At 45.3% G+C, this 144,179-nt stretch overlaps 1 protein-coding gene across 3 annotated transcripts; it reads left to right on the top strand.

Moving 5' to 3' along the window:
• Nucleotides 1–27,130: 27,130 nt before the first annotated feature.
• On the top strand, nucleotides 27,131–141,158 carry LOC142472277 (uncharacterized). 3 transcript variants are annotated; one of them, XM_075579244.1, is made up of 18 exons: nucleotides 27,131–27,511; nucleotides 28,022–28,090; nucleotides 68,390–68,469; nucleotides 69,613–69,831; nucleotides 70,450–70,527; nucleotides 82,070–82,345; nucleotides 108,462–108,680; nucleotides 109,227–109,304; nucleotides 111,329–111,604; nucleotides 113,628–113,843; nucleotides 114,837–114,914; nucleotides 117,020–117,274; nucleotides 123,093–123,305; nucleotides 128,199–128,276; nucleotides 128,655–128,888; nucleotides 130,212–130,430; nucleotides 132,555–132,632; nucleotides 135,476–141,158. In XM_075579244.1, exons 3-18 carry the CDS (start codon nucleotides 68,424–68,426, stop codon nucleotides 135,634–135,636), a joined length of 2,724 nt encoding a protein of 907 aa, XP_075435359.1. In that variant the 5' UTR covers nucleotides 27,131–27,511; nucleotides 28,022–28,090; nucleotides 68,390–68,423; the 3' UTR covers nucleotides 135,637–141,158. The 3 variants fall into 3 exon arrangements, with proteins under 3 accessions (XP_075435359.1, XP_075435357.1, XP_075435358.1); XM_075579242.1 differs by having other exon boundaries at nucleotides 27,132–27,511; nucleotides 123,090–123,305; XM_075579243.1 differs by lacking the exons at nucleotides 27,131–27,511; nucleotides 28,022–28,090 and adding an exon at nucleotides 44,623–44,878 and having other exon boundaries at nucleotides 123,090–123,305.
• The last annotated feature ends 3,021 nt before the right edge of the window (nucleotides 141,159–144,179 follow it).

Genomic DNA, 144,179 nt, shown 5'->3' with positions numbered 1-144,179 from the left:
GAAGGGAGGACAGAGAATTCTCCCCAGCTAAGAAGAGGCTTGCACAGTGTTCGCGGAGTCTGCTGGGACTGTCTGAGTTTTAATCCCAGGAGGAAGAATGAACGACACGAGACTGTGCTGAAGCAGGGATATCCTGTCCATAACAGTGGAACAACAGAGAAGAGGGATTCTCTGAACTCTCGCAGGTTCCACAGGGAATTACCTGGATCCCCAACAGAAACAGTTACGAGATAAACACTATATTGACATGCAGAGAATGTGTATACTGCTGCGGCCGAGTTTATTCGAGCATTTGCCCGTTCTCGGCCGCAGCAGTAACCTGGCGTGTGCCGGAGGGTGCCGGGCGCGCGCCGAAGCCTCGGAGGAGAGGCCCGCCGATCGGGGCTTCCCCCTCTCCTTACCGGGTCCGCCTGGTCCCCCGGAACGTCCCGCCGCTGTCGTGACATCCACGCGACACCAGGGCTCCCTCGGGGAGCCCTGGGCACGCGTACAGGCGGCACAGGCACCCGATGATGCGTGACCGCGCATAGTGCGGCTCGCAAGCCGGGACATTTCCCGGCTTGCGGAATGAGCCGCACTCGGATAAAGTGTGCCGCCTGTGTATTGTTTAGAGATAATAATACATGTTTTGAGTCGACAAGCAGCTTATCTGGCGGCTACTGTTAGAGAGGGCTGCCGCTACTGTGTAGATAGACTCCTATGAAGGAGTAGGTGTTATTTTTATGATTTGTTTTGACTTAAAGGTACGGTGGGCCTGTTAGTGTATACTGGGACTAAAAGATACTGCGACCTGATGCAGACACCACAGTGTGTATATGTATACCTGTATATACGTATACGTGTGTGTATATATATATACGTGTGTGTGCACGTATATATATCACCCTTGTTATATGAGTAATTTATGGGACTGTGTATCAAGTTGAGCATAAAAGATTAAAAGCATCCATGACTTATTTTGTTAGCTAACACCTGAATAAAATGTATATATATATATATATAGAGAGAGAGAGCGAGAGAGAGAGAGAGAGAGAGAGAGAGAGAGAGAGAGAGAGAGAGAGAGAGAGAGATTCATATTATTGCAAATAATCTACTATTATACTAGCTCAGACCTCTGTTTTTTTATGTTTTTTTTACCAAAATCCAAATTATGGTACCCATATGTATCCGATGGCATCCCCAGATACTCGTTAACCAAACTAAGATTCTGAAGGTAAAGGAATAATTAATTAATGGGTTAAAATCAAATTAAAAACCTCTAGGAAAAAAAAAATACGGTTAGTAATCTTCTTTAAAGGGCATCACATGGAACTCACTTGCAGGACAATATTAGGGGGAGCTGCGCCTCTAAAGTTGTAATAGTGCTAATCAGGGACATTCAAGTGAATTAAAGATTACATGCATTATTACCCGATTGGCCCTATTGTACTTTTAATGAATAACCTCCAAAGAGTAACAAAATGTTACACTTCAATAGCAGTCTCAGATCGATCATGGAGATGCAATTACGGGAAAATTCCTGGGACTAAACCCCTTTTTTTTTGCGGGTCAGACAGATAATATGGAATATCGGGGTCTATCTAGCCACAGAGACAAGTGTGTTTTGACGCCCTCAGTATTGTACAATCCACAGTTGCATGCTGCAGATTTCGAGAAGTCAGAACATTTCACCATCTTAATTAACGAGTAAATAGACAAAAATTGATGCAACAAATCCACTTTAAATTGTAACCATTGGTGGTGGTGGTCAGATGGTTCCCTGAGGGACGGATCTTCTCAAGAGTTGGGGAAAGCATTCCTACAGTAGGCTGTGGCTAGGGTTGCCAGTGTGCTGATGTACTTCCAGTGTGGCACTATGGTTTGTGGTACAGTATGTCCTGCTTGGCCGGTAAAGGTGGGCTTTGACAGTATTAGTGGTGCAGAACCCATGGGCGGTGCAATCTGACCAAGTTAGTAGTAATGTTGTGGTTACAAATAAATGCTGTGGCCATTTAACCCCATTAACTTGTCAGTATGCTTGTTTATTGGGTGGGTGTTGGGTTTGATGGAGGGCTAAAGTGAGACCTAACATCATCAACGAACCCTATAGATATTTTGGGGACAGGGGGGGCATGACTTCATGTGGAGTGTGATGGTAGGGGTAGATTTGGCTGCTTTGAAATAAAGGTTAAGACTGCCATTATCCCTACCTGTCAATGATAAGATGTATTTATTTATGTATGTACAGTTTATTGTAGCAGTCCTATATATGTTCCTTTTAAAGGATGTAAAACAGTGATGTACAGTACTGCTCAAGAGTGGGGACCTGTAGGGGTTAACTCTCTCTCGTAAAATGGGCTGTAATCACATAAAGAGTTGGTATTGAAGGCCTGGACACTGATGGGGTCAGGCCCGTTGTTGAGAAACGAGGGAATTGTTGACCACATGCTGAGTGGACATGTTTTGCAAGAAAGCTGTAAGCACAGGGGATGCATCTGTATGGTGGGTCTGTGGAAGGGGATTGTATCAGCATTGTCCTGGCCCACCTTCAACTCTGTTATCTCATCAACCGGGTGCCATGTGCAGAGATAAGGAAAGGAAGAGCTGACAGGGAGTTAGCAGAAGGGAACTGAGGAGACCCAGTGCAGGGGTCTGGAGCACCCGGTGTTGCTGCAGTCTGTGTGTACAGCGTTGGCTGGAGTTGTTTGTAGTTAAACAACTCCGGGGAATTTAAAACTGCTAGCCAGCGTAGAGCACGGCAGTGCTGCCCATACTACCGAGGACAGCGGCACAAATTTGGAACGCGTATTGAGTTAAGCTTCCGGACAGAGGTCCCCGCACCTAGGACTTTAGGTTCTTTCCCCAGTTACACCAGTTGGGTGAGTTTGTGTGTGTGTTTTATGTACTGGAAGTTTGTGGAAACTTTTTCCAATAATTTCACTTTTGTTCAAATCTGCAGTTCTGTCTAGTGTATTGATCCCTGGAGTAAATTGTCCTGGTCTCCCGTGACAGAGAGAATGGGGTTACACAACCACCAGAACAGGGTATGGGGCAGTGCGAATGAGGGGAGCTTCAGGTGGAGTATAAAGCTGCACATTTGGTGAGGTACTATCTCTTTGCCTGCCAGGGACCCCCAAAGTCCTGCCCTCCTTCCCTTTTTTTGTCATTTTGTTAAAATAATAATAAAAAATAAAACAAACATTCAAGAGGGAGAATGATCACAGATTATAATGGCAGGATGCGTGTTTTATTTACATATTTCTTTGTCGCAGTTGGCAGTGGTGGTCAGATTGTACACTGGGGGATGGATCTTCTCAGGGATACTATAGTGGGGTAGGCATCCCCAGGCTGTGGCTAGGGCAGCCAGTTTGGTGATGTCCTTCCAGTGTGCTGGTGTGGTTTGCGGTATGTCCGGCTTGGCGAGTCTGACAGGGGGACTTTGACAGTATTGGTGGTGGAGCACCCATGGGTGGTGCAATCTGACTAAGTTAGTAGTAATTCATTTAACCCCATTCACTTGTCAGTATCCTTTATTGGAGTCTTGGGTTTGGGGTAGGGCGCAGTGGATACATATCATTGTCCTGCAAATTGGTGCAATTGGCCACTTTTGCTTTGTGTGTTAAAGCAAACGGCACCATTTTAATACACATCCCTCTTATGCCACAATTAAAAATTCCGTAGGCTTGGCATTGAAAGCTCTGAGCTTCTTTAAAGTGAACTGAATTAAAACCAAAGGCTTCTCTGCCGCAGAGAAGCGAATACACAGCAACTTGGGAAAATACCATAATATAGCCTTTTTCACTGTGAGGTATTTGGCAATGGGCTGTCCTTCTATGTTATAAACGATGTTCAATAGTTAGACAGCATTTCATATATTCCCCAAACAGAAATATTATAAAACTTCAACAAAGTAGCAGGCAACGGAATATTTGCATAGGACAAATGATTTAACATTCTCTCGTCCACGCCCGGTTTTACTGATAACAGGCTGTTTTCTTAATCACACCCTGTAGGCCCCAGCATGGTTCTAATCTTTTCTGACACTGATAAAGAAAATTGTACATACAGTGCTGTGAAAATGAGCCGCTGCTGTCCTATAGCAATCTGTACGTCAATGATCAAGGTGTTTAATGGGCAGCAGCACAGGTGAGTCCAGAAAAACGGTAGAGGATAAGAAGTCATAGATTGAATCTTCTCTACTCTCCACCAGTGAAACAATGTGTTGTGGGCCCCTCTTTAGGCCAAAAGGTGGATCACCTTTTAAAAAGGCGTCTCTGCATCTCCCTCCTAACTTCCTGGGACCGTTCTAAGATTGAGTAAATCCCTCTGAAAATCCTGCTGCCTGGGACAGAACAATATGGCAGCTATGATCAGATAAAGCTTTGATTGCACTCTAATGATGTCACTCACCAATCACTGAGAAGATATAAAAGTAGAGATGCGCACTGTTCACAGAATGTACACTTCCTTGCACGGCAATTCTCATAACATTTCCCAAAATTCTGTCGAAACTGGTGAATTACTGGCAATGTAAACAAATGTGAAAATGCACAAAAAATCTAACATTTAAGAGAGAACCACAGTATGAATCCTATATATTTTTTTTAAACATACGCACAACACTCTATAAGACAGCAGCGTCTGAGAATTCATTATATACAGTAGGGAAATGGGCAGACTAGTTAGACCAAGTGCTTCTAATATGCCATAAATATATATGTCTCCATGGCCCCTTTATCTGTAAACTGCAGTAGTGCAAACCAGCCAGTTTGTAATCAAATAGTGCCCATTTGAGGTCAATGACCATGACAGCTGTCCTTGATTCAGGGCTGCCGATAAGGGGGGACCGCCAGGACTGCTGTCTGTCCCAGGCCCAGTGTGTTTAGGGGGCTAAGCCCCTGCAACCCGCACATTAATTCTCTGCTGGGGCCTGAGAATCAGCAGGAAGTACAGAGGCTATTCCTCTGCATAGCCTCCCTAGGTGGGTGGTGCCTATGTCTGGGGGTGGGGCCCTGAGAAGCAGTAGGAAGGACAGAGGAGAAATCCCTTCCTCTGCAGAGCCTCTGTGGGTCGGTGAGTGGGTGGCGCCTGGGTCAGGGGGCGGGGCCTCAAATAGAGCAGCGTTGGACTGGAGCTGCAGCCTGAGAGACAGGCTCGGAAAGGTGAGAGGGAGGAGAAGGGTTAAATTACAGGGGTATAAAGCAGCCATGAAAAGGGAAGAAGACAGAAAGGATGAGAAGGACAAACATAGAAATAAAGTACAAGAGAGGAATACGTAAGAGGACAAAGAAAGACAGATTACTTAGAGTCACGCGCTGGCAGTGGAAGCTCGGCAGCGTGAGGCATAGAAAGGAAGAGGCTTATAGGCAGCGGAGAGCCGGGGCTCGGCCGCAACGGCAGCAGGGCCTGGCCAGAGGTCGGGGGAAATCTGCAGTGCCGGCCGGGCCCCCTAAGCCGGCGGACCCACGCAGACACCAGGCCTGGCCTGACCCAAGGTAAGTCTGTATTTATATATGTATGGGGGGTATTTTTATATGTATTGGGGGGCTTGGACGTTTTGTTATATGCATTTGGGGGGCTTGGGGGTATTTTTTATATTTATTGGGGGGCTTGGGGGTATTTATATATGTATTGGGGAGTTTGGGGGTATTTTTATATGTATTGGGGAGCTTGGGGGTATTTTTATATGTATTGGGGACTTTGGGGTATTTTTATATGTATTGGGGGCTTGGGGGAATTGTTTTATGTATTGGGGGCTTGGGGGTATTTTTATATGGGTTGGGGTATTTTTAATATTTATATTTCTTGGAGAGGGTAGTTTTTTTATATGGTGTGTGTGTGTGTGTGTGTGTGTATAGGTTGTGAGGGGGCTTGTGAGGTGTGAAATGGGGGGGGGGGCGGCTCACAATACCGCCAACACGGGGGTGGGGAGCCTGCTTAAAATGTTTGTTCTGGGCCCCACAATTTCTGTTGGCGGTCCTGTTTGTTTGTATGTGGAATGTCATCCCATTTAATATGAATCGCCCCATAGACGGACAGCCTTTGGCACAGCAGAAGGGCAGCTAAAGAGTGTGAGACGTTTGCTGCCGTTCGCTGATGTTTGGGGTTTTTTAAGCTTCTCTATTTCAATGTGAAACTTGCCAGCCCTGTACCCCCTGTATCCCCTGTACCCAAATTTCCAACTCTACCTGTCCATGAAAAGTCTGTGAATTGACTGTTTAACCCTGTTCTTTTAATGTAACCATGTATTGTTATAACTCTGTGCCCAGGACATACTTGAAAACGAGAGGTAACTCTGAATGTATTACTTCCTGGTAAAACATTTGTATAAATAAAAAAATAAGAGAATGGGCTGCATGGTATCTTTTAGCATGGAAGGGGGCTTATGGGGTAACACTTTTTAATTTAATATGGCCCCATAAACGTCTGTACTGTGCACTTCTTCTTTTTATCATTATTAGTTTATTTATATTTGTAGTAACAATACAAAATTACATATAAATAGCATCAGTAAGATATGTTAAGCCGTTAAATACTTCCTAGTATTTGATCATTATTTGTAATTAAAGGATGTGGGTATGAGGGGATATAGGCATTAAGTAGTGTACACACAACAACAAAAAATTGCATACATTTTTTTTTAAGTTAACCCTTTCCTAGGCACCCTGCGGAAGTGGAATGGTTACATAATTATTATGAAATACCTTGCTGGAAGATGGAACAGCTTGTGCAAGTTGCTGTATCTTTCTAATATGAGTGTACATGTGGTTAAAAGGGTTTATGATAATAAGTGCTGTGAGGCAGCAGGGTGGGGTGTTCCTGGAAGCAGGTGGAGGTGTGTTGGAAGTCCTGCCAAGAGCAGTATTGTAGGAATGTCATGAAGACATTCTGATCTACATTCCATTGTGGATTGTGTGTGTGTGTGTGTGTGTGCTTTTCTTGGACACCGCCGGAAAACTCCATATAATTATTATACAATTATTAGGAATCAAGCTAGGTACTAACTGGGGAAAAGGGTATAATATTATTTAATCCACATTTCTTTATTTAAAGCTGAACTATTTATTGTGGCTTACATTTACAGATATACATTTTTGCTAAAGGGTGTCAGAAATCCCCCCCCCCAAAAAAAAAATTACCTGTGTGTGTGTGTGTGTGTGTGTGTGTGTGTATATATATATATTTTTTTTTTAAACACACACGATCCCAGCACGCTCTAACTCCAACACCACCACATTATATATATATATATATATATATATATATATATATATATATATATATATATATATATATATATATATATATATATATATATATATATATATATATATGTCAAAAAGAGTGCTACTGAGCATGGCCAATGTATACAAACAAAAGACAGGGGTGCCCAATGCTAATCCAATTGACAAAACATATAAAGTAATAAGTATAAAGTTTAAATACTTCAATAATAATAATATTTACAGTACTTGGTTATTTAGTTAAACCCTTTGGCCAAAGCGTCATAAGCCTTTGGCCAAAGGGTTTAACTAAATAACCAAGTAAATATTATTATTATTATTTTTATTATTATTATTATTATTATTGAAGTATTTAAACTTTATACTTATTACTTTATATGTTTTGTCAATTGGATATAGCATTGGGCACCCCTGTATTTTATATATATATATATATATATATATATATATATATATATATATATATATATATATATATATATATTTATATATAACTGAGTTAAGTTATGGTGAGTAAAAAAAGTGACAAAAACTCTCCACAGGAAAGCAAATATGCAAATACAACTGTATGCTCATTTGCATGTCTTAGGCAGGTCTGCAACCCCGCCTTTCCCCATTATCACCCAGCATACAGCACTTCCACTGAAGCAAGGGATTCTGGGAAATGACATGCAAATGAACACACAGTGTCACTTTTTGCCTCAAAAACCATTTTTAACATGGTTCCCTATAGGCTTAAGCTTGCTGCATGGTCACAGCTTTGAGCACAGCCAGGGTCAAGGTGCATACCCAGAAAAGGTTTTTTGAATTATATTGAATACTGTCTAATTAGCAGGTTCAAACGAGCCATATAATTAATTAATAATAATGTGACTTATAAGTGTCTGTAACGTGATTGTGATTGTGACATATATATTCTATGTATATCGATGTGTGCATTAATAAATCTTTAATAAATGATAAAATAAAAATAGGAATATAAATAAAGAAAGGTTCATTGTGATAAATAATTTAAGTGATATGTAATAAACGACAACCAACAACTGGTGTCTCTTTATGTGAATTCCTGATTGGTGTATGTGGAAAGTGAATATATATATATATATATATATATATATATATATATATATATATATATATATATATTGGGAGGTTAATAAAACCTTAATTTCAAAGTTTTTGTGCAAAATACAAGTGTTGTCATTATTTTAAAATGACCTGTGTGATTGTAATGTAGATTCAATTAGAATTAGCATAAATGTATAATATCCTTACAGTATCTTGCTCTATATATAGCAAAAAATTAAAAAAATTAAAATATAATTAAACAAGGTATGCTATCAAATATACATACATATAAAATATAATAGAGGTGAGTATACAGAATGTGGCAGCTTTAGTAATCCAAGCTCGGTTAAACATGACTGCACAAGTTATAATTTTGATATATTCCTCGGCCTGCAAAGAATCAGAGAAATGAAGCATAAATATGCACATATAGACAAAATTCAATGTGTGCCATACACATGTTAGAAATCTTATTTAGAAAATGGACATGTCTGGAAGGACTATAATGTTGGCCGTATACATAAGTAGAAAGGTCCCCTCTGCAGTGTTAAGGATGGGTGGGCCATAGTGGAGTCTAGGAAATGGGGGAAGGGGATGATACTGGAGTTTATTCATAAAGATATATAAAATGAAACTATAGAAATGCCCCCAAATCTATATCTATATTCAATCCTCGGAGGGTTAAAGTTTTAAGCTTGTATATCCAGTACGTTTCTCTTTGGCATAATTTCTGGAATCTATCTCCACCCCTCCAGTTTTTGGTCCACCCTTTCGATCCCTTTAAAGCTAAGACTTTCCGGATTCCCTTCATGAAATATACTAAAGTGTCTTGAGACACTGTGTGTTAAGACCTGCTTGCGTATGTTACCCATGTGCTCCAAAATGCGCACCCTCAAAGGTCTAGAGGTGCGTCCTACATACTGGAGACCACATGGGCAAGCAAGCAGGTATACCACAAAATCTGTGTGGCAGCTTATGGCATCACTGCATGTTAGGTGAAACTGGTGAAAGGCAGGGTTGCAGACCTGTCTAAGACATGTGAATGTGCTCACAAGTGATCCTTTTATTTGCTATATGCTATACAGTGGAGGTTTCATGTTGCCTTTTTCACCCACCATAACTTAAAATGTGTGTGAGTATCTGTGTGTGTGTGTATATATATATATATATATATATATATATATATATATATATATATATATATATATCTTATCTATCTTATCTATATATTTCTGAAAGTGTTGTACACTACCGACACACTTTATTGAAGTGTGGTCGGTACCGCAAGCCGGGAAATCTCCCGGCTTGCTAGTGGCCGCCCCTCGGCGTGCCACGCGTCATAGACGCGCGGTCACGCGTCATCGGGAGCGTGCGCCCGCTGCACGCGTGTCCAGGGGCTCCCCGAGGGAGCCCTGGTGTCCCGCGATCGCGGGACAGCGGCAGGGGGTTCCGGGGGACCCGGCGGACCCGGCAGCGGTAGGGAGAGCGCCCCGATCGGAGGGCGCTCTTCCGCTGCTTCGGCGTGCGCCCGTCACACTCGGGCGCGCGCCAGGCTACTGCTGCGGCACAGAACGGGCAAATGCTCGAATAAACTGTGCCGCAGCAGTATGTGTGTCTGGTTGTCCTGTGTCAAGGGGCAATCACATTGGATCTTTGGCCCGTCACTCCGCCTCAGGCCAATGAGATTGCTCCCTTGGCCCGCCCGCCCCCGCACACCTCTCATTGGCCGGGCCAAAGGTCACACACACACACACACACACACTCTGTTGCTTGGTCTCACTCTCCCCCGTCAGTCGGACCGCAGCTCACCTACTAGGAGCTTTGTCCATCCATCATCAGCCCTTTGAGAAAGTCGCCCTCTGGTGACGAAACGCGCCAGGGATTCCAAATAGCGCAATTACGTCATTACGACGCTGCACACGCGCACGAGACAGCATTGAAGCGTGAGATTTACTTGGCGGCCATCCAGCCAGAGCAGGTAGGAGAGCTGTGCGCCTGCGTGCGGCACCCGGCTCCTGACATACTCTATATGCACTAGGAGTGTACGCTCTTCATTTTTCTGTTGTTTCATGTGTATTGAGTTTAGTTTTCCCTGAAGAGCAGCATCTCCCCTATTATATGCACATGCCATTTTAGTTATCACTGGTTTTTAATTAGTAATTCTCTAGTTCCTATAGTTGAACTTTTACACTTTTGTACCATCATCCAAGTAACATTTATTATTAGTATATTCCTGTGCGCTGGTTCTTTTTTTCTTTATATGTAGATATATGTATATCTAGGATTACCTTTTATTTGTGCTTACTTTTATACGAGAAGTGCCCCTGTACAGTACAAGTGTTTCTTATACAGTGCTGACGGTTAACACAGCGCTGTACAGAGAATTTTCCAGGCACAATGGGTCTCTTTCCTGAGCTTGCAATCTGTTTGGTGCCTGAGGCACAGAGAGATAAGGGATTTGCCCAAGGTCACAAAGATCTGACACTGGGATTTGAACCAGGTTTAACCGCTTCAAAGCAGTGACAGTACCACTTACAGAAGCTACGCCTTCATTGTATTTATATTTTAAAATATTTGTATTTGGTTCAAAACAAATTCAAGACACACCTTATGAATACCACGATGTTGTTTATATACTGTACATGGGAAACTGTAATCGCTTGATGTCCACGTGACCTTACCAGACATGCACAAATCATGGGGAAGACATCTGGTTATGAAATGGTAGACAAATAGAAAGTCTGTCCTGCGCTCTGGCAGTTAGTACCAGCACCCTGTGGTGTCAATGTGAGTCACATAGAATGGAGCAGGAAAGTATAAACGGACCTTAGAAGATAGGTCAGAGCTGGGAAGGGAAACCTTACCTATGTAAGCTCACAGACCTCGGTCCTGCTCTCCTCTGAGCTCCGGTTCTGGGCATGCAGCCTCCTGAATATACAGCATGGGAAGGAAAGGATCCGGCGCCACAACCTGTGACAAACTTCAAGGCGCTTCCGGGTTATAGAAAAAACTTTATTGGGACCTCACGTACACACGGCTACACCACAATCTCCTCCTCAACGCGTTTCACGCTAGGATCAGCGCTTCGTCTTGGAGTGATATTACTTATCTGTGATCTTAGTCGCTGAGTGGCTTTTAATCTCTTAAGTATTAATGGCTCACAAAATATTATAAAGTTGGCCACAAATTTCAGTGACCAACGTGATCAATCTTCAGCTAAATTATCAGCAACAGAGAACAGATGCCAGAAAATATTAGTCTGGGCTAGTGTTTCCCATTACTATATAATGACTTATTGTATCAAAGGAATGTATATAGGTTGGTTCTTAGGAACCCAGGTGAAGGAAACGTAGCCCATTTCTATGGGTATGGCCATGTGGCAATATTGTAAATAAGCAGGTTCTACACAAACATTTCATGCACGTGGCTAAGTGAAGACAAGTGATTGGGGCTTTAATTCACTGACAAAGTCCTGGTATTATATAGAATATACAATAATTCTATGTATCACATTACTGAGAATTAGAGATGGGCGATTTTGTTTTGCTGTGATTGGCTGGCACACAGCATCCGCTCTGTGATTGGTCCAGACCTCGTTTCCATGCTTCTCAATGGGAGCGGAAACCTATGTAAAATGAAGCTGATTTGGGCTCCAAATTCAGCGTGTAAGCTGACTAAGTGGTATACTTCAAGGTCTTCTCCGAGACACCCCATATCGATGCTCGGTGGTGATCGAGAAATTCACACTTGCTCTGTGCTCTGGGACTTTTGTCTGGAAGTTGTATCTCTGAGGAGCTTTGCAGGAGATACCGAGGACAAGGCTTGTGAGCGGGACATTTGAAACTACAATTGTGCAAATAGTATCCCAGAGGTCTGAAAGACCTGAAACCCTTGAGGACAAGGACGTACTTCTTGGTAAGCCTTGCGAAGCAGCGCCCAGCACCTAGTTAGCAGGATTCCCCCTAGTAATCCCTGTTCTGGTAAGTTATAGTTCTGTTCTGTATATATGTGTTGCCTGTTGGCTCCGGCCACAAGAAACCCCCTTTATTGAACACCTTTGTCCTGTCCGGTGCCTTGATCCCGGTGAATTGTCCTGCTCTTCGGTGACACTTACCACTGTAATGGGTGCCGGTAGCTAGGGTTGCCAGGTGGGTTCTCCAAAAAATACTGGACACAGTGGTGAAAGGTGCGACGCGCTCAAGAAACGTCAGTGGGAGGTGTGTTATTTTTAAATTATCTGACCGCTACGTCATTTTTGTCTAAATGTCTCTCCAGGTACAGTATGCTCCAATTTGCACCATTTAATATTCTATTCTGTAAACAATTCATCCCCTCATCCTCTCACCCCTATCCCCTCTCTCTCATTCTCCACCCACCCCACAAACATCCCTCATAGATACATAGTAGATGAGGTTGAAAAAAGACATGCGTCCATCAAGTTCAACCTATGCTAAATTTAGACAGCAGATACTTTATCCTATATCCGTACTTACTGTATACTGATCCAGAGGAAGGCAAACAACCCCCCCCCCTGTAACATATCATCCAATGATGTCTCTCCCCTCATCCCTCTCATTTTCTCTCTCCCCACATCCCTCTCATTTCCTCACCCCTCCGCCCCCGTCTCTCTCATTTTCTCTCCCCCCATCCCTCTCATTTTCTTACCCCCCCCTCTCATTTTCTTACCCCCCCCTCCCCACATCCCTCTCATTTTCACTCCTCCCCCCGTCCCTCTCATTTTCTCTCCCCCGTCCCTCTCAGTTTCTCTCACTCCCACAGAACAACCACAACACCACAGAAAAACAACAGAACAAATACACAGACAGACTCACACACAGAGACTCACAGCCTCACCTCTCTCTGCTCCACGCTATTTCCTCCACCTTGGCCCCACTCCCAAGCTCCTGCCAACACTTGCTGATTGGCTGCTGCTAGGTAATGCAGTCAATCATGATGGAGGAGAAACTTCCCATCGGCCTAGCAACAGCCCTGCTCGGAGAAAACCACGTCCCCAATCCGGACAGGTCACTATGTCCAGAGAGATAATACCAGTATACACATACATGTCGGTATTACCTCTCATTTTTTACTGGACAGAGTGTCCTGATACAGGACAGTCCGGTTCAATATCCAATCAAAAGTTAAAGCAGAAGTTACCCCTTAGGCAGGGGTGCGCAAACTTCCTGCGCTGTGCCCCCCCCTGCCTGCTCTCTTCCTGCATCGCGCCCCCCCCCCTTACTTCAAACGTAGCGTCAAATGATGTGCCGGGTCATGTGATGTGACATGACCCGCAGCGTCTTTTGACGACGCGTCTCCATGGCAACAGGCATCAAATAACGTTGCGGGGTCATGTTGCCATGGAGACGCATGGACTGAAGCCGGGTAAGCTCCCCAAAAAAGTCTTACGCCCCCCCAGGTTGCACACCCCTGCCTTAAGGCAGCGGTGCGCAAACTGGGGGGCATGACCCCCAGGGGGGCGCGAGACTTCCGGCGGGGGCACTTAAATTAAGTGCCGAGGGAGCTGCAGGGCCTCTGTAAACCTAACTTACCGTGGCTCTGGCAGCTTCCTCCCTGCATCGCCATGGCAACATGGCGTAAAAATAACGCTGCGAGGTCATGTGACGTCACGTTGCTATGGCAACGTGACGTCATTACGCCGGAGCGCGGGTAAGTTGGGGTTGGGGGGTGCGGGAGTGAGGGGACCGCCGGCAGGGGGGCGCAGGGAAAAAAGTTTGCGCACCCCTGCCTTAAGGTATCATGCACCTGATATATGAGGTTTGAATGGGTAGATAGAAAAAACGCTTGCCTGGAAAACCTCACAAATCAAAGCAGTAAAGGTTAAACACATCCAGTGTCCAGAAATAACAACGTATATAATTGGCCATACCTTCCTTCAGCCATCTTGTGGTGTGGGGGGGGGGGGTGTTATATACTCACAATTAGACTTACTTCATGAGTGCAGCATCCTGACATCACACCATGTGTCCTAGGGTACTGCATGTGCCATTCCCTTTGTGTTGGGTGTAGGAAGAAATGGAGAAAAACTGAGCACTACCAGCGGAACAACCTGGAAAAACACATAGAGGGCGTTCCCATACAAATAAAGCTATTTATTAGGTAGTGTGTAAAAAATGGAGGTATTTTTCCACCTACGCGTGTACAAATACATATCAGACGAGTTCATTTGTAGATTCAGTAAGCGCTGTTGTCACCAATCACATTGCAGCATAGGGAAAGTTCCCCCAACGCCCTACACATGATGTTGGCGTGCGACGCCAGCGCGCTCCACCGCCTGGCGCCACCATGCCCGGTGCGTAACGTCAGCACATCTGAAGCCACCACTTGAATCCTGAAACTTTAACGTACACAAGACAAAACATGAAAAAGGCTTAAAAAGAAGAAGAAAAAATACCAGGAAAAACCTGGACACTTGATAGTCATATGAAAAAATGGATGTATGACATATACCTCCAGTTGTCAACATGAGGAATAAACCCCATGCTGTGCAGGAAAAACACTGCAGAAAGGGAAAACGTGTTAATACAGACATGATTGAATGCAAATTCATTGATGAATCAATAAATAAGAACCCTAAGTTCTATACTAATATTATCATGAGTAATGTTAATGCAAATACCACACGAATAATGCAGACAATATAAGGATAATAAGCTGACCACATCTACATCTGTTCATAAAATTAAAATGTTTACTCAATAGTTTATACTGAAATGTATCTGTTCAGTCTGAGCAATGAAATTTACAATTTATATTTACAGTAGGTATATTAGGTTACTTAAGGTATTGATAACCATTGAGACATCTTATTTGTTTTAATTTTATGAATAAATGTAGATGTGGTCAATTTATTATCAGCGGACCCGCGCCCTTCCTCACAACATTTAAATTATATGCCATGGGAGCGCGCGTGGCCTCTGGATGTTACTTACCGTGTCTCCCGTGGCTTTTGGCGACGCATCGCCATGGCAACACAGCATCATATGATGCCGCAGGGTCACATGATATTGTGACGTCAGAAAACGCCAGAGAAAAGGTAAGGGGGATGGGTGCGTGAGCAGGGTGGGAAAGCAGGCAAGGGGGCACAGACAATAAAGTTTACGCACCCTTGAGCTACTGTATACAGACTCTAACCAAGTTCATGTTTCCACCCTTTTGTAGGTACATTATGTAGGCGTGACTTTAAGTTGGCAATAGTGAAAAAATAAGGGGCGCTAAAGTGAAATTACTAACAATAATAAAAAGTGATTATTAAATTATAATCTGTGTAAAGGTTACCTCAAACAAAAAGATTTGCCGGTTCTCGTGGAAAATTGGTGTTCTGCAGCCGGAGTAAAAGGGGATCTCGATTCCCCTATAAACAAATTGGCAAATAGGAAAAAACTCTGGCACATAAGTTGGTGACAAATGTATCTAAACATTGCAACACAATAGAAACGACTTGGGTGGTGTTCTTAACTGAACGACTTTGCAGTGTCCTGTGACTGATTGACTGAAATACTGTATTGTGTATTTTTGATTAATGCTCAACCGCCTGTGTTTATTTTCTCATCAGCCCGTAAAATAGTGACTCCCTTATCCCAGAAAGGGCTCGATCTGCCTCCCCGTAGCTGCAGCTGCTACCTTGCGGGTCACTCATTAAACTGAAGTCAGTGGGAGTTTACGTACGATAATTCCCCAACATTTATTGCCGTGTAAGGAATAACACCCTTTTTCTCTACAAGGACGATATTATTTTTCCATAGGCACCGAGAATATTACCAACTGATTTATAAAGTTAATACTTTAGTCGCTGGCGAAATCTGCGTACAAGAAAATCATCATATAGCAAACAGCCGCAGCGCTGTGGACACACGGCCGCGATCGCGCTGTGGGGGCGTCCATGCGTCTGGATCAGACGGACTACGATCACAATCTATTGTCCTTTAAGACTGTGATACTAGAAGGATATAGATGTTATTATAGCTTATATTCAGTTGGAGGGAGTGGGGGGGATTAATAGTTTTTGGTTAATTATTTGTAACGGGTTTCCCCCCCCCCCCCAATCTCACATTGGCCCGGGTGATCTAACCAGTCCCCATTACGTGTTCGTGTCTGGTGGTGCACCTGTAGGCAACAGGGCTCCTGAGTCTCCCGCTTGATGGTATTAGGGGATGTCATCCAGACAGGCAGCTGAGGTAGTGTGTGCGAGTCCTACCTATATCCAGTGCAGCGCCTCCACCTCATCAGGATCTGTGCTTCCGCAGGGAGATGGTCCTGGTGAGGAACTCCTTCTTGGTGGTGCCATCCACTGCTGAGTAACTTCACACTCACACAGTGGAGGTATATTCGAACAGGGCATCTTTATTGATGGTTGGTATGGGCAAGCTGCCCCTCACAGCTAGCAGCTCAGCCGCTCATCTCTTTGCAGCACTCCATTAGGAAGGTCCCTTACCCTAATAGGGTTGCTTTCCACCTATCCTCTCAGAGAGATTCCCCAGCTTCTCTGTCTGCAGTCATCTCCTCTCTTGAGCTGCTTTGTCTCTCTCTTGAGCTGCTGTCTCTCTCAGCTCCTCTAACTCTGCTGCGTATGCTCACTGACTCACAGCTAGCATGAGACACTGCAACACTGTTGCAGACCTTCACGTGCCTCTCACTGAACAGAGGCAGCACAACAACAGGAAACTGAACTCCTAACTTTAGGCAGTGCTGTGTCTTATATCACCCCCCGGAGAACAAACATGCTCTGTATCACTAAGTGGGAACACAATGCATGCTGTCACTTCCTTTGGGGATATATGACACCTCGCCAGGGTGTGAGGGCAAACCTCATTGATTGTTGCTGGCAATCCTGCATACTTACCAGGTTTACTGCCAGCATGAGAAAGAGATATGTACACCAATCTTAGACATGGCTACATATTATTGTTCTTTTTTTTTATCCTTTTTATTTTTTATTGCATTGTATAATCTTGTTTAAATCAATGTTTCAAGTACGTGCAGGAACATTTTGTATATGGGATTGTTATGTTTTCTGTATGTTCACACTATACAGGAAATTATATAAAAGTCTTTATGCTTATTAAATTCTTTTAAAATAAACTGTTTGGGGGGCAAAAATAAATATTAACTGACAAATTTAGAGGTGGAGTCCCACATAGCTGTCCAAAAACAACCTTTTGTAAATAACTGAACAAATTAAACAAATCTAACCATGGTAAAAATATTATATTTTATTTTTATCATTCATTACAAATGACGTTTCTTAGGATCTTTGAATTGTCAACCAAATGTTTTATTTGCAACAAAAAGGGGCATACACACCTAGGGTTGCCAGGTGGCTTCTCCAAAAATACTGGACTTAATGGTGAAAGGTGCGTCAGGTCACTATGTCCAGGGAGGAAAATACCGGACACATACATGTCCAGTATTACAGTACCTCCCATTTTTTACTTGACAGAGTATCCAAATACAGGACAGTCCAGTTCAATACCGGACACCTGGCAACCCTATACACCGCTCAGCAGCAATTGGGGTAGTGAGGTATAATTATTGTGCCCAAAAAGCGCCCCAAGAGAAGAGTATAAGGGTGCTCCCTAAGCAAATAAGGTAAGTAATAGCAAAATAAGGAAAGTCTGTGATCAGGGTCAGCGACCATCCCAAAAGATTTGTGTTATAGGTGTACACCTGGGCAGTTAGAACACCGCTTTTATTAGATAGTGTTAAAATGAGATGGCAGATAATAAAACAACATTAGTGGGGCGATACACGCGTGCAATATATTTTATTAAATGGTGTTAAAAAAGTTTGTGGGTTTTTTTTAAACAGGAAAGAAAGAAATTAGCTCAGGATATTTCCTATTGTGGCTGGTAAACTGGCTGATCAATCTATGTGACTACACTATGGCCAGCTCAGCTGAATGACCTGTTCGGACAATTTATTACTTTAGCAACAAAGGATACGCACCCTCTGTCTCTGTTTATTGCTAGGTTCTTGAGAAGTGAAGTGCCTGTTAACGTTGGGAGAAGCTAAATGCTTTATGATGAAAGCTATAAAATACCTGATAGATAGGACCCGGTAGCTACCCCTAACAGATAGACACATGACGCTATGATGTCATAACGAGGACGTGTTTGTTAGCGCAGCTCAGAGGCAGCGAGGCATAGATATGCCGCTACGGCAATGAAAAGTTCTGTTATTAGTCTATCTTAGGATCCCGCTCTCACCTTTATTTGAAATATTAGCAACAACAGTCAAGTTTTAGGGACCTAGTGTATTGGTGCTACCGGTCTATCTGTTAGGGGTAGCTACCGGGTCGTATATAGAAGGTAGTTATAGCTTTCATCATATAGCATTTAACTTATCCCAACGTTGACAGGCACTTGTGTGTCCTTTGTTGCTAAAGCCTATAATGTGTGCATCATTTAACACTTTATTTTGTGTGTTCTTTCACAATAATGGAGGTAATACGCCTGCTGCATCCGTCTGCCGCTGTAAATGCTCTGGTGCCAGGCACTCCCTTTGCCTTATGTTGTCTTTTACTTGCTGCTCTTATCCCCATTGTTTGTACCTTGCATTGTTATTTTGGAAAGCGCTGTATAAACTGTTGGGTCTATATAAATGAAATTATATTCTGGACAAAGAGAGATTTCCACTTTCGTGTTCCTGCAGACTTGTACACGTCAACAGCTTCACATGTACTGTATAGGGTAACTGTATGTATGCCAAATTACTGTACTCCGAAGACCAATCAAATGCTTTGATTTCACTTTCTATAAGCACCTGTTCTTGCCGGGTCAGACTGCCCTGCCGGGAAACTGGGGATATCCTTTGTGGTCTCACAACCCTGGTTTAATAACGGGGGGAGACCCTGTTTGAAAAAGGAGTGCTCAGCCAGCCAAACCCTGGTTTCTTGGGTCGGCCAGCTGGTCCTCCTTCCTCCACTGTGCAACCTCCTACCTTACCCCTCTAGTCTGCAACTATCCTAATTCTGAAATATAGGACCTGACTAGGTTTGCGAGGTGGCGTCTCCAAAAATACTGGACTCAATGGTGAAAGGTGCGTCAGGTCACTATGTCCAGGGAGGAAAATACCGGACACGTACATGTCCAGTATTACAGTGCCCCTAATTTTTTACTGGACAGATAAAAATACAAATACAGGACAGTCCAGTTCAATACTGAACACCTGGCAACTCTAGACCTGAACACTGACCAAACAGAAGAATTTCAGAGTTGGCAAAGAACGACCTTCTACCAGAAAGCCAATCAGTATAAAGTTGAGTTTGTCTAGTAAGTATTCCCTCCAGTTTAAATACTCTGATAAAAAAGGTGTGGTTGCTGTATTAATGGACAAAAAAGGCTAAAAACAGGCTTTATTTGTCCGTGTGTGTTGTAAAGGTTCTTCTTCTTCTTCTTATCTTCAGGCTATAATTGTAACGGATTTTAAGTATCATACAACCTTTTATTGGACCAATTATTATTGGACCAAAATGAGAGTTCTTTATAAATGAAATTATATAGTGTATTTCACACCTCACAGGTCTCTTGTTCAGGTATAGTGACAACATTTGTGCATGGAAATCACTTTTTAATTGCTCTTGTGAGCGCCAACATACCAACCTGAAATTTCTCCAACTGCGCCATCAGCGTGAAATGTATTTCTTTTCCGTGTTTTTTTGGCGCACAGAAATAGACTGCGCTGGGTATGCTATTATTATAATTTATTGGTAACGCGCTAACATATTCCTTGGCGCTGTACAACAGGGTTGGAGAATGAAAAAACAATAGGTAACTAAACTTTAACATACATTGTTACAGTAGGTAAGGCGGGCCCTGCGCCAAAGAGCTTACAATCTAATACAGGGGGGCGCAAAGTTTTTCCCCTGCGCCCCCCTGCCGGCGGCCCCCTCACCTCCGCGCCCCCTCTCACCCCCGCTCCGGCGTCATGACATCACGTTGCCATAGCAACGTGACGTTACATGACCTATTATGCCGCTTTGCCATGGCGACGCGTGTGAGAAGCCACTGGAGCCAAAGTAAGTTAGGTTTACAGAGGCCCTGCAGCTCCCGCGACACTTAATTTTAAAAGTGCCTTCGGGAAGCGAGCGGGGCCTCTGTAAACACCGCCCCCCCCCCTGCACTCAGTCTCGCGCCCTCCCCTGGGGGTCGCACCCCCCAGTTTGCGCACTGCTGCTCTAATACACACGTGAGTCATATCAATAGATCCTGGGGAGTTTGCTGAATGTAACAAGACTAATGGTGGCCGGCGTGCTCCTAAACGTGAGTGACGAATGGATACCTGTCTCTGCCCACGTCCTAGACATGAAGTGTTTGACCTTATTGTAACCGTCTCCTTGAAACAATTACAAATATCTAAACGTTATAATTTAGAATAGCAGTTATCACCTGATATCTTCATTTTAATAAAGTCCTCCAACTAAGTGGTGACCTGTGTGTCACCCCTCTCTGGGATGCACAAGGGATCATTCAAGACGGTCACAGTTTCCTTTGGAAGTGGCTTGTTTATAAAAATGTAAGGAGAGCCATACGGTAATCCCATCTCTGGCAAAACATATGCCCTTATCTCTAGATCCTATCAGTCCCATACAACACATATTGTACTTCTTTTTTATTTTTTGTATAGTTTTTTTTTTTTTTTTTAAAGCCTGGCATTAAATATAATTGTCAATATTTGTTAAGATCATAAATGGTCAGTATTTCTTTGGTCATAACAGGTTATTTTCCGTTTACAGGTAGGTATGATGTTTGTCTTTTTATTTGATATAAAGCTAAACTATTAAACTTTGGTCAAAACATTGTTTCCATTTAACATTCCTTTACATTCTGCAACACATTCCTTTCCTAGAACATGTACAACAAATAAAAGGTAAGCTCAATGAATAGTTAGTAATTAACAGCAACTCCTGCGACCGTGTCACCTCCACCACCACGCCACAGTCACCTTTAACTCATCTCCTTCCCCTCCCCCCCAGTACCAAGTCTTTGTGTTTTTATTGTTTGTTATTGTCCCCTTCTATATATGGTACTTCTAGTGGGCAATCAGTGATACCCCCTCCACCCCCCCAATTAAGCCCTCTTTGTAGATCTGCACAGACCCTGGAAGGGTTTGACCGGTCATAAACCCCATATGTTGTATTTTTAAGACAAACACTAACCACATTAACCCCGAAGCACCCGATTGATTACAATACTTCCTATCTCGTGATATTATCATGACAGCGGCGAACGACAGCAAACGACGACACCCTTTGGACGCCCTTCGGCAGAAGCCTTTGGGGCGGACTCAGGTGTTATGGTAGAACAGCATCTCAGGTCAGTCATGCAGCGGGAGGGGCTGATCAACTCCAGGTGGTCTTTCATGAGCACAGATATAAAGGGTACGTACTAAAAAGAAAATGTTTCCGCGCTCCACACGAAAAAGAGAAAGTTATCCGACAGATCCCCTAAAAACCCTAGCGCAGAACAAAGGTTCTAAATGTTTTCGGACACAGCACGGATATTTCTCTTCATAGATTAACACTTTTACATCTTGACAAAGGTTCGCAAACGGAACCGAAACATCGATGCTTCTGCAATATATTTTATAATCTTTGGAGGACCAGTGGGGAGCCTCTTTTTCTATTATTTATTATAAATAATATTACATGAATCATTTATAATTGTCTAACACTAGTTATTAACACAAAAACACACCCTCCTGCTTTCATTTATATATATACGTGACCGTGGGAATCAAATGCATAGGAGATACCGGCACCCTATAAAAGGGCCTGTATCTCGGGAAGCAGAGGGTCCCCGGACCTGAAATCAACATGGTTCTGCTCTGGAGACCCCCTGCTCATCAACACCAGTAATACAACTTATATTAAAAAACATTAATTTCGGGTGAGATTTTCGCAGGGAGAGGCGGCTCTCTCTGCATCTGAAAGAAATCGCCGGGTAAGTCCTTTTCAGAGAGGCGATCTTCACGTCGCCCGCTTTGGGAGTTTTGCTATCACAGGTAATCGAGGCTTTCTGAATACCGTGATAGCAGCGCTCACAACACGGGCGATTTAAATGGCCCGGCGATTATTTTTATGAAGGCTTATAGCATGGGCCCCTCAATGTTTCATTCGCTTCTACCTCCTAAATGAAGCATCAGGTTTTACAAATAAAAACAGGTTTGAAAGGGCAATAAGAGTAAATAAAATATGATGATCAGCGTGGACCGCTGCTAAGGCCTTGGCCATGTTTGGCGCTTGCTCGCTCTCGCTTGCTGCCGCTCGCTCTACCAGGAGCTTTTTGCTGTCCTTACAGAGGAGACAGCAAGCGCTTGGGAGGCGGGTATCACTGTGTGTGTGTGTCACTTGGTAGCTGTCAGTGTGTGTGTGTGTGCGTGCGTGCGTGCGTGCGTGCGTACGTGCGTGCGTGTATTATATAATATTTTAAAAATTAAAAAAAAAGACATGTTGTGAGAATAAATTATTTATTAACATTGTTATATAGGTCATTGGTGAAGAACCCCGCTACAGCTGAATAAAGTGAGTGTAAGGTGCTAATGGGTAACGTAATGGGTAAATAATACATAATACATTTAGGGGATACTGAGTGCTTCAAGTGGGTTCTTGCTCCTTCATTATTTACTTATTTATTAACATTGTGCAACTTTGCTAAATATATTCACGCACGCACACACACACACACACAAAGGCACACACATACACAAAGGCACACACACACACACAAAGGCACACACACACACAAAGGCACACACGCGCACGCACACACGCATACACACACACACACACACACACAAAGGCACACACACACACAAAGGCACACACGCGCACGCACACACGCATACATACACACACAAAGGCACACACATACACAAAGGCACACACACACACACACAAAGGCACACACACACACACGCATACACACACACACACACATGCATACACACACACACATGCATACACATACACACACATGCATACACACACATGCATACACACACACACACACACACACACACGCACATGCACACACACACAATGCACAAACACACACATACACAGACACACACACAGGAGACATGGATCGGGCAGAAGGGGGACAGGGATCGGGCAGAAGGGGGACAGGGATCGGGCAGAAGGGGGACAGGGATTGGGCAGAAGGGGGACAGGGATCGGGGAGAAGGGGGGCAGGGATCGGGCAGAAGGGGGACAGGGATCGGGCAGAAGGGGGACAGGGATCGGGCAGAAGGGGGGCAGGTATCGGGCAGAAGGGGGGCAGGGATCGGGCAGAAGGGGGACGGATCGGGCAGAAGGGGGGCAGGGATCGGGCAGAAGGGGGACAGACCTTCAGGGGGCGGGCGCGTCACTGGCTGGGGGCGGGCGCATCACTGGCCGGGGGCGGGCCAGTGACGTCACGGAGCTGGTTCGCCCTCATTGGGCGAACCGCTCACGTGACTAGCCTGTCTCGCCGGCAAGCGGGGGAATTTTAAATTCCCCTAAGACCTGCGCTTCCGCAAGCGCGCGTTAGCGCAGGTGAGCCCCTACTAAAGCCGCTCTAATTGCGGCTGTAGGGGCTCAGTGCTGAGCGGGAGCGCGCGTCAGCACGCTTCCGCAAGCACGCAGGGAACATGTCCGGGGCCTTAGAGTCACTGAATTTTAAAGAAGGCAATTACATAGATAAACATTTTTTTACACACTATATGGGACTGCTCTTTTAAAGAAGTAATTGTAAAACATAAAAGTTAATGAATCATAGGCTTATTTCTATGTTCTTTTTCTTTGACATTGTGCACATATTAGTAGGGAAACCTGTTAGTTCTAGACACCCAGGTGACAGGAACGTCCCAACCAACCAGTTCCCGAGAAGCAGTAAATACCCGGCCTATTGTCTGGAGTAATTTCTCCAGAAACTGCCATTTCTGAGGAAATAAGTGGAGGGAATGGTATTGTATTGTATTGTATGTCTTTATTTATATAGCGCCATTAATGTACATAGCGCTTCACAGTAATACAACAGATAATATAAATAACAGATCATGGGAATAAGTGCTTTAGACATAAACATAACATTAAGGAAGAGGAGTCCCTGCCCCGAGGAGCTTACAATCTAATTAATGGTAATAATGCAGTGACATGGGGGCAATACGCAGGATCTATATTCTGTAGCTTCGTTGTCCAAAATATTCTGAGAGCCGCAGCAAATGCATGAATATTAACCGCCCCAAACACATACTGTACACACACTAATAAGAATACATGTACAGTATACTGTATAGGTAGTCCTCGTTATCCAACGTTTCGCTTTACAACGAATGGCATATCCAACGCTTTACAATGCCTCCCTACGGGAAGTTTTTCGACGCCTGAATGCGTTATCCAAAGCTCACCGCCGCTGATTAACATGGGACTCACTTTACAGCGGTTTCACTATCCAACGCTACTTCCAGAATGGGTTCCGTTGGATAACCAAGGACCGCCTGTATCAGCATTAACATACAACAAACTTACTTTAATCAGAATTAGAGAAAGGAAAAAATATATGGGTGAATAAAATGTATCTCACAATAATAAGTCCCTTTATTTATTTATTTCTCATAGTTTTTCTGTGTAAAACAGTTTGTCATTTTTATATACACAATACACACATACACTACCCCCCCAATACACAAATACACTACCCCCATATACAAATACACTACCCCCCCAAATACACATACACACTACCCCCCCAAATACACACACTACCCCCCCAAATACACATACACACTACCCCCCAAATACACATACACACTACCCCCCAAAATACACACACACACTACCCCCCAATACACATACACTACCCCCATATACAAATACACTACCCCCCCAAATACACATACACACTACCCCCCCAAATACACACACTACCCCCCCAAATACACATACACACTACCCCCCCAAATACACACACTACCCCCCCAAATACACATACACTACCCCCATATACAAATACACTACCCCCCCAAATATACACACTACCCCCCTATAATACACACACACTACCCCCCCAAAATACACACACTACCCGCCCAAATACACACACATACTACCCCCCCCAAAATACATACACACTACTCCCCCCCCCCCAAATACACACACTTAAATTGGGCCTGCCGCTCTCCTCATTGTCCTGGTTCGCCCTCCCCAGCTGCTGCCTCTCTCCCTCACTGTGCTGCCGGTGGTTGCGGGTGCGGGGGGGGGGAGGGGTTTCCGGCCGGCACAGGTCGGGTCCCTTGTTGCCGCCGGGCATCCCCCCATCTGCTAGCCCTCTTCCCCCCCCCCCCCCCCCACAGCCACAGGCAGCACAGTGAGGGAGAGAGGCAGCAGCGGTAGGTGCAGAAAGAGCCGCATGCGGTTCGGGAGGTGCACGTTGCCGACCCCAGTTCTAGGAGTTATGCTAGAGGTCAGCTGGGAGTTGTTTAATTATTTACGAAAGGTTTCTTTTTGGCATGCTACCTAGAATTGCACCTTTAAACGCCATATGGCTTTTCAAGGTTCAATCCTCTGTTGCATGTCAACAAGCAACCTTTTGTAAACACTTTAACAAGTAAGTTAACCGTCTTAAGTTATTGCAATATAACCATGCCACACGTAAAACTTGTTTCTTTGGAATTTTGTATTTATTTAACAAATTGCATTTCTAAGCAAACTCTGAATGGGGAGTTTTTGTGAATCGAGTTGTTTTTTTTACCCTTATCCCACTGGTCCTTCTCAGAGAACCAATAGAGATAAAGGGAGGAGGAGAGAGGGGGCCTCTGCCGGTGCAAACTCTTGTTGAATACGCCTTACCATGAGAGGGAGCAGCCAGAGGAAACCAAACTCCTCCCAAGTCCATCACATTCACAAAGTGACTTGAAAAATATATATATATTTGTAAATACTGATGGGTGTCAGATATCGAACACCCAGATGTAACCCCATAACCCAGGGGCGGCCAACTCCAGCCCTCAAGGGCCACCAACAGGTCAGATTTCAGGATATCCCTGCTTCAGCACAGGTGGCTCAGTTATTACGATTGAGCCACCTGTGCTGAAGCAGGGACTGATTGAGCCACCTGCGCTGAAGCAGGTATATCCTCAACACCTGACCTGCTGGTGGCTCTTGAGGACTGGAGTGTGGCACTACTGCCTTAACCCTTTGGTCGCCCGGCCAGGAGGGAATCTACTACATCATGGGGGTCTGGCTCTCAGAAAAGCCCCTGTGACATAGTAGATACGTCATCCTTTACGTGCCCGTGTTGTGTAGGGGAGATAACATTCTGAAGCGCAGAACGCGGTCTCTCGGGAAGAGGAGCGGACAAGGCAGACGTTTGCGAAATTGCGAAATTGCAAAATCGAAGACGCATTCCGCGACATTGTCAGGTTTTTGAGGCTCGGCAAAAAGTTTCACAAGGAAGCGAAATTCAGAAACAAAAAATGCCAAAAACATTGCAACCGCTTTTTGGAATGTGTCACACATCAATTAGATTGTAAGCTCCTCGGGGCAGGGACTCCTCTTCCTTAATGTTAGTTCTATGTCTGCAGCACTTATTCCCATGACCTGTTATTTGTATTATCTGTTATTTATATGATTACCCCCTGTATTACTGCTGTGAAGCGCTATGTACATTATGGCGCTATCTAAATAAAGACATACAATACATCCGTATTTAGGACAGGGTTGTCATTGTGTCCAAAACAAACCTGCGTGATTGTAGTAAAGTGGGCGGGGAATACAAGGACATTGTAGGCGTGTTGTGCCATGCTGATCGCTGTATACTGTAGCAGCTCTAGGGCGAGTGAGCATACAGTGTGCTTCCTGTAGTAGTGACTAACTGAGAGCTTCAACCACACAGCAGCTTAATGCTCCAGGCGTGTGAAGCATGTGTGCACAAGAGGATTAATAGCTGAGGAATAGGAGAGATACTTCCATTGAACATACCCGATGCAGCGGAGAACGCATGTGTGCACAAGAGGATTAATAGCTGAGAGATAGGAGAGATACTTCCATTGAACATACCCGATCCAGCGGAGAACTTGAGACATAGCAAGGTGGGAGAAGAGCTCATTTATTCCCCTTTAGAGGAACCGGATCCTTCAGAAGTGATAGAGGCTCTGCCGCTAGAGTAACAGGACGCTCCCAACGAACAAGACAAGACAATCCTAAGGAGACAGAAGAGATAACGGTAAGAATGTTTTCTCTGTACGATTTTGCACACAATATGTGATGTCAGTTGGCTGGCAGAATCTTCTAGTTATGCACATTCTACGCTGGATGAATGGCCATGGTAACATCTCATGCAATTCTCCCACGTATTAAGGGGATTTATTATTGGTATTCATTATTAATTACGTTTACGATGGTAAAGGGATAAATTGCAGTGATGCACAGATCACGTTATAAGATAGCGACACGAAACCGCATACTGATACTATCGGTGTGTTAGTACTTGCATCTGATTCTTAAAGAGTTCACACAGCAGGCATAAGCTTATAGGGCACCATGTTAAAATGGATAGGAAGCAAAACGTGACACAGTGTGTGCTCATTTGCATGTTATTACCCAGAATCCCTAGCTGCAGTGGAAGCATTGTATGCTAAGAGATAATGGGGAAAGGCAGGGTTGTGGACCTGTCTGGGACGTGTGACGGTGCTCACAAGTGTGATTTTTATTCTGTTTCATATATTTGACACAGATCTCCCCGGAGCAGAGCTCAACGCGCCACAGTCCCCGCCGAGAGAAAAGGAAACCGCACCAGTGACAGGTAAAGACACAAAAATCACCAGGCGCTCCTGCGAGTGTTTCAGATAGGAGGAGATAATGCAGTATAGTAAATGCACAATATAGAATGAAATGATATACAACCAGTGCCAGTTTGCAGCTCGACCTTCAGTGGATCTTCCTTATAGATCCTTATATAGTGGCAATGTCCAGAAGTCAGGGAGCGCAGACACCAGGATGAACATATGAGGAGAAAAAACAATAACACAAATGATAGTGCAATCCTGTAGGGTAAAGAAATATTCCAACTGGGAATGGGGACATGCACAGTGGATAGAAACAAAATATAGACAGATAGCCACTGCTATAGTCCTATGGGGTAAGAGGCTGGAATATGATCAGGTATACACATGACACAGTGGTTGAAATCAAGAATGGCCACACAAATGTAGAAAATGGTAAAAAAAAGTGTTTAGTAAAATGACATCAGGAGGCACACGGATGCAGTGGGAACTTGCAATCAAGCCCCAGAAATCAGGCAATGGAAATAGAGCGTAGTCTGTGTCCGTTGTGGGAGAGATAACCTGTATGCGTAGTAACTGCTGCAGGTGAGTCAGGCTGCGCCGGCGCTTCCTCCACTGTCAGCCTCCGCAGGACTTCCGGGTTAGATTCTCTCCACCAGTATTCGGCACCACGTGACTGCGTCACACTGCGGGCAAAGCAAGCTGCTATAAAACAGGAACCAAAGACTCAACGTAAGTAGACTTCTGCGTTTCGCTAACAGCTTCCTCAGGAGTCTGTGGTGCCTGTTAGTGGCTGGCACACGAGCACAAGGAGCAGACCACAGGGTTTGATTACTGTCTTCATACAGGGTTTTGATTACCGTCTTCATTTGCTATTGCCATTAATCTTACATTGACTGTTGTGGACTCCTGGTGCTTCTTTGCAAGCTGCTTTCTTGCAAGCTGTGTTCAGCCTTTACTGTACCATTGCCCACAGTTTCTGGTAGTACTTGAACTACTGGCATTGACTTTAGTGGATTCTTGCTGCCCTGCTATTAGCTGTTTAGCTGTATTTAGCCTACACTGTATGTTTGCTATCTATTTTCAGGGGTGTCTGATTTGACCGGTTATAGGGGAAGGGAGGCTTAGGGAAGTACCTCTGGGACCTTTTGGACCAGTGGGAATGGGCCAGATGAAGAGGTAGTCCCTCGAAACGTTGCCCCCCTAGCATACTTGCCATTCTCCATTTTTTGTGTATATTCCTTGTGTTTCATGTTTTTTTCCCCTTTTCCTTTTTTCCCCCCCACCCCTCACTTTGTGACATGACCATTTGTGATACTGGTTTCTGCAAACACACTTGATTTATTTCTGGTTTGTTTTATTATTAAATGTTTATTCTGCATTACAACTGTTTTCATAATTTAGCCATTAGACAGTGAGTGCTGGTACTTACGTAGATTTGTTAGTATTATACAGGGGAATAAGGGTCCCCTTTGGTTCCGTGCACCCTGCAATTGCATTAATTTAACATCATCAGAGTGCTGTCTATCGTCCCCCTTTTTCCCTTATCATTTGTGTTATTGTTTTTTCTCCTCATATGTTCATCCTGGTGTCTGCGCTCCTTGACTTCTGGACATTACCAGTGACAGGTGCAATCTTTGACACACGTACATATGTATATCTGAATTTATATAGCGCATTCCATGTACATAAGCGCGTTACGGCAGTAATACCCGAAACATAAAAGTAATAAGCGCTTCAGTGTAACAGTAACATTAAGAAAAGGAGTCCCTGCCCCGAAGAGCTTACAATCTAAGTCAGACTGTCATACTCAGAATAACTTGGGGGTCCATTCTTAAATTCAACTACAAGAATTGCGCCACACCAACTCTCTCCCAACCCCCTATCCCATCTCTTTCCCCCACAGCCCTCCCCATCCCTCTCTCCCCCACCCCCATCCCTTCTCTCCCCCGTCACCTCTGTCCCACACCCCTCCCCTCCATCCCCTAACTCTCCCCCACAGCCCTCCCCATCCCCTCACTCCCCCACAACCCTCCCCCATCCCCTCTCCCCCACACCCCTCCCCTCCATCCCTTCTCACCCCCACCCCTTCTCTCTCCCCCAACCCTCCCCACCATACCCTCTCCCCATCCCCTATCTCCCCCATCCCTTTTCTCCCCCCATCTCCACTCCCCATTCCCTCTCTCACCCCCACCCTCCCTCTCTCCCTCCCATCCCCCTCTCCCTCCCCCTCTCTCCCCATCCACTCTCTTCCCCCCATCCCCTCTCCCCATCCCTTCTCTCTCCCCATCTCCACTCTCTCCCTCCTATTTCTCCCCCCTATCCCCCATCCACTCTCTTCTCCCCAGCCCCTCTCTTCTCCCCATCCCCTCTTCCCCATCCCCTCTCTCTCCCCATCCCCTCTCCCCATCCCCTCTCCCTCTCCCCCGATCCCTCTCTTCCCCATCCCCTCTCTTCCACATCCCCTCTCTCCGCCATCCCCTCTCTATCCCCCCCCATCCCTTCTATCTTCTCCTCATCCTCTCTCCCCATCCCCTCTCCCCCTCATCCTGTCTTCCTCCCCCCTATCCCCTCTATTTCCCTATCCACTCTTTTCTCCCCATCCCCTCTTTTCTCCTCCATACTCTCCCTCCCCCATCCCCTCTCTCCCACCCATCCCCTCCCTTGTCCCCATCACCTCTCTCGCCATCCCCTCTCTCCTCCCACATCCCCTCTCCCCCAATCCCTCTCCTCCCCACCCCTTTCCTCCACCACCCCTCTCTTCTCCCCATTCCATCTTTCCCCACATCCCCCTTCTTTCCCCTATCTCCTCTCTCCCCCATCTCCCCTCTCATCCCCCCACCCCTCTCCTCCCCATCCCTCTCCCTCTCCACCCCCATCCCCTCTATCTTCCCTCCATCAGCTCTATCCCCAAACAACATCTCTCTCTCCCCCCATCCTCTGCCTCTTTCCCCCATCCCCTATCTTTCCCCCCACTCCAGTCTCTTTCCACCCCCCGTCTCCTCTCTTTTCCCACCCATCCTCTCTCTTTCCCCCCATCCCCCCTCTTTTCCCCTCTCTCTCCTCCCATCCTCCTCTTGCCCCCCATCACCTCTCTCTCACCCTCCATCCCCTCTCTCCTCCCCCTTATTTCCCCTCTCTCAGCCTCCCATCCATTCTCACTCTCCCTCCTGGTTAAACAGCCTCCCAACTATTGACGGCCCCGATCTAAGTGGTAAGTAGGGAGAACTTAGAGACAGTAGGAGGGTGTTGTGGTAAGTGTGTCTGCAAGGGGTCAAGGTACATGAGATTATAGTATCAGCCAGCAGATACCCAAATGCTTAATTATAGAGGTCTTCATTTAATATGAGAGAGAGAGAGAGAGAGAGCCACGGATAGACGGATATTGAGGGGAAGGGTATTCCAGAGGTGTGGGGCAGTAAGGTTTTAGGGAGGAGAGGGCTTTATATACAAAAGGGGTAGACAGAAGACATAATTGAGCAGAACATAAGAGTTAGGTTGGTATATAGCTAGAAATTAGGGCTCAGATATAAGGAGGGGCAGAGGAGTTTATAGCCTTAAAAGAGAGGAGAATTTTGTAAGTAATACTCCTGTAAAAAGGAAGCCAGGAGAGGGATTTCAGCAGGAGAGACACAGAGACAGATTTAGGAGAGAATAAAGTGATTCTAGCAGCAGCGTTTAGGATAGATTGTAGGGGAGACAGGCGAGAGGCAGGAAGGCCGGACAGGTTACAATAGTCGAGAAGGGAGAGAATGAGGGCCTGCGTTAGGCCTGGGACCCGTTGCGCCCGGCGGCGCGGGCGGCCACACGCGAGTTCCCCACCAGCAGGGGAATCCTCCCGAGCCGGTCCCGGTCCCCCCTGGCTGCACAGCTCACTACATGCTGTGACGCGTCAGCCGCTACGGGATACAAGAGAATGGTGATCCCTAGTGTTGACGCGTCACGTGGTGTGGCTGTGAGCCAATGAGGACGGGAGGCTTCGGGAGGAGAGGCTTTGGGGAGCGGGGAGGAGTGTGGGGGAAAGCAGCGTGAGTGCCTGTCTGTGTGTGTGTATGTGTGTGTCTGAGTGCCTATCTGTGTTTGTGTGTGTGTGTGTGTGTGTGTGTGTCTGCGTGTGTGTATGAGTGCCAGCCCGAGCCCAGGGAGGGAGGGGGGGGGGAGAGTAGCAGGTCCCTCCGCTCAAGCCACACCCCCCCTCCCGCTAAAACCTCCCACTCCCGCACACCTCCCGCTCCGGCTCCCTACAGACCGCATATCGCGGTCTTTGTATGTCAGCGCCCCGCCTGTCTGCAGTGCGGGGGTGCTGACGGAGGGAGCGGGGCCTTAGCCTTAAGAGTTTTAGCAGTTGAGGGACAGAGGAAAGGGCGTATCTTTGCAATGTTATGAAGGAAAAAAACTACAGGTTTTAGCTACACTGTGAATATAAGAGGAGAATGTGAGGGAGGAAGAACCTAGGCAGCGTGCTTGTGATACTGGTGTATTATAGTGCTGCCAACAGTAATGTAGAAGGGGCTGTCGGTCCAGGCTTGGGAGGAAGTATGAGGAGCTCAGTCTTTGACATGTTAAGTTTGAGTCAGCGGAGGGCCATCCAGGATGATATTACGGAGAGACATTCAGAACTTTGGTCTGTACAGCAGGTGTAAGGTTGAGGGTTGAAAGGTACATTTGTGTGTGATCAGCATAGAGGTGATATTTGAACCCATCTCTTTATAATATTGCTCTTGTCTTGACCCACCCCTATCTCCCCCTTATAACCACTCTTCAAAACATTAATTGGCGTAACTGGAGAAAAATGGAAGCACAGCACCTCCATACATTGATGCAAAGGGGGGTTTATCAAAGTCTCTTGGCTGTAAAACAGGTAAAAGTGGTTTAAAAAAAAAAAAAGACTACACCACATTTATCCAATGGAAAAATCCAAGTGACAACCATCTGAGTGCCTGAAGGGTCAGGGTGCCTGAGTGCCTGAGGGGTCGAGGTGCCTGAGTGCCAGAGGGGTCGGGGTGCCTGAGTGCCGGAGGGGTCGGGATGCCTGAGTGCCAGACGGGTCGGGAAGCCTCAGTGCCGGAGGGGTCGGGGTGCCCGAGTGCCAGACGGGTCGGGATGCCCGAGTGCCGGAGGGATCGGGGTGCCTGAGTGCCAGAGGGGTCGGGAAGCCTCAGTGCCGGAGGGGTCGGGATGCCTGAGTGCCGGAGGGGTCGGGATGCCTGAGTGCCAGAGGGGTCGGGATGCCTGAGTGCCAGAGGGATCGGGGTGTCTGAGTGCCAGAGGGGTCGGGATGCCTCAGTGCCGGAGGGGTCGGGACGCCTGAGTGCCGGAGGGGTCGGGATGCCTGAGTGCCGGAGGGGTCGGGATGCCTGAGTGCCGGAGGGATCGGGGTGCCTGAGTGCTGGAGGGTTCGGGGTGCTACGACCCCTCCGGCACAGTGCAGTCACATGACCGATTTCAATAGCAGTCACGTGAGCGCGGTGGCCATTTGGGAGGAAACGGTCTCTCTTCCTTACTGATTAGATCGCGACGTGAGCTTCAGGACACGGTCTAAGCTATATATAAAAAAAACACCCTCTCCAGAGTGCAATTCCCCCGTGATGTGGTGACCATGGCCTGGGGCACCCAAAGGGTTCAATTTGATTTTTTGGGGGGGTAAGTCTGGGGGCTCCACAAAACGCGATTAACCGTTAGAAAATGGTGGGAAATAGCGTGACATTTAGTGTATGTCACAAGGTCCCTGGTGTACTAGCTTTCATATACAGGGGAAATCTTAAGGGCAGACAAAGGGTTAGAGCATCAATCACCCCCAAAACTTTTTTCCTTACCTTAGTAGAAACGGGGGTCCTACAGAGTTTAACTGTTGAGCTCCCAGCTCCAAAGGATCTCTCTCAGTTGCCCTTAAATTTAAATTCTACATTTCCCCCCCTCCCCCCTATAAATATGGCCTGAGGGGTCACAATAGAAAGCTACGACGAGTCTTTGCTTTTCTATTATTCGTCGGAGCCCAAGGTGACCTGGCAGCCATATTGTTCTCACCCGGTAATTGGAAGTTACCTGGAAATGGGAACATTGAGGTTGAACTCCATGGGATCCCCCCGGAGTTATGAAGGTAAGAACAAATACTTGAAACTACCAATAATAAACAACGTGCTTCAGTCAGATGCAGCATTGTTGAATTCCTCCATCTCCTGAGGATAAAAGACGTGTAAACAACTTGAGACAGGCTACAGACAGCAGTCTAATAGCAGCACATATATTTATTTACAAAAGCATCCAAGCTTGTGGTTCCTGTAATGAAACATCAAACAGTGCTATTCCCATGCTGGTAAGAAGCAGGTATGTTAACCAGTCCAGTGCCAGGAGTCTGACAGCACCAGAGGGCCATCGCACCCCGGGCACTTCCATGTTTTTAAAGGAAATGCTGTATTAAACCCCTTGGGCGTGGGAAGCATTGTGGGCAAAGGGTAATTCTACATAGAGGGCACTTTTTGTTCTTCAGCTTCTTATCTACTTATCATTGCAATCGGCTTACTAAAAAGATTGCACCACATTTATCAAAGGTAAAAATTCCATTGGTTTAACTATTTGAGTGCCGGAAGGGTCGTGGTACCTGAGTGCCATGGTCCCTCCGTCACCGTGTGATCATATCACCGATTTCAACAGTGGTCATATGACCACGGTGGCCATTTTGGAGGAAACAGAAGAGGAGGGATCCTCCTCTGTTTCTTTACTGTTAGATCGTGACGTGCCTGCCATGGGAACACCGGGCGGGATCTAAGCTAAAGAAAACACCCTCCCCCGCAGTGCCAGTCCCCATGACATAGTAACTACGTCCTGGGGCATCCAAAGGGTTAAATTGGATATCACTGAGTTTCCATAGGATTCAATGGCCGTGATAAAGCAGAATATCAGAGAATATCCCACCATGAGGCATCTAGGACAATTAGCCATTCAGCCACTGCCGGTTCACCACCAGGACAGTTCGCCACTGCAGGTAATCCTAAAAATTCTAAACCCTTAATCCTTACCTTAAAACCCTAGCCCCTTACCCTAAAAATCAGAACCTTAAACGAATAATCATACCCTTAACCCTTTACCCTAAAAATCCTAACCTTAACCCCTTACCCGAAAACCCCCAAAGTTCTTATCTTAACCCTAAAAACAGTAATCCCTACCTCAGCTAATTGTCCCTTTCTGAAGTGGAAGCAATGACTCTATTTATTTTCCACTTTAAGGGCGATTGACTCTTTCTTATAAAACTAGTGATAAATAGATTTGCGGGCCTGTTATGTAGGCCTCAGCCTTTTACTCCTACACAGCCAGGGCCTCTGTCAGCCAGGGAGTTTTGTCATTTGCAACCCTGGAGGAACGATTTCTTCTTAAATGCCATCAGGAATCATGACATTCCCATTACCCTTAATAAATCATTGCAGGTTATTAGAGTCAAGTAGTTTTATAATGGCCTGTGGTGGAGTAAGATAAATTGAATCACTGAGCAGAGGCAGAGCAGAGAATGTTTATTATTTTGGCATAGGAACAAGGCCTACTTTCTAAGCCTTCGACCGTGTGGAGGTGCGCGCGTGATGTCACCCGCGTGAAACGTGAGTGTTTTGTGGACAAGGTAGACGCGCCATGGGAGGCGTGTCTACTGGCGTGTCTGTGACGTCACGGAGCTGGTTTGCCCGTCGCTCAGTTTGAACTGATTCCTCCCGCACCGCCTCCTGCTGTCACGCGTGTGCATGGTCTTTGGGCACGATCAATGCCTTAAGGCAATGTGATCGGCAGACCGTGCGGAGCCGTCTGCACGCTGAGAAAACAGACTGCCTTAAGGCAGTGTTCGCGTCCATGCGGCGTGCGGGCGCTTCCGCGCGGACGAAGAAGGTGGCGCGCGTTGTGTGAGAAATCAGAAATCAGTTAAACTGATTTCTCAGAGCGACAGACAGGTCACGTAAGCGGTTCGCCCAATGAGGGCGAACCAGCTCCGTAACGTCACTGGCACGCCATTAGATACGCCCACAGACAGCGTGCACACCATGGCCAAAAAAAGCAGGTGACGGCCGCGCATGCCTTCGCACGGGCAAAGGCACCATGTCCCCAGCCTTAGTCTTAAACATCCTGTTCACACATTTCAATGTCCTGGATCCTGTGTCATTAGAGGACTTGGTTTCAAAAATATGTTTTAATTTACCTCTTTCATCATAATCAAGTTTCACTGTCAAACTTGAAGCAGTTTCTAAATCCAGACAAATATTGACGTAAAATTGTCCGACATGAATTTTCTGTGTCTTGTAATATCAACGCAACTCTCATTTCATTTGGGTATGATTCTTGAAATAATGGTTCAGGAAACCACTGTGAATGTTTATTGCTTGAAATTGGTAATTGTGATTTTAGGATTTAGGGATCTGTGTGTGAAGGCAAATTATGTCATTGTCATATTGCGCCTGTGCGTCAAGGTCTTTGCTTCAAATTTTGCACAATGCGTGTCTGCTTACAATTTGGGGAGCGTCAATAGGAGAAGTTACATGATGCACCGATTATACGGGGGTGTATCCAATTGTCCGTCTGTCACTTTTTTCCGTGTCAAAAATGTGTCAGTTCTAAGTTGATACAAACCTCCTTGTCTGATGTGAGAAATGTGAACAAGCTTGTTATACAGTATATTATATAAGTTAGGGCTGGGGGGCATGAGACTGAGTGCGGGGGGCGCGGGGTTTACAGAAGCCCCGCGCGCTTCCTGAAGGCACTTAAGCCGGGGGAGCTGCAGGGCCTCTGTAAACCTAACTTACCTTGGCTCCGGTGGCTTCTCACACGCGTCGCCATGGCAACGTGACGTCATGAAGCCGATGAAGGGGGGCACGGAGTTGAGGGGACCGCCGGCAGGTCGGGCGCAGGGAAAAAAGTTTGCGCCCCCCTGGGTTATATCAGAAAATGGTACAAGTGCTTCAAGACAAACTTTGTATGTGACCCCATTTAGGGGCCTATGCAGAGAGCAGCGCTTAAAAAAGTTGGAGATTTTAAACACTTGTACATATAATGGCGTGAATTTAGCTCTGTATGCAGAAAGGTCCGATAACTGGCATTATAACCATGCACGATTATGGAGAGTTTAAAACGGCGAGATTCGCGCTGCTGAAAAGTGATTAGAAACAAGCGCGTGTTTTAAGTTCAAAATTGTTCAGTTATTTTTGCCGCGCAAATGACGAGCGAGACCACTGCTGTGACACTTACAGCAGCTCAGCTCCACCTTCTTGCCAACTTTTTTTGGCGTACATAATTGAAGTACATCTCTCCATGTTCTTGGCGAGATCAGCCGCGACATGCTGATCGGCCCTTCCTGCATACGGCGGGTTTAAACACTGACGAAATATCCCTTCTCGCCACCCGCGCGGCGAGTTTTTAAAACAAAAAACAAAAAATGGCTTTCTCTCTTCTCCCGTTTCGCGCCAGATCTTGATTTTCACTTGACATATTTCGCTGCAGCCTGGCGAGATTGCGCTTATCGCTCCTCTCTGCATAGGCCCCTAGTGTGTAATCTTGTTTTTATTTAATTTCACTATATATAGAACCTCCCATCCATCTCATAGCTGTGATAAAGATCCAGTCCTGGTGTTCTATTCCTGTGTGCAACTTTGGTATAAATGAGGTGGATCGGCGGAAAGACTGGTATGGATCATTACTGTGATGATGAGCTAGAATATGTTGACTTGCATGGTACTGGCATTGCTCGTGGCACGGTACTGGCATGGTACTGGCATTGCTCGTGGCATGGTACTGGCATGGTACTGGCATTGCTCATGGCATGGTACTGGCATTGCTCGTGGCATGGTACTGGCATTGCTCGTGGCATGGTACTGGCATGGTACTGGCATTGCTCATGGCATGGTACTGGCATTGCTCGTGGCATTGCTCGTGGCATGGTACTGGCATTGCTCGTGGCATGGTACTGGCATTGCTCGTGGCATGGTACTGGCATGGTACTGGCATTGCTCGTGGCATGGTACTGGCATGGTACTGGCATTGCTCGTGGCACGGATGAGTGTAAACTCGTAGATCTTAAAAAGCCAGGTGTCAACCTCCAGAGAGTTTTGATACAAGAGAGATGAGATTGCACGCTTCATGGATCTGGCATCAAGTCAAGAGGAAGCCATAGATAGCAGTTAGACTCTGAGGTTAGATGATTTTCTAGAATATATTTGCATTTCTTTTAGGGCATGTGTACTAGGACAAAATACTAAATTATTTACTAATCATCTCTCACTCGCACACACCCCTCTCTTCCTCCTCTTACCGCATTCTTCCAGCACTCTCACATTTCCCCCCAAGCTCCTCCATCTCTCCCACAACCCCAAGAATCACACACCCCTCTTAAGAATCACATACCTCTCCCCCGAAGAATCACACACCTCACTCCCCCCCCCATACGCCAGGAAGAATCACACACCTAACCCCCCTCCCCCCGGAAGAATTATACACCTCTCACCCCTCCCCCCCACCAAGAATAACACTCCCCCCCCACAATCCCTGGAAGAATCAATCGCACACCTCCCCCTTCCAAGAACAACACACACAGCTCCTCCACCTACCAAGAAACAGATGCACACTCCCCCCTCCCAAAAAACACATGCACAAACCACCCCAAGAATCACACACACATCCACCCTCCAAGAATCACGCACACCTCACCCCCCCCAAGAATCACACACCTCCTCCCCCTTCCCAAGAAACACACCACCTCCCCCCCACCCAAGAAACACACACCTCCTCCCCCCACTCAAGAAACACACACCTCCCCCACCCAAGAAACACACACCACCCTCCCAACCCAAGACACACACATTACCCCCCCCCCCAAAAAAAATTCACCTTCCCCCTCCCAAGACACACCCACCTCCACCCAAATGTTACCTCCGGTGCTGATGCAGAAGTTGGGCCCAACGTCTGACGTTGACGGCGGGGAGGTATTGCTCCACAACTGGGGACTTATTTTCGCTCCAAGAGGTTTGGAGCAGCAGTTTCAAAAACCCTTCAAATCAGACGTTTTAGTCAGCCTTTCGGGACACCGGGACGAGGGCTCTAAAACCGGTACTTTCACGGTCAAACCGGTACATATGGTCATCTTAGGCCGCGCTATAGTCCCGGCAACACGACGTCGCGTCAAAACAAATGTATTGAATCCGACGCGACGGAGCGAGGTGTGTGTGAAGTCAATTTCATTTTATTTTTTTGTGTGACGTCAGCATCGCCGTAGCAAGGACTATAAGCGCGGCCTTTGGCATGTGTGTCGTTGCACCGGTTGGATGGTACATACTTGAGCATTCCAAGTGTGCAGTTTATTCCACATGTGAGCATCTGCTACTTACACTAACCAAGTGGGACAATTATCAGCCCGCCACGGCCACCTCCTTCTCGTTACTTTGACCACCAAGTACGTCGTGAAGATGACTTTCACCACCACAACACTCGGAGTCACGTGGTTGACTACCAGAAATTGAACCTCCAAATGAAAATGAGGTGATTTAAATATGAATGTGGTTTTCTCTTCTCCTTCAGAGGGTTCCTAACGGACGGCAGTATTGTCAATCTAATTTTGGTCCATATTTACTCCATTAGACACCTTCTGGCACAGCTCGGTAAATATTCTCTTCCAGGCCAGCATGGAGTAGCACTTTGTTAATATGGACCTTAAAAAAGCTGTCCTCACTGTCCGTTTTTTGTTAACCTCCCCCTCCCCCTTTTTTTTTGCTGAAACACCAGAACGTTCCAGCTCCAGACACCCCGTTTTCTAGATACTTACCAGTAAAAAAAGGAAAACTTACCGGTAAAAGTAGCACATTCCTGTCCCCTCCAGCAGGGGTTTATATGGAGGGTTAAATGTCCCCCATTTTACAAAACAATGGGAAGCCGCAACGTCCTCTACTTCCCATTTGCCTCCATGATGCAGGGGATTTAAATACCAGGAAGTACTTTTACCGCTAAGCAACCAAGGGATCCCCGGAGCTGCAATTAACATGGCTCCACTCCGGGGACCCCCTGCTTCCCATCCTGGTAGTACAAAAAAGGGGGGGGGTTGGAGGTTTAGATGGAGTACTGCTGTTCTGCCCTAATTAGTGGAAAGCTTTGAGCTTGTTCTCGCAAAGCAAAAATAGATACTGATGATTTTCCTCATGGTACAGGATAGTACTACAGTATATGTTACCGCCCTGCCCAGCATTTAGGGAGATTACATTGGTGTACAATATTTAGCTACTTGGCATAGGTTACATTGACTCGGGGTGCCGTATTCAGGCGGCTGGGCGAGGAGGTAGCTAGGGTCAGAATAATGTGTGCCAGGAACTTTTGTAGTACAACATCAGTCTTTATTCATGTCCCCAGGACACACCACACATACACAGCAAAGTTGTACTATTTTCTCGTGGTTAATCATGAATACTGTACTTCCTTAAAGCTGCAGTTCAAGTTTCGTTTAAGAAAAAAATGTATGTGCATCAATACAATCTGTACACTGACAAGCGATCAGCAACTTAGCTAATTGATCCGTTCTCCTGTAATCGATCGCTGAAGATTCGGCTGGGGGTTCACTAAATGCATCTTGGGTCCTAATCAGCTGCACTGAGCGCTAAAGTTCTGTGAGGAAGATCATGTGACCAGGCAGGCACTAGATTCAATTGGTTCTCTGCTAGAGAGGGCAGGGCTCAAAAGGTGATGCTGTTTCAGAAGGGGATGTGACTTTGTAAATGGTTGCTACAGGAACAAAAATGCTTGTTTCATTTAAAAATTTCTTTCAAATTGTTTATTTTTTTAAATGCTACAAGTATTTTCTCATAGTACAGAACTGATTTATTTAAAAAAACACGTGTAGGATATTACTTGAACTGCAGCTTTAAGTGCCCACTCAACCCTCAGAGGGAGGTATATCTGCTTAGTTGATTTACTAGTATTGGACCCAGCCCCCCTTGTATTTCAGAGAAACTTCTGTTATACACCATGTAGGATGGGCCCTTACTGAGATCCTGACCAGTCCTATGCAGGTGAAGATTATACCTTTTTGTCCTGGCTAGAAATTGCCACTTCCAAACAGAATGACCCGAATACTAGTATGGATCTGCCGGTAGAGCTGATCATCTGACACCCGGGAACCCTCTGTCTGAGGCTCTTTGTGGCACTTTCCCATCTCTGAAACCTGCTCATTCCAATCGCCATCTTCTGGGATCCTAACTTAAAAGACACTGTCCCTATCTAACATAATAAATAAGAAGGGCCTGGTCTGTTCTATTACTTTATGAATACATCCCTACTCTCTCCGAGGCTCCTCTCCTCTTGTCCTCCTGGAACCTCCCTCTCCAGAACCTTCCTCCTATCCTAAATACCCCATAGTGAAGTCAGGATGCCTATGGCAACAAAGAATTGGGCCCAGCATACACTAACCTGCTAGGAACCCCTTAGAAGGGGGTTACAACTAAATAGGCATAATTGGAGGGTATGTTACGGGTAGGAAGTCAAGACCAAGCTAGTCTGAAAATGTACAGGTAGTCAATGCTTGCAGTGGGTTAAAAAAAATCCAGAGTAGCCTGACTTATAAAAAGAACATTCTAAATGTATTTAACATTGTGGAAATGCTATTCTGATGCTATTTCAGTTCAGCTTGGAACGTTAATAAGGGAGAGAGGTTTCCTAAAAAATTTAATTCTTCTTTGAAAGGAAAATGAAACTATAAACACGTCAGTAAAACAAGAGTAGTGGTACTGTCAGGTTGCAAATAAGGCAGTAGTGGTACTCGGCGACCCTTAGTAGCATTACACTTGAATCACCGGAGGTAGTTGACAGGTACACCTAAAAAAAATGTCACTTTGTTTAGGGATTGCAGAAGGATGCCTGGGTATGGCTGCAGTGTGCTCTCTGGATTTCCTGTTGACGGGTTGTCTCTGCAGATATCTGGCACCGAGCCACAAGCTTTAGGTTCTAACTTCTTGCCTTATGCTTTCTAAGGTAAACCACAGTCAAGACAATTTTAGCAAGACTTTCTCAGGTCGGGGAGGTCAACCAACAAGGTCTGGAACGAGGGAGATTTAGGGGTTCAGGGTCATATGAAAAAGTACAGAGCAGTGGGAGTGACTCCAAGAACTGATATCCTCTAATAATAATGATTTTCTTGTTGTATAGCGCTGACAGTGGACGCAGCGCTGTACATAGACTTATTTGCAGGTACATGTCTCTGCCCCGTAGAGTTTCCAATCTATTTATTGGTGCCTGAGGCACAGGGAGATAAAGTGACTCGCACAAGGAGCAGACACCGGGAGCAGGAGGATAACCAGGTTCCCCTGCTTCAAACTCAGTGCCCATTGTTGGCAGTCAGTATCTTTACTCACTGAGCTGCCCCTTCGGCCATCGAAGCTAATTCTGTGCAAAAACAACCACTGTTTAAAATCTTATTGGCATCAGCTTCATTTTAAATGATGGTAAAATAATGTGGGGTTATCTTCAAATAACGTGACGTTCAGTATGTCTAAGTGTTACTCCCATCCAGACTCTGGAAAAGGGTTTCAGCTGAAGTGGAGATAAATAGGAGAGGAGAGGGAAATAAGGCTATGTTCGCTTACTCGTGTCGTTGTCCTCTTTAGACCCTATAAAAGCCCTATTTCTGGGTCTGGATATGAGTAACGCCAGGTTTTAGGTGTGACCTAACCAATGTAGCATTAAGTCCCAGCATTGACCTTTATAGACTTTTGTGGATGTGAGATGTCCTAAAAACACCTCATTTTAATATAGTCTCCATGTCATTATCACTAACGGATGTTATAGTCAACGCTATGTTCTACAGTATATGGGAGAAAACATTACTCAACTTTGTTATTGTGCTTTGAAAATACACTGTTAGTGTTAGCAGGACATTAACCTACCTTCACATCATGTTAATGACTTAGCTGGGCTTTGTGCTTCTGGGCGTGAGTCTGTTACTTTTTTTGCTGGCTAGCCATAGATATTTCATTAGAGGTTTTGCCCGTTGTATTAATCAGCTGATACAGCAATGCGTGGGTTAATGCGTTTGATAGCTTCATAATGCAGAATGAATTCAAAATGACAACGGAGCTGTCCTTGAATGGGTTTTCTGATTCCGTCCTTGCAGCCACAGCCTCTCTTTACATATTCCGTATATTGCATATACAATAAAGTGAAAGCGCTTAGTCGTCCAATATCTAGTATGCTAGCATTTTTAAAGTTTGTTCATAGGTCAAAATAAATGAGTACTTCCCTATTAGGGGATACTTTTATTTATTTGGACTAACAATTGATATTATAAGACAAACTTGCAAGAGTTCTCTCTCTTCCTCGGGTCAGCGATACTGATTTACAGAGATTCCAGGCGTTGAACACAGATGTAGAACTGATGATAACAATAAAAGGCAGATAAGGTAGAGAAGGAATGGCAGACGGGATAGTAACTAAACAGGGTAATAAATGGATGAAAGGGATAATGAGAAATGTACAGAGCATGTAGGAGCATGTGCATCCATCATAGGTCAGCAAGGGCATTTAGAGGGCAGTGTAGGAGATATATAGATACTCACAATTAGGGCTACTTGTGTAGGGGAACTCCCAGAAGCCTAATTTTTTTTAAGACACACGCTTCCGCAGGCGTGCGGAAGCGTGCGCGAGCCCCTGCTAAAGCCGCTCTCATTGCAGCTGCAGGGGCTCAGTACCGAGCAGCAGTGTACCTCAGCACGGGGCGCTAACCATGCCCGAGGCCTAACTCGCTTACCTTCTCCGGCGGTATCTCCCCCTGCGGTGTCCAGTCGTCATGGCTCCACGACGTCAAATGGCGCCGCATTGCCATAACAACGTGATGCCGCATGGCAACGCGACACCATGTCATGTCGCAAAGCCATGTTGAGTAGATGCCGCCCGGAGAAGATAAGAACTGAGGCCTCGCACATGTCTCTGCACCGAGCCCCGCAAACATCCCTGCCAGCTCTGGCCAGACCTGTTTGTTTTCTGCAACATTTCCCTTTTTAAAAGAGGCCCCTTTTTTACATGTATGGGAAGCAGGGGGTCTCGGCTGCATTCATTTTAGCTCTAGAGACACCCCGATTCCTGTGAGACTGTAAAGCTACCATCGCCCCCAGGGGAAACAAAATGGCAGTTTAAATAGCCCATGTTACGCAGGCCAATAGGAAGCCACAACGCCATTCGTTTTTTTATTTGCTTACGATATTGGCCCCTTTTTTCCCTACAAAAACATCACAGCTCATAATCGGTGTATCGCAGGGTGTTCCCTTTATGCTAGTATTGGCCGAGGTTAATATTCCCTCCATCATCAATTGAAATGCAGTGTGTGTCATAGTTTGCATGCACGTGTGTGTGTCATAGTTTGCATGCACGTGTGTGTGTCATAGTTTGCATGCCTGTGTGTGTGTCATAGTTTGCATGCATGTGTGTGCTAGTTTGAATGTGTGTGTGTGTGTCATAGTTTGCATGCATGTGTGTGTCATAGTTTGCATGCCTGTGTGTGTGTCATAGTTTGCATGCATGTGTGTGTGTCATAGTTTGAATGTGTGTGTGCTAGTTTGAATGTGTGTGTGTTAGTTTGTGTGTAAGTGTAAAATGATTCTCTTCCTTCCTCTGTGGTTGAACAACCAACTGCTGTGTTGCACTGGAGCCTGTCAGCAGTATTTACACTGAAGGGCTGTGGAAAGGAAACGGCAAGCTCATAGCTACAGCGACTTCTACGCCAGGGAATTTAAATATCTTTACAGGTGATAAGCCAGCATCTTCTGAGCCTTTCTAGGGATCTCTTAACAGCGGAGTCTCCAGATAAGGTCAGAATCCATTTATGATCAATGCAATAATGCTTAATAATGTATCTACATTTACACACATAGCCTTGTGACTCCCATTACTATGGATGTTGGCATCCGCATCTGAAAATACATTTGCGCAACCCTTTCTGTGCTGGATAAAGCCGATCAACTATATTTCATTGCAAAGGCACATTAAGCTCTGTCACTATTACATATGGAGCTTTGGCTGGCCTCCCTTGCAGCAAGGAGATGGGAAGGCCTGCATCGACATGCATAGAATTATTAAGGTAGAATATTATATACTGCACACCACCATTATTACTGATGATATTTTACACAGCATTGCTATTAAAAACATTAGCAGACACAATATGCGTTAGCTAAGGAAGCAAAAGCCCTGATTAAGAGCTGTGGGGGGTTGTGTAGGTGCTGTAAACGGCATTGTCACGGTTTTGCAGCACAGTGACTGAAAAATAAACCCCAATCTGTTTCGTGTCTCTGCTGCTTGCTGAGACACAGGGAGGTGATGTGATTATTTTCTTTTTTTTTTTTAAGTGACAAGGGGGTGTTACTGTGTTGTCATTTTGGGGCGTTCAGTTAACCAATGAAGAAGGCAGAGGGGGCATATACTGAACAGCACGGTAACACATTCTTTCCCACACGACTCTATGGGGCCTATGCAGAGAGCAGCGGTATCGGAAATAGCGGCATGTTTTGGCAAAATATGCCTTTAGAAAGTCAGGTTTTGGCGAGTTGAGAAAAAAGCGCCATTTTTTTTTTATTTGTAAATCTCGCCGCGCGATCGCCATCTATGGCGCGATATTCAACAATTAGCTCCAACAAAAGTTGGCAAGAAGCTGGAGCTCGGCGGCCATAGGGAAAAAAAAACGCGATTTTTTTCTAACACATTTCAGCAGCGCACATCTCTCCGTTTTAAACTCGCCACACGCATTCATGATATATATTGCAGATTTCGCACCTTTCTGCATATAGAGAAAAAAACTCGCCATTACAGGTACATTTTATTACCCTCGCCAATTATTTACAGCGCTGCTCTCTGCATAGGCCCCTATATCTGTAAAGATGTAGTAAAACACACATGCAGCATTATGGAGAGGTAAAGATATAGGGGGCACCCATTATTCAGTGGGGGGCCCAGTGACAGGAACGGCACCATTTAGGAAGGTTAAAAAAAAAACACTTGATATTCATGGTGCAGAATGATGTATATTTTACCCTTTCAGGATGATGTCTCATATAGCCTATTCCAGATATAAAAATATGATTTCCCTTTTTTCATCTTGATCACATGCTGCATTGTGAAATATTGCTTCTTGCTGGTAGCAGAATTTGTGTTAAATGGCTATGTGACGTTGGCCATTTTACACTATTATACCTTCTTCGGAAACCTCACATGATATTTACTCTTAGATCAGCACTCGAAGGGCCCTTATGAAGTACATGGAACATAATATGATTTGGCTCATGTATGCCATCAGAACAGAAGTTGGTTGCGATCCCGGAAGTCCAGTGGTACTCTGGTGTCGCTGGACTTCCAGCATTAAAAAAGTTCCACTAGACGGATTTTGACATCGTAATGTTTAACCCTTTGGGCTCCCCAGGGCATAGCTACCAAGCCATGGTGTGGGGTACCCTGGGTTCCCCATGATGTAGTAGCTACGTCCAAAAAATCCTGCTCGTTTTGCTTGGGCAGATTTCACGGGACGCGATCTGAACTGATGGCGGATGGGTGATAACTCCTCCCTAAATCTGACACCTATAAGTATTTTATGTGGGGGTTTTTTTTTTAAGTTGGTCTTGGGTGGGGTTTGACTTCCATTGGCTGCTCCCTTTTGTCTGATGTCACTGTGCGATAGGCAAGATCTTGAACAGCCAGAGTCCCCCCTCGCCACCTCCCTTTGTGTTTATTGTCCCAGGGTGGGATAAGGGTGACGAAAACGCTCGGTTGACAAACACTTCCCCATTCAGAGGACCCTCCGAAATGTCACTGGCCGGCTATGTGGGATTGCATCTTATACACTGAAACTATGACCCTAAACGACAGAGCACAATACTAGAGTTAATCTTAAGGTCAAAGGGTCAAAAAGGTGTATGACTGAAGTAGAAGCTTAGTGGTAATGTTACTGCTCTTGAAGGGATTCATCTTGGTTAAAAATATAACAGTTTCAGATCTCATTGTGCAAGTTACTTTATCTGCCAACAAAATTAGAGTGTAAGCTCTTTTTGTACAGCACCATATAAGAAAAAAAATATAATTATGATGTTATTAATTCCCTATAGTCCTACAATTAGAGTCATTTCACTTCGCCTATACTCCATCAGACCCTTTTCTTGAACTGGGCAATGTGTTGTAGGCTTCGCTTGCTACAAGGGGTTAATATATTTGGGGGTCGAAATGGCTTGGCGCTTTACTAAGCTATTTTGTGTGGCGAGTGGCCTAAATGGAGTAGTTTATCAGCCCATCCTACAGGAGACAAGGGGGATAGGATTGATTTATCTCACCTTGTTAGAGTGGACATGCAAGGGAGCCAAGAATAGCTCCAGTATATAGAAACAATGGGGAGGAAGCACAAGCATACAATGGGTAACAGATAGGAAGGAGGCAGCAGCAAATCACTGTGTACTGAGGGGGCTTAAGCGCGCAAAGGGTAATACTGCAGTACCAGCGATACATTGTTACATTGTAGCTTGTTGCCGTTTGTGCTCAAGAAGGTGGAGAGGGGCCATTTCATGTTCAGTTTGATGTCACATGGTGAGAGGTTAGTGTCCCTAATGTCTTTATTTGAAGAGGTGAGAGAGGTAAGTGTCCCTAATGTTATTGCGAGAAGTAAAACGTATGTGTCGCTCTGACTGTAGAACAGGGGTGGGCAATTGCAGTCCTCAAGGGACACCAAACAGCTCAGGTTTTCAGGATATCCCTGCTTCAGCACAGGTGGCTCAATCAGAATCACTGTGCTGAAGCAGGGATATCCTTATAACCTGACCTGTTGGTGGCCCTTGAGGACTGGAGTTGTCCACCCCCTGCGGTAGAAGGACGTGAGCGGTAGCTTTTCTTGATATCTCTGGAGGAAGTGACATAATTATCTCTGGTTAATCTGCAAGAGTAGAGAAGGGAAGGTGTGTGCGTAATATCTCTGTAAGATGAGCTGACAGATATGTGACCCTTCCTTATGCCTTTGTGTCTGTGGGTGGTGGGGATGGGAGACAATACTACTGGTGTTTCTGTGTGAAGCTGGACACAGTGTATATATACATGTCTTGGGTCTCTATTTGAGGGGTGGAACAGGCATGTCACACCTGTCTGGTGAAGAAATGAGATATATACAGTATGCCCTAGTATGTGTGAGAGGTATGATATGTGGTTAAAGGATGCATAGTTTGTAGGTTGGGAATTGGGGTCCTTCATAGATGAAACAGTATACAGAGCTTTTGAAAACCTCAAAGGTCTCTTCTTCAAGTATACTGTCCAAGGAATGTGGAATTAACCGCTTTGTCTAAGAGGATACTTATCTATCTACTGTATTAAACGGAAAGAAAGATGTATACATTATGCAAATGAATGCAAGATAAAAATTGTACATCAAAAAGTAAATTGCATAATTTGATACATATCCATCCGTTATTATTCCCTTTAGCCATTTAGGAGCCGATTCTCTAAACCAGTGATTCACAACAGGAGGTTAGGGGTGATCCCGTGTGGGACTGCACACTTAGGGCCTCATGCAGAGAGCAGCGCTATTTAAAATTGGAGAGGGGAATAAAAAGTAGCTTTAATGGAGTTTTTTTTCTCCATATGCAGAAAGGTCCGAAAACTGCATTTAGAATCCTGTCTGCATATGGAGAGTTTCAACCGGCGATATGAGCGCTGTTGAAACTTGTGGGGAAAAAAACGCGTTTTTTTTTTTTTCTCCCCCACCGGCCGCCGAGCTCCAGCTTCTTGCCAAATTTTTTTGGAGAAGCAAAATGTTGAAATTCGCGCCATTTTTTTGGCGCGAACAGCCGCTAGATAGCGATCGCGCCTCTCTGAATACGGCCGTTTTCAACACTGGAGAGATTTAGGTTCTCTCCAGCCGCGCGGCGAAATTTGCAAATAAAAAAAAAAAATAGTACTTGCCTTTCTACAGGCATTTTTCTCCAAAAAATGCCGCTATTCCCCTTACCGCTGCTCTCTGCATAGGCCCTTTAGTACGGCCACAAACTGCATCTTAGAATGGCTTCCAAAGTCACTACCCACAATGCTTTTCGTCCAAAATGGCAAAGCATTGTGGGACATGATTTTGGAGCAATTTGGGGGCTTATTAAGTATGTTCCTCCCCTCCCCCCTCTGCCACGGCCTCAGAATAATATACTGCCTGGGATCCCTCAAACAGTTGTGTTAGCAACAGTCTGATGGGTAGGTAATACAATTTATTAATTAGGCGTTCATGGAACAAATATTTTTAAGCAGGGGGTGCACAATGTAAAATGTTTTGGAGCCACTGCTCTAAACCGTGGTAATGACTGTCACGGGAGACCAGAACTAATACCAAGGATCGATCTCGCCCGACAGAACACGAGCGTTTATAAAATTAATTTATTGGAAAAGTATATCCACAACTATACAAAACACACAAACATCACACATACCCAACTGGGGGATACCCTGCATACCTTGTTACGGGGACCTCCTTGCAGAGATTTCCCCTGTTCTCTCTTCTTGCATAGTGCCTACAGGACTGGTTTTCAGGCCTGAGACCAGCACTGGAGCGGACACTGCAGTTTCTCCCTGTCACCGCCACACCTCTGTAATTCTGCAGGCTCTGTCTGCTAGGGGGCTCCCTCCCCACCTCTATATACACTTAAAACATAATATTGCAACACTCAGGGCCAGGTGCGGCCTACATGCCCAGGCGCTGATTGGTGGGTAGAACGGCAACATAACAAGAATACATGGAAAGGTCACAGACCAAGTTGCAACAATTCTCCTGCAAACATATTAACCCCTGATTCCTGAGGCGCTGGAACCAAGCAAATATATACATCTTATACTATATTAGTGAAAGCACTGTATGTTTGCCTGCCTGCCTGCATGCATGCATGCCTGCCTGCTGGATGTCCGGTGTCCCTAGCGGCAATCTCATTGGTCCCTTGGCCCGCCCCCGCACACCTCTCATTGGCCTCACACACTCACACCACCCCCTTGGCCCGCCCCCCACACCTCTCATTGGCCTGAGGCGGAGTGACGGGCCAAAAAAATAACTAACACACACACACACACACACACACACACACACACACACACACACACACACACACACACACACACACACACACACACACACACACACACACACACACACACACACACACACACACACACACACACACACACACACACACACACACCTCTCTCTCCCCTCTCCAAATCACCTTTTCCCCCTCCCCAGCGGCATCACCTCTTCCCCCTCCCCAGCGGCATCACCTCTTCCCCCTCCCCAGCGGCATCACCTCTTCCCCCTCCCCAGCGGCATCACCTCTTCCCCCTCCCCAGCGGCATCACCTCTTCCCCCTCCCCAGCGGCATCACCTCTTCCCCCTCCCCAGCGGCATCACCTCTTCCCCCTCCCCAGCGGCATCACCTCTTCCCCCTCCCCAGCGGCATCACCTCTTCCCCCTCCCCAGCGGCATCACCTCTTCCCCCTCCCCAGCGGCATCACCTCTTCCCCCTCCCCAGCGGCATCACCTCTTCCCCCTCCCCAGCGGCATCACCTCTCCCCGCTCCAAATCACCTCTCCCCGCTCCAAATCACCTCGCTTCCCGCCTCCCCGCTCCAAATCACCTCGCTTCCCGCAGCTGCCACGCGGCGCGTAAGATGGCGGACCCCCTTCCTCCCTCGCGGCGCCGAGTCAGACGGTGGCGGCGCCCGGAAGTACAGGTAGGTGTCGCTCCCCACCTCCGGCGCCAAACTGTGTGTGTGTGTGTGTGTGTGTGTGTGTGTGTGTGTGTGTGTGTGTGTCACTGTCCACTGCCCCCCCCTCCTATCCACTGCCCCCCCCTCCTGTCCACTGCCCCCCCCTCCTGTCCACTGCCCCCCCCTCCTGTCCACTGCGTCCCCCCTCCTGTCCCCCCTCCTGTCCACTGCCCCCCCCTCCTGTCCACTGCCCCCCCCCCTCCTGTCCACTGCCCCCCCCTCCTGTCCACTGCCCCCCCCCTCCTGTCCACTGCCCCCCCTCCTGTCCACTGCCCCCCCCTCCTGTCCACTGCGTCCCCCCTCCTGTCCACTGCGTCCCCCCTCCTGTCCCCCCTCCTGTCCACTGCCCCCCCCTCCTGTCCACTGCCCCCCCCTCCTGTCCACTGCCCCCCCCTCCTGTCCACTGCCCCCCCCCCTCCTGTCCACTGCCCCCCCCCCTCCTGTCCACTGCCCCCTCCCTCCTGTCCACTGCCCCCCCCCTCCTGTCCACTGCCCCCCCCCTCCTGTCCACTGCCCCCCCCTCCTGTCCACTGCCCCCCCCTCCTGTCCACTGCCCCCCCCCTCCTGTCCACTGCCCCCCCCTCCTGTCCACTGCCCCCCCCCCTCCTGTCCACTGCCCCCCCCTCCTGTCCACTGCCCCCCCCTCCTGTCCACTGCCCCCCCCCCTCCTGTCCACTGCCCCCCCCCCCCTCCTGTCCACTGCCCCCCCCCTCCTGTCCACTGCCCCCCCCTCCTGTCCACTGCCCCCCCCTCCTGTCCACTGCCCCCCCCTCCTGTCCACTGCCCCCCCCTCCTGTCCACTGCCCCCCCCTCCTGTCCACTGCCCCCCCCTCCTGTCCACTGCCCCCCCCCCTCCTGTCCACTGCCCCCCCCCCTCCTGTCCACTGCCCCCCCCCCTCCTGTCCACTGCCCCCCCCCTCCTGTCCACTGCCCCCTCCTCCTGTCCACTGCCCCCCCCTCCTGTCCACTGCCCCCCCCTCCTGTCCACTGCCCCCCCCCCCCTCCTGTCCACTGCCCCCCCCCCCCCTCCTGTCCACTGCCCCCCCCCTCCTGTCCACTGCCCCCCCCCTCCTGTCCACTGCAGGAAATGCAGGGGGAGGAATCCATGCCTTTGAGGCGCCCCCCCCCCTCCCTTTGACGCCCCCCCCCCCTCCCTTTGACGCCCCCCCCCCCTCCCTTTGACGCCCCCCCCTCCCTTTGACGCCCCCCCTCCCTTTGACGCCCCCCCCTCCCTTTGACGCCCCCCCCTCCCTTTGACGCCCCCCCCTCCCTTTGACGCCCCCCCCCTCCCTTTGACGCCCCCCCCTCCCTTTGACGCCCCCCCCCCTCCCTTTGACGCCCCCCCCCTCCCTTTGACGCCCCCCCCCTCCCTTTGACGCCCCCCCCTCACTTTGACGCCCCCCCCCTCCCTTTGACGCCCCCCCCCCCTCCCTTTGACGCCCCCCCCCTCCCTTTGACGCCCCCCCCTCCCTTTGACGCCCCCCCCTGCCTTTGACGCCCCGCGCGCACACACTGACTGACTGCCGCACGCACGCACACACTGACTGACGCGCACACAAAGCCTGACTGACGCACGCACACACTGACTGAGGCACACACTGACTGTGTGTGCGTCAGTCAGTCTGTGTGTGTTTGTGTTTCTGCCTCAGACTCACTGACGCGCGAGCAAACACACAGTGACTGACGCACACACGCTACATGAAGCTGTAAAGGAGGGAGGGAGGGGGGGGACTGGATTGATGTGAATGGGGGACAAACAGAGAGAGGGGGGAGGAGAGAGAGGAACGGGAACATTACATCCCGGGCAACGCCGGGTCTCTCAGCTAGTAACATATAATACAATACCAATGACAGGTAGGGGTAATGGCAGACTTAACCTTTATTAACAGCAGCCATATTTACCCCCTACCGTCACAATGACCATTACTGGGCCACCTATTTTTACACTCGGTATACTGCCGTTTAGTAAACAGGTGCCTTGGAGTATTACAAGTATAGATTGAGATCTGCTTCCATAATTGTCTTGTATCTGCGCTGGCAGCCCTATATTACCCATTAACCAGCTTACCAATATATGTCCTGTTAGCACAGACTGTTAATAGAACAAATGTATGATGGAGATGATTGGTAATGTAGAAATGTGACATGCATAAACGCAATCTGTTTGCAGAGGCACACATGTGACATGTGAGATCTCAGACAGGCAGCCACACCTGTGCGTGTTTGTTTTATTTTGTAAAGATGTCTTCCCCACACTGCACAGCCGCATGTGATGTCTGCTTTCATCTCAATAGTTTGTTTCCCGTCTCATTGATTTTTTTTTTCATAGTGTATTTTCTTAAAAGAATAGCCCCAAGCCTAAATAATCTGGCTGCTAAACCCCTTTCACTTTGTGACATTGGTTGACCTCAAATAACCTTATCTGACAAGATTACGATCAGGCCTTTTCTTCTCAGATCATGTGTAGTCTCCAGGAACACAGCTCTGTGCTGCCTGTGGAAGGGAGAGAGTGAGGATAAACGGTAGTAGTTGCCATGTGAACAGGATTTGGGCCTTTTTAAAGATGAAATTTAAAGCCGTTTTTCTTCATTTTTTTTTTTGTATCTGGGATTGAAACATGGGGTCTCCAGAGTTGAACCCCATTAATGTCAGCTACGGGGGGGACCCCCTGCTTCGAGAGATACTTACCTCTGGAGTGGGTGCCAGTGGCCACCCCCAGGGTTCACCCTATCTCTGCTTTTCAATGGTCCCGCGACCTGTGGGCCAATAGGAAGCTGTGATGTCACCCGATACAGCTTCCTGTTGGCCCATGTGACACGGGAACTTTAACTGCAGAAAACTGCCGGAGCTACCGGCATCCCCTTCGGAGGCAAGTATCTCTCAAAGCAGGGGGTCCCAGGATCGGAAGTTAACGGGGTTCAGCTCCTGAGACCCCCTGCTTCAATCCTATGTTAAAAAAATGGAGAAAAGAAAAAGGCCTGGTTACTCCTTTAAGTAAAACATCCAAAACATTTTTTTTTAAAGGAGCTACAGTATAACAAATAAATACAAATAAGGCTTTCAGAATAGGTCATATGGGGGATGGGGGGAGAAGGGAGAAACGGCATCTTTTAATTTGATAAGATTAGAACACATATTTATTGAAACAGAAGGTACCACTTAGTACCACCTGGATCAGTAGCCAGACTAACTTGTGCCTTTGTCTGGAGTTTGTGTGATTTCTGCAGAAATGCTCAGCGTTGATATCTAATTACACCCTTTGCAGTGAGGTATATTTACCTATATTATAAACAGCCGCCTTAGTCATGCAAAGGAGTAGCTGAGCTGTGCCTTATTAGTATAGTACCTGCTGACTGATTTGTGGGCACCTGGTATGACAGAGGTTCAGTCTGGTGCCCAGTCTTGTGCCCCTCCCCCCTCCTCTGGCGCAGTAGGCCTGTTGTACATGGCTTAAAGTCGCAGCCCATGCTGGTCAGCGTTTGTTTTTTCCATGTTTTTAGTTAAAGAAAAAAAACTTCTTGCTTTTCAAGGGATGGTTTTTATTTTTAAAACCATGCCTCGTTCAGTGAAATATAAGCATTTGAAATATTAAGTATTAAATATTAGGAGGTTAAAATGGCGGCTTTTGATTGTGCCACTGATTGAGCCACCTGTGCTGAAGCAGAGTTATGCTTAATACCTGACATGTTGGGGGTTCTTGAGCAGAGGTTCCCAACGCCAGTCCGCAAGGACCACTAACCGTGCAGGTTTTAAGTTTACCGCTGCTTATTAACAGGGGGTCCAGTCAAAATGAGAGGATAGACATCATGACGCCCAGAACGCCGGAACCAAGGCCAGGGGGGGGGGGGGCGCGCTGAGACGGGGACAGCCGGCAGGGGGGCGCAGGAGAAAAAGATTGCATTATAAAGCTCTGTAACTGCTAATCCCTTCCCTGCCAGAGGAGCTAACGTAGTAACTCTTAAATCACTTTAAATATAATTACAGTAGGATTTTTTTCCAATAGAATAGAAATGAATTTGATAAACATGTCTCTTTTTTTTACCTAAGTATTACTGTATTATAATAATGCGCTGCAGCCCCTCTTACAGGAAAGGGGTTCATGGAAATCATTTGTTTCCCCCTAAGCAGCAATACTCAAAACAAAAGTGACACTTTTCAGGCCTGTGCTAACTCCCCCCACCCAGCTCACACCAAGCAGGGCTCCTAAATATAGATGTTTTGCAGTTTCAATATTATTCGTTCCTTGACATAGGTTATGTCTTGTTTTCTTCCCTGTAGACTAAAATTTGGTGTTGATTTTCCTTAAAGGTGCAATACCACGTAACAAATGACCTTTTATTAATAATGTAACAATCTGAACGGCTTCCTTAAATATATCCAAAAGCAAAAATGCGGCCTTTTCGGCTTTTGTTTCTTGAGAAATGAATTGCAAATGGCATTTTCCAGGGGAAGTGTTTGTCAATGGTTTGATTTCATTTTCTTATATCAATTGGCAGACCTAAATATAGCAAATAAAAATGCCACTTGTGAGCACTTTTAACATCTGACAGGTCTGCAAACCTGCCTTTCCCCATTATCTCTTAGCATACAATGCTTCCACTGCAGCCAGGGATTCTGGGTAATGATATGCAAATGGACACTCTAAGTGTGTCACTTTTTACTTCTTACCCATTTTAATATGGGACCCCTATAAACGTATGCCTGCCGCATTACACAGCTTTTCAGCGCAGCCTGGGCTAAAGAAGTGCAGAGCCAGTTCACCTACTCAGATACAGTACCTTTTTACTCACCCTAACGTATTTTGTTTCTGGTTGCATGACGAAGTATGTCATTTATATTTTACAGGGTAGCTGCATAAAGAAGTATGGGGGTGAAATCACTAGGGTGAGCGTTATGGAACATGTTCGATTTATTAACAAGGGTGATAAAGAAGTTATAAAGGAGCAATCCCTGCAATATCCTTCATGTATGTTTTTTTTAGTTTTGTAGTATTAGATAATAATTATTACTTTTTTTTATTTATTATTCAACTCTTAATGCCATTTTTGATGCGTTTGTAATGTAGTATACTGCGCGTCCTTTGATTTCTATAGCAGGTTTTAGCACCCTTTCCCAGCAGTGCAAGATCTGTGCAACAGTTGTCTGTGATTATTAGTTGCCAATGTTCCCAGCAGTTTGAGCTGCAAACTGTAACAGTAGATAATATTACCGTAGTAATATAAGGCTACATTGTAGCTGCTGAGTTGCACCGACGGAAGGATTGATTGAAACTTGAAAGGCAGCCATTTTTGCAAACCCAGGGAAGCAGGATCTTTGCTGATCGATCATGGGAGAATGAATCGATTGGAAGCTTAAGTAATTCGATTTCAATAAAGGTAATCAAAGGCCGCATATATGAAAATATATATATTTTTTTTTTTTTTAAAGTGCCGCTTGGACATTTTTAACTCTGTTATAACGCTAATCATGTGAGGTTTCAGACCATTCATTTCTTTCCACCACAACCCAGGAGGGGAGACAGGGAGTTGTCTCTTTGAAATAAAGAAATGTTATGGTTTGTTTTATTAAATACCACAGTTCCATTAGGTATTAAAAAAAAAGAACGGATTCTCTCTCTAGTTTTTTTTTTTTTTTTTTATAGATTACTCTAATTTTAAGAGACATTTTCATTTGTATTCCTTTTATTTCCCTGGTTTTTGTTTTTTTGTTTCAAAATCAGTTATAATTGTTTTTATTTTTGAATTGAACGTCTTGGTAACTAAGGCCACTAACAAGTGACTGCAAGTCTTGCACAAGGTATCTTCCGGGACCGGACGGGGGGTTATGAGTAGCACTGCTTAGTAATTATGACCCTAAATCTTAGATAGCAGCAGGAATAGTTCATGAGCAAGGACCAGCGTAAGTCCAGACCTCCATCTAGAGAGGCCTGGAGTTCCAATTCTGTTCTTGTGGTGGTGGTCTGGGAGTGGGGGATGGGGGGTGGGGTGGAGGGTGGAGGGGGACTTTTATGATGAATTTCAGGGGATGCTCCAGGATAAAAAAAAATTAAATCAAGGGGAGATTCAAGTCATTGGTAAAAACTAGAGGGGAAAACAGACACCGTGTTGTACAGTTTGGGGAAGAAATCTTAATAACAAGAAGCATGCAGCAGGGCTGCCCCTTTATCAATAGCCAGACAATGTGCAGAGAGCGGGGAGTGTAAACACGCCAGATCAGGCTGTGAAAGTCATATTGGTCCCTACTCTGAGTCTCTTTAGTTTCTGCACCTGCAGCTTGGGGAGGAAACCTTTAACAAATAACTGACCCTTTCTCTATCTCCCCCCCCCCTCACCCCCTGCCCGCTCAGTTAAAAGTACCTACCCGTGGAAGGGGAGGGGGAGGGTCCGTTGTGGCGGCAGACACTGTAAGTTGTGACTTGACTTCAGGGTCGGACCGCTGGGACGGGCCCTGCTCAGCCACCCCCATCCTCCGCCGCCCGACTTGCATCCCCTAAGATGCTGCCCCGCTGCCTTCCTCCCCCATCCCCCCCTACCCCTCAGTTCATTTTCTGTGCACTGATATTGTAGATTTGCTGTGCAGCGCAATCAATAAGCGTAATAATGGCACAACGTAATCAATATGCAGAAGAGTTCCACCTTCATCTGTTTAAAGGTTATATAATATCAAAATAAATAATGACCGTGTATTTATTCCCTGAAAACCAGAGCCATCAAAATATTCAGATATGTAGGATTTAAACTAAAGAGGAACTTACTAGTAGAGATGGGCAAATTTTGGGGGCGAATTTAGATCCGCCGCGGATCTGCCTCTTCCTTTGGTCCGTGGATTTCAGCGGATCAATCTCAAAAAGGGCGATTTCGCTTTTTGCGGATTTTTTTATTATTATTACCAATACGCTCCGTGGATTCCGCCAGCCGTGGACAGATTCTTAAGAAACCACCAACGGATCGCTGAATCCGTGGATTGAATTCTAGAAATCCGTCCACGAGTTGCATCCCGTGGCGGTTCCTGATGAATCCGCGCGGATTAACACTGGCCAAATCTGTTTGCGGATTTTGGGGGTAAAAATGGATAAAATCCGGGAAACGGATTTGGACGGATTCACCCGTCTCTATTTACTAATCATTGAAGATTAGGAACAAAGCGCGTTTCATAAAGGGCTCTTGATAAAACAAGTCTGTTTTTTCACTGCCAGTGGGACACACACAACATACTCTTTCTAAATTTGTCATTTTTCTTTGTAATTTATAGCTCTCCTACAGATGCACGTTAGACCGTTTGGCCTTAATTTATACTTGCTGCAGGGCGGAGGCGCTATTCTGTGATGTCACCCAGAGCTTCCTCCGAGCAGCATCTTGATTATACCGGGGAGGGAGAGCAGAGGAGGCTTGGTGGCGGAGGCGTGGCCGTGAGCGTTTCACCCTCATTGGCTGAACCGCTCCCGTGACGCGGCCGTCGCAAGAAAAAAAAACAAATTTCCCCCGTCTCTTCCCCAGCCGTACGCACTGCAGTACGGCGCGCGCGACCATCGCTTGCGGTATAAGCACGGTCATTGAATTTAAGCTAGTTATTTTGGCGCGGTGCTGCTACACACAACGCCACACGCGGTTTGGGGTTTGATCACAGCCTTAGGCTCAAACACTGAAGTAAACGAGAATCATTGTTTCTATCCCTACAAATCGATGGTACAAGTACATATCTTCATACTGCAGCTTAAAAAGAAGAGTAAATTCAGTGTCTAAGATTGTAAGCAGGTGGGTTCAGGGCTGCGGTATAGATACAGGAAGAGGCCTGAACGCAGCAGCTATTAATCAGAACACGTCTTTATTGCAGCACAGACATGTACAGAATAGTCATGTGGCTGGTGCTACCTTACACGTCCCCATCTGAATGCTTTGCCTGAGCCTCACTCACATTAAGGGCTTCCCCCTCCAGATCGAGACTCAGCCCAGCAGGGATTTCCCTGCCTTCTGTTCCCAGCGTCAGTGTAGCTGTCAGCCTTTAATCAGGCAGCGAGGCTGATAATCACTTGCTGCAGCGCACACACTGTGTGTGCTATGCCAGCAGCCCAGCACCACCCTCATTTACCCTATGAGTGCCGGAGCCGGCACAGCCCCTCGGGAACTCGCGATCACATGATCACTCCTCTGACAGTGTGATGGCAACGTCACTGATGATGAAACGCAGGGGGAGGAGTCATCCCACTTCAGTTCCTCTTCAGTGTAGATCCTGTCTTGCTCTCCTGACTCACTCCCCCACCCCCCTGGCAAAATGACCATTGTAGTTACTACGTCATGGGGCCCCTGGAGCGCCAGACCCCATGACGTATGTATGTGTCAGGCACTCAAAGGATTAACCCCCTCACTGCCACAAGGATATAAAAGGGTTTATTGAACGGTGACATTTATCCTTTTCCTGCTAGAGGTGCCAGCGATGCACGAAGATATAAAACAGTAATCGGCCCCAAAATCCAGATTTTATTTGTAAAATTGTTATTATACCCTATATGAACTGGAGGGTCCCCAGATGTATGAGGTGTATAGTATCAGCCACGGAGCGACTCATATGCTTCATTAAGGAGGTGGATCTTAAAGGTGGACAGAGAGGGTTCTAGTTAGATATTGAGGGGAAGGGCGTTCCAGAGGTTTGGGGCAGTCACTCTCCCGAATAATTGCGAAGGAACTCAAAGTTTAATATTTCAAGAGAGCAAAAATACCTGGGCGCTACCTGTATGTATAATAAGTACGGGATATAGGTATAATAACAACCTTAGAAGTTCGTAAGGTATCCCTCCGCTTCTTTGTCTCCTCCTGTGACTCAAACAACCCCAAAAAGGATCTACCCGGGATCCTTAATAATACAGGGAAACAAGAGAAAGAGATGGGGGAGCACAGGTGGAAGGGTGAAATGGGATAAAATATGGTTCAGGTGTGTTAAACCCTGAAGCAATAACAGTGGGGTTTTGAAGTGTGTATTAAATCTTAACACTCACACGGCCTTTTGCAAATGCTGTCGCATCAAGGTATCTTTTGGTCTTCTCCTCTCTGTCTTGTAGATTTGTTCTCCACTCTGCGTCTGCACTCTTCTTCTCCTTCTTCTTTGGTGTGGTATCACCCTCGGGATAAACGAATAAACATATGAGCAGAAAGCATTCACAATATTATAATGTTCCAAGGGATACAAACAGGGATACAATATACTACAAACACTCACACGGGCATGTGTGAGTGCACTCTTTGGGGGGGGGGGGGGCTTCTTTGGACTCCAGGAAACAGTACCGCTTCTCCAATAGAGTTTAAAAGGTCTGTGATCAAACCCAAAAATATGTCAAGCAATGGGAGGTATATAACAGGGTACTCCTACTCACACGGCCAAGTGTAAGTATACACTTGGAATGGTATCTTTGTTGCTCCTCCTGTAATCCCCGGATCGAAATTCAAAGCGGGGTGGGGTGATGAATTCTCACTCCAGAGTGGTCAGTAAAGGTTTTAAACCCAGAAGGTAAAAGACAGAGTTTTTATTAAAACAATAAACAGAAAAACACCGCTGACAACAAGTGAGCCGCGCTGTAGCAAATGAAAAGCCAGTCCTTAGGGAATATAGTGCGGGACTCGTGATTTTGCAGCAAACACCCTCCGTGTCCGGATGTAGTGCTGCGCTTCCCTTGTCCCACTCCCGTCGGTGGCTGCAAAGGTTCAAAACATTGGGGGGGTTTGAGCTGAAAACCCCACTGTTATTGCTTCAGGGTTTAACACACCTGAACCATATTTTATCTCATTTCACCCTTCCACCTGTGCTCCCCCATCTCTTTCTCTTGTTTCCCTTAATATTTCAAGAACCAGGGTTTGTAAAACCCTGTAGTTTGGAGGGCAGCAGTTCAGTTTGGGTGCAGTCCTTGTATCAAATAATGTATAAGTATATAATAAAACAAGTCACTGTTTTCCTTACGTGCATATTATACACTACTGCAAGAGCTAGAAGAACACGATAAAAAGGAGAGAACAACACTTTCGGTAGCTATTGTAAGCCAGCAAATGATATCACATACTCGATCTCACAAACCATGGCAAGCAACTTCAAAAAGTGGCTACCAAGTGCAACAGAGATTTCCTGGAAATAATAAGACATTGACTTCTTGCTGAAGGTACTGGGCAGAACCAGAAAATTAATACATTCAGAGACATGGCGGGAAGTACAATTGAAATTACTGCATGGAGCAGATTATGCGGTTGACATCAAATATAAACAAATAGAAAAAGATATGAATGAATGCCCGAAATGTCTGCTTATTGGTCTATGTGATTCCCCTGTATAGCGGATTTCTGGGCCCATGTCCTGATATACATACATTCCATGACCAAATTGAATGTTTTAATGTTATTATATGGTAACATGGCTGGTTGGAATGAAGTGAATGGGGACTCTGGAATCCCAAAGATTGCTGAAATTATACTCTTGGCAGCTAGAAAGGCTATAATGGTGCATAGGGTGAAAAATTACTCTCCAAACACGGTTAAAAGTTACCTTACACGGCTAATGATCCTAGATAAAATGGAAACGAAGACAAATAAAGGACATTTGAAATAAATGACAGAAATTGTATTATATGGGGTCAACAAAGAGTTTAAATTGGATGATACTTCACTGGGGGGTTTTCATTGGCGTTCCTTTGGATCAATATACTGTACATACAAATATAGGATAAGTATCTGTCGTCTAAATTTTGCATAGGATGAACTGGATGGGCATATGTATTTTTTAACCTCATCAACTATGTAACTGTGTAAGGCCTGGGACATAGTGTAGGGAAGAGCGCTGACGTGTCTCTGCATGAGCGTCAGCGAGCGTGCCTGGAGGCGGGCCAGAAGGCGGGGCTAGGGCGCCGTGTCACGGCGCCGACGTCACGGACTGCCATTGGCTTCTCGTAGTTACGTGTCCGGCCCTGCGCTTCCCTGAGCGGCAACATTTAAACTTGCCTGTCTCCTGCATTTCCACACGCCTCCGCATGCCTGCGGAAGCGCCGTCGAAAGCCGCGCTGATAGGGATAATGTTTCCCCTCAGCACGGCTCAGTGCGCCTCAGCACGGTCTTTTTGACCATATCCGAGGCCTAACTTCTTTAAAATATGGGAACCCTTTATTTCCTGCCTTCCACAAGTCGAAAAAGATCAAATACATCAGGCTTTCGCACACACATCCTGGTGTGCCTTGACACAGATTGCACAGGGTCGTATATGAAGCAACCTGTGGGGAAATGAAAGGGAACATGTCAGAGGGTTACCAAGAAAAGAGCAAGATACCCAAACCTAGCTTCCTGAAGTGTCGATTGGACGATTGGAGCTTGTCTTCGCTGGACGTGTACCCATGGCAGATACTTACTGTGAGTGCTCTTCTTCTAGTTGACTACTATAATGTAACATGCTGTTTGTTTCCAAAACATCCACATTTAATGTGCCTTCAGAATCTAGAGATGTCTTGAAGTCCAAAAAGTCCACGATGAGATGTTGGATGTTAGACGAATATGGTACAGTGGAGTGTTTTTGGTCCTTTTTTTACCCACCATAACTTATTTGTGGTTGAAACTTTTTCCATTAAGTAAATAAAGTGACAGCTTCTGCTCAGCTAAATGGTTGTAGGTAATTATTTGTGCGAGGGGTGCATACTGGGATAGGAAATGGTGATAGAAAAAAGGAGAAGGTACAGTAATCCCTATAATGCTTGCACTCAACCTCTTGAACAAGGCCTTATTTTCTCTAAAAGAGGTGAAACTTCACCTCCACTGATGTGTATTTTATTTGATTGCACAATTTATATCTTAAAACCTATATTCAAATAAGCGTATCAGATTAGTCCTATATGTAAATGGGACTAATTTGACAGTATTGCCTATAATAGTTTACAAGGTATACCTTAATTCTCACACGCATAAGTAAAGGCGAAAATAAAAAGATGCTAATGTTAAAGGAATTGTGTAATGTCGATCGTAAATCCCCAAACTTAAATAAATAAAGTGCACTATTAAGGTGCAAACATATATATCATTGTGTACATATAGTGATAAATTGTGATGTATGTTGTTGAATAAAGTGATTTCAACCTTACGTTCTTGTGATAGTGATGCGTGTGGTTAATTATTCCCTTTGTTTTGCTTCCTAATAAAATATATATAAAGCAAAAAGGTGTATTCTCTTGTTTTAAATTAAGTATCTATAACAGTAAACAGTACTTTGATTAGTACAAGGTGTATACAGTTACACAACTTCTAGTAGTCTAATATGTGCATACAGAATAATTGCATGTGCACATAAGACACTAAGGGCCTCATGCAGAGAGCAGCGCTATTTGAAATCTCGCCATTTTACCGAGAAAATCGCGCAAAAAACAGGCGAGGTAGGAAAAACGCGCCATTTTTTTTTTCTATTTGAAAATCTCGCCGCGCGGCTGGCGAGAAACTACATCTCGCCAGTCTGAAAAGTATCTGAATTCAGAAAGGCGCGCTCGCCATCTAGCGGCTGTTTTTGGCGCGATTTTCGTCAATTTTCTCCGCCAACTAAAGTTGGCAAGAAGCAGGAGCTCGCCGGCTATAGGGGGAAAAAAAAAATGCGCGATTTTTTTTTTCCCCTTTCAGCTGCGCGCATCTCCTCATTTACAATTCTCCACATGCAGTAATGCTAAAAATAGCGGATTTCGCCCATTTCTGCATATGGAGAATAAAACTCTCCATTAAACCTACTTTTTATTCCCCTCTCCAATTTTAAAAAGCGCTGCTCTCTGCATAGGCCCCTTAAACTGAGGGCCCTATGCAGAGAGCAGCGGTGGAATTAATTGGAGAGAGTAATAAATAGTACCTTTTTTGGCGTGATTTAATCTCCATATGCAGAAAGGTCATAAAACTGCATTTAAAATCATGTCTGCATATGGAGAGTTTCAACCGGCGATATGCGCGCTGTTGAAACTTGTTGTAAAAAAATCGCGGTTTTTTTTTCCCCCATCGGCCGCCGAGCGCCAGCTTCTGGCCAGCTTTTGTTGGCGGAGGTAAATGTTGAAAATCGCGCCATTTTGTTGGCGCGAACAGCCGCTAGATTGCGATCGCGCCTTTCTGAATACGGACGTTTTTAACACTGGAGAGATTTAGGTTCTCGCCAGCCGCGCGGCGAGATTTAAAAAAAAAATGGCGCTTGTTTCAAAACTCGCCATTACCTGCCTTTCTAAAGGCAGATTTTGCCAAAAAATGGCGCTTTTCCCGATAACGCTGCTCTCTGCATGAGGCCCTGAATGTTTACTTTTGGCAAGTGCTTTCTGTTCTCCTCAGGTCACACTGCTCTATGTTGTAGAGCACACAAAGTATCTTTATATACTGTAAACTTTTAGCCTCTGTGGTATCCTGTTTTATTAGTCACGCTTGTGACTTGGTTCCCACTTCCTGCTAATTTAGTATACATATATTTTTGTGCTACATATATTAAATGTGAGCATATATAGGAGCTGTTGGTTGTGTGGGTAATTGGAGCTCACAAGGTGCTATATCAAGCACCGTATCCTTGCTGCTCCTAATGCCTCCGTTTATCTCCTTAATTGTAAGAGGAGTCTGTACAGAAACCTAACTGCTAGTGGATTCCTTCACAGTCCACATCTTAGTTACACTTGCTGTATAGATACCTATAGCTGTTTCTTAGGCAAATCATACTCGCACCCTTTGTTGCGGTCTCGCTTAGTAAAGGATGACTATGACGTCACTTTATTCAACAACATACATCACAATTTATCACTATATGTACACAATGATATATATGTTTGCACCTTAATAGTGCATTTTATTTATTTAAGTTTGGGGATTTACGATCGACATTACACAATTCCTTTAACAATAGCATCTTTTTATTTTCGCCTTTACTTATGCGTGTGAGAATTAAGGTATACCTTGTAAACTATTATAGGCAATACTGTCATATTAGTCCCATTTACATATAGGACTAATCTGATACGCTTATTTGAATATAGGTTTTAAGATATAAATTGTGCAATCAAATAAAATCCACATCAGTGGAGGTGAAGTTTCACCTCTTTTAGAGAAAATAAGGCTTTGTTCAAGAGGTTGAGTGCAAGCATTATAGGGATTACGTTCTCCTTTTTTTCTGAAACTTTTTCCAGTTTCACGTTGAAAAGCCACTATAATCATCCTCACACAGATGAGACCCAAATAGTCAAAAACCCGTCTGTCTGTGAGTAGGGCTACTGGTTCTGCACTTCTTTAACCCAGGCTGTGCAAAAAAGCTGTGTAATACAGCAGGCATAGGCTTATAGGGGTTGTCCATGTTAAAATGGATAAGAAGCAAAAGGTGACACTGTGTACTCATTATGATCAGTCTTGATAAAGTTCCAAGGTAGGACCGAAACATTGATCCCTTTTGGAATATTTGTTCACATGACCATTGAAGTGCCACGTATTGTTTCATACAAACGTAACATCCCAGAGATTACAGGATATCCCGGGTGAGGAACTGTGTTTTATGCACTTTACTCACCAGTAGAGAGTGGAAACTTTCGGTTTACCCACCTTAATTCCTTGTTGCTTTAACAGAAAAGAACCAAAAAAAAAATGTCTCCTTAAAATATACGTACTTGGGATTTCACCTTTAACCAACAAAAGTAGCGACTCGCGCAGTAATTTAAGGGAGAAGCAGAGAAACAGCATAAGGCCGCGGATATAGTAGACGGTGTGTGTGGCGTCGCGCACTTCCTGCTCCAGAGGCGATCCGTGGCCTTGGGATTGGGGAGACGCGATGCATCTGTCCAGTGGAGTCGCACTGCGCCGAGTATTCCTGCCTCAAAGTTTCAACTCGAGGAGCGAAGGACATCCCACGGCAGTAATAAGTGAGCAACGTTGTCTCACTTAGCAACATTGTCTCACTTAGCAATTTCTGCATGAACCAAAGCACAAGGGGGTTTAGCCTTTTACACAGGAGGTTGCGAAGAATCCTTGCGCTGCTTATTTTCCTGGAAACATATGTTCTACCAAGAGCAAACCCAGGCAGGCGCTATCTTCACTGTAACCAGTCCCCTTGTTATTGTTTTGCTTGTGATGGCTCCTAGACCGTCTGGGATTAATTGAAGGAATACTCCGTCAATTTATTAAGAAGATTATTTTTTGGATTGCATAGACGACGCACACTGAGAGCATTCAGAGAATTTAAGGATAGTAAAGGACTGAAGATACGCGAGGATCTTAAAAAAATAAATAATTGAAGTAGCTAATTCAAAACCAGTTTTCACTGCAGAGTGGGAGCAGTTTCAGTAGAAGCCTTAATGTGGAACACCTCTGCACTTTTTATGAACTTGGTCGGGCCACCTCTTCCCCTCTTCAACCCAGAAGTTGATGTTGAATCTTGGCTTCTTCTGTGAAGGTGCCGTACTGAGGAAACTGCATGTACTGAGGAAAAATAACATTGATGGATTTAGCCATACCCTCAGTTCCAAAGTCCAATTTCCAACACTGATTAATATTATGCTATGCATAAATAGAGCAATTCAGGCACAGCAATTTCTTGGCTGAGGAGCTTGCAATCTAAATGTTGCTAACGTGCTTCATGAAGCATGCAGGCATATGCTGACTTATCTAAGGTAGTATGGTACTAGCGCTGGGTCTCACTGCTGCCACCTATCGGCTCCCTACCAGTGGTGCTTCTAATTCATTGTAAACCTAATGGAGATGTAATGATCCAGAGCCAAACTCGTAGCACATTGTGAGTCAAAACAACGCTTTACAATGCTCACTTGTAAAAACAGCCCAGTGTGAGCTGATTAAAGCAGTGCATTGCACACCGCTCGGGTAGAGGAGGGGTTAATGATGAGGCTACTCTTTCCAACCAAAAGGTCAAATGTCATTGGTTTTCAAGAATATTTGAAAGAGTGTAACACATTTTTTTTAGAACTGCCCCTATTTGGACCAAAATGAATCAATGTTGGTGTCATGTTTAAGGTGGTAAATCCCAGTGAGAAAGATAGTAACCTTTAAGGGACGAAATCAGTGAAAGACGGGGGTTTTGTGCAAAAAAGTGGCATTTTAATGGAAAGTGCTGGTTTTTAGCAGCGAGACTACCTTAAAGTCACTTCTGAAGCCAATAATCAAAGGACTGAATCCAAATCAAAAAATGGAAGTTGGATCCATTAGAAAATGTAGGTGCTTCTGAGTATTTGTAACTACTATTTAAGTTGCTTTATAACCACTGATACCTGGAGGACAGGAGTTCATTTCCTTTCTCTACTCACTCTTGTCTCAACACGTGTTCCATCACATCGCCATCACATCACCATATATATAACATTGTTGAAATCAGACACTCTCAGGACCAATAGATTAGAAAAAATGATTTTATTTCAATGAGATCAACGTTTTGGGTCCTCTCAAGGACCTCGCCCAAGATAAATTCCGTCAGTAACCCTGACGAAGGTCTCAGTGCAGACCGAAACATTGGTTGTTTGTATGGCCTTCTAAATACACTTTTTCTGCCACTTAGAGTGTAAGCTCCCCGGGGCAGGGATTTCCTTTCCTTTGTCTGACTGTTGCGATTATTGTATTATAATTCCCGGTACTGTATTGCTTTTCTAAAGCACTGAGTACACTGTGGGCGCTGTATAAATAAATATATACATACTTATCTGGGTGATGCTGCCTGTATGATCCAGTTCGGCTCTGCTCTGATCATCACGGTTGCAGTTCTGGATGATGTGGGTTAATTAACCCTATGCGTGCACACACCAAAACATCTCAATGATTTACTTTGTGGGTGTGTGTTGAGTTTCTTTATATTGTTATGTTTATTACTGATGCTCTATGTATGTACTGTATGGTGGTCCTCAGCAAGATGATAAACAATGATGTAGTCCACCAGAAGGAGAAACCTGTGCCCCCCACATTAAATGAGCTGAAGGAGAAGCTCAGTGATAAGTGGTCTTGTTACTCCTTTTCCACTGAGTGAATCTGGTTTGAATCTCGGTGTGAGCTCCTCGTGAGCTTGGGCAGGTCACTGTATCTCCCTGTGCCTCAGGCATTCAAATTAGATTGTAAGCTCCACTAGGCGGGGACTTAATGTGCTTGCCAAATTCTATATACAGGACTGAGTACATTGTCATTACTACATAAGAAAAATATTGTTAATATAACTATTAATATTTTACATGATTGGGAGCTGACACTCTTTTTTATTATCCAACTCTGGGAGGTTCTCCAGAGGTGTCAGTAGTAATTTCTTTGATTTAAATTTTGCTCTAAAACGTATGAAAATCAGCGCTTATAGTGCCGGAGGACTGGACCACGTTCAGAAGAAGACCTTCCCCTGGTCAAAGAGCAAAATTCATATGATGTTCCCTGAACGTTATAAGTGACTCTAGGTTCTGGCCCTTCTGACGTGAACATCATAAGGGCACCCTATGGGTTATAGATTAATTTTATATGTTCCGTTAATTCTTGGGAAGCACTTGCATCTTAACCCCTTAGGTGCCAGAAGACTCGTCAAACAATCAAGAGGTTAATGGACCACTCCTTATCTTTGTTTCTCCAGAGCCTCCAGTTGATAAACAGCAAGAACACCGGGCATGGCCTTCAACCAGAGATTTGCTGGGCTGCGCCTTCGAGAACAAGGTAATTAAACCAGCGTCCTGCCCCCAAAGTAATTTTTTTTCTTCTTACCTCATATAAAAGGTACCGATTACTGTCACAAAATCCTACAAATTTAGCAACCGGGATTCCCAATAGGAAGCCCTGACATCTACCCATGTCGCAGCCTTTTTTTGGCCGCATCCCGTGTGGCTGACCCAATCTGCCATTTTTCCCCCCCCCGTAAAATATTCTTATCACCCCATTACCTCGGGGGTAAAGAACCGGGGAGTTGACGGAGGTCAGAGGACTAGAATCAGGCCGCTGTTTCAGGTAATTGACATATTAAGGAAAGGCAAAGGTAATTTTATTGCTTATATTCCCTTATAGGGTTTTTGGTGTGTTCATCTATATATACTTTAGAGATTGATTTAGGAGTTTGAGTGTGCAGGATATAGTTTCAATTCCTTATTTTCTTGGGGTTTTTTTTTTAACTCCATGTTTGATTTAGTGATTCACCTAGTACCTCAGTATGATAATATGTATTGATTAGTTTGATATTATAGTTGGGGGATAACTCGCAGGTCTCTCCTTTTCTGTGTGCGTAATTTACAAATCAACATTAAAACCACACAAACATCGCCACCTGCTGTTTGAAGTCAGCAATTGCTCTTGCCAAAATCTGATGTTGGGTGTTTTGGTGAACACCTGTACTAGGAGACGAAAAACAATGACATATAATCGTTTAGGGTTTTGGGAGGTTAGTATAAGCACTTCAATGCCTTTTGCCTGAATGTTTCACCATCACTGGACGGAGGAACACCTTCGCATATAACCAGAGGACGTTCTAGGTATTTTTTACGACTGGGACAAGTTCCACCAACTGTGCCCCTGCCCCCCACCCCCCCTTTCTCTCTCATAAATGATGGCTGAACTTCAGTGGGCATATTCTTAAAGCTTCAAGATCGCCGTTCCATGCCATCTGGCCTGGATGCCCCATTGAAGTCACTAGAGTCTCAAGGTCAGATTGCACGGAACGGCAAGCTCAGAACTTGGGAAATATGCCCCAAAAACTCTACAAAAAAATGGAATTCTGTGCCCCCTATCAGGCTGCTCCCCAGGACAGCTTCCCCGCTGGCCCAGCCCTAGTTTCGCCTCTGCATGTAACTAATCTTGGATCTTCTAAAGGTGCTGATTTGAACCAGTTTGAGAAGGATTTCCTGGCTGCCCATAATACTTATCGGAAACAGCATGGGGTGCCTCCTCTCCAGCTCAGTCGAGAACTCTGCAGATCGGCACAAAAATGGGCCGATAATCTGCTGTCCATCCGAACCCTGAAACACAGCGGGACTGAATACGGAGAGAACTTGTTCTACAAATACAGCTCCAGTGCCAGAGAACTGGCAGGTACAGTATATGATTCATACCACCAAACTCCCAATATTACCTATAAGTCAGTAGAAGGCAACGTATGCTCACTGGTCTACAAGGGCAACCATATCACACCCCTAAATGGGGAGTTAGACAGGGAAAATATTTAGCAAGCACCCATTGGTCATGTGACCATGCACACCATAGTCACATAGTCGCATTAGGGTCATGTGAACCAAGGAATTTTTTTTTGGGGGGGCGCACTGTGCAATTCCTTTTTCACACTCACATGCAAATGTCATCGAGTTTGCAAACACTTCATACATCTCTACTTGCCGGGAAAAGGAAAGAGACTGTGGTGTCATCCAATCAGAAGCTGCAATGTCATCTAACGATGATGTTAGTGCTTTCTATTGGTCGGCAGAGTGAGGCTGACCTCAGTAGCCATATTATTTATCCCGGACAAGAATTCTTGTAGAGGGGAATTTAACAAATGAAATATCTCAGGAACCAAGGGGATCACCGTATCTTGCATTGCCCGGATCAGCTCAGGGGGAACCCTTGTTGCAAATAAGGTTAAAAATAACAAGTGTTATGTGTGTGTAATATGATGCAGAACAGTTCTAAATATTTTTTTATTTTCCGTCTACTAAGGTCATGTGCCGGTGGAATCCTGGTACAGCGAGATTAAGAATTATAACTTCAGCAATCCTGGATTTGGAGGCAACACAGGTAAAGCGTCATCACAAAGAATCCCTACGGCACAGAATACTAAACAGTGCTAAGCTTTCATATTTCTTAAATTGGCAGGGGGCTGGAAATATACTAAGTGCAGTGGCATGTTTAATAGGTTAAATTACAATTTTAAACATTTCCATTGCAAACAAAAGCTTTGGAAGGTTTTTTTACAATCTGCATCTAATGTCTTTTGCCGATAAGACTGTCAGTTTTCAAAGTCCCAGACAGATTTTTCACTTTTCTCTGTCACTGTTTGCAAGGCAATTATAACGCCATCATTAGGCTAAAAGAACAACGTGAGTAGCTGATGTTCCAGTTCAATGTTCCCAGAGAAAAGCAGAACATTAATTGTTCACACGATAGAAATAAACCGGCTTCGATACATACTGCGATTGTTTGTTTCAGGAAAAATGACAAAGAATCCAAACTTCAGTTATTGATTGGAGTGATATATATATAGATATTATATATATATATATTGTGACATACGGCTTACTCCGGGGCTCCGCCGTCTGTCCGGGACTGTTAGAACACGGTCTTTTAGGGTAGGTTAAATGATGAGACGTCACGTACTGTTCCTTTAAACAGGCTATGCCTGGTTTATTCAGTCCCAGGCACTGAGACTGCCACAGTTTAAACAGAAAACAAAGCCAAACAAAAAGCTGCTCGTCTGAGCGATAACTTAAACTTAGATGTCCCTGACTCAGAGTTGGAAGTGGCTTGTCCACTTCCACCAACAAAATAAGTACCTTTGCAGTCTTTAGACAAACTAACAGAATGAATGAAGCGATTTGGGAAAGAGGCTTTCTCACCCCTCTGCAGTTCAGCAGCCTTCCAGGCTCTTGGGCGGGGCTCAGAGGAAACAGGAAACAGGTCTTATATACCTGAACTCTAATCAGCATGACAGGTGACAGAAAACAGGCAGCAGACAAACTGTGGAATGGAGTGCCTGTACCACGAGGCTGCCCTGTTCAGCTTAGACAGGACAGAAACTGTTCAGTATCCTGGGAGCCCTGTATATGGAGTTTATTACCAACCCCTGGTTTCTGTCACATATCCTCCCCCCCAGCTCAGACCTCGAGGGGTGAGCGACCATGGATATTAGGGAGTGCATCCTTGACAACCCGTCGGCATTGCCATGTTTGTGCCCCGACCTGTGTTCCACAGAAAATTTAAAGGGCTGTAGGCTTAGGAACCACCTGGTCACCCTAGCGTTCTTCTCCCTATTTTGACACATCCAGGTAAGGGGTGCATGATCTGTGACCAATCGGAACTTTCTCCCCAACAGATAATACTTGAGTGTCTCTACAGCCCACTTTATTGCGAGACACTCTTTCTCGACTATGGAGTAATTTTTCTCCTGGGGATTTAGTTTCCTACTTAAATAAAGGATGGGGTGCTCCTCCCCTTGAGACTCCTGGGAGAGTACCGCCCCCAGCCCTACCTCAGATGCGTCGGTTTGGACTACGAACTCTTTGGAGAAGTCAGGTGTGACCAACACTGGTTGGGCACAGAGAGCTTCTTTCAGGCTTCTAAAGGCCTGTTCGGCTTCGGGGGACCACTTTACCATTAGCGGTCCTCTTGCTTTTGTGAGGTCGGTTAGTGGGGTTGCCTTAGTTGCAAAATTGGGAATAAACCTCCTATAGTAGCCAATTAACCCCAAAAAGGTCCTTACTTGTTTTTTTGTGACTGGCCTTGGCCAATTTTGTATCGCCTCTACTTTGAGTGTTTGTGGTTTGAGTAACCCTCTACCAATAGAATACCCCAGATACTTGGCCTCCTCCAGACCAATAGTGCATTTAGCGGGGTTAGCAGTTAGTCCAGCAGACCAAACTGCGTCGAGCACAGCTTGGACCTTTGGAAGGTGGGACTGCCAATCTTCACTATGGATTACCACATCATCCAGGTAGGCGGCAGCGTACCGAACATGTGGTTTTAAAATTTTATCCATCATTCTTTGGAATGTGGCGGGAGCTCCATGTAAGCCAAAAGGCAGCACCTTATATTGAAAGAGGCCGTCTGGGGTTGAGAAGGCTGTTTTTTCTTTTGCCCTTTCTGTGAGGGGAACCTGCCAGTACCCTTTTGTTAGGTCTAGGGTTGTGAGATATCGGGCTTTGCCCAGTCTCTCTACAAGTTCATCCACCCTGGGCATAGGATAAGTATCAAATTTTGACACCGCGTTTAGTTTCCGGTAGTCATTACAAAACCTTGTTGTACCGTCTGGCTTTGGGACTAAAACTATAGGGCTGTTCCACCCACTTTGGGATTCCTCAATTACGCCTAGTTTTAGCATTTTTTTAACCTCTAAACTTATAGCCTCTCTCTTGGCCTCTGGGATTCGGTACGGTTTAAGGTTAACTCGGACCCCCGGTTCAGAGACTATGTCATGTTTAATTACGTTAGTTTTACCTGGCTGTGTAGAGAAGATTTCTTTGTTCCTTCTCACTAAACTCTGGACCTCTCGTTTCTGATGCACGGACAGTGTTTCAGCTATGCTAACCTCTGGGTCAGTTTCTTGATTCTCTGACGGACCTGGGGGTACTAGGGTTAACAAAACCTCTCTATCTTTCCAGGGCTTGAGTAGGTTTATATGGTAAATTTGCTCAGGTTTCCTCCTACCTGGCTGCCTTACCCTATAATTTACTTCTCCCACTCTTTCCAAGACCTCATATGGCCCATGCCATTTAGCAAGGAATTTACTCTCCACGGTGGGAACCAGAACTAGTACCCTATCACCTGGAAAAAAAATTCTGACCCTAGCACCCTTATTATACGTATTCCTTTGTGCTTCTTGAGCTTTCTCCATGTGTTCCCTCACTATGGGTAGGACTGCAGCAATGCGGTCCTGCATTTGGGCAACATGCTCTATTACACTTCTGTAAGGGGTAACCTCGTGTTCCCAAGTTTCTTTGGCTATATCCAGTAAGCCCCTTGGATGTCGGCCATACAATAGTTCAAACGGGGAGAAGCCTGTGGATGACTGGGGAACTTCCCTAATGGCAAATAACAGGTATGGTAACAAACAGTCCCAGTTTTTCCCATCCTTATCGACCGCCCGGCGTAACATGCTCTTTAAGGTTTTATTGAACCTTTCCACTAAACCATCTGTTTGTGGATGATAGACTGAGGTTCTGAGATGCTTGATTTTTAGGAGTTTACATAGCTCTTTTGTTACTTGGGACATAAATGGTGTTCCCTGGTCAGATAAGATCTCTTTAGGAATTCCGACCCGGGAAAACAGAAGTACTAACTCTTTTGCTATGTTTTTAGCAGAGGTGCTACGTAGGGGAACTGCCTCCGGATATCGGGTAGCATAATCTAATATTACCAATATATGCTGATGTCCCCTAGCAGACTTTATTAGGGGTCCTACTAGATCCATAGCAATCCGGTCAAATGGTACCTCTATTATGGGAAGGGGTACCAATGGGCTGCGGTATGCTTTGAACGGGGCGGTGATCTGACATTCTGGGCATGAGGAACAATAGTTTGTAATTTCTGCCAGAACCCCAGGCCAATAAAAGCTTCGGAGAACCTTTTCTTTTGTCTTTTCCACCCCTAGGTGTCCCCCCAATGGATGACTATGTGCGAGGTGTAATACTACGTTACGGAATGTCCGTGGTACCAACAATTGTTTAGTTGTAACTGATTTTCTTTTATCAACCCGATATACTAGGTCGTTCTCTACCTCGAAGTAGGGGTAAGCAAGTGACCTATCTGGTTGGCCATGAGTACTATTCTGGTCCCGTATATTTCCCCTTGCTACCGCTAATGTGGGGTCCTCCCACTGGGCCTTCTTAAAACTCCCAGGACTGACCTCTAGGTCAGCGAGGGTCTTATCCTGTACTGGGGTGGTAAGTGCCTGATCAACATCTTGATTTGGGGTATTCCCTACCAAAGTAGTGATGGGGAAGGGAATTTCACAGCACTCCTCCTTTTCCCCCTTCTTATTTGGGCCCTCGTCAACCTCCATTTCTGAAAAAGGGAAAGGATTTGTTTCTTCTAACACTTCGTTATGGTCTGCTATTGAACTCTGGGCGCTATTCTGAGCTGGGGACCACATTTTTAGAAAATGGGGAAAGTCGGTCCCTATTAACACATCATGTGCCAGTTTGGGTACAACACCCACCTTGAAATCTAAAGAACCAAATTCTGTTTCAAAAAAACATCAACAGTGGAATATTCATGATTATCCCCATGTATACAACAAATTGCCACTCTTTGTGAACGGTTTACCTGTTTCTTCTTAATGGGCAACAGGTATTCGGACACTAGTGTGACCATACTCCCAGAGTCAAGAAGTGCCCGAACCCTCTTACCATTAACCTTTACAAATGCCCACAGATGGTTATTCAAGGGGTCCTCTGGGCTAGGGCCCATACATTGGGACAACAGCGAATAAGGTTCCACGCTGTTGCATTGCATGGGCTCATCATTTAGTGGGCAGATTTTTGCTGTGTGGCCCCTCTCATGACAATTTACACATTTAGGTACATAGTCTGTGTCCCACTTAGAGCCTTTTCCCGGCTCCCCATGTTGGCTATTGCCCTCAGTGTGCGAACCACTGTTGCTGGAGCGGCGTGAAGGTGGTCGCCGCTCTTCAGCGCCCCTTAACCCCGGTACCCTTTTACCGTCTCTGGAAGAGTCCTGGAACCTCGGATAGTGGGGTTGCTCCACGACTGTGGGTTGCGGGTGCTCTTCTGCTGCACTGTACCTTTCTACAAGGGCCACAAGCTCATCCGCATTGTGGGGGTCACTCCGACTGACCCAACGGCGTAAGGCAGAGGGAAGTTTCCTCAAGAACTGGTCCATGACCAACCGTTCCACGATGTGGCTTGCTGAGTTGATCTCGGGTTGTAGCCACTTCCGGGCGAGGTGGATGAGGTCATACATCTGGCTTCGGGTGGCTTTATCCATCGTGAAGGACCATGCGTGAAACCTTTGGGCACGAACAGCCGTGGTTACGCCGAGGCGGGCGAGGATCTCGAACTTCAATTTTGCATAGACGTTAGCTTCGGCTGGCTCTAGATCAAAGTAAGCCTTCTGGGGTTCGCCGCTTAGGAAGGGTGCGATTAGACCAGCCCACTCAGCTTCTGGCCATCCCTCTCTCTGTGCCGTGCGTTCAAACGTGAGAAGATAGGCTTCCACATCATCCGAGGGTCCCATCTTCTGAAGGTAGTGGCTTGCCCTGGTCATTTTCGGAACTGGGGCTGCCTCTGCCAGTGGAAGGCTACTGATAGTCCCCCTCAGGATCTCGAGTTCCTGCTGTAAGCCCTGAGCGAACCGCTTTTGCTCCTCTCTCAGCAGGCGGTTTGTCTCTTGCTGGTTTGCATTAGTCTCTTGCTGGGCTATTAACAGCTGTCGCTGGGTTTCACTCGCCTGTTGCTGGGCTTCATTCGCGTCTTTCTGGACAGCGACATTGCGTACCAGCGCACTCACCACGTCTTCCATCTTGTTTGGAGAGAGAGAAAAAAAAACCTTCTTTTTTTTTTTTTTTTTTAAAGTTCTTTAACCCCCAGACCTTTCAGTGTTCTGCCCGCATTCTCCACCATATGTGACATACGGCTTACTCCGGGGCTCCGCCGTCTGTCCGGGACTGTTAGAACACGGTCTTTTAGGGTAGGTTAAATGATGAGACGTCACGTACTGTTCCTTTAAACAGGCTATGCCTGGTTTATTCAGTCCCAGGCACTGAGACTGCCACAGTTTAAACAGAAAACAAAGCCAAACAAAAAGCTGCTCGTCTGAGCGATAACTTAAACTTAGATGTCCCTGACTCAGAGTTGGAAGTGGCTTGTCCACTTCCACCAACAAAATAAGTACCTTTGCAGTCTTTAGACAAACTAACAGAATGAATGAAGCGATTTGGGAAAGAGGCTTTCTCACCCCTCTGCAGTTCAGCAGCCTTCCAGGCTCTTGGGCGGGGCTCAGAGGAAACAGGAAACAGGTCTTATATACCTGAACTCTAATCAGCATGACAGGTGACAGAAAACAGGCAGCAGACAAACTGTGGAATGGAGTGCCTGTACCACGAGGCTGCCCTGTTCAGCTTAGACAGGACAGAAACTGTTCAGTATCCTGGGAGCCCTGTATATGGAGTTTATTACCAACCCCTGGTTTCTGTCACAATATATATATATATATATATATATATATATATATATATACATATATATATATATATATATATATATATATATATATATATATATATATATAAAGCAGAAAATAGCCGTGTTAGTCCAGTTGCGATAGTGCAGAATAAATGAGTTCTTCAGTATTAGGTGATACCTTTTTTTATTGGACTAATAATTTATGTCATAGGACAAGCTTTCGAGAGTTATCCTCTCTTCTTCAGGTCAGCAGTACTGATATACAAAGGATTCAATGGCTAAAACAGTGTAGTGAGAGGGGGAAAAAAAACCCCCATAAATATTTGCTGTAGATATGGTAGGGTGTTAACAGTGTTTGAAGCCAGGGGACAGTGTCAAAGAAAGGTGGGGAGGGGAAGGGATGCTGGGGGGGAGAGAAAGTGTGGATAAGAATTGAGGCAAGCAGGATAATTACAAACAATTTTGATAGGGTGTGAGAAAACCCATGTCCGCATTAAGTCCTTTGGTTTTGGTGTCAAAGAGTCTTATCATTCTGAGTTCAAATGTTTTCCGTTCTTGGGTGCTTTTAAACATTCCATTGAGGATTTTGATTTTTAAATAATTTATGGAATGATCTGGTTGTGAGAAGTGATGCCCCACAGGTGAGCAGTATCTTCCTTCTTCGTGATGGAGTATAGAGTGTCTGTGCATATTCATTTTTCCTTGTAGTTTTTGGCTGGTTTCCCCAATGTAGCAACCTTGGTCACATTTGTTGCACTGAATCATATACACTGTATTCCTGGATGTGCAGCTGTATGATCCTTTAACATTGAATGTTCTATGGTTGTGACTGGCTGTGGGATCTTGGCAAATATGTTTGCAGAGTTTGCAGCGTTTGTTGCTGCACGGTTTTGTGCCATTATCCATGTCTTTCAAATCGTTGTGAAGTTTTCTGCTGACTAATTTTTGTTTGAGGTTTGGTGGTTGCCGGAATGCAAGAATGGGAGGTTTGGGAAAGATTTCTTTTAATGTCGCATCCTCTGTCAGCATGGGTTGCAGATCTTTGATAATTTTTCGTATACCATCTAGGGTAGGGTTGTATGTGGTCACTAGTGGTATGCGTGTGGTAGGTTCTTTCTGTCTGTATTGTAGCAGGTGTTCTCGTGGGGCTTTCAGTGCAGATGTAATAGTTTTGGCAATGGTCTTTGGTTTGTATCCCTTCTGGCTGAACGATTCGGTCAGGGTTGTGAGATGCCTGTTTCTGTCTTCAGTGTCAGAGCATATGCGGTGATATCTTATAGCCTGCTGTGTATGATACCTTGTTTGGTGTGAGTGGGATGAAAGCTGGAGTTGTGGACGTAACTGCATCTGTCAGTTGGTTTCTTGTATACAGATGTGTGTACTTTGCCATCTTTCAGTGTTACTGTAGTATCTAGAAAGTTTATTAGGTTTGCCGAATAATTCATTTTGAGTTTAATTGATGGATGGAATGAGTTCAGGGACTCGTGGAATTGTTTTAGGTTTTCTTCACCCTCTGTCCATATTATAAACAGGTCATCAATCTGTAGTATTTGTAGGGTTTGTGGAGGCATGTAGTTAGGAATCTTTGTTCAAGATTTGCCATGAAAAGATTGGCATATTGCCTATATATATATATATATATATATATATATATATATATATATATATATATATATATATATATATATATATATATATATATATATATATATATATATATATATATATATATATATATATATATATATATATATAGGCAAAAGTGGTGTAATTGTCGGGCAAAACAAATTGCACCAGGTCGAATAAAACATCCTAGTGATTAAAATGGGATTTTTAATTGATACATATGCCCCATAATGAGGCTGCTGTATGGGTGATTGTATTGTAGATTGTCCTTTTGCGCCCTCTACTGGTGAAACACCAGGTTGGCGCTTAGACCTAGATGCATCAAACCCTATTAAATAGGAATTAATAATCGCACCCGGTAACAATTAAATGACGCCTTTTTTTACCTTAAGGTTATTGCCCAAGTCCCCAACATTGCTTTCAAAATGAACAGGGTGTGATATGGAGTTTTCCCACCGAGAATAGGAGTTAATTACCGTTAGCTCATGCAATAGGAGAGGGCAATGTTAAATACTTATACCACCGTTTGGTTATGTAATAATGTATTAACCCTATGGCAGATTAAATTTTAACCCCTTTGATGTCTGCGACTACTAATGTAATGTAAAGTACAGGCACCAAAGGGGTTAATAGCTTCCTAACACTACCCTACTAACCACTAAGGCAAGCAAGAGGTTAGCCCATCTCCCTGCGGCACGACCGCGGACATGCTGTGGGCCAGGGCTGCTGGCGTGCTGTGGCACCAGCCCATGGACCCACCGGTTCACCGAGCATTTTCCCAGTGTCCCGATGGGCCAATCTGCCCCATTCACACGCCCACCTACCTTGCTGGTGGTCGGAGGTCTCTGGTGCCCCTGCTCTCCCCAGCTGTTGTGGGCCTCTCGGCCTTCGGTGCGCACCAGCAAGAGAGAGGGAGGTCCGGCGTGGGAGAGGGGCCCGCAGGAGCTGGGGGAGAGGTAGGCTCCGGCGGCAATCAGAGGCCCGGCAGCCGAACGCAGAAGTTGGACCTGACCTCTGGCCTGGCCCAACTTCCACCTCTGGCCAGCTGAGTCCCCTGCAGATGCCGGGGCGCTTGTCTCGGCTCCCCCCCCCCCTGTCGGAACCCTATCCCTCTCTATAGTAATGGCCAATAGCCCTAGTAGCCAAATGTAGCTAAATCAGTGTTTTGACCAATATAACCACATTACATACATAAAAAAAATTACAATTACAGACATTAATTACATTTACTATATACAAGATAATAATATAACTAAATATATCAATGGTTACATTAACCCATTGTGTGTCAGTGGGGCTACCGATACCATCTCAACATGAACATCTCAGGTTAGCACATGGGTGCAAACAAGTGCAGTGTAAATGAGATCTACGTTTGCCAATTGTGCACCTAAAAGGCAGATTGTGATGCTTAGTATATAGGCCAGTGTGTGTTTGCAGTAGAGTTGCATTAAATAAACTTTAAGAAAGATCCCTAAATGTTATGGGAAAGAAGCTTCGATTTCTCAAAGTCTCCTGACAGGTGCAAAATAAACCTTCACCACATTAATAAAGGAATCGGTTCTGACCCAGTTTGCAAGAGAGAGACTTTTGATAAATAGAACCCATTAGATCTAAAGACCTCAAAACCTCGACACATTTCCTTATCACTAATTACTGTCAGGAAGTGGAAAGGAGCGCACAATCCAACAGGAGCAGAGAGAGGAAAGGACCCAATTCCAAAAAAATATAAACTTTATTGTGTCATGGACCTAAAACTCAACGCGTTTCGAACGCTGGTGTGTTCTTTATCAAGGATTTTAGGTCCATGACACAATAAAGTTTATTTATTTTTTTAATTGTGTCCTCTCCTCTCTCTGCTCCTGTTGGATCGTACGCTCCTTTCCACTTCACTGGAAGCTGCACATCCTGCCAGCCCCAAACCAAGGAATTGTGAGTACTTTATTGCTACAGGGTTACTTCCAATGAGACTGATCGTGGGGGAGTTATTCCTGCCCATTACCTGTCTTCAGGAGGCTTATTACCCAATATTGCTAGCTACTATTTTTACTCATCATTATTGCTTCTGGATTATCCTTGGACATTGGCTTTGGCTATCATTGGTTATTATACCTAGCATTTGAGCGCTTCTCCATCTCTATCTATCTCACTAATTACTGTCCGTCTGCCTGGGGTCAGAAAGGGAAGGAGATGATCAACTCTGATGCTCAACTAAATAGACCTGGGTGAGAAAAATGGCCGAACTATTGATAGTGGAAGGTGCAAAGCTGTGAGTTGTTAGTGAATAGCAAAGAACAATGAAGGGTATAAGGAGATATGCTGTTGCGCAGAATTCACTTTGTTGCACACCACCCATTTAAAGCATAACATTTAATAAGGTAGGGTTAAGACATGTATGACTGTTTAATTAAATAGTAATTCACAAGTATAAGAGTAGAGTATATAAGCAATGGGAAAAGGCTTTATATAATCTCTAGATGATCAGTGATAGAATAGTCACTGATGGTCTTAAATGAGGAATACAGGCAGTCCTCGGTTATCCAACGGAATCCGTTCTGGAAGTAGCGTTGGATAGTGAAACCGCTGTAAAGTGAGTCCCATGTTAATCAGTGGCGGTGAGCGTTGGATAACGCATTCCGGCGTCGAAAAACGGCCCATAGGGAGGCATTGTAAAGCGTTGGATATGCCATTCGTTGTAAAGGGAAACGTTGGATAACGAGGACTACCTGTACCTTCCTTAAATTGAGTGGTTCATTTCACAAATGAAGGGTATGGAGCTGTAAGTGGAACTAGCAAACGGCTATAGGGTTATACAGAGGCTCAACACTAAGTAAACTGCTGCTTTCCTGCGGACAAATGTGGCCACTCTGGCAACCAGTGTGTTAAGAGGGGTAATATACTTGTTAATGGATACAAAGTGCTATTGGCAAGGAATGCAAGGTTAGTGGTCTATAATTGCCACATATATCATCTTGCATGAAGAAATAGCCACAATGTAGCTTACTGTGGTATGTTGGGAAATGAGACCACTGCAGTATGTTAAAGCTGCAGTCCAAGCAATATGCTACTTTTGTGTTTTTTTTTTCTTTCATAAATCAGTTCTGTTACTTGGAGAAAATAGTTGTAGCATTTAAAGAAAGCAAAAAAAATTAATAATAATTCTGAATGACATTTTTAATATATTATAATGTAACAAGCATTTTTATTTCTATGGCAACCATTTACAAAGTCACATCCCCTTCCTCTTCTAAAACAGGCTCTGGCACACCCCTTTTTGAGCCCTGCCCTCTCTCTAGCAGTGCACCAATTGTATCTAGTGACTGTCTGGTCACATGATCTTCCCCACAGAACTTTGCATCATTGCATCATTGCATCATTAGTTCTCTTCTGCTGCGCTGACAGCCATTTAGTGAACACCCGAGCCAAATCTTCGCCAATCAATCACAGGAGAATGGATCGATCGGCAACTTAGCTAATTACTTATCATTGTGTGAATTGTATTGATGCACAAATTAAAGGAGGAAAAATGTAAAAAAAAAATAAACAGCAGCTTGGACTGCTGCTTTAACAGGGATAATTTTAGCCTACTGGTAAAATCCAAATGTTATTCACCATAAATAGTTAGTTGTCCAGGTATTGCCTCTGATAAAGCTTCGTAATTGGCTTTTAGACATTTCTTTTCTATGGGGAAAACTAGAAAATGTAATATATTTGATCAATAAATATAAGGAAACTTCCCTGATTAAATAAATGTGTTGGCCAATATGACCCTCTGTCTTCTCTTCTGAATCTCACAGGTCACTTCACGCAGGTCATCTGGAAGGACTCCAGGGAGGTTGGTGTGGGGTTGGCCACCGATGGCAATGGGCTTTTCTTTGTGGTGGGACAGTACAACCCAGCTGGGAACATCACCAACCCCGGCTTCTTTGAGATGAATGTCCTGCCTTCCGGAGCAGCACCAGCTTCGGATAATGTCAGAACAGAGTCACGGTGGAAACCAGGAGGCAGCAAGGAACCAGAACCAGACAAGACCTTCAGTGATCGAAAACCCTTACCTGTCTTTGGCAAACAAGGTGAGAATGACTGTACAATTTGTCTTTTGGGATGTAGATTATTTCGCAGGGGGGTTGCAGAACTGTCTGGCTCTGAACTGGTTACTATTCTTGCATAAATTGACAAAGGCTGATTGTAGCAGCCTTAATGTTGGATCTTCTTGGTTGATTACATTTATTTTGATTTGTGCTTAAACTTTCTCCAGTCGCTTTTTCAACCCTCTCCCTATGAATCCCCCAGACACATCACAAATTAGGATTGAACAGTAGATGAACAAACATGATAATGCAAAATTGAAAACTACTGAAATAAGTATTTTGTAACCACTCTCAGTACTTTGCAGGGACCTCGTTCTGCTTTTATTCTGAGGATACATTCTTCCAAAAATGTGTATCTTTTGCATAATTTACATTCCCAAGCCTAGGATTGGGATGGGGTCCCTAATAATTCCACTGCTTAGTCTTCGAACCCCACAACTTGGGGTCCTTCCTGAACACAGAGGAAAACAAATAACAGTGGAAGCTCTGAGATTTTTCATCCGCTAGCAGTTGTTCCTATCTGAGTATCTGACTATGATACCTTATCTACCTTTACTTTGTCTTAACTTTTACACCTTGTCAACACAATGGCGATTTCAATTTCCCATGTCAAGTAAGCCAATAAGAAGCCTGCGTTATGCAGGAGGTTTAAAAACTAGGAAACCCTACGCTACTTTTACTGGTACAGATGTAGCGAGACTTACTGTTTTCGGCCATGGTTCTGGAGGATTATCGGGAGGGGGTGATCCAGAAGCACTATCTCCGGAGCAGCGACTGTAAGCTTTTTCAACCGCGGCTCCAGAGACCGTCTTGCTACATCTGTATGTGTCTCAGAAACAAAGGGGTCGCTGGAGCTGAACAAATGAGGATTAACTCCTGGGGCCCATGGAAATAAAAAGGAAAAGAGGGGGGGGAGGGAGAGGGCAGATGCTTTAAATCAGGGGTGCACAAACCATGGGTAGCGGGGTATTGTCTTAAAAAGAGGAGAATTTTCTAAGCAATACAGGATTTATTAGGAAGCCAGCAGAGGGATTTCAGCAGGAGAGAAGCTGAGACTGACATTTAGGAGAAAATGATGTGATTCTAGCACCAGCATTTAGGATAGATTGTAAGGGAGAAAGGCGAGAGGCAGGAAGGCCAGAGAGTAGAAGGTTACAATAGTTGAGACGGTAGAGAATGAGGGTCTGTGTTAGTTTTAACAGTATTGCGACAGTCTTTAAGTCAGTGGAGGGCCATCCATGATGATACCGCAGAGAGACAGTCAAAGACTTTGGTCTGGACAGCAGGTTTAGGGTCAGGTGTTGAAAAGTGAATTTGTGCCGTTGGCATAGAGGTGATATTAGAACCCAAAATATGTGATCAGGTTACATAAAGAGAGAATGTAGAGAGCAAAGAGAAGAGGACCCAGGACAGACCCTTGGTGTACGGCCAGAGATCGACAAAGGAGAAGGAGGTGTTGGTGAACACTTGAAAGTACGATGGGAGAGGTAAGGGGAAATGCAGAATAGAGCTCTGTTACGGATAACAAAAGTATGGAGAATGTGATGGAGAAGAGGATGGTTACAGTATCAAAAGTAGCAGGGAGGTGGAGTAATATAAGCAGGGTATAATGACCGTGGTCTTTGGTAGCATGAAGGTCATTAGTTATTTTGGGGAAGGCTATCTCAGTGAAGTGAGCAGTGCGGCATCCATATTGTAGAGGGTCTAGGAGAGAATATAAGTTAAAGAGCAAGCAAAAGAATAAAAGTCTTTCAAGGAGTTTAGAGGCAAAAGACAGGAGGGAGACAGGGTGCTAGTTAAAGACAGGTAGGGTGAAGCTTGCTATTTTGGAGTATAGGATTAACTGCTGCATGTTTGAAGGAGGTTGAAAAGTTACCAGAGCTGAGGGAGGAGTTGAAAATATGTGTGAGTGTAGGGATTAGAGTTTAACATACATGTTGGAGAAGATGGGAGGGAATGGGGCCAAGAGGGCAAGTGGTAGAGGGAGGAGAAGGAATGCAGCAGCATCAAGTGGATGCATTGACAAATGGAATACACCTTGGCATTGAAATATTCAACAACATCCTAAGGTGAAATGGAGGAAGAAAAACAGCTAACAGATGGGGATCCGAGTAGAGTGTTAGACAGAGAAATGAAGGCATGCGTTAGACTTGTGAGTGTTGACTAGTGAAGAAAAGTAGTTGTGTTTAGCCTGGGATAGGGTAGAGTTACAATAGGATACATTTGTAATGAACTAAATCCTTGTATGAAATTTCCTCCAGAGGCATTCAGAGGAACAAGTGCAGGAGCGGAGCATGGTTGGCACAGCTCTGGGGATAGAAGGGCAAGAACGGCAGAGAAGAACAGGGATATGTAGATCAAGAGAAGATCATAGGGCAGAGTTGTAGTTCATGACAAGGTTGTCTGGGTCAGTAGAGGAGCAGAGAGAAGAGAGGGAGTGACGTCAAGAGAGGGTGGATAAAATTATAGAACAGATAAAACCGGTCTAACTGTTCCCTGTGCCTCAAATACGCACGGTCACATGATAGCGGCCCAGGAGGATTAGCTCTAGAAGAGGTCCCATGGAAATAAATGGGCTCCCCGAGCGCCATGTTTTTCGCCATTTGGGTCTCGCTGGCAGGCACAGTAAGACTGGCTACATCTGTATACAGAACTTTCACAACCTTGTAGGTTTCCTCAAGCGCCCTAAGGGAAGAAAATAAAATACTATGTCAACCTCCATATGTGTAAAGTAATAACAACCTCATTGGTGGGGCTGCTGTGAGCACAAGATAGAGAAAACACTGTAGACACAGACGTGAGCACCCTCGCTGACTTGCATCAAATAGAAATTAGGGTTTGTTTGTTACAGATCGACGTTTCGACGTTCTCCCCAATCCTCCTGCTTCCACTCTAATCCCTACACTCGCACATATTTTGAACGTCTCCCTCCGCTCTGGTTGGGACTGCACCTCACTTGAGAAAGTTCAAAGTTTGGACCGATATGTGGATACACGTACGTGTAAAACATCAACTTAGAACAACCTGTAATGTTGAAAATATGTTGAAAATATGTAATGTATTAGTTAGCGCAGGGGGGCTCAATTCCAGTTCAACTCAAGCCCTCCCCCACCCCCCAACAGGTCAGGTGTTCAGGATTTCCCAGCTGCAGCACAGTTTAATGGCGGCTTTAAATGTCCCACATCCAGTGGGCCAATAGGAAGCCGTGATGTCACCCTGTGCGTCTTCCTATTGGCCCGCGTGACCGTGGACCTTTAAACTGTGCAGAGATAGTGGCACCTACTATTTATTTATAAAATGTTTTACCAGGAAGTAATACATTGAGAGTTACCTCTCGATTTCAAGTATGTCCTGGGCACAGAGTTATGACAAATAATACATGGTTACAAGTACAGTTACATAAGTGAACAGGGTTATACATTATATACAAGACATAGCATGCACAGTAAGAGATAATATATGTTATAGGCGTATGTAACTGTTACAGACCAGATTAAAATGTGAGACAGCTTTAGTTTTGAAAGAACTTAGACTGGTGGCGGCTGTGAGAGTCTCCGGTAGATTGTTGCAGTTCTGGGGTGCACAGTAAGAGAAGGAGGAACGGCCGGATACTTTGCTGAACCTTGGGACCCTGAACAGACTTTTGAAGTCAGATCTCAGATGATAAGTGCTGCATGTGGTAGGGGTGAGGAGCTTGTTCAGGTAGACTGGTAGCTTGCCCAGAAAGTATTAGAAGGCAAGACAGGAAAGATGAACTTTGCGCCTAGACTCAAGAGATGATTATGGAGGTAAGTATCTCTGCAAGCACAGGGTCCTCAACCCTGATATTAATGGGGTTCATGTCCAGAGACCCCCTGGTTTTCCACCCTGTAATAAATAGGTACATATTTTTTTAAAGTTAACCCGTATTGCTGCTTTAAGGGGCGGCACTTGGAGTTCGCTTTCAAAATAGATCACATGGGGTGAACTGCACATTTCAGAGAATCAGTCAATTAGAAGACATGAGACAATACACAAAATGTAATCTTGTCTCCAGTTACCAGGAGGGGGGTCTTTGGGAGGGAGTGGGGATCTTCCCTTTGCATTGAAACCCACTGCCTGTGAATTCTCACACTGCAGTCTGCAGCACAAACAATATACTCCCTCCCCCCCTCCACAGCCCCCCATTCAGGCTCTGGCACCAAACTGCATTGTCCTAGAGGGGGTTTAATGGAGCAGAATATTGTTAACCCTTTCAGTGCTGGAGGGATATGCAACAGACTTGTCAGCTCTCATTGATTTTCACTGTCGTGCTGTTTTTGGAGTCAGTCTCACCGATTTTTTTTACCACGCTTAATCGAGTTATTAATTGTAGCCCGATCAGCACTATTGCATTACTATTGCATTTTACTGAATACATCCCAACGGGTGCTAAAAATGAGTGAGAGTGACTCCAAAGCATTGACTCACAGAAAATCAGTTACACAGACTTTGGAGGGTTAACGGTCCATTGTCGCAGGGTAATTTATTTCCCTCTGGAATAGAAGTGGTTAATGTTACAGAATTAACCCCTGTGTTTCCAGCAAGGCTACTACCTTTCTGGCCCGTAGCCTACTGCAGGGTTGCGCAAACTATCGGCGCTGGGCCCCCCCCTGCCTGATCCATTCGGTGCTCGGGCCTCCCCCCCCTCCCCCAAAATTGTTTTCTGGTGTCAAATGACGCTGCTGGTTCAGGTGACGTCACGTTGCCATGGCGACGGGTCATGAGACGTCACATGGTCCCATGGTGACACGTCACCACGCTTCTGAATCCCAGTAAGTTGAGAGTTGCAGAGGCCTCACGCGATCCCCCGTCATGAAATGCCTTGGGAAGCGCGCATCTGCAACCGCCCGAGCCCCCCCCCTCCCCCGGGTCGTGCCCCCCAGTTTGCGCACCCCTGGCCTACTGTATTGATCAATAGGGGAGTTCCCGTCCCAGATACTACAACAGTGATTTCCAACCTTTTTCTGGTTAAGGAACCCTTGTGAAGTTCTGAGGAACCCCCAACCATCCTTAATAGCATGCCTGTCATCAGATACATTGTAAGAAACCCCAACACTCTCTAAGCGCGTCTGAGATCAAAAGTATTGTAAGGGACCCCAGCTCTTCCTAATAGCGCGTCTGAGATCAGATGCATTGTAAGGAACCCAAACCCTCTCTAATAGTGTCTGAGATCAGATGTATTGTAAGGGACCCCAACGCTCTCTAATAGCGTGTCTGAGATCAGATGCATTGTAAAGTCTTCTGAATTTGATAAAATTTTCAAATGACCAAAACATTACAGGGAACCCTTTAGGCTGCGTCCACGGTGAATCCAGCCGGGCGGAGGCGTGCTGAGGCTGAGGGAAAGTGGGTGCTTTCCCTAGCCTTAGACCGCGCGCCGTCCGGGGCGTGTCGGGGTGGGGGCCTGTGAAGTCACGGAGCTGGTTCGCCCTCATTGGGCGAACCGTTCACGTGACCGGCCCTGCGCTCCCATGAGCGTGAAAATCTAAAAAATTTCTAAGACCTACACTTCCGCGCGCTTGCGGAAGTGTGCAGGAGCCCCTACTAAAGCCGCTCTCATTGAATTTTACAACTCTGAATTTCCATTCTCTCACACTCCATTCTTCTCCTCACTTTTAAAGCTTGACACTCTTCTGCCCCTCCTTACATCTCAGCCCTAATTTCTCGTTATGCACCATCCAGACTCTTGCGTTCTTCTCAAGGATGTCTTCTTTCTACCCCCTTTGTATCTAAAGCCTTCTCCCACCTTAAACCTTTTCCACTGACTGCCCCGCACCTCTGGAATGCCCTGCCCCTCAGTACCCGACTAGCACCCTCTCTATCCACCTTTAAGACCCACCTTAAGACACACTTGCTTAAAGAAGCATATGAATAGCACTGTGGATATTCTGAACACATGATACATAAAGCTTGGCCCCCTGCAGACGCACTTACCAGAACTCCCTCCTACTGTCTCTGTACGTTCTCCCTACCTACCAATTAGACTGTAAGCTCCTCGGGGCAGGGTCTCCTCTTCCTTAATGTTACTTTTATGTCTAAAGCACTTATTCCCATGATCTGTTATTTATATTATCTGTTATTTATTTGATTACCACATGTATTACTACTGTGAAGCGCTATGTACATTTATGGCGCTATATAAATAAAGACATTACTAAGGCTGCGGTCCCAGTAACTGCCGCAGCGCACGCCTCGGCGTTCGCTGTGCGGCTGGGCCCAGTACTCACCTTCCCGCTGAAGGTGCAGCCGAGCCGTACTGCAAGTTTTTTTTAAACTCAATGAAATTGAGTTTAGACCTTGCGAAGGAGGCGTGGCCACGCCCCCGCTGGCGGTTCACCCAATGAGGGCGAAGCAGCCGCGTGACGTGATGACCACGCCCCCGCAAATCCCCGACCACACCTCCTCCCGTCGCAAGCTCCCTCTCTCCTGAAGACAGCAAATACCGGTTAGCGCTGTGCACGTGCCGCCTCCCCGCCGGGCGCGCGTGTCACAGTGATGACTGGGACCGCAGCCTAATGTCCATGAAAGGTCTGTGAATTGACAGTTCTTTTAATGTAAGCATGTATTGTTATCATAACTCTGTGCCCAGGACATACGTGAAAACGAGAGGTAACTCTCAATGTGTTATTTATTTATTTATAAAATATTTTACCAGGAAGTAATACATTGAGAGTTACCTCTCGTTTTCAAGTATGTCCTGGGCACAGAATAAAACAAAATAATACATGGTTACAAGTACAGTTACATAAATGAACAGGGTATACATTATATACAAGACATTGCGTGCACAGTTAAAGAAAATATATATTATGAGCGTATGTAACAGTTACAGACCAGATTAAAGTGTGAGACAGCCTTAGATTTGAAAGAACTTAAGCTGGTGGTGGATGTGAGAGTCTCTGGTAGGTTGTTCCAGTTTTGGGGTGCACGGAAGGAGAAGGAGGAACGTCCGGATACTTTGTTGAGTCTTGGGACCATGAATAGTCTTTTGGAGTCTGATCTCAGGTGATAAGTGCTGCATGTGGTAGGGGTGAGGAGCTTGTTCAGGTAGCTGGGTAGCTTGCCCAGAAAGTATTTGAGGGTGAGACAGGAAAGGTGAACTTTGTGCCTAGACTCTAGTGATGACCAATCTAGTTCTTTGAGCATTTCGCAGTGATGTGTGTTGTAGTTGCATTGGAGAACAAAACGACAAATTGAATTGTAGAGGGTGTCAAGTTTGCTAAGGTGGGTTTGAGGAGCCGAGCCATATACTATGTCTCCATAGTCAATAATTGGCATTAGCATCTGCTGTGCAATACGCTTTCTGACCAGGAGACTTAGGGAGGATTTGTTCCTGTAAAGTACCCCTAGTTTGGCATAGGTCTTGGTTGTCAGGGTATCAATGTGCATCCCGAATGTTAAGTGGGAGTCAAACCATAAGCCCAGGTATTTAAAACTAGTGACAGGTGTTAGGGTGGTTTTAGCGTTGGTTCTAATCAGGAGCTCAGTCACTGGAAGCTTTACAAATTTAGTCTTGGTCCCAAATACCATTGTTACAGTCTTGTCAGTGTTTAAAAACAGTTTGTTTTGGGAAATCCAGTTTTCGAGACTCAAAAAATCAGACTGAAGTATGTGTTGAAGGTCAGAGAGGCTATGGCTGTGTGCATACAGGATTGTGTCATCTGCATACATGTGTATTGAGGCTTCCTTACAAGCTGTGGGAAGATCATTAATGAACACTGAGAAGAGTAGGGGCCCCAGAACAGAGCCTTGCGGGACACCACAGGTGATATCCAGGGGGTTGGAGTTAGAGCCTGAGATGGACACATGTTGGGATCTTCCTGATAGGTAGGACTGAAACCAGTTTAAAGCATGTTTCCCTATTCCAGAGCTCTGGAGTTTGTTAAGCAGGATAGCATGATCAACTGTGTCAAAAGCCTTTGGAAAATCTAGGAATACTGCATTACTTCCTGGTAACACATTTTATAAATAAATTGAACCAAACGGGCAAACTGTGCTTTACACAGAACAATAGACACAATACAAGTCGTACCCACCACTGCTGCATATAACAGCACGCCAAATAAAGTATCACTATTTATTTTTTAGCGCAGACATTTCAACTCTCACTGATTTTCTGTGATGTTAGATAGTCCTATTTGGGAAATATTAGAAGATATGTTGCTGTGCAGGTTTGTCTTGTTCAAAGTTCTGCTACTTAGTATCTTTAAAAAAATATTATGTTCAGCCGCTGAGGTTAACCCATCTGCTGCTGGAAATGGCTTTGACATGTTGCTTTGCAATGGATTACAGATCCTCTAGCACTGAAGGGGTGAAAAATAGAGGGAGTGACCCTTGGCAAGACCCCAATTGTCCTATTTATTTATCTCAAGTTGCTTTTTGCCTTTTTTTTTTAGCATTGACATTACATTGATTTGAATGGAGTCTTACTGGTAAAAGTCAGCGCGTTTCTATTACAGGCACAAACACACATAATTGACCAGTTGAATTTCTTAGGCCTGGTCCCCGCTGGCTACTTCAGCGCCCGCTGTTGGGGACGCTGCAGGGACAATAGCCGCTGCACAATGGGACCGGGCACCGCTGCGAGGGGGGGGCGCTGCGCTCTGCCGACAGTGACACCTGCTCGCAAGAGAATTGTGATCAGGAGTCGCGACGAAGCGCTAAGCCACTCCCCCTGGCGATTCAGCCAATGAGGGCGAACCTGCCAGGTGCCGCTACCCCCCCCTCCCCCGTCACACCCCCCCCTCCCCCGTCACACCCCTCCCCCGTCACACCCCCCCCCCCTGTCTTTTGGTCTGCAGCTCCCTGCAGACCGGGGAATCGGCTGCACGCGCCGCCAGTCTCGCGGGCGCGCATGCAGCGGAGGTACTGGGCCTCAGCCTAAGGCCTCTGAATGGGGAAGTGTTTGTCAAACCAAGTGCTCTCTTCACCCTTATCCCCCTCCCCTCATTATCAGAGAACCAATAAGGATAAGGGGGGAGGACTCTGGCAGTCCAAGCTATTGCCTAACCCACAGTGACATCACACAGTGACATCACACATCAGGGAGCAGCCAGAAGAAATCAACCCCCTCCCAAGTCTCACTTAAAAAAAAGAAATGACAAATGCTTATGCAGTGGGGCAGCGGTGCGCAAACTGGGGGGCGGGAGATTTTGCTGGGGTGGCGCGGGCGGTTACAGAGGTCCCGCATTCTTCCCCACGGCATTTAAATTAAATGCCAAGGGAGGCGTGATGCCTCTGTAACTTACTTACGTGTTGCTAGATGGGTCTTCAGTGACGCGTCGCCATGGCAACGCGGCATCATGATGCCACGGGGTCATGGCGTGACGTCACATGACCGCCGGAAAGGAAGGTAGGGGGGGCGTGAGCACCGGGGGAGTAGGCAGGGGGGTGGGGGCAGCACGAATAGTTTGCGCACCCCTGAAATAGGTGTCAGATTTGGGTAAGGCCGAGTCCATAGAAGGACAGGCCGCGCTGAGCCGTGCGGACGCTCCGCACTGAGCCCCTGCATCCTCCACGAGGATGTCTTTAGAGGGGGCTCACGCGAGCGTCCGCAGGCGTGCTGAGGCGCTGGATTTTTCAGCCGACAGCCAAGCTGTTTTTCAGAGCGCTGTCGGCTGAAAACATCAAATCAGCACGGAGCAGCGTCAACGTCACGGCGCCATGACGTTGACGTCGGTGCGTCGCGGGCGATTGGCCCAGCGACATCACTGCCCCGCCTCCCTCAGTCTCCCCCCGCCTCCGATCGCGCCTGCTGGCTCACCTGCATGGGCATGAAATCGCGCAGATTTCAGCAGGCGAGCCTCAGCGTCAGCGCGCCTCAGCCCTGCTACCCCCTCTATGGCCCCAGCCTAACAAACATGTAATAATTACAGATCCTCCAACATTTGGCACATACAAATAGGTACACTTTACTTACTAAGTCAGTGCAAGGATCATTCAAACAACTTACACGAGGGGGCAGGAGTGTGTCACGGGGGGGGCAGGAGCAGTGGTGGGATTCAGCCGGTTCGCACCGGTTCGTGCGAACCTGTTCCTAGGATTTCTGAAGTTCACCGAAGCGGTGCTTAACAGTCGGCGGGAGATGGTATGCGGCGGCGGGAGATGGTATGCGGCGGCGGGAGATGGTATGCGGCAGGCTTAAAGTATTAGCTGGTAGTAGAATTACTTGAGTGAGAGTCAGAGCAGGACTGCAGGGGAGGTGCGCCATCTAGCAGTCTGACACGGAACTTCCGGTGTCTGCTGCTATTATAGAGCGCTCCTCACCTCCTGCTGCTCCCGCGCGACTCGAGATTCTACTACCAGCTAATATTTTAAGCCGAGGGAGCCCTCCCTGTGCCTGTGGCCACCCATATAGGCATGGAGGATGGGGCGGGGGGGAGGACTGGGAGAGATGTAAGGGGGGCTGGGAGAGATGTGAGGGGGGCTGGGGGAGATGTGAGGGGGGCTGGGGGAGATGTGAGGGGGGCTGGGGGAGATGTGAGATGTGAGGGGGGCTGGGAGAGAGATGAGGGGGGCTGGGAGAGAGATGAGGGGGGCTGGGGGAGATGTGAGGGGGGGCTGGGGGAGATGTGATGAGGGGGAATGGGGGAGATATGGTGATGATAATGAGAGGGACTGGGGGAGAAGCTGTTGATGATGATGATGAGGTGGAGAAGCTGCTGCTGATTTTTCACTGTGAAAGGGCGGTAAGGTGAGAACCGGTTGGTAAAATTTCTGAATCCCACCACTGGGCAGCAGTGTGACCCGAGGGGGCAGGAGTGTGACCCGGGGGGGCAGACGGTGGAGCAGGGCGGTGACACGACGGAGCAGGAGTGTGACACAACGGAGCAGGAGTGTGACACGACTAAGCAGGGTTTATGGTTTCAGGGTCTCCAGTCAGCATCAGCTTGACCTCTTGACAGGCTAGAGGAGATGGAAGGGGGGCTGGGAGAGATGTGAGATTTGAGGGGGAGATGTGAGATTTGAGGGGGTTTGGGAGAGATATGAGGTGTCGGGGAGGCTGGGAGAGATGTGAGGGGGGCTGGGGGAGATGTGAGGGGGGCTGGGGGAGATGTGAGGGGGGCTGGGGGAGATATGAGGGGGGCTGGGGTGAGATGTGAGGGGGGCTGGGAGAGATGTGAGGGGGTCTGGGAGAGATGTGAGATTTGAGGGGGTTTGGGAGAGATGTGAGGTGTAAGGGAGGCTGGCAGAGAGGTGAGGGGGGCTGGGGGAGATGTGAGGGGAGGCTGGGGAAGATGTGATGAGGGGGAATGGGGGTGATATGGTGATGATGATGAGAGGGACTGGGGGAGAAGCTGTTGATGATGAGGTGGAGAGGATGATGATGATGATGATGATGATGATGATGGGGAGAGCTGATGATGGTGATTTTTCACTTATTTATTTTTAGTCTTAAAACTCATGCCTTTCCTAGTCTCTGGCTTCTGCAGGCTGCTTGTAGATCTGCTCTGGGCTCTGTGTAAAGCGCCCATGTTAACCTCCCGACGCTTAATATTTAAACGCTTCTATCTACAAAGCAGCACATTGGATTTTAAAGATAAAAATGAGGTGAGAGAGAACCGGTTGCTAAAATTTCTGAATCCCACCACTGGGCAGGAGTGTGACCCGAGGGGGCAGGAGTGTGACCCGGCGGAGCAGGATGGTGACACGGCGAAGCAGGACGGTGACACGGCGGAGCAGGGTTTATGACTGTTTCAGGGTCTCCGGTCAGCATCAGCTTGACCTCTTGACAGAGCTGTTTTAAACATATTAGGATATAAAAATAAATCCAGAAATACACTGGTAACACGGATCTTCGCATACAATAAAGTGCAACTCCAGACAAGGGAAAAAATATATTAACCTTTAATAGTCAGCTTAGCAATGGTATAGGATCACGTATAGGATCAGGTAAGTACTGTAAGTGCGTCTGCAAGGAGTTAAGGCCGGTCAGGGCATATGCGGTGTTTCGTATCAGTCACAGAACTACCCATATACTTCTTTAAAGAGGTGTGTTTAACACAGGACTTTTAGTTTCACTTTATACTCCTCCTGATCAGGTCTTGCACTGAAAATCCTCGTCTAGTTTCCCATTAGGATTACTGCGTTGATCAATACTTTTGCATGGGCTTTTAAAATCCCTTTAGTAGTCCCTGACAATAGCTGTATGTATATATCGCTTTAATATAATATGCTTTCTGCAGCACAGGTTGCAAGCTGAAACTTGTCCAAATCCTATAACCTGAAACATAGTATGAGCCTGTGTTATATGGCTGAGTTCTTCCACTGGTATTACAACCCCAGCACCGTGGAGGTTAATCCCTCCCCCATGTGCGTCTGTGGGGTGTCTGGGATGCAAATAGATAGTCCCCTACAGATGTTATTTCCTGCATAAAGGGGCAGTATTGAGGCTGTAGTTAAAATGCAGCTGCTGTAAACTTTCTTCTTTCTGCCACTGCCTGGCTGAGGGGTTAGTGTCTGGGTCTTTCCCCTTAAGGAGGAGGGAATGAGAACAAGAGTGTGTAATAAGCATCCACAGGCCAAGCTGCATCCTTTCTAAACAAGCCCCCTGGCCCTAGCCTGTAAGATCCCAGCAACAGGACCAAGTAATGTGACTCAGCCCTCCTCCTCCTGCTGCTGCTGAGCATTTGAAGGGGGCCTGCCTAGGGGTAGCTTCTGGCCGGATTAGGAAGGAGAGGAGATGGGAGGCTGCTTCTCACGCCGCCGGGCAAGAGGTAGGTACAAGGCAGCAGCCAACGTGCTTTAAAAAAAAAAAAAAAAAGTAGTGGTACTGTGTGTGTGTTGTGTCAGCTACTCTTCTGCAAAATGGATCACAACTGTATAGGACTTTTTTTTTCTGTAGGAAGAGACGGGGAAACACCCTTTTTTTGGGGGTGTTTTTTATTTTGGTGTTTTTTTATATATTATTTATTTATTTATAAAAATGTTTTACCAGGAAGTAATACATTGAGTGTTACCCCTCGTTTTCAAGTATGTCCCAAGAAAAGAGGCTTGTATGCCTAAACTTCTATATATGATATTCAGCGCGTGGGGTTAACCCATCCGCTGCTGGGAAGGGCTTTAGCATGTTGGGGTGAGAAACAGAGGGCGTGACCCTTTGCCATTCCCCAATTGCACTTCTATATTTTTATTTTAAAGTAGGTTTTTGCCTTTTTTTTGTATCCAGTAGGAGAGTTATTGATGCTATCTAGTTTGTTGTAGGAGAGTTATTGATGCTATCTAGTTTGTTGTTTGCAGAAATCCACCCCCCCCCACACCCCCCAGAAGCATATGAATTTCTCTAATAGTAATAATTACAGTTAGTATCTTTGCTCCTGAGCATGTCTGCATTCTTTCCTCCGTTAAAGTTGCCTGTAATATAAGCATCTATATAGGGATCTAAATCCACTTGGATTGTAAGCTCTGCGGGGCAGGGATTGCCTTTCCTATTGTCTGACTTTGTCGCACTTATTGTATTATAATTCCCGGTACTGTATTGTCTGTTTTGTAAGTACACCGTGAGCGCTATACAGTATAAAAAAAGATATACATTCATATCTGCAGTGCCATTAAGAACTATCTTGACTTGTGAAAGAGCCTTCAAGAAGAGTAGGGAGGGTGTTGCATGGCTAAATGCTTCCACTTTATTGCAAGACCAGGGCCTGTTTGTAAGTAAAACAGGGGACTTAACCCTTTTGCTACCAGAAGTGCCGGCGAAAGAGTTTACAGAGTAAGAAATAAATCAAAACAATAGTCACACGCCACAATTATTTAACAGAATAAAATCTGGACGCTCGTTACTGCCGCATTTTATAATCAGTGTTGGGTTGTCTTCACCCAGTTTGAATTTTTGGCTGCGCTCCCGCTGGCGCTGATATCGCGCTCATGCTTGAGAGCAGTGGTGTCACCAACTCTCAAAAGCATGAGCGCAGGGTGTCCTGCCTAATTTTGGAAGCGGGAGCGGGGGGCATGGATCCGGGGTGTGTGTCTGTGTGTCTCTGTGTGTGTCTGTGTGCGTGTCTGGCTGTGTGCGTGTCTGGCTGTGTGCGTGTCTGGCTGTGTTCTGTGTGCACTTACCTCAGCTGAGCATGTGTCAATCTCAATTTTTTTTGGTCTCCCCAAGCACCGAGCTTGGGAGAGCGTACATGCACGAGCGCGCACACGCCGCGTGAACGGGCTGATTCACACTCTCAGAAGAGAAAGTGTGAAGCGATGAGAGTACTAAGCGCGCTCAGTGCCCGACGGGACGAAGCCTTAGATCCTAAGCTCCTCGGGACAGGGACCTTCCTATTGCCTCAATGTGTCCTATATTATATGGACTCTTGTTATACAAATTTCTTCTCCTCCCTCCCACATTGTACCGCGTCGCGGAATGTTAGCACCATACAAATAAGAGAGACATACGATGTGTGGTGCGGCAGCTGAGTTTGTATCCTATAGTAATGGCACATATCGTAGGGGGGGCAGTTTACAATACATACTACTATTCATGTATGTTTATTCACAATAATATATATTTATTTCTTAGATTGAGCTATATATATCACAAAACCTAAATTAATATGGTTACTAGTCCCCTGTCGCCTTGTGGCATCAGTAATCCTCAAAGAATATTAACGGAATGAAGATGAGATTTTTTTTTTCTGATAAGACTAGTTGTAGTCTGCATGGAAAACAGCTCTGTGCTACCTGGAGGAGAGGGGGGGGGGGGGGGGGAAGTGAGGCTAAACAGGTGCTGCCATGTGAACACTCTACTGCAGGCTTTTGGGCCTATTTAAATATAAAATATAATGGGGGGGAAAAACAGCTAGGAAAAATATAAGAACTAATCTGCTCCCAGAGCTCACTTTCAGAGTATGTTATATTGGGGGAAACGGTACCTTTCTATAGCAGTAAATAGATCTCAGTGGAAAGATGTTTGCATTTATCGTAACACGCAGGAGCTGATTGGAGGTGAAATGTGACCCGGGCATTTCACCTACCTGCCCTCCTCCAGCGATATCACGGTGTTGTGACGTTGCGTCGCCATGACAATGTAGCATCACATGGCGCCAAGGTTGCCACTACTCCCGGGTCTCACCCGGAAACTACAGATTTTGGCCACGTGTTTCCAGGTTACGGGTTTACATAGTAAACCTTCGGGTCGTGGTAACCCTGGGCGGGCGGCGGCGTCTCCCGACATCCGCCCCTGCAACTACTGGCAATATGGCAGCGCCGCGTTGCCATGCCAACGGAAACGCCACGTAACAGCATTACATGACGCCCGTTGCTATGCGATAATGACTTCATGCGTCGCCACGTCATGGCAACTTAATGCCGCGTCACGTCAAATAGCGTCCCGTTGTCATGACAACGCAGCGTCTCTTGACGCAGCCACATTGAAGTGAGTTGCAGCGGGAAGATTCCGGGAGGACGCCAGAGGTAAGTGCCTTTAATTAAAATAAATTAATAATCTCCGGGTTGGCCTTCAGTCGCAGGTGGCAACCCAGCATGGCGCCACGACGTCGATGGAGGAGGGCTCCGCACTCTCTCCCCAGGCAATCGGTCTCATTGCGCGGGGTCTCGGTAACTGTGATGCATTGCACAGCACCGGCCCACGGGCGTGCTGTGGCCCCAGCCCATGGATCCACTGGGCATTTGCCCAGTGTACTGATGTGTCAGCAGGGGGCAGAGGATTGGCACGTCTAGAAAAGTGCCACCGTTTTGGTTCGTAATAGATTTTTGTGAAATTTGGCATCACTTGTTTTAAACCGCTGTTAATTTGACTATAAATTAGATACCATTTTCTATAGATCAAACAGAGGAGCCGCGATGGGGTGTGAATGGGTTAATGATAATGTCGGCCATTTATACTGCAGTTGCTGATCTTTAATGCTACACACACTGAGACACACACAACACACAGGCAGGCACTGATACACACACAACACACAAAGACAGGCACTGATACACACACACACACACTACACAAACAGTACACACAGACACAGGCACTGATACACAACACCACACATGGACACTGACACACAGTACACACACAACAACACAAATACACACGGACACTGTACCCACAGACATTGATACTCACAGAATAGACATAAATACATTGACTGATGTATACACACAACACAGATATACACAGTGATATTTACAGATGTGCATTAAGATTTTCACACCTGTGCAAAGATACACCCGCACACCTGTGCAAAGATACACCCGCACACCTTCTTATCAGTGGTCAAAGTAGTGATACTATGATACTGTGCCTGACTTAAAAGAAAAAGCTTAATTTATTTTAACATGGGGGCAAATCTCTTTTGGACCATATTTTAGAAAGATGAACACGGCATTTATGCTTAAGCAGAGGAGGAGAGAGTCTTCCTAATATAAAGCTATTTATCTTTAAATGGAAGGTGAAAGTGGAAACGTGTAATTAAAAAATGAGTCAATCCGGGGATACACCTTTAAAAAAAAACCAGCGGTCCTCCCGGAATGTAAATAAAACCGCTGTGATACTCTAAGGCTGGGGCCATAGAGGGGTGAGGAGTTCCGAGCCGCGCTGACGCTGAGGCTCGCCTGCTGAAATCTGCGCGATTTCATGCCCATGCAGGCGAGCCAGCGGGCGCGATCGGAGGCGGGGGGAGACTGAGGGAGGCGGGGCAGTGACGTCGCTGGGCCAATGGCCCGCGACGCGTCGACGTCACGGTGCCGTGACGTTGACGCAGCTCCGCGCTGATTGGATGTTTTCAGCCGACAGCGCGCTGAAAAACAGGTTGGCTGTCGGCTGACAATTCCAGCGCCTTAGCACGCCTGCGGACGCTCGCGTGAGCCCCCTCTTAAGGCATCCTCATTGAGGATGCAGGGGCTCAGCGCGGAGCGTCCGCACGGCTCAGCGCGGCCTGTCCTTCTATGGACTCGGCCTAAGGTTATATATAAGAGAAGGGAGTGGCTCAGTGAGTAAAGACAATGACTGACACTGAGATTGTTGCAGAGGAGCCTGGTTCAATTCCCGGTGTCGGCTCCTTGTGACCTTGGGCAAGTCACTTTATCTCCCTGTGCCTCAGGCGCCAAAAAATAGATTGTAAGCTCCACGGGGCAGGGACCACAGCCTGCAAAATGTCTCTGTAAAGCTCTGCGTACAACTAGCACATGCTATTATTATAAAATAAAAAAGCAATGGCACTCACTGTTCCTCTCCTTACTATCCCTCTTCAGCCCCTGCTCATTATACTGGGAGATACTGCTGAGATAGTATATAGAAGCTACGACCTGTGACCCCATCTGGATCAAGGGGGGTCAGATAAAATTGCCGGTGGTTTAAATATTCTATTCGGGGCAATGTGTGGCTCTCAGATGTGTGCAGGAAAATGGGTTTCCAAGTATGCCCTGTAGTGATTCACTTTGCGTTTTCTGTGTGTAATGTTGCACTATGTACAGAGACAGCTTGGGTGTTTAACCATAAGGCCACGCCCATACAGCGAGCGCACGCGCGGCGTGATCAACAGGCCGCACGTCTATGAGGCAGGCCATAGAGCGCGCGACAGCATGGTCAAGTGTGAGGTTCAGCCAATGAGGGCGAACCGCTCACGTGACGCCACGCACTTTGATCGGCCGTGAAAATCACGGGACACGGCCGTCGCCTGTGAAAAACAAAATCTCAAATCTCTTGATGAGACAGAAGCTTTGCAGCACGTCGCGGCGCTAGCGTCGCGATTGGTATGTGCGCTTCCATTGCATTTGATTGTTTTGTTTTGAAGCTGTGCGCCGTCGCGCGCGATTTCTGGTATAATCGCGGCCTAATACAGAGACACTGATACACTCACAAAGGTACTGGTACACACAGTCTACACAAAGATGTACTGATGTATAGGGATTTGCACATTCAGATATACACACAGAACCACACATGATTATTTGTATATATATGTATGTGTGTTGAACTTGTGCCTGTGCTTTTTTGCTTCATCCACCACTGGATGAAGGCCACCCCAATGATTTTCCGGGTTGAAGCCTTTATTGCCATGTCTGCCTCATTTGCATGTTAGCATGGACCTTTTCCCACTTTAGCTGGGTATATTATTTAAGCTGTCATAGTATGTGTAGCAGTCCCCCTCCTTACCTCCAGCTCAGCTGGCCGGCGGAGCGCCACGCGATCAGGGAGTTTATCAGGGTGGCCATTTTGTGTCAAGGCGCGCATACGCAATATCGGCAGCGCGGCGGCCATTTTGAATGGCTCTGCACGGACTGAAACGGAACTACGAGTCCCAGAATCCTCGGGGGGGAGGGTTGAACACGTGGGCTGATCCAGCCAATGGAATGTATGCAGCATGGAGGAGCAGGATATCCTTTACGGGAGACCGCAAATCAGTCTGACGAAGGCGGTAAGGGAAGAGGTAGTGTCCAGTGAGCTAGTAAGCCCCTGGACTAGGCCAGACTTCCCCGCAGGCCCAAGTTAGGCCCTGAGCCCAAATTCTAGTTCTGTATTGTTGTGAAGGACCCAGATAGGGATCCTCCCCACCTTAGAATTACAGCTGCCCTCTGGAACACAGTCAGGAGACTGGATGTGAGCCCTGGCAGGCCGGCTGGCCCGTGTCTCCCAGCCCCAGGACCCAAGATGGCTGCTGCCCACGGGAGTGAGGGAGATGTGGCAGGCATCGGACGGGACGGCCGCCTAGATGAGGTACAGTGACCGCAGAGGGGTTACCACTACTATATAAACCAAACAAAATGACTATATAGCCACATACTAGCAACACTCACTAAAACTGCCCTAAACTGCAAACTAAAACAAAATAGAAGTGCAAGGCAGCAACAGAACTGTAGAAAATGCCAAACGCTGCAAGAAAAAAAACCCACAGCAGCTGTAAACACGCTTCAGAAGTTCCGACGATCGGAAGCAACGCCAAAGCACACAGGCGCAGCGGACTCGCAAACGCCATCTCACTCCCCGCAAGGCTCGCCTGGGCAGGGTAAGGAAAAAGACTCTCAAATGGCTGAGGGAAAGATAGAATATGCTACAAAGACTGATCTGACTAACCTAGCAACCAAAGATGACATACAAAAACTGTTAACAGATTTTAACATTAATGTTTCAAACCGAACTATCTAAGATCAAAAAGGATGTTGTTACTCTGCGAGATAGGGTAGATGACCTGGAGAAAGAAGCAGGAACGGTCACAGCAGTGCAGGATCATGTAACTCACAAAGTGCAAGAACAGGACGAGACTATACAAAACATGCTCCTGCATATAGAAGATTTGGATAATAGGGGGAGACGCTCTAATATAAGGATCAGGGGTATACCTGAAACGGTGGAATCCCAAGAATTAGTCCCATATCTACAAAAACAACTCTCTCACATGACGGACGCAACACAGGAGCGGACCTGGAAGATGGACAGGGCACGCAGAGCGCTGAGACCCAGAACTAGACCATCAGACCCCCGAGAGACATTGTTGTTAAGATGCAAGCCTTCCTGGAAAAAGAACTAATTATGCAGAAAGGACAGAATTACAGCTGCCCTGCCGCGCCGGGGGACAGACGTCCACGTGGTGGACTGCGACCTTGGACGAGAGCTGCACGTGGCAGCAGAGAGGTGGAACCCTCCGGCTGGAGACGTCGCCGCGGCCTGGATAAGGTGTGAGGGGAGTTGTGTTGGTGGCCCCGCTGCGTGGGACCTGATCCAGCTTCCTCCTTCCATTATTGTCTGGTTAGGTCTGTGACCAGGAAGGTACCACCGTGTACCAACACGGGGGTAGTGCTAACTCGCACTTGGGTGGGATTGCTTGTGCGGACACCGGGGTTATAGGTGCCCAGGCACCCTCCGTACTTTGGGGGGAAACACTCCGGGTTTTGTATTATTGCATTGAGTGTGTGTGTGTGTGTGTGTGTGTGTGTGTGTGTGTGTGTGTGTGTATATATATATATATATATATATATATAATTCCACAGAAGCAGCCGGCACTCCACTTGCAAGTAGAAAAAATTGGGTGCTTGTCCCATAAAGCAATAATAAACCATACGATACCGTTTGAAGCACGAGATCAGGAGACAGCACTCTGGTAAGTTTGATCACAAGTTTTTGTATTGAAAAAGACACATAAACCGACGTTTCGGTCCCCCAGTGGGACCGCACCACCTTGAGAAAGGTCCCACTGGGGGACCGAAACGTCAGTGTATGTGTCTTTTTCAATACAAAAACTTGTGATCAAACTTACCAGAGTGCTGTCTCCTATACATTTGCTCACCCCGGGCGAGTAGATTTAACCCCCGGGCGAGTAAATATTGGCCCAAGCAGCACACGTTTGGTACTAGGTGGCGAGTAGATTTTTTTGTGTGGCGAGTAGATTTTTTGGTGATTTGTCAACCACTGTATATATATATATCCCTTTGGCATAGGGGGTTACATATGGTTAAACCTACCAGCATAAGTGCCACTATACATCCTCCTGAACACCCATTGCCACCTGCCCTACCTTGAGGCAATACTTTGCTGAGCAATGTGCACAACTGCGTGAAACGCGTTGGAGGTTCCTGCATCTTTTGTTTTAGCATGTTGCTGATGGCCAAATAAATACTTTTATTGCGATCTCGCTCCCATCGTGTTTTCTTCAGGGCATGCGCTGCTTTATTCCCTACCCCATGGGAATCCTTCCGGTATTTATGAGCAATGAAGCATCTCCTTTTTAGGATGCCAGCCAAGTGACTTTCAGAGAGATACTGTACAGGATAGCCCGGCTGAAGGATTTCTAAAGCTTTCCACTGACTTGCATTGTGAAGAGGGGAATCTTTCCATAGAGGAAGCAGGAAAATGATTAATATTTCAGCAACAATTCAGAGATTCTCCCCAATAAGGAGGTTGATTTGGTCCATATGGCTCTCGGGGCAGAAGTAGCAGCCTCCCTCTCCGCAGTGACAGGGTTACACATTGCATGTGAGCTGTGACACAGTGAAACAGCTCTGCTCTCTTTTTAGAACACATTGCACATTCTGTAGCCTCTGTACTGTACCTGTTAAGTCTCTTGGGCGTGTGTGTTGGGGAAATGTAACAATAACCCAAATCCTGCTACATACCTGCAGGAAAAACAAACCGAAATTCAAAGAACACGTTAGAATTCGTCACCCTGTATCTTGGCTAAATTTAAGTACAGCGACAGAATAGAAGAGGGGACCAAGGGGGATGTGGGCCAAAGTGATTTGCTTAGGGTCATGAAGAATTCACACAATCATTCAAACCAGGTTCACCCACATCAACTACTGATATTACCACTGTACTACTGCTTTATTTAACTCTATTTTATGGAGAGGTATACTTATTATAATCTTTTATTTATAATGCACCATCATATTCTGCAGTACAGTGCAATGGGGGTAACAAAATGACAAACAGAATGACGTACCAAATAAGAACAGATACAGATGATAATGAGGACCCTGTTCGTGAGAGCTTACAATTTAGAGGGAATAAGGGACATAAACACAATCGCAGCAAGCTCCAACCCACCACAATAAATATATCAAAAGGAGTGCTACTGAGCGCGGCCAAATGTATACAACAGAAGACAAAAATACCCAATGCTACATCCAATGTGACAAAATACATAGTGAAATACTTCAATGTTAGTATTCTCATAAGTAAGGGTCATTTATTTAAACCCTTTGGCCAAAGCGTTATAAGCCTGCAAGCCCCGTCACGGCGTGACCAGTATGCAGGTCCTAACACTACCTGTGAGAATGCATGAAAAGACCTACTACTTAAAATAATTAGGGACATAGTTGAAACAAAAGGTAAAAGTGCAAACATTTTGCCAAAGTTTGAATCCACTGCGAAAATGGAATTGTGTTTGAGAAAGGGGGAGCGAGTGGGGGAGAGGGAGCGGCGGAGGAGAGAGGGAGAGCGGGTGGGGGAGAGAGGGAGGTATAGTCGTATTTTACTAGAGTCCCAACTGCTAGACATACCTCCCCAAACACACCTTTCATACATCGTGGGGGAAAGCCTTTGCACAAAAAGGAGCACACCTGCAAATTTAAAATTGGCATATTTTCCCAGTATCTCAGGTGTACTCCTTTTTGTACACAATACTGTAGTTGTATAAAGGTGTGTGTGTGTGTGTGTACATACATACATACATACATACATACATACATACATACATACATACATACATACATTCTCAGTGTTTGCGATATAGAAATGTTTTAAAATATCGCCCATCTCTACTCTCCGCGGGACTAAGTAAGGCTCAGGATGGAGTTTGGTCCATCCGCGCAGCTGGTCCAGTTTGGGTTTGAGGGTGTGGATGTTAGGATGGTGTCAGATGGCATAGAGTTTGGTCCAGCCGAACAGATACCTCTCGTGTCCCTGATGTATGCGTATGGGATATGTTGTTCTACTGCAGCGGTGGCCTGTCCTCGAGCCACCAACAGGTCTGGTTTTCAGGATATCCCTGCTTCAGCACAGGTGGCTCAGTCAGAATGACTGAGCTACCTGTACTGCAGCAGGGATATCCTGAAAACCAGACCCGTTGGTGGCCCTTGCGGACTGGAGTTGGCCACCCCTGCTTTGTTGTCAATATGGCAAAGGAGTATTATTTTGGTGGCAGGAGATGTCCATGAGGCCTGTATCTGTGTGGGGGTGGAGACATCCAAGTTTCCATCTGATGTCTCTGATACAGTGTTTTTTAACCAGGGTTCCTAGGAACACTTGGGTTCCCTGGCATCCCTAAAGGGTTCCCTGCAATTTTCTGCTCATTTGAAAATTTGTGTCAAATACAGAAGAATTTACAATGCATCTGATCTCAGACGCGCTATTAGAGAGGGTTGGGGTCCATTACAACAGCGGTGCGCAAACTGGGGGGGCGCAACCCGGGGGCGCGGGGTTTATAGAGTCCCTGCGCGCTTCCCGAAGGCACTTAAATTAAGTGCCGGGGGAGCTGCAGGGCCTCTGTAAACCTAACTTACCCCACTGCCTTACAATGCATCTGATCTCATTCGTGCTATTAGTGAGGGTTGGGGTTCCTTACAATGCATCTGATCTCAGACGCACTATTAGAGAGGGTTGGGGGTTTCTTAGAATTTCACTTGGGGTTCTTTAACCAAAAAAAGGTTGGAAACCACTGCTCTGATAGGTGTGTTGATGGTGTCCTGTGTTAGAAAGATATACTGTATACCAGGGGAGCACAAACTTTTGCTGCTGCCCCCCCTGCCTTACCTTGATGCGGCGTCAAATGACACAGCGGGATCATGTGACATCACGCCATGTGACCCACAGCGTAATTTGACGCCACGTTGCTGTGGCATGTGACGTCATGTCATTTGACACCTCGTTGCCATGGAGACGAGTCCTGAAGCCGGCAGAGTCAAGGTAAGTTGAGGTTGCAGAGGCCTCACACGATCCCCAGGCGTTTCATGTAAATGCCTTGGAGAAGAGCACATGGCCTCTGCAACCGCCCGCACCCCACTTTGCGCTCCCTTGCTGTATACCATAGATTTCTTTGTTACATAGTAGATGAGATTGAAAAAATACATATGTCCAAGTTCAACCTATGCTAAATATAGACTAAAGTTACTTTATCCTATATTTGGACTTACAGTATATTGATCCAGAGAGACAAAAAAAACCCCAGTGTCACATCATCTAATGATATCTCATAAGGGGGAAAAAAAATTCCCTTTTTACTCAAAATTTTGGCAATCAGATTACCCCCAGGATCAACATCCTTCCCATGTTTAGTTATTTGGTATATCCCTGTATACCTTTCCTTTGTAAAAAGATGTCCAACTTTTTTTTTTTAACAGATCTATTGTATCTGCCATCACAGTCTCCTTGGGTAATGAATCCCACATTGTAACTGCCCTTACTGTAAAGAACCCTTTCCTTTGTTGCCGGTGAAATCTCCTTTCCTCCAACCTTAATGCATGTATTATGGTAAGCGCGTGCGCAGCAATGGAACATACCTGTCTGCCTATGACAGTGTATCCACTGCCGACGCGCGCATGGCAGACAGCGTTGGCGCGGCAGCTTGGTGGAAACACAAAGAAATTTGTATTTTCGAGTGGCTGCCGTGTCACGTGAGACTTTGAGCCAATCACAGGAAGGTCTGCCCATGTGACATCATGGCCACGCCTCCTAGGCGTGCACGTCATCGCTTTGCCTGTACACACAACGCGCGCGTCGCGTGCTAGCACGCCCGGTATAATGTAAGTCTACGGTATGACCCAGTGTCGTTTGTACTGCTGTTGGGATAAATAGTTCTTTTGAAAGCTCCTTGTATTGTCCCCAAATATATTTGTATATAGTTATCATATACAGTACTCTCTTAGATGCCTCTTTTCTAATGTTATCAAATCTGTTGTTGGGGGACAAAGATGTGTCCAGTTCAAAGCCTTATAGACTTCCAGAAATCAAGAATGCAAGGAGCAGCAGAATTCTTTGCAGTGCAATGCTGTGATTCACCGATATCCAGTGACTTCAGTGATTGGAATGAAGTGGGCTCCAGAGAACACCAAATCTGGCTGTAAATGCCTGACTTGTATGCAGCCAGATTGGCTGTGGGGCGTGGGCTCATGTCTCTGTTGTCCGATCAGTCATGTTGGAGGTCTGAGGGTCAGACAACTCCCGGCACCAAGCTGGGCAGTGACAATCACAGCAAATAACATATGTTAGGGGTTGTAACATTCCTCATTGTGAAAAAATATATCTTCAAATAAAACAGTGTCGTCTATGGCTTCTTTAGTAATGTATGTCCCATTCAGATGCGTGAAATCTGGAGTGTACAGTCCAAAAAGGAAATCTGTTGAATAATTCTGATCTCGGGCTGATGCTCTATTGAAATGTATGGGACTATATTGATGTAGGCTCATTCATTTCCAAGCCTTAGTGAATGATCTCTATCACGGGTGTTCAACTCCCGTCTTCAGGGGGCCACCTCCAGTTCAGGTTTTCACAATATCCCTTCAGCACAGGTGGCACAGTCAGAATGATTGAGCCACCTGTGCTGAAGCAGGGATAGCCTGAAAACCTGACCTGTTGAGTGGTCTTGAGGACTGGAGTTCAGCACCCCTGATCTAGCGAGCGACACTGGCTTCCAATGAGGTGAGGCTTGCACCTACTAAGGGAGTGTGGGAAATAAGGCATAGTGGCTGTCCTTCCAGAAAAGTCTAATCCTGTTAACCCCATGCACTGTGTATTTCTGGCTCTCCGACAGAAAACAGGTTGCATCCTGTTGCTATACTGTATGTAGATTTGATCACATTGTCACCATCTGGTTAGGATTCAGTGTTCAGCTCTTTGAAGGTTTAGCTGGATTGAAGAAGTTTAGAGGTGTAGCTTGCATGCAGGACAGATCCCAACATGCAGGCTGGTGGAGTGAGGTCACTAAACTGTATATGGTTTCCTTGACAAATAGTGCCTGTAAATGTATTGCAGATCTGAATCGGATGACAGTGGCCTATATCCACAGAACTCCGTGAGATCAGGGCTCCTAACGTGATGTTACCTAAAACGGGAACGGATGTTATGTTCCCTGAGTTAACATGGTATCCTGAAAATAAATATATGCAAAAAAAATAGTCCGAACTCCAGCTTATTAACATTGGCTTAACATCTTCGAGTTATTCTTATCCAGATCCCGATGTAGGTATTTAGCTGATGTTGGGGAGAGGGCAGTAATGCCAGGATATTTTGTATGGTGCCCCTTACATCTGCATTATACCTGCAGACCCCCAATTACCCCACTGCACAAATGTACTGATACACACGCATAATGATGCACATACAGACACATTGATGTACACTCACATAATGACATACATATAGACACACTGATGCACACATTGCACAAACATTGATATCCTGCACATATAGACTCACTAACACACACTTGCATACATGGTGCACAGTCTAGGAACAGACTCACTGTTGTATACAATGGTTAACACAGATACCTGCCAGTCTTTGCAACTGACAGTTCCTGTGCCCCCTCTGTGCCCTTGGAGAAACTCTAAACAATAAAGGTATTAACCCAAATGATATGCAGAAATCTGTAGCAGCCTCTGAAAGATGATTGTCTCAGCTCGTATTGGTTATGTTCTTCAGGTGCTGAGGAGAGCCAGTTTGAGAACGATTTCCTGTCTGCCCATAACACCTATAGGAAAAAACATGGAGCATCCCCCCTCCAGCTTAACCGGGACCTCTGCCGATCCGCTCAGGAATGGGCCAATCATCTGCTGTCCATCCGAACCTTGAAACACAGCGGAACAGACAATGGAGAGAACCTGTTCTACAAATACAGCTCCAGCGCCAGAGAACTGCCAGGTACATGCAATGCGCTTGTTACCTACAGCACTGCCTAATATTCCCCCGCACAGCTAGGTCAGTGATCTGACTTTATAGCCCTAAATCCGAACTTGTACAACACTGCCTGCTCTGCCCACTCAGGTGCCATGTAGCTAATAGCCATCTACCCAAGATTGTACATCCACCTGCGAGCCCTCTATCCCAGGGCTCTTCTGAAAACATTTAGGGGCAGAAGGGCCACAAGCGTATTGTAATTTAATTTGTGATACATTAAACACATTAATCTCAACACTTTTTCAAGTATTTATAACACCTGTGCCATAGACATTTACATTACAAGCGAGTATGAGAACAAAAGCATGTCTGTTCCTTCTACAAAGTCCACTGCTAACCCTGTTAACTTTGAGGCAACATCTGGGGAAATGTTATATTTCAGTCAAGGCATCTGGATTTTGAATTGTGTTGTATAGTTTTTCAGAAAACGGAGTATCGGATTGCTCCCAAACAAGTTGTTGATGGATATCTATAATAATGACCCCAAATGATTTTGTCTTCTGCCTCCAGGTAACGAGCCTGTGGACTCGTGGTACGATGAAATAAAGAATTATGATTTTAACAGGGCTGGATTTCGCAGTAACACAGGTAACACTTTGATCTCCTGTGAGTGGAAACTGTGTTAGCAATACGATGAAAGGGTTTCCCAGTGACCGAATTCAAGAAAGTCACATTCATTGTTCCTTCCACTGAATGGGACATTATGACCCGATATCAGTGCTTCTCATAGAAACCTTTTTAACTTGACATAACGCAGCAATCACTTCCAGAAGCCTAAATAAGTTTAAGTCCTATAATGTTGGTTTCTTGACTGAGCATGTCCCACTTTAGAAAAAAAAGTTCTCTTCGTGAAACCTTCCTTTCCCAGCTCTAAAGCGGTTTACATTGAGTTCAACTATTTTCATGGCAATGCTTAGTCTCTCAGACCTGGTCAGGGTGCTGGGTCTGTGCAGGCTGGGCTCAGTCTCTCAGACCTGGTCAGGGTGCTGGGTAGGTGCAGGCTGGGCATGCATATATGCAGGTAGAATAATGATGGGTACAAGGAACTTTTATAGTACAAGCAAGAGCTTTATCCGCATCCGTTAATAATGCCCGCCACACAATAACAGACTGACCCTCAGACATTAACTGGTGGCAAATAATATGGTTACTCTGTGCTTCTTCCACTGATGGCTCTCACTCCTACACTGGGGAGGTACGTACGCTTGTTTCCTTTAGTCCTAGTTAGATTGTCAATCTCCTGTATAGTGTCACAAGTGGGCCTATGGTGGCAATACACTGTCCTTGGGGGATCAGTATCCCATCACTCTGTGTACTGTCTCCATGCATATTGGATCGGGAGTTTACTTAGGAGCTTCCGGTGGGGCCGATCCGACTATGCTCCTGAGCATCTACTCTGAGAACTCCCTGCTGAGCACATGCTCACTGCTCTTCCCTAATGGGAACTATCTTGGGCCATTGCCGTAGACGCCAACTATAGAGGGCACGTTCCTTCTTTGAAAACAATAAATGGTGACGGGATATCCTTATTACACATAACTATACACACAAACCTATTTACAGGACTCACGGTGAGGCTTCAGTCTGAACTCAGAGGAACCTGTTTTTAGAACATGGGGAGGAACTCTATATACCCTGCTTTCTCCTTATAGGGATATCACTGGTCACAAGACATACGAGGAGGGGCGATATCTTGCTGCATAGTTATTCTGCATCACATGAAGGGGAAAGGAGTAACCAGATCCCACACAGTTAGCCCCTTAAGGCTGTTAACCCCTTAGGGGGGAGAGGGCTAAATTAGTATTACAATTTAATGATTTTATCTAGCTTCTGATGACACCACAGTAAAATTTAGAGTGCAATGGGCTACGGGGAGAGCTCCATTTTCACCTCTTAATACTTAATAAACGCTTAATATTTCAATTGCCTATCTCCCTAATGGACTATGAGATTTCAATAACAAAAGCGGTGTTGGAAAGGGGAAAAAAAGATCTCCTAAAACATGTATAAAAAAAGAATGAGTGATCAGCAAAAACTGCTGCTTTAAAGGATCTTTATTTTGCTGTTTTGAGGCTTCACTGTTCTCGTTTTCAGATCAACTACAGTATAAAGATAGGCAAATGTCATATTCAATATGTCTAGCCCTTTGCTGCTAGAGAGACTACAATGAGATAATAATATTATGAGAGACTGCAATACATTGCTGTGCTTACCATACTAGCACCAAAGGGATTTTTATAGTGATAAATAAAGGTGTTGCAGCACTGAGGGGTGGAAGGAGTCGGCGAGGGTATTGCGATCCTAACATGTTCCTGCTTACGGTACACAGCTGTCCAGCACCACCTCTGCCTCTCTTCTCACCATCTCTGCTCTTCTCACCATCTCTGCTCTTCCCACCATCTCTGCTCTTCTCACCATCTCTGCTCTTCTCACCATGCTCTGCTCTTCTCACCATGCTCTGCTCTTCTCACCATGCTCTGCTCTTCTCACCATGCTCTGCACTTCTCACCATGCTCTGCACTTCTCACCATGCTCTGCTCTTCTCACCATGCTCTGCTCTTCTCACCATGCTCTGCTCTTCTCACCATGCTCTGCTCCTATGAACCTCACAGGTCACTTCACGCAGGTCGTCTGGAAGGACTCCAGGGAGGTTGGTGTGGGGTTGGCCACCGATGGCAATGGGCTTTTCTTTGTGGTGGGACAGTACAACCCAGCTGGGAACATCACCAACCCCGGCTACTTTGAGAAGAATGTCTTGCCCTCCGGAACAGCACCAGCTCCAGATAATGTCAGAACAGAGTCACGGTGGAAACCAGGAGGCAGCAAGGAACCAGAACCAGACAAGACCTTCAATGACCGAAAACCTGTACCTGTCTTTAGCAAACGGGGTAAGAGCACCAGAGTTATCAGCTTCTATGTCCATCTCGGAGGTTGCCTAACCTAGTTTACCAAGTCATTTATTGTGGTTCTTCATCCCTTATCTGACTTTATGCTTCCTTGACCCAAGTTTACACATTTATAAAGACTAAACTCCGATCCCTGGCAAATGAAAGATTCAATATGATGTGATTTGGCATCTACGGGCACAGAGCCAGAACAGAGTGAGCCAGGGATATAGTTCCACATAGATTACCCCAAATCCTGCACCACTACTGGTCTATATAAATACGTTATTCTCCATCTTTTTGAAATGACAATAATGCTAATGGTTTCTTGAAATACAAGTGATGCCGTTGCTCCTTTGACAACATAGTTTTCAGGCTAGATCTAAGTTGGTTCATCTTATTTTATTTTAATTAATATTCAGTCATTTTAAATTCACGTAAACCTCAAAAATCGACCAGACTTGATAATCACCGATCTGTACACTGCAAACATGTTTTGGCTGTTCCACACTGGGTGAAGCATTTTGATCAGATGAATGCTAATACACCCAAGTAAAACATTGTGCAGCTTTCTACTTTATGAACCCCTATATTTCTTACAGCTCATACTGTCACGGAAGACCAGACGACTTACACAGGGATCACGGCACAATTCAGAGTAAGGGGTTAACTAAACAAACAGGGGCGTATTCTGGCAAAAGCCAACAGGGAACATCACCAGCATAAAACACACAAAACATGGTATAAAATGCATAAAGTAGCCAGACTTGTTACTTACGGGGCAAACTGGGGGTCCTAGCTCACTAGTTGCTGGGCGCAACATAAGTCTGCTTACCCAGGTCGTCTTCCACAAATCAGGCCTCTACGGCTACAAAAGCCTCTGATACCCGCGGGCTCGTATTTCCAGGAAGTCTCTGCTCACTGAGACTACCCATGAGCAACATCCGACTCCCTGGAACGCTGGAGCAGACTGGCATTTGTGTAGTTTTTCCCCTCCACTTCAAACCTATGGGGAAACGACCAATCACAGCGCGTTGGGAAGAACAAATGGACCAATCAGAGAAGAGGGGGAGTGGTTACAGGTCTGGCCGTTTGCCCATCGTGATGTCCGATCGAGCGGGACACACTGTACGGATCAGCCAATCGGAGAAAGCTCCTACGGCTGCCATTACCAGGCGAGTTGATCCGTCTCAGAGTTCCCTGAGGTCGGATAAGATGGCACTGATTTGGTGATCCCCAAAATGGCTCTGTTTCCAGTTCGTGGGCACAATCCGTGAAAGCCCTTTGGTCAGAACCTTGCCCGGACTCTTCTCTTTCCTCCTTACCTTCCCAAGTCCTGGCAAACTGGCCAGAAATGGGGGCCTATGTGCACTTTCATGGGCGACCCCAGCCCAGGGAAATCAATTGTCCAGGAGGGGGGTATGGTTCTTAGGGGGCAAGGTCAGAGACCGCTTTCTCCCTATGTCCAACAAGGTGGTACTGCAGCCCCATACGTGTTAAAGCATAACATACACAGGACCACTACTTTCAAAGTACAATAAAGATTTACAATTTCACATGGTTTTGGAAAATATCTTTACAGGCAATTCCAGTGCCTCACAATGACCCTTGGGACACGGGCAATGACCTTGATGAAAAGAACAGCAGGACCTGGCTTAACCTTTATTTTAACCGTCCGGCTGCACTTCTCGTCACAAATACATTGCTCAGTAATAGATTGTAGGTCCCACAGCTTTAGGTAATAACCTAAAATCTAATAATATTTTAATGTTTGTATGGAAAATAAAGGGATATTTCTAAGGTCATAAGAAGTTGACTCTGAGATGGAAAACAGACGCTCCCTATTGAAGCAATTTCCATTACTACTGGGCCACTCCCTCCCCCAGAGAATGAAGTAGAAACAAATGCAGCCAGCAAGAAGAAATGAATAGTTCCCCCTGTTATTCTGCACCATTCAATGTACCTGTTGGGGATATGTAAAAGCATCAATAAGTAGCTCTAAAGAATGGCTCTGATTGTTTTCCAGCGGGGGCGAGTACCTTTGAGCAGGACATCCTGGAAACTCACAACATGTATCGGCACCAGCACGGCGTGCCGCCTTTGCAGCTAAGCCGCGAGCTGAGCGAGTCCAGCCAGAAATGGGCCGACCACCTCCTCTCCATCAATGCTCTGCAGCATAGCAACACCACCCATGGGGAGAATCTGTGGTACAAGTGGAACTCAAGCATGAGGGACGCTTCTGGTAAGCTATTCGTATAAAGCAGCGATTTTTTTTTCTCCCCCATTCATTTCACTCACACGGACCCATTTACCCCCCTCTCACGCACACACACGGACCCATTTACCCCCCTCTCACACACACACACGGACCCTTTTAACTTCCCCCACACACACACCACATTTAGTCTTAAGCACCAACAGGGCAGCAGACAGATTGTCCGGGGTCCAGGATTAGAGTTACATCTGCCCCCCTCCCCCCGCACAACGTCGGCGGTCTTGCGAGCCCCCCCTGTCCATTTCACACCTCACGAGCGCCCTCTATTGCCCTCTATTTCCCTCTTTCCATGTATTTCTCTCTCCTCTTCCTCACCCCCTCTCTCTCCCCTCTCCATCAATTACTCAACTTTCACTCAACACCCCCCGCCTCGCATGTATTTTTCTCCCCTGCCTCTCTTATTCTAAGAACCTCAACCCTCTCTAATAGTGTGTCTGAGATCAGATGCATTGTAAGGAGCCCCAACCCTCTCAATAGCACGTCTGAAATCAGATGCATTGTAAGGAACTCCAACCCTCTCTAATAGCGCGCCTGAGAGCAGATGCATTGTAAGGAACCCCAACCCTCTCTAATAGCACGTCTGAAATCAAATGCATTGTAAGGAACTCCAACCCTCTCTAATAGCGCGCCTGAGATCAGATGCATTGTAAGGAACCCCAACCCTCTCTAATAGCGCGTCTGAAATCAGATGCATTGTAAGGAACCCCAACCCTCTCTAATAGTGCGTCTGAGATCAGATGCATTGTAAATTCTTCTGTATTTGGTACAATTTTCAAATGACCTGAAAATTGCAGAGAACCCTTTAGGTGATACCCAGGGAACCCAAGGGTACCTAGGAACCCAGGTTGAAAAACACTGTCATACTGATTGTAAGCTGAGGTTTAAAATGGATTTTAATGCTCTTATCTCTGTCTTATCGTTCCCCTCTTCTAATTGGTGCTCACCCTGCGTGTACTCCAGGCACAGAGGTGGTGGATACCTGGTACGGAGAGATAAAAGACTACAACTTCAGCAATCCTGGCTTTCAGAGCAACACTGGTGAGTGATTGACCAACTATAAATACTGGACAGGTAACATGACCATCTAAACCATGGGTAGCCAACTCCAGTCCTCAAGAGCCACCAACAGGCCAGGTATTGGGGATATCCCTGCTTCAGCACAGGTAGCTCAGTCAGTGGCTCAGTCGAAGACAGTACAGGTGGCTCTTCTGCACCGAAGGCTCAATCAGTGGCTCAGTCTCCGATTGAGCGACCTGTGCTGAAGCAGGGATATCCTTAAAACCTGACTTGTTGGTGGCCCTTGAGGACTGGAGTTGGCCGCCCCTCATCTGCAGCATCTCAATGACTTGGCAAGGTCACCTTTACCATCCACCCAGCAACCCTTTGATTGCCAGAAGGGTCAGCATTCCAAAGCAGTGCAATGTGTTGCAGGACCTCCTGTCAATTAAAGGGTTAACCCCATTCACGTCACCATACGTTGCCGAGACCCTGGCAGCTGTAGGGTACGTCTGTACAATAACAAGAACCCCTTGAGTATGAAGATTAGACACTTGGTTTCTTGTGCAATAGCTCCGTTCAGTCAATATGGACTTAAATGAATATATATATTTGATTATATTCAAATTATTATTATTATTTTTTTTTACAAAATAACCATCAATCCGCTACATTTAACCTATTAAATAGGTTGCTGAAATAAATTTTGTCCAAGGTTGGACTGCACATTGAATACTTCTATAATGTGGTTGGTGTGTGTTATCACAGTACTGCACTTTTTTTGCGATATTTGTATGGTCTTTATAACCTATAGATAGATTGCAAGCTCTTCGGGCCAGAGCTTCCTTTTCCTAATGTTACGTTTATGTATGAAGCGCTTCTTCCTATTACGTGGCGTGTATTTCTGCGGTGAAGCGCTATGCGCATGGATGGCGCTACATAAAGATATACGTACATAGTTACACACTATGGGGCCTATGCAGAGAGCAGCGAATTTTAAAATTGGCGAGTTTATTAAAAAGTAGCTTTTTTGGAGAGTTTTATTCTCCATATGCAGAAATGTGCGAATTCTGCTATGTTTAACATGAATGCGTGTGGCGAGTTTAAATTGGCGAGATGCGCGCTTCAGAAATGTGTAAAAAAAAATTCGCGCCTTTCTTTTCCCTTTGCTATGGCCGCGAGCGGCAGCTTCTTGCCAACTTTTTCTGGCGAGGCAAAAAGGAGACAATTGCGCCATTTTATTGGCGCGAACAGCCGCTAGATGCCGTTCGCGCCTCTCTGCATTAGGATATTTTTAAAACTGGCGAGATGGAGGTTCTCGCCAGCCGCGAGGCGAGTTTTAGAAATAGAAAAGAAAAATTGGCGCGTTTTTCGTAACTCGCCATTTTCTGCTGTTTTCTGCGCGATTTTCTCCAAAAAATGGCGAATTTTGAAATAGCGCTGCTCTCTGCATAGGCCCCTATATGTTCTAGTTAAAGATGTGTGGACTGGTACCAACTCGCTTTGCGAAGGTTCTCGTTAAAGATGTGTGGACCGATACCAACTCGCTTTGCGAAGGTTCTCGTTAAAGATGTGTGGACCGATACCAACTCGCTTTGCGAAGGTTCTCGTTAAAGATGTGTGGACCGGTACCAACGCGCTTTGCGAAGGATCTCGTTAAAGATGTGTGAACCGGTATCAACTCGCTTTGCGAAGGTTCTCGCCAATCTAAATGTTTATCTGCAGATTCAATTTATGCGCAATTTATTGGTGAAATTCGCCACGTTTTGCCAACATTCACCTGCGTATTCCCCAACTGTTAAATATTCACAAAAGATGGTGTCTCTGTGATCTCTGCGGGCGGATTCATCAAACTCCGATTGCAGTGTATTGCACTTGATCTGGCATGAACAGCCATTGACTTGCATACCAGGTACCACCAGGCCGGGTTCGATACCCTGCATCAGAGCTTGTTGAATCTCGGCATAAGGAAGATATTCACTGTTCATGATTTCTGCTGAAGCTTCACATTTTGTGAATTTTTCACCGGCCACTAATAAAACTTGCTCACGAACGTGCTCGAAATTTGTGCCCATCTCCACTCCGGACCTTTTTAGATCGGTCTGGGTATAAACGAGGTTTGATCGAAGTGTATCTCCTGCTTTCAGGTCACTTCACTCAGGTCGTCTGGAAAGACTCCAGAGAGCTTGGCATCGCCAAGGCTGTGGATGGCAAAGGAATGGTGATAGCCGTAGCCCAGTACAGCCCCGCGGGAAACATCACCAACCCTGGTTACTTTCAAAAGAACGTGCTGCCAAAGGGTACTCCCGTGTCTGAAGGCGGAGCAGGTTCTAGCGACAAAGGCACGACGGGATCCTTTTATCCGCCAACACGTGTAGGAGATTCCGCGTCGTCAACTACAGGTAATGGTGACCAAAACCGTTATGAATGGTGAATATGTACGTGTTGTGTGTAGCAGGTTGTTGGCACAATCTTCAGACTGGCAAGTTACCGGTTTGAGCGCCTGAGCGGTCGCGTTACTGCGGTGACCAGTTTTCAGGAAAAGGAAGATGAGTCCACCGCTGGATCTAACCAAGAAAAACAACCGTCCCTGGGCATGACGAACTCACTATGTCATGGAAGGGGAAGAGTTTGTCAACCAAGTGTTTTCTTTACCCTTGCCTCCCCCACCCTGTCCTTATCAGAGAGCCAGTAAGGATACGGAGAGGAGAGGAAGGCCCTGCCTGTGCAAACTCTTGCGGAACACACATTGACATCAGACATAAGGGAGCAGCCAGAGGAAATCAAACCCCTCCCAAATCTCCGCTCACCGTGTTTACAAACTAACTTTAGACACCTATAACAATTTTTAATTATTATTTTAATTTGGATAAAAATACCCAATACCCATAGATATAACCCCATAAACATGCCACTGCCCTCCGTTCACTTGGGTCTTTGGAGCAGTTGCCCCTTTAAAAGATTCCTTGGGGGAGAGCAGACGGGATAATGCAGGCGATTTCTGAAACTTCCATTGGGACGAGGGAATTATTTTCAGGGAGAAGGGCAGAACAATGATACCTTTCTTCAGCAGGAAATCAGCGAGTCTCCCTCCTATATATTGAAAGTTGCTCAGTGCGGTTCTGAGACAAATATATATTCGCCGCGCTTCTCCATGTAAGGAGCATGCAGCTGACGAAGGGATTGGTCCGACAAATGTGAAAAACAGACACTGAATCCCTGCGCTTCTCCCTTTGGGATAGCTGCTATTCCGAAGGGAGAAGTGCAGGGATTCACTGTCTGCTTTTCACAGTGCGGTTCTGAGCCAGGTTAATATGAACCACACGATAGGATACAGGAGGATCAGGCTGTGCCAAAGATTGAGGAAGTTCACCGACCCTCACATACCCAAAAAAGGAGAACTGCAACAGAAAGAACTGATATGTTTGGCACAAAACATAATCCACAGGAACCACGTGACCTAATCTTATTATTGTTATCACAGAATCAAACTGTCAGCCCCGTCTCGTCTGTGCTTCTTTGTTGACTACAAATCTCATAGTTTATTCTTACAGTTTTTTTCTTATTTATCTCAAAGTTTATACATTTATTTTGGATGTGGGGGACTTATTTACAAAGAACAGCTGCGCCATGAGGCATTGACTGTGCTGGAAGATACCTTACAACCCAGTAGAATGCATCGTAAAGGGCCTTATTTACGAAGTCCTGTGGAATAGCAGTGCTTAGCAGACACGCCCCATAACATTTAGGTCAACCGTTTTACAGGGTTGAGTGCAACTTGTTCAAGAAACTGATCTTTCTTTTGTCTGTGAACTATTGTCTACTCTTAATAATGATTAGTACTGTTGTTTGGCTATATTACAAAGCATGTACTATTCCCGTGATGTTAATAAAAAAAACTTTCAATAATATTAGTAACCATTAAATTGTTCAACATTTCCAAAAACGAGAATATTAGTAAAACTTTGTTCTAATAATGCAATTCAAGTTGAGACAGCACAACTCCCAGATAGCCTACAAAACCATAAAGAAAAAAACAAGGTGCCCCGTGGGCAGGCACAAAGGAGTTTTGCAGCAGATTTCTCCCACTAAAGGACTCTTAATGAAAGTACCATGATCCATTAGGGCAGTGTTTTTCAACCAGGGTTCCCTGTAATTTTCTGGTCATTTGAAAATGTGTATCAAATACAGAAGAATTTACAATGCATCTTAGCACAGAGTTGGTATTAGAGAGGGTTGGGGGTTCCTGAGAATTTCACTTGGAGTTTCTTAACCAAAAAAAGGTTGGAAACCACTGCATTAGGAATCAGTGGGAACGGGCCCATTGACGGGGTTTCCCCGACGTGTTTCCTCCCCCCCAGTGAGTGTTAGTATATAGCCTCCTTTTTTGGTATTTAGCTTTTTCCAGTTTTTGGGGTTTTATGTCCCGTTTTTTTTTCTGCGCAGTTGTCCTGGCTTCATGGCTATGCGTTTACGCGGATAAGTATTGTTTCAGTGTTTTTTGTCTAACAGTTTTTCAGATTTACATTGTTTTTGTTCCTGGTTTCTTGTCTGCGTGATCTACTTTGTTATACTACTTGTTCCAATAAATGTGAGGTTTTAATTTGATACTTCACGAATAGTTTGAATTGGGGTCCCAGACACGGGCCCAGGTGCAGTATACTTTTCTATTTTGGGTGCTGAGGAGCACCTTGATTATCTCTTGTTCTAATAATATTTACAAACTGTAACTCAATGTAAAATTCCCATGTTAGTGTACATAATATTATTTTCTTATACAGAGCTGACAACGTATGCAGCGCTGTATACAGAATTTTTGCAGGTAAAATGCGTTCCTGCTCCAAAGAGATTAGAATCTAATTTAATTCCTAAATCGCATTCTCGAGGTGACGAGTGTAGATGGGAAGAACCTTTTTGGCCAAGTTTGTGAATTAGGCAACATTTTTTCAAAGTTAACAAGCAGTTCGACAAATAAGTCTCCACAGCCTTAAATAACAGTTGTAATAAATGGAACTTTTTCAGGTTGGGCTAAAGTCGTGAGTGAAGTACCTCAGGGATCGGTACTGGGACCCCTGCTTTTTAACTTATTTATTAATGACTTTGAGGTAGGCATCGAGAGCAAAGTCTCCATCTTTGCTGATGATACTAAATTGTGTAAGGTAGTAGGATCAGAGCAGGATGTAATTTCTCTCCAGAAGGACTTGGAGAGACTGGAAACGTGGGCAGGTAAATGGCAGATGAGGTTTAATACAGATATATGTAAGGTTATGCATTTGGGAAACAAGAATAAACAGGCGATTTACAAATTAAATGGAGATATATTGGGGGAATCCTTGATGGAGAAGGATTTAGGAGTGCTTGTAGACAGCAGGCTTAGCAATAGTGCCCAATGTCATGCAGTAGCTGCAAAGGCAAACAAGATCTTATCTTGCATTAAACGGGCAATGGATGGAAGGGAAGTAAACATAATTATGCCCCTTTAAAAAGCATTAGTAAGGCTACGCTTATAGTGCCGGCGATGCGACGTCAGGCTACGGTTGCTGGACAAAAATCAAATTGAGATGACTTCCAGCGATGGCGACCAAGCCGTCGCTCCGCGCTTACTATAAGCGCATGCGACATCGGCAATGCATTTGTTTTGACGCAACGTCGCTGTCGCCGGCACTATAAGCGCAGCCTAAGACCGCACCTTGAATATTGAGTACAATGTTGGGCACCACTCCTTAGAAAAGACATTATGGAACTAGAGAGTGCAGAGAGGAGCCACCAAATTAATAAAGGGGATAGACAATCTGGCTTATGAGGAGAGGCTAGCTAAATTAGATTTGTTTACATTAGAAAAGAGGAGTCTAAGAGGGGATATGATAATTATATACAAATATATTCGGGGACAGTACAATGAGCTTTCAAAAGAACTATTCATCCCATGGGCAGTACAAAGGACTCGGGGCCATCCCTTAAGGTTGGAGGAAAGGAGATTTCCCCAGCAACAAAGGAAAGGGTTCTTTACAGTAAGGGCAGTTACAATGTGGAATTCATTACCCATGGAGACTGTGATGGCAGATACTACAGATATGTTCAAAAAAAGGTTGGACATCTTTTTAGGCATACCAAATATATTATTATTTTAAGGAATACCAAATATATACCTACGGGATATACCAAATAAGTAAACATGGGGAGGATGTTGATCCAGGGAGTAATCTGATTGCCAATATTTGGAGTCAGGAAGGAATTTATTTCCCCCTTATGAGATATCATTAGATGATGTGTCACTGGGGTTTTTGTTTGCCTTCCTCTGGATAGATATACTGTAAGTACAGATATAGGATAAAGTATCTATCGTCTAGATTTAGCATAGGTTGAACTTGATGGACGTATATCTTTTTTTCTTCCAACCTATTCTACAATGTAACTATGTGTAACTAAGTAAATATGAGTTTTGCAAAGGTGAGGCTTATAGACTTGCTCTATATACCTCCTATAAACACTCCCCTATACAACACGTGGAGAGATGCCTGAGATACCTGGAGCATAAGCTCATTGAAATAGGCAAATAATCAAATGAATAGGAAATAATACATCAAATTAAGAAATAGACTAATTTCCTAGGTAACTGACGTGTTCACAGGTCTCCCTCTCTCTCTCTGTTTCTCTCTCTGTTTCTCTCTCTGTTTATTTCTCTTCTCTCTCTCTCTCTCTCTCTCTCTCTCTCTCTCTCTCTCTCTCTCTCTCTCTCTCTCTCTCTCTCTCTCTCTCTCTCTCGTACAAATTTTGCTCCAACCTTGTCCATTTTGCAGACAATTGTTTGGCTTAAAGGCTCTAATAAACTTTTGCGCATTTTCAAACTTTTTTGAAGGTTTGAGCGGAACGGTGAACCGAATTTGGCAAGTTCTCCCATCTCTAGTCACAGAGAGAGCTGACACTAGGAGTCAAACCAGGTTTACCCGCTTCAAAGATGTATAGAACGCCAGTGCATCAAAAGAAGAACAAGTCCTTGTAATAATAATGACTGCAGTTTGGAAGAACTCCCAATGTACTGTGTGTACAATAAAGTTACCCTAATAGGGTTAGGGGACTAGTACTTAATGCCTCTGGCACCACTATTGATTAGTACAGACAATGTCCCACCTTGAGAAAGGGCATTAAGCCCGAAACGCGTTGGTGGACTATTGCTGTGGCTAGGGGGGGGACATGTAGTCCATTATTTTTTTATGCAATAAACCCTTTTTTGTTGCTGCAACCGTGAGCCTCCTCCTGGTCTTCTTTGCAGTGCGCTGCCGTTTCTCTACCTGTCACCTGCTACAAAGACTGTGACATTATCACTAAACGTACATAAAACTACCCTGCTAACCATCTGTATGTAACTTTTTAAACAAACTTGTTACATTTGATTCAGACGTTATCAGAAAATGGTTGCAGTGCAATACAATACTGGGAAATAAAATAAATCCACTAATTATTTTATGGGCATATAAATGAAAGCCCCTGCCCCAGTGAGCTTACAATCTATGGCAGGGGTGCAAAAACTGTTTTTTTTGGGGGGGGGGGGGGGCACGGGCGGCTGCAGAGGTCCTGCGCTCTTCCCCAAGGCATTTAAATGAAATGCCAGGGGACCGCGCGAGGCCTCTGCAACCTCTCCTTACCGAGATTCAGCCGGCACAGGACGCATCCCCATGGCAACGTCACGACACTTGACTCCGCGGCGTCATTTGACACCGAACTTATTTAAGGGGGGGGGCGCGAGAACGGAGGATAGCAGACAGGGGGGCGCAGCAATAAAAGCTTGCGCACCCCTGTTCTACGGCATGTAAAGTATTGTTTGATTTAATAAAATATATTTTATTTATCCAGCATGTGAGACAGTTTAACTTAAAAGTGCGTGTTTGGCTTAAGAAATAAAGTACAGGTTATTAGGACCTTTTTATGCGGGTGAACTGATATTAGCAGAAGAATGCTGCTGCGTGGTATGCATATTGTACGCTGTTGCATCTTGGTAGTTTGTATATGACATGTTTAATGGATAAGAAGCAAAAGGTGACACAGTGTGCTCATTTACATGTCATTTCCCAGAATCCCTGGCTGCAGTGGAAGCATTGTATGATATGAGATAATGGGGGGGAAAGCAGAGTTTCAGACCTGAGACATGTGAATGTGCTCAGAAGTGATATTTGCTATATGGCCCCTGCAACTCATTTTTTTTTATTTTTCATTTAGTAGACTCTAAGGACTTTGCACTGGAATTCCTGAAAGCAAATAACACGTACCGGTCTCGCCATGGGGCAAAACCACTGCAGCTGAATTCCAGAATCAGCCAGGAAGCTCAGAAATGGGCTGAGCACCTCCTGACCCTAAAGACTCTGAAGCACAGTGATACATCCTACGGGGAGAACATCTGGGCCAAGACGGGAGGTCCCTCCACCACTGTGACGGGTAAGAGATTTATTGTATGGTAAAGTAGATGGAAACTACAGTCCATACTGTGCTATGCAGATCTTACCTGTGACAGCCGAAGTGTTCTATGTATGACCCCGCATACAGTGGGAACTTCCCTGAATCATTAGTTGGACTCTACATTCATTCCCACACTAGGTCATGAGTCATGCTGAGCTTCCTCTTAAGCCCTTCATTCATATATGGTGACTCTATTTGGTCACTTATTATTCACAAGATAGATGGCTTTTCCGGCTGAATCATGGAATAGTACAATTCCAAAGTGTGGGGAAACCGTTTCGGGCGAGGAGAATCCGGCTTGTGCAGCCAACACAACGTAGACATGCAATATCTTCAAAGTGCAGGTCTCCTCTAAGTCAGAGATACAAAGTAACACTCTAATCGCAAGTTCACAATGCAATTCTCCATTTAATGTGACAGCCAGGAACAGTGGAAGGACGACGTTCCAGGTCCCATATGGACCTTTCATCAGGTGGGACCTGAAACGTTGTCTTTCCACTGCTTTTGGCTGTCACATTAAATGGAGAATTGCGTTATACGAACTTCTGATTAGAGTGTTACTTTGTATCTCTGTCCTATAGGAGACCTGCAGTTTGAAGATATTGTTTGAATCATGGAATTAACACTGTGCCATAACCCGTAAGATCGTCTTCATAGCTGTGTGCTTATAATTCATTTTAAACCTATTGTATTGGGTGCACAAACCAGTGGGAAAAAAACACAGAATTAGATGTCGAAGAGGAAAAAGGACAGTTGGGATTCCCTGTTTTTGACGAATCTGCTGTAGTTTCTGCCCTAGTTTTGCAGCCGGGAGAAGTGTCTTCTGTTGCTAGAATAGCACCACTTTGCAAATATGGGCCTGAATCTTTAAACGGATTACATGTTTAACTCTTGCACTGCCAGGATACTGGCAGCACCCGACCTTCCGGGACCGCGATTACAGCACCCAGTGGCGTGGACGGAAGTGGGGGGGGGGGCTCCACTCCTGTTCCAGTCACCGAGTGATGAACGCGATGTCCCGCTAGAAAACCAGCATTAACAGCATTACGTCCTGAGCGTTGAAGGGGTCCCTGGCGTGCCAGCTCTCGTGACATTTAGGGAACATCATAAGGGCGTTCTAGGTGCTAAAGAAATGTGTTTTTTTACTTGTGCGTGGGACTGCAAATTCTGAAGAGAAATATATTATGGTCAAAGCGTGATGATACTAATGGGTTCGGAGTACCAGTACTTTAATTTACAAATCCTGCAGAGTACCAGTACTTTTTAATTTGCAACCCTAGCGTACAACTTTTTACATTTACAACCCTAGTGTACCATTTCTTTTTTTACTTTACATTGTCAGTAGCACAACCAGGGGGGGTGCAAGAGTGCATATGTACTCCCCAAAAATGTTATATATTGGGGCAGGGCAGCATCGGGGGACAGCATGAGAGAGGTCCCCTCTCACCTCTACAGGGAGTTGTAGTTCAGCTCCAGATCCCACATAAAATAAGTGAGGTAGGATGTGATGCTCCAAAATTAGAAAGAGTTCAATCTATAGCATATATTAAGCATAATAATCCAGATGACAATGGAGTGTCCAGGAAAAATGAATAAACTCACAATAGGGAGGGATATGTGTCTAGTGGTGTCCACTTGAACCACAGATGTGACACATTAATAAACACCCAACCAAATAAAAGTGAATCAAATAATAGAGTTGCACAGGAATATATGTATATGACAGGGCACTGCGGCCCTTTACCTGTGTACTTCTGGGAACCCTCCAGACATCAGGGGCGTGCAGTACATCCAGCAGTAGATTCCAATGGGTAACAGCTGTTGATGAATTGCACAGCCAGGAACTTCTAACTTGAGTTAGAAGTTGGATGTTCCTGGCTGTGCTATTCATCAACTGCTGTTACCCATTGGAACCCACACAAAATAAAGAAGAAACAATAATGGTGTAGATTGCTCTATAGATTAAAAAAAAATACAGTGTTAAAATCACAATCAGAGCTAAAATGCAGGTGTTGAGATCAGTGGCGTAGCTAGACATGTGCGGGCCCCGGGGCAAATAAATTCAGGGCCCACTAGTGTCTCTCTCTCTGCGCTCTCTCTTTGCTCTCGTCTCTCTCTCTCTCTCTCAATTTGTGCTCTCTCTCTCTTTGTGCACACTCTCTCGCTCTTTGAGCTTGCTCTCTCGCGCTCTTTGCGCTCTCTCTCTCTCCCTCTCCCTCTCCCCCATGTCTATCTTTTCCCTCTTATGTATTTCTCTCTTGTATTTCATTTTCTCTGTCTCTTCCTCTTCATGTCTGTTTTTACCCCCACGTTTTATCCCTTCCCCTCCCACTCACCTTTCCCTGCCTGCCTCTCAAGCTACAGCCCCGCCCACTGACCTAGGCCCCTCCCACTCACCTTTCCCAGCCTGTCTCTCAAGCTGCAGTCCCAGCCCCGCCCACTGACCTAGGCCCCTCCCTGGCACCTTTCTCAGCCTGTTTCTCAAGCTGCAGTCCCAGCCCGCCCACTGACCTAGGCCCCTCCCACTCACCTTTCTCAGCCGGTCTCTCAGGTTGCAGCTCCAGCCCCACCCACTGACCTAGGCTCCACCCTCGCACCTTTCTCAGCCTGTCTCAGGCTGCAGCTCAAGCCCCGCCCACTGACCGAGGCCCCGCCCCTCCCTGCAATATGCCGCCGACAGGGGGGGGAGAGAGCGGGCCCCCCAAGAGTGTGGGCCCCCGACTTTGCCTGGGCTATAGCTATGCCCCTGGTTGAGACTACCCAGGGTCAGATTCAGGAAGAGATGCTGCAATTATTTTATTGCAAAACAGACAGAACCCCAGCAAGCTCTTTTTGGGAACCCCTGAGCCCCCACAAAATATATATATGTATATGTGTCAAAATGGAGTGCTATTGAGCGTGGCATATGTATACAACAGACGACAGAGAAGCCCAATGCTACATCCAATATGAGAAAAATACACAGTAAAATACTTATATATTCTCTTGAAAAAAGGTAATTTAGGGTCAAACTAAATTACCCTTTTTCCAGAGAATATATAAGTATTTTACTGTGTATTTTTGTCATACTGGATGTAGCATTGGGCTTCTCTGTCGTTTGTTGTATTATTTTATTGCAACCAGGAACACCCAAATCCGATATTTAGGTGACGGAAGGGCATCTTCAACAGTGCCCCATTCTGGCATCGAAAAATAGTTTATGGCCGTTTCTGGATGCAATAGAATAACTTTATACTAAGCCTTAATTACTTGATGTGCCAGGAATCTGAAACGTTGTTGGGATCTACAACCTCTTTAAGCACGCTTTGTAAACAGACTGCACAGGCCTGTACATAGGGCGGTGGTTTCCGACCTTTTTTTAGTTGAGGAACCCTATAATTATATTGTGAAATTTTGCGGAACCCCAACCCTCTCTAATAGCGCGCCTGAGATCAGATGCATTGTGAGGAACCCCAAACCTCTCTAATAGCGCGTCTGAGATCAGATGCATTGTAAGGAACCCCAACCCTCTCTAATAGCGCGCCTGAGATCAGATGCATTGTGAGGAACCCCAAACCTCTCTAATAGCGCGTCTGAGATCCGATGCATTGTAAGGAACCCCAACCCTCTCTAATAGCGTGTCTGAGATCAGATGCATTGTGAGGAACCCCAAACCTCTCTAATAGCGTGTCTGAGATCAGATGCATTGTAAGGAACCCCAACCCTCTCTAATAGTGTGTCTGAGATCAGATGCATTGTAAGGAACCCCAACCCACTCTAATAGCGCGTCTGAGATCAGATGCATTGTAAATTCTTCTGTATTTGGTACAATTTTCAAATGACCTGAACATTGCAGGAAACCTTTAGCGATGCGCAAGGAACCCGAGGGTTCAGAGGAACCACTGACTTAGGGGGTGGTGTGTCGGAGCACAATTGACACATCACATCAGTACACATCATCTTGTGTCTGTGTGTAGGGAATGTCAGTAGGAGGAGCACAGATAATAATGCGATGGATCAAACTGGGTCACTTCGTGCTGTGAGGGCACCCTCCAACAGCAACTATCGGGTACACTACATGTTTTTATGTCCTGTAAGACCAGCTTTACCTACAGTATTAAACATTAAAGTTTGTGTGTGGTAAACTGGCTCGGAGACTTCCATAGAAATTGCTTGTTCCTCCATCCAGCACCAGTAGAGGGACCAGTTCGACCTATTTATACAGTACAGTATGTGCAAAATGTTGAAGGGTCTGATGAGGTGGCCGTGAGCTTCTCTGGCTAAGAATTTGCACTACCTAGGAAACACTCTACATTTCATGCAATCGTTTTTACGCTCTTTCTTTACATTGATGCTTCTTCCAGTTAAAGGGTCAGTTCCCCTTGTCTCCATCATACTGGGTAGGGAGTTGTTGGATTTCACCTTTAGTTCTTTTACCTGCTCACTGATCCTTTTTATTTTTTTACTGTCTATTTTATTCATAAAAAGATGAGCCCACCACCTAAATTAATAGGGCTGCTAAGCCCCCCTCATTCAGTGGCATTAGTAGACCTCTTATCATATATGGTTAAGATAATACTAGAAGAGCTTTTGTCTACATGGAAAACCGCTTCTCCCTGGTAGAAGGGAGAAGGTGAGTATACACAGCAGGAGTTGCCATGTGATCTTTCTACTACAGGGTTGGGGCCTTTTTAAATACAAAATGAAATAAAAAATTATCTAGGAAAAAATATAAAAGGTTGGTAATCTGCTTTAAAGGGGATCACATGAAGCTCGGTTTCAAGATAAGTCGTATTGGGGGAATTTTGTCTTTATTGTCCTGTCCTATATTGTTGCTTTTTTTTGTGTATTTCCCTTTCGGTACTTAAACTAAAACCGTTTTCTTTATCTCAGGGCAGGAAGTGGCCGACAGCTGGTACAAGGAAGAGAAGAATTACAACTTTTCCAAGCCGGGATATCAGTCGGATACAGGTATGCATTATATCAGATAACATCCATCCGAAAAACAAGAGATAATGCATAATAGACACGTCTGATCACACTTTGTGCAACGCTTCCTCCTATAACCAATTTGGGCAAAAGAGGTTTGATAGATTAAAATTTAGAGATCTGTCAGATCGCCTCTCTAAGGGGTTTAATCTAGATCAGCTGAAGTGGACAATTGTTCCATTTTCAGAGGAAATCTCTCATTGACGTTGATGGGGAATGTCGTCCAAAAACGGCCCTATCAGCCACGTGTTCTTTTATGGAATAGGCCCCTTTGCACCAGCTTCATGGCAAAATGATCCATTGTGTGACTTTATACCTAGTCCCCAGTAACCTTCAGTTTCTACGTTCTTGTCTCCACAGGGCACTTCACCCAGATGGTGTGGAAAGTCTCTAAGGAGGTTGGGATCGGCCTAGCCTCCAGCGGGAAGGGGATGTTCATTGTGGTGGCCCAGTACAACCCCAGTGGGAATATCACCAACCCTGGATTCTACGCCAACAATGTCCTAACCCGGGGCTCCAAGGTGACCGATGAAGACGATGATGAAGACGGTTTTGTGAAGAACGCTGGTGCTAATGCCATTGTCATTATACCAGGTATGTTCCAGAACAACTTTCTCTGTGTAACATAATTGGTCTAAGAATCTCATGCTATATTGATGCACATATTGCAGAATGGAACAGCTATTGCTAATGCATGTAACCACCAACATGTACTCGTCCCAGTGCATGTTAACATTATTGTATTCACACTCCCATTGCACTACACTGCTGGATGTTAGTGCTCTCTGATGCTAATAATAATAGTTGCAACAATAATACAAGCATTGGAATCAGCACATATATTATACAATATAGTGAAGGGAACACCAGATGTGAGAATAATGAGTGGGAGAAAGGAACCCTTGATTAAAGATCTTAGTCTATTTTAAGGGACAATCACGAACTTTGCTCCCAAGTTTATATAAGATCTTGATTTACAGATCATCTCAGCATCACGTTACCAGTTATTATAAGTTGTTATTTATTGTAAATGTGTGCACTCGCCTGTTTTCTAGTTTAATCCTGTATACACAAATTATTTTAGCAGTCATAACACCTACTCCCCAATTAGGGAGTTCCACGTGTTCTGGTTGCGCCCATTATATATATCATGTTTATTGCTCCATATAACATCGGATAGCGCAAGCTTTCAGTGCCCAGAGGGGACATAGTATATGTACTGTAGTGATGGAAACAAAAACCGTTATAGATAGAATTATCTATTTTAATATTATTTTGATGTATTGTCTGTTATAGAACTGGTATGTATAAATACACACGCATATTGTAGTGATAAAAACATATAATAATTCAAATTCTATTTTCCTTGAAATAATGTAGGGTTTATTAGATTGTCTGTTTCCTCCCATTTTTTTTTTTTTACACAGATGTTGCAGGCAGGTTATTGTTCCGTCTGGTGCATTAAGTTGTGATATTCTGCATCAAAAGTGCAATATAATCCTATTAAAATGGAGTACCTGTAGCTATACAGTGATATTCTGAGTTATACCGTGATACCATGTGTTATCACCGGGAACAACGAGGCTGTTAGGTGTGTGTGTGTGTGTGTGTGTGTGTGTGTGTGTGTGTGTGTGTGTGTGTGTGTGTACGCACGCATGCACACATTCCAAAACAATCACTGGCTACCACAAAAAATAATTCACTATTAAATCCATATAAAAAAGACAGCTTAAAAACAAAGTGCCCCTCATGTCCAGAAAACCTCCTACGGAATATGCACAATAAGACATTTTTAGGATTTGGGCTTTTTATAGGGTTTATGAGAGTGGCCGTCCATTCCGGGAAATAATGGGTTGAGACGTAGCGTCACACACGGAACCGAGCTGGAGATAGAATAACAGGTGGTTGTGTTTCTAGAAAAGGACCTGAAAGCCTTCAGGAAGGAGCTGCTGAATGAGCACAACAAGTACAGGCGGTTGCACGGATCGGGGGGTCTGCAGCTCAGCACCACCCTGTCCCAGGAAGCACAGAAGTGGGCCGAGCACTTGGTGGGGATGCGGGCCCTGCAGAACAGCAACACCCAACACGGAGAGAACCTGTGGTACCGATGGGGCACCGACACTAGCTTACCAACAGGTACATGCACAAGGCACCATGATCTGCAGCAACCCATCGAATCCGTTTCAAAGTACACGCGTTGCCATGGCCTCCCAATAAGCCTGTTACATTCTTTCTGCACTGGCTATTATCTTTCATTACTATATTGATACACTACGCATAGATGTGTCTTCTGACCACATGTAACCTTGAGCCTGCCAGAGGCAGCGTAGCTACATCATGGAGCCCCTGGGGTGCCAGGCCTTTATGGTGTGGTAGCTACATCGTGAGGCACCCACAGGGTTAAAGGCGCAATCCTACGTAGCGAGCCAAAAACAGCCATTTGTAAATAATGTCCCAATCTAAAAAAAATTAGAAATGTGGCTGCTTTTGTTTCTCCAGTAGTTAAATAGTAGTTTAATTTCTTAGGCTACGACCCCAGTCAACACTCCTGCATGCGAGCATGGCGGCCAGGCGGCGCGTGCGCAGACTACAGCCGCGATCTGTAGGGAGGCGATGGGATACGTGGGGGAGGGGCCATGACGGGGGGCCATGGCGGGGCATATCTGCCTTTCCATTGGCGGCCCGCCGAGCATGCGACCGCGGCACGGGAAGAAAAAAATGTCTTCCCTGCCAGCGTACGCGTCACAGCGCTTTGCGCGCCACACACACGCCCACTGGGGTCTGCCCCATAGAGGGCTGTGCTATGGTGTGTGTTGCGCACGCCGCAGCACGCACCGCAGCGGCCACTGAGGACCTGGCCTAAAGCGTCAGAGTGAGAGAGTTTGTCAATTAAGGGATTTCTTCAACCTTATCCCACCCTGTCCCTATCATCCAATAAAGATAAGGGGAGGGGGAGAGAGGGTTCTCTGCCTGTGCAACATCTTGTTGAACACACAGTGACATCAGACAAAAGGGAGCAGCCAGAGGATATCGAACCCTTCCCGAGACATCCTGGAGTTCCTTTGATTTCCTCCCAATTTTTATAGCGATGACACATTTCTGTTAAATGTGTCTAATTGTGTATTACACACTTCCATCTTGCATGTAATATGTCATAATGTAAAATCTCAGGAGTTTTTCCCTCCTGGGGGGGCGGTCAGTGCAGAAGTGACCAATAAGTTTAGGAGGACGACTCTGTGTAATAGAGGGTCAGACATGATGTAAGATACAGAAAGTGGCGCAGAGGGGCACAAAGGTTCAGAGAGCGCGACACGGGAGTCTCAAACAGAAACAGGGTCATTTACCTGCATCAATAACCCAATTAATATATTTCACCAAATGTACTCCTTTTAAATTTGGACCTTTAAACCTTGGTCATCTTGCTTTGTGAACTGAACACAGAATGGGGGTCCCATAGGCAAAACCATTGCTGCGAGGGGTTCCCAAGTTCAATAAGTTTGGGATACCACTGCCCTATAGTTTCTATGGGGGTGTGACCTTAAATACAACAGCTGAGCTCACCTCTAGATCCCCATCGCTCTTACATTTAATGCTGCTTAAAAGCCATTTCTGATCTACTTTTACTCAACATATAGAATCACTAGCCCTTTCATATTTCTTGATCCAAAGAGGGAACTGTATGAGATGTGTGCAGAGGTTTTAAAAGACGTATTTTAAGGGGAAATCAAATAGGCTTTTATTAGCCAATGGTTTTAAAAAAACAAGAAATACAGCTTATGTTTCAGCAAAAAGTGAGCCGCAAAAAAAACATACTTAACTCCAAATGGAGCACTAACTAACACCAGCTGACGCCCTACAATATATATGGGTTGAGGGCTATGCCCCATTCCAGCAACAAAATACAATAGTTCAAGGGGGGGAGGGAGGAAAAAATCCCAATGCAGGCTTCTCTCCACAGCGATCCAGTGTCCAATACCTTCCTGGGTCAGAGAAAAGTAGTCTCTGCGTGATCTCTCCAGCAGTCCAGGGTGTCTCCCTGGACCAGAAATCTCCCTGCAGTCACTGTTGCAGGGTATTTTAAGTCTGCTAATGAGCCAGGTGGAGACTGATTAATTGCTTAAGGCTGCAGATTAACCAACTCCCTGCTGGAGACTCGGGACATTATTGCACCAAATGAATTATCCCATATTTTGCTCAAAAGACGATTAACCTTACTCAGATCCGCTGCTAACCATACATACTCACCTTGTCTCCCTACAGGGACGGAGGTGGCCGAATCCTGGTACGATGAAATTGCAAAGTATAGCTTCAGCAGCCCAGGATTTCAGGGCGGGTCAGGTGAGAGCATGCGACGAGATGGCCTCGGGCAGTGCGGACAATTCCTTGTGCCAGAATTTATTTAGGAGGCCATCTCCCGGTTTGGCACACACATGATGGGAAACCCTGACTAATGGAAGAAGGATAAAGTAAGGTGGGGGGGGGGGGCTTAACCCGAGCGCTGCCAGAGGGCCGGCGCTTGGCAGTGAAACCGTTAACTTGGGTAAGATGCAAGAGGGGGCCAGCTGATGGAACTTGACCTCTGATCCGGCTGAGTAACCTGACTGTTCTCCCACCCACCCCCCTCCCTTCCCCCCCACGCATGCTGTGACTCCAGTTTCTCCATCATACACCGCAAAGTGTTCCTGTTGTACTTGCTGCTTAGGTGTTGCCGTTTTTCTGCACCTGCTCAGAAATTCAGACACCTCCTTATTCAGTAGGTAGGGAAATCACTGCCCACTCCATCAGCCTTTGTCTTGGATCTAGATGTCATAGAACTGCGATGCTTACAGGTGCAATTCAAGGCATAAAACCCCAACCTTTTCCTAAAGAATGTAACAGTCTATTTTGGCTGCCCGGAACAAATCTACCAATTCTAATGGCAAATGTTTGGCTGCTTTTGGTTTCTTTGGAAACTGGTGGCACGTGGCTAGTCTTCGGGGCCTTGGAGGGAGGGAGCGTTTGTCAGTCAAGTGTTATCTTTATCCCACCCTGTCCTTTATCAGAGAGCCAACAAAGATCAGAACAGAGGGAGAGAGGGGGCTTTGCCTGTGCAAACTCTTGCTGAACACACTGGGACATCAGACAAAAGGGAGCAGCTGGAGGAATAACCAAACCTCCCAAGTCTCAGCTAAATAAAAAAACAAAGATTTAAAAATCGTTATTAGTGTTAGATTTGGGTTAAAAAAAGGCATAAATCACGTAGGTGTGACCCCATAAACATGTCACTAAGATTAGTTTACTTCGGTCTTGGAGGAGCAGCTCCACATAGCAATACTTTTCTTTATTATTATTATTTATATGTGAATTAAATTGAATGTGAATTAAACATACAACGAAAAGGTTGGTAATCTGCTTTAAAGCCGCAACTCCCACCAGAAGCCTGCAGGAGTTTAACTCGTACATTGTTAGTATTAAAGAACTCCATTTTAATCTCCCGGACACTGAAGCCCAGATCCACAAAAGGTTGCTAAGCTTTAGCACGCCGTGACGCCCATTCGGGGGTAAATCCCTTTTTGTGGATTTGGGCCTTCGTTTTTCTTTTATAACATGTATATTTATTAAGATTTTAAACAATAAAATGGGACAGAGGAAGGATAGAAAAAATAAAAGGGGGGAAGGGGAATAACCATCTTATACATAGTTTTTTTTTTTTTTTTAATACATCAACAATACACATTCCTTGTCATACAACATTTTAAACATAAAAAATTCCAACCTTAGTCACATAATGCTCCTCATGGGGCATTTCCCTCATATCTCTCCTCTCCCACCTATGGGTAACTTCTCGTCTCCCATCACTTTTCGCCCAAGCTGCTTACCTAATCTCAACTATTCACTGACATCCCATGCTTCCCATGCCCTATAAAACATCCTCGTCGTGTGATTTAGGAATGAGGTCAGTTTCTCCATTAGCTGAACTTCTTCATTTATTCTTCTAATAACTTCTCTTCTGGAGGGCGAGTGGGGGGGGGGGGGGGGGGGTGTTTTTTCCGCACGCCGCGGGCCTTCGTTTTTCATCCGCTTGTGTCTCCTGGACATAGCATCGGATTTATAAAATAAAAAGAAAGGTTGGAAAGGGCTAGAGACGAGATCACAAAGTGGTATGAGAACGTCGCTCGACGCGGGGCTGCTGCGGTAAAGGGGCGTCGGATTGAGCTCGCTTTCATCATCTGGCATTTTGTTAATGGAAGTGCGTCTACCCCCTCCCCTCCCCCCACTTTCAAGGATACCTAAGACAGTGATGGAGAGGCTCTCCAGCCAATGACTGTCGACCCAGAGAAGAGTTTGTGTGATTGGGTATCAGAAAGGATGATGCACAAGGGGGAGGAGTCAAGAGAGAGATATGGGGCACGATGTGAGTGAAGCAGTCAGCGCTGCTGCGGAGTGGCTAGGAGTCCCTATCCCATGCGGAGGCAGAGCAGCGAGGTGGAAGAGCCCCCCATCTTCAGCTCGAAGGGAGCCAAAGGGTACCCCCTTCAGAGAGGTGCGGCAGCACTATCACCAAGCAGAGGGTCTGGGACTGTGTGTACTCCGCAAGAATAAGTGTTCAGGGAATTGCCCCATATACCCTGCAGTATACTGTTGCAAGTACACATGACCTCACCTTTACCGTTTGCAAAGCAACAGGCCTGCACCTTTAACCATCATACATAAAGTCAACGCCCAACGCGCCCATCACCGGGACCAAGTAATGACATTGTATAAGTTGTAAGTAGAGTCCTCCAAGCGAAGGGTCCTGATACTCACCATTGTCTACACATATAGTTTTCTATATACCTGCCGGTAAAAACCTTGCTATCCCAAAGCATGTTTCGGTTGTCTGACCTGAGCCTGGCTTAGTGCTGACAGTTCACTACCTAACACACCCAAGGTGAGGCGGACTCAGGCCCCTACCCTGCTATCACCATACTAAGATACGTAGGGTAACAAGTAGGGGTTACACAGGCTTTAGGCTTTTCTGTTCTGCGGGGCTCAGCGACAGTCCATTGCAGTGCTTAATAAGGGTATTTTGAGTAACGTAGAAATCTATTGATTGTAGCTTCAAGGTTGTGAGGGTCAAGGTTACTCCTGTTTATCTGTTAAGTCAGCTCCTTTAAATCTAATTGCACCCCTTCTTTTTTCTCTCTTCTTTCTCTCATTAGGAAACTTCACCCAGATGATCTGGAAGGCTTCGTCCCAGGTTGGATTTGGCCTGGGGACAGACAGTAGGGGAATGTACATTGCTGTGGGATTTTATGACCCTGCTGGAAACATAGCCAACAAGGGCTACTTCGAGGACAATGTGCTACCGAAAAAGAAGTGATAAGAGGAAGCTCTTTCTTTTTAACCGTGGGTTCATAAAATTGTTCCTTCTTTCATTTTGTAGAGGGTACATAGTGTTTGTTACAACAGGAATCGGCCAAACACTATATGAATAACCTGGAGAGCCCTCTAATGGCAAAAATTGTCCTATAACTGGGGTGAGGGATTTAAATGAACTGCAAACTTTTTTCCACCTTACTTTGAACCGGTGTGTCCCGATCCAGAAGGAAATGTTAATAGAAATGTGATGGGAAGTTCTATCCTAAAAGCTGCTCTAAAGGAAACTAAACATGGTGGTCCATATTTACCAAGCAGTGCTACTCTATGAGATACCTTCCAGCCCATTCAGTTGGATGCAGGTGTCTTATGGAATAGTCCTGATAATGTGTAGAATTATTGGGATGGGCGTATAAAGAATAAGATTCTATTATTGTTCCCCTAGTCTTGAGCCTACATTTTGCTTAGGTAGCACTGATCTGTTCCAGTTAGGGACGGGCTGGTGTTTTGGACAGGTATACTCCATAGCAGTAGGGGTTTTTGGAGCATGGAAGAACACCGTCTTTAAAGTTGAATGTGGGAAGGACTAATAACCTACAAAGCTCTGAGATTTTACACAAGTCCTGTTTACAGATCTCTTCCTAGCAAAGCTAACTCTGACTCCTATTCAGCATGGCGAGTCGCAGTAACGCACAGCTAACAATGTATTAACTTCCATGCAGGTGAATGGAAGCCAATGCATTATGAACTAGGCATAACTCTGCTTCTTACTATAATAAATGGGGGTCTAAGTTACATCCAACAGTAGCCCAATTCCATATCCTCAGGATATTGCTCCCCTGGTGCGATTGAGCACAGAAATGGTTGGTGCAGAGACCTGTGAATACGTGGACTGCTCTGACCTATTGTCTGTCTGTGCACTATGGACCATATTAGCTAAGCCGTCTTCTGCCATTACAACTTCCGGCACTGGAAGAGTCAATGGGCTACTCACTTCCAGTGCCGGATGTTGTCCTATGGCAGAAGTCAGCCAAGTCAACATGAGCCTTAAATGACTTCTCAGTACCATAAGATGAGCTTTCTGTCTGAAGTCAATTTTTCCTATGGATAATTCTACATACTGTTTAAAATAGGGCTGTTGGCATGCTCAGCGCCCTGATGTTTTTAAATGGTTCCTATGAATGTATATGTTTGTAATTCCTTTTAACTTTTTTATATTTGTTTTTATTTACAAATGGTACAAGGGTTCTACTAACATTATTATTATTAACATTAGGCCACTCACTTTGAACACAACTTGTTCAAAGCTTCATTAAAAAGTGCTGTCCCACTTTGCATCCAAATGATCTAATCACAGAGAAAGGTTTGATGAGTTAAACATCAGCGATTCATGCTTTAATCATTTGAATTCCTTGGAAAGTCTTAATTTCAACGGGTTCTCGTTTATCTGGTTTCCTTAATTCCATTGATAATAAAAGTAAATGTACTCATTCCACCTCAATGAAATAGAATCGTGTAGGGAAATGGGAAAATACTTGTAATACAGTAGGTCAAAGATAACTGCCAAATCTCAATTTCCACCGTTATAAGATTTCAAAGATGGGTTAAAAAAAATGAATAATACAGCTCAACCCCCTTATAACGCTGCGCTTGGGGTCCAAAGAACCACACCGTGCTATAAGCGGATCACGTTAGAAATAATGTACAATTGTAGGCATTGTACAATAAAGTATTTAAGATACCAATAATCGTGTTGTAAAGTATTCATACATACAAAAATTGGGAGCCATGCCTGCATCGCGTTATAAGCAGATTTGCGTTATAACGGGGTTAAACTGTAGTTATTTCCTACATATATATATATATATATATATATATATATATATATATATATATATATATATTTTTTTTTAAATGAAAAAAAAGCATGAATTTTCCAGATTTAACCAAGTAAACAAATCAATTCTATTGATTTTTTCATTTCGGTTCTATGTGGGTTTGAACCTTGAAATTGATCTTGAATGGATCAGTTTGTCAAATCTTTTAAGTTTTGGAATACTTCATTTTACTTGCATAAGGTACAAAGGTTTCTATGTAATTAAACCACTAATGTTAAATAGTGTTTTAACTTGTGCAAAAAAAAAAAACACTTGGAAAAACAAAAAAGTTACAAGATGGCACGCGGTTAAAGGGCCACTTGCTCATATTTTTAAAAAAAATTAAAAGAAAGTGAGAAACATTCCTTTTATTGCTTTCCCCCCTCCCCCATTGTTTGGCTCTTTTGATATATTTTTTTAACAGTGCACTCTTGATCTTAATGGGGTCCAGTTATCAAACACTCCTGGTCACGCCAGGTTTTGTCTGAGAAAAGTAATACTTGTAATTTGATACCGCTGGCGCAGTTTCTTTGCACAGGTTTTGCCCAAATGTTGAAGTTGGGAGACTTTGATAAATACACTGGCAAAAGTGCCCTATAAGTTATTTTGTATTTTTAATGTGATATTCAGTCACAGGAACAGAGTACTAAAGGGACCTGTTTAAAGGGTCATTTCTTGGTAATAGAAGCCTTTTTTGGGCCCCCATTACACCGTACTCTGATCACGGGGCCAACATAGAGAGATGAACAGGCTCTTTTTTTTTTCCTGCCTAAATAATGCATGGTCAACGTTTGGGGGTTGAGGAGGGCGGCTCGGCCAGCCAATTCCAGAAGTTTCGCTTCCGCTCCCTCACTCTGATTGGGCCTGGATGCACTCCAAATGGGACCCACTGTACAAGTGCGCCCAGCTCAATAACTCATCCCATGGCCCAGGTGAAGACTGACGTCCTGGGCCCTCGGACACATGTCGGCAGATCTGCTTGATGGAAGCTATGTCATTTCTGTTACATGCACAAGGAAATGCAACCTCTCTGTTGCCAGCTTGTGCTTTTTATACCTTTTCATTATATTAAACCAATAGAAACGGGACTCAATTCTCCAGTGATGTTCCCATGTTTCTCAACTATCCATATTTATTCCACATGCAGCAAATTCCAGCAATCCCTTTGGTTTATTGACATCACTAAAAAGGATCAGTCTTGCTCCTAAATGACATACATGGATTTCGGGCCAGAAAACAAACTTTTGTAAAGAAATGACCGATCTAATTGGGTTCTACAAACACATCTAACCTTGTTAATATAAAATATTTGACTGCTTTAATTTTTGGGAAATTAATTACAAGTGGAATCTCTTAGGTGCCTCTTAATGAGGAAGTGTCAAATGTTCCCTGTATCCTTCTCTGACCTTGTCCTTATCGGACAACCAATAAAGATAAGGGGCAGTGATTGGTTGGTCTATGCCTGGGCAAACTCTTGCTGATCACACAGTGACGTGAGAATCAAACCCCTTCCAAGTGCTCGCCGTGGTTACCAACTAGCTAAAAAGGCATCTTTCACCTCTGAAACGTGGCACTGCCAGTGGCAGACTTACATTTCTGCGGCCTGTAAGCTCTCAGGGGCGGCCCTCTGCCCTAGTGTATTGACATCATGTGATGCCGCGTTGTCGTGGCAATGCGACGTCATGTTGTCATGGTCGCCATGACGACGCTACAAGAGGGGACCGCTCCGGAAAATGGAAGGCTTTCTCACACACTCTTCCCACATAATGGCCGTCCCCTTACAAAAAAAATTGCCCTAGGCTATAGCTTACTCCGCCTAATGAGAAATCTGTCACTGGGCACTGCCATGAGAAGCCATTAGCCACTTTGGCCCTAGGAGGGGTTGTATTTACCTTTGCAGCCATTATTCTACAATTTTCACCTTGGTCGTATACACATTATTTTATGGTCTGTTCTTACAAGACAAACATTATTCTTAACCAGGTTGGTCTTTGATACCACTGTGTGACAGATAAGTAATGACATTTTTGTTTGCCCTCTTAACCCCTTCCATTGCCAGAGTGATGCATTGCAGGCCTTGCCAGGAAAGGGGAGTTAACCATGAAATATTACAGCTGCCGCAGAGTTTGGATCGGATATTAAGTCATCACTTTGCTGTCTCGTATTTTAACCAGTTCCACAATATCTCTAATGCAGTAATTTCCAATCTGTGTTCCTTGAAACCCCTGTGGTTCCTTTGATTTTTATGTTAAAATAGGTTTTAAAGCATTGCTCCAATGCAAAATGTGCTATATTCCCCCCCCCATGCTACAACTTAATTTAACATTGCAAGAATTATGATTTTTGAAGGCGCAGTTCCCTCCAGATGACCTATTTTGAAAGTGAGCCCTTTAAAGCAAATTACCGACATTATATATATTTTTAATTATTTTTTTTTTTTAAAGGGATTGTATAACTTTCATTATATTTGGGTGTCATTTTTACAAATAAAATACAGTTTAAAATAAATAAATAAAAATCAGTGAGCAGAGGAAAAAAGAAAACGAGGTAAAAACAGGATACCGTATTGTCACGGGCGTGGCACTCCAGGGGCCCGTGACTTAGAGGCGACGTCCTGCCCCGAGAGGGCTTTTTACAGTTTTAATCGCGTCCTGCGTCCCCTGTCTCCCCATCATGGAGAGCCGAACGCGATCTGCAGAGAAGGGAAGGGGAGCACTCTTCCGTTTCTGGGACGCCGCAGTCACATGACCGCGCTTTGCGGGGCCTCTTCCAACACTCAGAGTTAAATGTTTTACAGGTCCCTCTTCTAGTTTGTTTGCTTTTTCCCTTCCCCCCTGCTCAGTGATTTTTATTTAGTATTTTATTATAACTATAATAATGAGCCTTTGGACACCACCAGACTTCAAAGAGCTCCAGATCACAAGCTTCTCAGACGAGGCTTTGTGCTTGGTGCTGGAAAGGGGAATACACGGGAGAAATTGCCATGGAGACTACTGAAGGCCTTGGGCCTTTGGAACACCTCCCCAGATCCAGAAAAGGGTGTCACGCCTCAGCTCGCCTTCACTCCCATTCATGGGAATGCTGAAACGTGGCACCCTTTCGTGGATCTGGGCCTTTCGATGTTGTGTATCGATAACATGGACGCAAGCCGGTCCCCCCCGGATATGGAAGCAGTGAATGCAAGAAACATGTAATGCATGACGTACTCTGTCACAGGGCTCAGAGTGCCAACCCTTATGACACCAGATTACATCCCTCAAAGGGTTAAAGAAAAAAAGGCAAACATTAGTAAGCCGCTTTTAAAGGGTGTCCCCCTGGGCTTCCTTTCACAATACGGTCGCTCCTTTTGGGGGGGGAACTGCACCTCCGTAAGATGTTTTACGATGACCTTATTGCTTGTCCCCCCCCCGAACATGTTTCCGTGGTAGGAGAAGCTCAGTGTTGTGAAGTTACTATCGGGTTACTTGCTCTGGTAATTAAGTCTGTTTCCAAAGCGGTCCATATATACGTATGACGAGCTGCCTGATACAAAATGCCACAAAGCTGCATTGGTCATTCCTGATGTGTTTTTTTTTTGCTTGATTAACTGCACTTACTTGAAGTTGTGTGAAATGCCAAAACCTGATATAATAAATTGCATTTTACTTGGTTCATTTTTTATTTATTTATGTTTGTTTTTTTTTGTTTTTACGTGTGATTTTTGTTTTTAAGTAAAAAGAATAATATATGGGACAACTGTGTAGTAAGCACACCTTTTAACTCCTTCACTGCCAGAATGGGCGAGCCATGCATTCTGTTGCACACCACCTATGTTCTAAAAGACTCTGAGAACCTCAGTATTAACATGAGAAGTACTATTTATTGAATAGATATTACTGCTATTACTTATGGCCATTTCTTTTGTGTATTGTATCTCAAAGATGTCAACACAACCAGTTAATGTGCTTTTGCACATTGTCATGGATAGGAATATGACTTATTGAGGGGAGACTTTAGATGTTTTTGATGTTGGTGTAGAACCAGCATAGATTTCATATTCTTGCTTATTTTCAAGGGATCAAAGTGTCATCCTCAGACAGAGGAAAAAACCTTATCTAGATGGCAAAAGGTAAGTAAATCTGGGGTATATCTGAATAAGGGATTGGTTGAAATAAATGAGGTATAGATGGATGAAATTATATAAAGGGTGAAAAAACAAAACCCTCAGTCAGTCCGTTAGGTGCTAAAGTATGTAACGTGTAGATCCATTTGGACTTAATGGGCAAATTTTCTGCACTGATGACACAACAATGATTCATGCTGTTGGTTTAATATTACAGCTCATGTACATATGTGCGCTACAGACAGCCAAACTCCTCTAATTCCACCCCATCAAGGGATTTTTTTTTGTGGAAGACGTTGACGCACACAACACATAAAAATTGGTTTTAAACATTGGTGCCCAGAGATGCACTAACTTACCGTTCTTTGTGCGTATGTTTTACGTCAAAATACTCCCACAGACGGCCTGGTACATACACATTAACCCACTGATCCACATACTGATACACTGATGCACACACATTAGCTTGGTACTTGTATCATGCGAACACTGAAGATTTGCTCATTATATGGGTGCAAATAAATGTCCCACCTTTCAATTTATATCTGTGACAGGGTGAAGTCAGGTACTGAGTATTTCGCCTGGCAAAACATACATCTGAGTCCTGCATCCAGCACTCAGAAGGTTAACCCTGGAGAAAAAGCTGGGCAATCAGGAAGTAATACTTGTGAGAGAAAGGGACCCCAATGGAGAGCACTCAAACAGATGCACAAAGTACACAGAACAAAGGATATGTGTTTGTGTTGATTAGTAATATGTGTAATATTTTTTCTACCTACCTGGACTTATGGTCACTTGTGTACAGCAGATACATCCATCTAGATATCTGCATTTAGGTACAATTCAAGTGAGTGTATGTGAGTGATTGACTTGTTAACCTCCATGGTGGTCTGAATTGCTGCCCCCCCCCCTTCCCCCAGGGATCAGAGCAGCGACCTGCTGATACAGACTACCTTATGACTGGTGACTTTAGTCTGTCCCCTGGGAACCTACTATAGCTAACTACTCACTTGTTTCACCTACCTATATATACTAGGTGATGTGATATACATATATATACCACTCACTTTGATAGCCACAAGTGGCTGTACCTGTGACCAAGTACTTAAGGACACAGTCTCCAGGAGGCATTTATTACATCTGGCTCTACCCTGCACATATCATCAAGGGCAGTAGCCTACACTATACACTTGAGACCTGGTATTTTTTACTTTCGCTGCGCTTTTTTGGCTCTATTGAGTCTCATTTATTTGGGCACCTAGCGTCCTACTATATTTTAATATTGAGTTAAGACTCTAATAAATGGTTTTTATCGTGTACATATTACTAATCAACACAAACACATATCCTTTGTTCTGTGTACTTTGTGCATCTGTTTGAGTGCTCTCCATTGGGGTCCCTTTCTCTCACAAGTATTAGTTCATATTTACCCCGGATAGAAGCACCACAGAACCTATTCTCAGCTGTTGCGAGGGTACCTTCTCTCCCTCCCCCCACCCCCAGCTTTACCCTAGTATTAGCAATCAGGAAGTAAGCAGACACCTGACAACCAGCATGATGACATATAAGGAAGTCTTTGCTGGTAATTAGGTGGCTGTCTCAGACCTATCCTAGACAAGCTGCTATGCAGATGGATTCACAACTATATCTCTGAAATCACTGTAAGATCTGTTCCTATTGTTTTCTGACTGTTTGATATTTGTTAACGGTTTGGTAAATGGATTAGCCAGCCTGATAGGCTTGCAGTGTTAGTAAGTTCTCCCAATGTGGAGCAGGATTTATTTTGCTATGTTTTGTTTATGCCTTAAAGGGACAGTGTGCCCACATGTTTAGTTATGCTGTGGAGAAATAAAGCCACTAAAGATTTGCTTTAACCTGAAACTACACATGTGGACTATTGCCTGACCTCGGCGACAGGTCGTCCTGCCACAAAATCAAATAGTCCACAGTCCGGTCCTATTCTCAATTTATTCAGAGACAATAGAAAACATCTTTCACAGCATAATTTCAGTCAATTACCTCATTCAGGCATATAGAATTTAATTATAGAGTGGAGAATCGTTAGCTTTGTTGTTCTTAGCTTGGTGGTAAATGATTCTGAATCTATACATTGAACTATACTCTATGGATTTTTCTTAACATAGCAATCACCTGTTTTTCTCAGTGTCAGCCCAAAATGTTCTTAGTCAATCATCAATACCAGAACACAGTTTCTCTATTTAGCAATATTTACTCTGATCTAGAAGACCCTCTTTGTTCTGTCACGAAGTAACTACAGTTAATCCTATGTTCCTTGTCTTTTAAGACCTCTCTCGATTGTATTGTCTTTAAGTATTTAACTAACCTTTGAATCCAAACTCTTGACTGTATACTATTCAACTCAGCAGACATTTGTAAAACAATCTTGTTCAGCTGGTCTTAGCTGATTGGAAGGTGGCTCTTCCTATCTTGTTGAAGCTCACCCACTCCCACATTTAAATGGTTAAAAGCTCACTCCATAGCATCTCCCACTCTCAGGGGAACTTGCTTGCTTGCAGTATGATTGTGACAAATCTAATACAGAGTGCT

This window comes from Ascaphus truei, chromosome 21 (genome assembly GCF_040206685.1).
Source record: "Ascaphus truei isolate aAscTru1 chromosome 21, aAscTru1.hap1, whole genome shotgun sequence".
NCBI lineage: Eukaryota > Metazoa > Chordata > Amphibia > Anura > Ascaphidae > Ascaphus > Ascaphus truei.
Note: the sequence above shows the minus strand (reverse complement) of the source record. Positions and strands in the feature narration are given on the sequence as shown.

What these genes read in the sequence shown, in the direction of transcription:
- LOC142472277 (XM_075579242.1), top strand. Translation starts at nt 68,424, where the DNA reads ATGGCCTTCAACCAGAGATTTGCTGGGCTGCGCCTTCGAGAACAAG. An exon ending in TCCCTCCACCACTGTGACGG is followed by an intron (nt 123,306 to 128,198) that starts GTAAGAGATTTA and finishes TCTTTATCTCAG; the next exon opens with GGCAGGAAGTGGCCGACAGC. An exon ending in AGGATTTCAGGGCGGGTCAG is followed by an intron (nt 132,633 to 135,475) that starts GTGAGAGCATGC and finishes TTCTCTCATTAG; the next exon opens with GAAACTTCACCCAGATGATC.